Here is a 144,179-nt window from a genome sequence, read left to right as displayed (position 1 = left end):
TTTATAAGGGGCTATACGAAAATGGCAGCACCTTTACAAGACCTACTGGTAGGCCAAACTAAACGAAGAAGGTCAGAACCGTCATTGGTATGGAGTAAAGAGCAAGAAGATTCCTTCCAACAGATGAAGACAACTCTGACTGGTGAGGAAATATTGGCATATCCTGATTATAACCTACCATTTGTCCTGTACACCGACGCAAGTAATGTAGGCCTAGGAGCAGTATTATCTCAGGTACAAGATGGAAATGAAAGGGTAATTTCTTATGCCAGCAGGAAACTTCGACCCACCGAAAGAAACTCTGAAAATTATAGTTCTTTTCAGTTGGAGTTTTTGACCTTGGTCTGGGCCATAACGGAAAGGTTTAAACATTATCTGGCTGCTTCAAAATTCGTCGCTTATACGGATAACTATCCATTGACGCATCTGGACACTGCAAAACTCGGTGCACTGGAGCAACGCTGGATGGCCAGATTGTCAAATTTTGATTTTATCATTAAGTACCGGACAGGCCGTAACAATGCCAATGCTGGTGCCCTGTCTAGGACTCCTCAAGCATATCTACCAGGATCAGAAGTAGAGGAGGATGACTTGGAAGAAGTAGAACTCCCAGCTTTCCATAAGAACAGAAAATGGGAAGTGACATAGGCCGTCTATCAAAACCAGCAGAATATAGCATTGAACCCGTTGCCTCACTATAATTGGAAAGAAACCCAAGATAGTGATCCGGCAGTGAGTCTAGTGAAAAAGCTAGTAACCGAACCAAGCTGCAAACTTGACAAAGATTCCCCACTAGAGACCAAGCAATTGTGGAAACAAAGAAGCAGGTTATTTATCCATCAAGATAAACTGTGCAGAAGATATATTAATCCTAGTACACATGAGATGGTTTGGCAAATTGTGGTTCCAAAAAGAGACACCCAAATGGTGTTAGATATGTATCATAATCAATCAGGACATTTTGGATGGAAGAAGTTGGAGATCCTGTTACGTGAAAGATGTTACTGGATTGGCAAGAGATCTACTATAGAGAAATGGTGTAGAGATTGTGGACCATGCTCATTAAGAAGAAAAGACCGTAACAGTCAGAAGGCACCACTATAGTCCATCAATACCAAACAGCCATTAGAGCTGGTAGTCCTTGATCACGTCAAGCTCATACCCAGCAGATCCGGTTATACTTATGCTCTTACCATGGTTCACCACTATTCCAGGTTCCTAGTAGTAGCTCCAGTGAAGGACTTAACGGCTCGAACAGCGGCAAAAATATTCCAAGCCTATTTCTGCAGACCACATGGATATCCAGAATGCGTATTAACAGATCAAAGCCCGACTTTTGAGTGTGAACTATTTCAAGAATTCTGTAAATTATACGGATGCAAGAAAATTCGTACTATGCCTTAACATCCTCAGACTAATGGAATGTGTGAGAAACTGAATCACATTGTGATAGAGCTGCTAAAAACCCTGCCCTTGGAGTAGCGGAATAGATGGCCAGAGAAGTTACCAGATCTAGTTGACATGTATAACAACATTCCAGTAAGCTCAACAAATTGCACCCCTGCATACCTTATGAGAGGAAGACCAGGAAAATTGCCGGTGGATTTGGAGATGGACATAATAGTTCCTGAAGAAAATACCTCAGATGCAGAATGGGAAGTAAAAAGAAAGGAGCAATATCAGAAAATACAGGAATGTGTCAAGAGAAGCCTGGAAATATCAAAGGAAAAACAAGAAGCAAACTTTAACAAAAGTGCTCAAGGAACACCCTTACGACCAGGTGAATTAGTCTTAAAGAGAAAAAGACGACTGCATAAGTTAGATGATCAATGGGAGGCAGAACCCTACACTGTACAACCATCAAACTTCAACAACCAGAAAACCTGTTTGATTAGTAAAGACAAACGTGAAATAACAGCAATGGTGTCCAGGGATCATTTAAAGAAATACCCTCAACAGCTGCAACCAGTAGAGAGAGTTCCTATTCAGAGAAAAGAAGAGAAAGAAAGAATAGTTAAGACGATTTTAGGAGAACTTCCTGCAGATTGGCCGCAAGTAGATGGCGTGTACTTGATACCGATGGTGACTTTTCCACAACCCAGTGAAACGCCCAGAGCAGAAGAACCACCCGTTGTAATGGAATCAGAGATTTCTGCAGTCAGTGTACCTGCCATTTCCACTAGGAGAGTACGTAGACCCTCAAGTATACCAATTTTACGCAGGTCAACACGTATTAACTTTGGCTGTCCACCGCTTAGATACAGAGAATAAAATGTAGAAAGTGGAATATGTAAATAGTTGAATAGGTAGATAATATTAATATATAAAAGGGGTAAAGGAAGTTTGCATAATGCTGTATAGGGGCCAGGGAGGTGACTCCAGGGCCAAGAGGCCTACAGTGATTATGACTGATATGGAACCTCACCACACTTAGAACTCTTAAACTAAAGCACTCGTAACTGTTGATATATTTTTTTGTTTGTTGATGCACTTTAAGTGAAGACCGAGCCACAAGACTGGGTGTGGCAAAAGTTTCTTTAACAGCTTACGGCCAATGGACTAATGGTGTATGAGCTGGTGACCTATCTTATTAAATTTTTGTAGTTTTTATTTTTAAGACTCTGTGTTTAAAAAAAAATAAGAAAAAAAAATGGAGTAAATGTTACCAACATGTTATGGTTAAATTATAAGAAAATGTTTAGCTTAACCTATACCTTGTTGTCACACTCGGGGACGAGTGTGATTAACTAAAGTGGTATGTGGCGCCCCTGTGGTTAGGCGCTACAGGGGAATACAGCACCTTAACATCAAGGTGCAGTGCCCTTTGGTCACAGGTGAAAGAGAGAGGAAATGCAGAGGCTTATATTAGATTGAATAACATTGACATTGAGGGGGGTACTCTGGCGCCGGGACTACGGATACTTTACTCTCGATGGGGTTATCACAGGTGGTTGGTCCCGGCTTTGTGCCCTGGGCGCTCACTCTGCGGCTGTGGAATGGGGTACAGGGATGATTTTGGGGATATACGTGACGCCACCTATGGTGTCTGGTAAGCGGGATATACCAGCGCTACCTGCGGCCGACCTCTGAGGCGATGGTGATGGCAGCTTAAGATCTCTCAGCTCCCCACAGGTGGAACTATTTTACCTCAGGGCGGAGGGTCGCTGACCAGGAGGGAAGCGACCGAGCGGTGATGGCTGCCTTCTTCTCTGATGTCGCAGGGTCGCATCTGGTTTTTTTTGTACAGTACACAGCAAAAACAGTTTGGTTACCAGAAGGCCAATGGTCACAAATTTCGGAGGAGATTTAATGACAGAGTCTCTATCTGAGGTAACCTTTCTATGTCTCTTTCTCGGTCCCTGCTCTGAGGGCTCTGTGACTCCCTCTTTAACCCACTCGTTAGTCTTGTCACTGGTTTTCCCAGGGGTCTGATGCTGCACGATTTTTTTATCTATCCCGCAACAGCGTCGTGAACTCGGTTTGGGGTTAGTAGTCAGACTCTTGATGAGTACTGGGACTCCTCTAATTTAGCATCCCAGGTTAACAGTCAATGGTTTGGGGATAAACCTGACAAACCTCCTCGGTTCCATTATACCGGTGTCGACCTGAACTCTTCAGTCGGCTCTCGCCAGACCTAAAATGTCCCCTTTCTGTCTGGGTTACCCCTTTACCTGTGTCTTTCTTTTCTTTTGGGGTACCCTCGCTCAGGACTTCGGGCCTATGTTATTTCTAGCCCTTCTATCAGTCATCAATTTACTCTTGTCTCTTCGTGTCACTCCTTTCTGACTGACTGTTAACTGACCAACTCTCACTCAGTCGTCCTGTCAATCACGTTGCGTCTCACGCTCAGCTAGGCTCCACCCACCTATGGACCTACTATATAAACAGTCCCAGGAATATGAAGGTAGGGGCTGCTGAGTCAATGTTACTCAATCTAATATAAGCCTCTGCATTTCCTCTCTCTTTCACCTGTGACCCAAGGGTACTGCACCTTAATGTTAAGGTGCTGTATTCCCCTGTAGCGCCTAACCACAGGGGTGCCACATATGCAGCAGAGCAGTCTGTCTGTATGTATGCAGCAGAGCAGTCTGTCTGTATGTATGCAGCAGAACAGTCTGTCTGTCTTTATGTATGTATGTATGTAGCAGAGCAGTGTGTGTGTCTGTCTGTATGCATGCAGCAGAGTTGTGTGTGTCTGTCTGTATGCATGCAGCAGAGTTGTGTATGTATGTATGCAGCAGAGTAGTGTGTCTCTGTATGTATGCAGCAGAGCAGTGTGTGTTTGTATGTATTGTAGCGGGGTGGGGGTCCCCCAGGACGACAAAGAGGCAGTGACCCAAAAAGTCTCATCAACATAAGTTTATTTACCGCTGCTGCACAGGATATACGTCCTCCAGGATACAGCCAGACTATATACAGTCCATAGGTTACCACGTCACACAGGTACCCGCTGCCGTAGAAGACGGTCTTACTGTACCCCGTACTGCTTTTCAGGTGGCCCACAGACCTGTGTTATCACACCACACGGGTCTGAACTCCTCTCAGCTTCTTGCTCTGCAGCTTACAAAGTAACTCTGCCCCACCCAGGCCTTTGCAAAGAGCTTTTAAACGAAAACTGTGGCCATGAGCCACCTGCATAACCCGGCCTGGAGGTTACTGGACTGACCACTATGTAGGGCTCTAATATGTTTCTGTACGCATTCTGGGAGATACGTACCATCCGTCACATATCAATGGCCCCACTATCTCACATACCCCCCCCTCCGTTCAAACCCGAGGGGATGAACGGACGCTCCCAAACAGGCCGCCCGAGACAGGGCATCGGCATTGCCCTGGGACGAACCAGCCCGATGTTCCACCGTAAAACTGAAATTCTGAAGGGACAGGAACCAGCGGGTGACCCGGGCATTCCGTTCCTTCGCATTTCTCATCCAGACGAGTGGCGCGTGGTCCGTCACCAACCGAAACTGTCGCCCGAGCAAATAATAGCACAGGCACTCCAAGGCCCATTTAATAGCCAAGCACTCCTCCACTACGCTATAATTTTTCTCCGCCGGGGTAAGTTTCCGGCTCAAGTAGGTAACCGGATGCTCAGTTCCATTCACCTCTTGTGAGAGTATGGCACCCAGACCCACCTCGGAGGCATCCGTTTGCACAAGGAAGGTGTTACCGAAATCGAGGATAATGAGGACCGGTTGTCTACACAAGGCAGTCTTCATGGACTGAAACGCTTCCTCAGCCTGAGGGGTCCAGCGTACCATGGCCGCCTTTTTACCCTTCAACATTATCGGTCAAAGCCGTCGTTCTTCCAGCAAAGTCCGGTATAAACCGCCGGTAATACCCGACAATGCCGAGGAACGCTCTCACCTGTTTAGTGGACACTGGTCTGGGCCATTTTTGGATGGCCTCTTTATTTATTTGAGGTTTGATCACCCCGCAGCCAATCACGTATCCCAAATAGCGGGCTTCCTCCTGACCGATTGCACATTTTTTTGGGTTGGCGGTCAATCCTGCTGCCCGCAGGGAGTTAATGATGGCCTGGACCTGGGACAAGGGGGTCTGCCAATTGGTACTGAATATGATGATGTCATCTAAATAGGCGGATGCGTACTTCTGATGGGGCTCCAACACTATCTCCATCAGTCTTTGGAAAGTAGCCGGGGCTCCGTGTAAACCGAAAGGCAAGACAACATAGTGGTAGAGCCCATCTGGTGTTATAAAGGCCGTTTTTTCCTTGGCTGACTCTGTCAGCGGCACCTGCCAATAGCCTTTGGTAAGGTCAAGCGTCGTAAAATATTGAGCCTTTCCCAACCGCTCAATAAGTTCGTCCACGCGGGGCATAGGGTAAAGGTCGAACTTAGAAACCTCATTCAATCGCCTAAAATCATTACAGAACCGTAGCGACCCGTCGGGTTTGGGAATTAGCACAATGGGACTAGCCCAGTCACTCTTTGACTCCTCAATCACCCCTAGAGCAAGCATCTGTTTCACCTCTGCTGCAATGGCTTGTCTCTGGGCCTCGGGCACCCGGTATGGTTTCATACGCACCTTTACCTGAGGCTCGGTGACAATGTCATGTTGGATAACCGAAGTACGGCCTGGTAACTCGGAAAACACATCCGAGTTCTGCTGTACCAATTTCCGAACTTCACGTCGCCGCGGTTTAGTGAGCGTGTCACCTAGGTGTACCCCCCTCTCGGTCCCCAAGATGGGCGGCACTACAGGCCCCCCACAGGACCCCACTGGGGGTACTCCCATAACCATACAGTCACGGTCTTTCCAGGCTTTAAGCAAGTTCATATGATACAATTGTTCCGGCTTCATCCTCCCCTGCTGGTATATGCGGTAGTTCACCTCCCCCACCTTTTCCCGAACCTCATACGGCCTCTGCCATTTGGCCAACAGTTTACTCTCTGCCGTGGGCACCAGAACTAGGACCCGGTCCCCCACATTAAACGATCTGATGGTGGCCCGTGTGTTATAAGCGCGCCTTTGTGCCCCTTGTGCCCTTGTCAAATGTTCTTTTACGATAGGCAAAACCGCTGTAATGCGGTCCTGCATTAGAGCCACGTGTTCAATCACACTTTTATATGGGGTGGGCTCCTGTTCCCATGTTTCCTTGGCTACATCCAGTAAGCCCCTAGGGTGTCTGCCATAAAGCAACTCGAATGGTGAAAACCCCGTGGATGCCTGCAGTACTTCTCGGAGCGAAAACATAAGATAGTGCAACAGCATGTCCCAGTCCCTCCCGTCCTTGGCAACCACCTTTTTAAGCATGGACTTAAGGGTTTTGTTACACCGCTCGACCAGCCCATCGGTTTGCGGATGATACACCGATGTGCGCAGGTGCTTTATTTTCAATAATTTACATAATTCCTTTGTCACCTTGGACATAAACGGGGTCCCCTGGTCAGTAAGGATCTCTTTTGGTAGCCCAAGACGACAAAACATGGAAAACAACTCCCGGGCAATAAGCTTAGCAGAGGTATGGCGCAGCGGAACGGCCTCTGGATAGCGGGTGGCGTAATCTACAACCACCAAAATGTGTTGGTGACCGCGCGTGGATTTTACCAGGGGTCCTACCAGATCCATTGCAATTCGTTCAAAAGGTTCCTCTATAATAGGGAGAGGCACCAATGGACTCCGGAAACTTGCAATGGGCGAGGTCAGCTGGCAGTCCGGGCAAGATTCGCAGAATTTCCGTACTTCTGCATACACTCCCGGCCAAAAGAACCTCTGTAAAATGCGCTCTTGTGTCTTGGCAACCCCTAAGTTCCCCCCCAGGGGGTGTGTGTGAGCCATGTTAAGCACTGCCCGACGGTGGGATTGGGGCACTACCAATTGTTCTACTATCTCTTCCCTGATTTTGTCTATTCGGTATAGTAAATCATTATAAACCGCCATACGGGGAAAGACAACTTCTGCCCCTGGTTGTTGGGCCACCCCATTCACCTCTTTTACGTTACCCCACGCCTGGGAGAGGGTAGGATCCCTCAGCTGTGCCGTCCCGAAGAGCTCCCGGGAAGTGTCGAGCTCCGGGATCGCTACGGTCTCTTCGCTGTCTCCCGCCAATACTTCTAGGGGACCCCGGTCAGGTTCTCCCCCTGTCCCAAGGTCGGTGATCCCTACAGCAGGTATTCCCGCCTCGGGATCATCGGGCTCTGCACCCGAACCCATTCTTGCTTGGGAAGACGTGCCATTTCTCTCCCACAAGCACCAGAACAACGGAAAATCCCTTCCCAGCACTACCCCGTATGGTAGAGTTTTCACCACTCCTACCACATGCGTCACGTCTCCGCACGGAGTGGAGAGCCCTACCTCTGCTGTTGGATATTTGCGGAGCTCACCATGTATACATACAATCCCAACCTCCCTCTTCGTGGACTCCAACCCCGATACCAGCGACCCATGTACGAGGGTCACTATACTGCCCGAGTCCAACAGGGCCTCTGCCCGAAGTCCATTTATATACACATGACAGAGAGGAGGTTCAAGAATAGGGCGTGCAGCATGCACCGTATTAGCATACATAGACATTCGGCGTGTGTACCCACAATCCATGGCCTCCGTAATCAAAGGGCAATAAGCGGCGATATGGCCGGGCCCTTGACATCTCCAGCACTTCATAGCGGTGGCCCCACCAGTTTTTGTTACCATTCTTGGGGGGACCAGTTTTTTGCCATTCTCAGTGCGGGTTACCCCCTCAGTATGGGTTTGGTTTTTGTTGTTCATCTGCGCCGTACGTGTCTCTCGGCCAGGGTCCTGTGGCCGCCGGGCCTGACGCCCTGGGGCAGAGTCTCGTATAAAGTTCTGGGTGGCGGTATATCGCTCAACTAGACTCACCACCTGATCCAGGTTATCCGGGTCCCCTTGCCCCACCCAGCGTTGTATAGCGACTGGCAGAGTCCGCACCAACCGGTCGACCAGCACCCTTTCCACCATCTGGGCTGGAGACAACATCTCCGGCTGCAACCACTTTTTCACCAATTGAAGTAGGTCATATGCCTGAGACCTGGCAGGACAGGTCTCCACATACTGTAGGTCCAGGAAAATACCCGCTGAGCCCTCACGTAGGTATTGACCCCCAGACGGGCAAGGATCTCACCTTTCAGTTTCTCGTAGTCCAGGGCATCCTCCCGGCTGAGGTCAAAGCAGGCTTTCTGGGCGTCCCCAATCAGGAACAGAGTCACCACTTCCGCCCACTTGTCTGACGGCAGTTTTTCTTGCTCCGCTGTGCGCTCGAATACCGTAAGGAAGACCTCCACGTCATCCTCCGGGCTTAGCTTCCGTAGGGCAGAGCGAACCCTGTCCCGGGGTACCCGTCGGTCGGAGGCATTTGCTGGCGGTGTCTCACGCACGGCCGCAATCTGCTGCCGTAGCAATGTGTTCGCCTTTTGTTGTTGTCGCTGGGTTTCCTGATGCTGCCGCTGGAATTCCTGGTGCTGCCGCTGTGTCTCCTGATGCTGCCGCTGGGATTCCTGGTGGTGCTGCCGCTGGAATTCCTGGTGCTGGCGCTGGGATTCCTGGTGCTGCCGCTGGGATTCCTGGTGCTGCCGCTGGGATTCCTGGTGTTGCTGCTGGAACAGACCCAGTTGCTCCTGTTGTTTCTGCTGAGTGAGTACTAGCTGCCGCAGAAGCTCCTCCAAGTTGTCAGCGGGTTTATACCGTAGCGTAGCAGGCTTGATTATTGACATGCAGCGGTGGGGTATGCCTCAAGTCTCAATGCCGCATTCTCCACCATAATGTAGCGGGGTGGGGGTCCCCCAGGACGACAAAGAGGCAGTGACCCCAAAAGTCTCATCAACATAAGTTTATTTACCGCTGCTGCATAGGATATACGTCCTCCAGGATACAGCCAGGCTATATACAGTCCATAGGTTACCACGTCACACAGGTACCCGCTGCCGTAGAAGACGGTCTTACTGTACCCCGTACTGCTTTTCAGGGGGCCCACAGACCTGTGTTATCACACCACACGGGTCTGAACTCCTCTCAGCTTCTTGCTCTGCAGCTTATAAAGCAACTCTTCCCCACCCAGGCCTTTGCAAAGAGCTTTTAAACGAAAACTGTGGCCATGAGCCACCTGCATAACCCGGCCTGGAGGTTACTGGACTGACCACTATGTAGGGCTCTAATATATTTCTGTACGCATTCTGGGAGATACGTACCGTCTGTCACATATCAATGGCCCCACTATCTCACAGTATGTATGCAGCAGAGCAATGTGTCTCTGTATGTATGCAGCAGAGCAGTGTGTGTCTGTATGTATGTATGCAGCAGAGCAGTGTGTGTCTGTATGCATGCAGCAGAGCAGTGTGTGTCTGTATGTATGCATGCAGCAAAGCACTGTGTCTGTATGCATGCAGCAGAGCTGTGTGTGTCAGTATTTATGCAGCAGAGCAGTGTGTCTGTATGTATGCAGCAGAGCTGTGTGTCTGTATGTATACAGCAGAGCTGTGTGTCTGCATGTATGCAGACATACAGACACACAGTGGTGTAAGAATGACACCACTGGACACTTTAAAAGGAGGCTGGTGCTTGGTATCATTGTTTCTCTTCAGTTAACCATGGTTATGTCTAAAGAAACACATGCAGCTATCATTGCTCTGCACAAAAATCGCCTAACAGGGAAGAGTATCGCAGCTACAAAGATTGCACCTCAGTCAACAATCTATCGCATCATCAAGAACTTCAAGGAGAGAGCTTCCATTGTTGCCAAAAAGGCGCCAGGGCGCCCAAGAAGGACCAGCAAATGCCAAGACCGTATCTTAAAACTGTTTCAGCTGCGGGATCGAACTACCAGCAGTGCCGAGCTAGCTCAGCAATGGCAGCAGGCTGGTGTGAGTGCTTCTGCACGCACTGTGAGGTGGAGACTCTTTGAGCAAGGCCTGGTTTCAAGGAGAAGCCACTTCTCTCCAGAAAAAACATCAGGGACCGACTGATATTCTGCAAAAGGTACAGGGAGTGGACTGCTGAGGACTGGGGTAAAGTCATTTTCTCAGATGAATCCCCTTTTCGATTGTTTGGGACATCTGGAAAACAGCTTATTAGGAGAAGAAGAGGTGAGCGCTACCACCAGTCTTGTCTCATGCCAACTGTTAAGCATCCTGAAACGATTCATGTGTGGGGTTGCTTCTCAGCCAAGGGAATTGGCTCACTCACAGTCTTGCCTGTAGCGCCTGGTCCCACCAGACCCCGTGGGGGGCGCGCTCCTTCACATGTGCCCAGTCCCAGCATGGCTCCCATTAGCACTCCCAGTCATAGCCCCAGGCAGCGACGGCCTTCCTCTTACCGGCCCCATGGCTCTGCAGGCGCTGCTCCTACTCCCAGGCATGATGCAGCCTCTTCCTGTCTCCCTTCCTTACACAGAGCTGCAGTAAGTGACTCTAGGCTGCGCGCGAGGCCACGCCCCCTTTCTTAAAGCTGTATGCCCCGTTTTCTGGAAGTGACCTCAGAGGTCACCTGTTACCTATTGGGTATTTAAGTTCACCTCCCCCAGCAGCAGGCGCCCGAGTAACGCTTCCATAAGAGCCTTGCCAGTGTCCAGACCCCTTGTGCTATTATCTATTTTCTGTGCATTATTACCTGGTACTAATCCCTTGTCTCACCTTGTCCTGCCGGCTGTGGACGTCACAACCTTGCTACACCTGGCCCTACAGAGACTCCTACTACCGGTTCCTGGCTGCCGTGCATTTAGGCCTTCCCAGGGGAGTCCGGTGCACGGTCCAGTGGGTCCACCTCCGGACGCTCGCCACTTCTCGGTGAGCGTAACATTGCCTAAAAACACAGCCATGAATAAAGAATGGTACCAGAATGTCCTCCAAGAGCAACTTCTCCAAGAGCAGTTTGGCGCCCAACAATGCCTTTTCCAGCATGATGGAGCACCTTGCCATAAAGCAAAGGTGATCACTAAATGGCTCATGGAACACAACATAGAGATTTTGGGTCCATGGCCTGGAAACTCCCCAGATCTTAATGCCATTGAGAACTTGTGGGCAATTATCAAGAGACGGGTGGCCAAACAAAAACCAACAAATTCTGGCAAAATGCAAGCATTGCTTATGCAAGTATGGACAGCTATCAGTCAGGATTTGGTCCAGAAGTTGATTGAGAGCATGCCAGGGAGAATTGCAGAGGTCCTGAAGAAGAAGGGTCAACACTGCAAATATTGACTTGCTGCATTAACTCATTCTAACTGTCAATATAACCTATTGGTATTCATAATATGATTGCAATTATATTTCTGTATGTGATGTAAACATCAGACAAACACAATTAAAAACCAGAGGGCAACAGATCATGTGAAAATATACTTTTGGTGTCATTCTCAAAACTTTTGGCCATGACTGTATGTATGTCAGTGTATATGACTGTATAGATTTGTCTGTTTATATGTATTTTTGAGAGTTTGTCTTTAAATATGTATATGTACATGTACGTATCTGTGTATGTGTGTGTCTGCGTGTGGATGGGGCCCATTGGGACTCTTCCGCCCGGGGCCCACAAAAACCTGGAGCCGGCACTCCCCCCCAACACACAAACAATACAATGCACTCAACATTACCTCTGCCTCCCACACACAGACAATACAATGCACCTTCCATTACCCCTCCCCCCATACACACAATACAATGCACCATCCATTACCCCTCTACAATGCACCCCCCATCACCCCTTACACACACAGATACAATGCACCCCCCATTACCTCCCTCCCACACACACACACACACACACACACACACACAATACAATGAACCACCCATCACAACCTCCTCACACACAATACAATACATTGCCTGAAGTATTCTGTGTGTCGCCTGCAGCACTGTGATGATGTCAGCAAGGTGCTGATCTAATCACGTTGCTGCATGTCGGGGCAGAGCCCAGTCCCGGCGCACTGTTCAAATGTATTTCCATCTGAAAGACACAAATACATCTGAATAGGAAGGAGGAAGCTACGGTCACCAACACCGCCACCGCCACGCTCCTCAGCAGTGTGTGCATGCCGGGCACACTTTCACACAGCAAGGGCAGCACAGCGCAGTGCACTGCCTCCTGCTGCAGCTAGTGTGGGTACAGCACACATAATGCTGCCTGGCCTGCACACTGCTGAGTAGAGCGGCAGTGACTGCAGATAGAACGGCCCACTACAGGTACCTGCCCACTACAGGGAGCGGCCCATCTGGCATTTGCCAGAATTGCCCTATGGTCAGTCCGGGCCTGCCCCTGAAGCATCAGGGTGCTACAAGGTTCTGCATCCCCACAAGGATGCAGGGCCTATCCCCTTAGGGACCCAGAACCACAATGCCGGTAACAACAAAAAGCCAGGTAATCCAAGTTTTCCCCAACAATCCCCCATACAATGGTACCCAGCTAGGGTGGAACCAATGGATGGCCGCATAGAGGTGCAGCCACTCCAGTCCACTAGTTGCCCAGGTGGGAGGGTAGACTGTGGACAGAGGAAGTCAGTAGTCAGTCTAAGAAACAGTTGACAAAGGAGACATCATGACTTGGGTTAACGGTGACCTGGTACCCAGAAGTGGTTGCCAGTGGAGTACTCCCGGAACTACGCACCAATGGGGTACAGGACCCTAGGACAGGAAAGAACTTTAAGCCGATCTGCACAGCAAAGGGGATCAAGGAACTTGCTGACCCTAAAGAATCCGAAGACTCAGTAACAAAGGGAGAACCGGGGACAGGACCAGAGACTCCAAACCCACAGGGTTCACGCTACCATCAGGCGGACAGAAGTGGACAAACCACAGAACGGGGATCCCCAGTGTTCTATACCACGGGGACGCACTTACCAGAGACAGGTGCAGAGGAAGAAGGTACCAGAGAAACCAGACTGGCACTGGGACGAAGGGGACCTGGAGGCGAAACCAGCCGGCCTCGGGCAACCAGTTACCATTTCAAGAAAAGTGAGTAAACCAGTTGCACTGAATACCTGTGTGGACTCACTTCTTATGATGCCCACTGTACCACACACCCGCTGGGGCACAACCCTACTTGCGGAGGGACTACCATACTAGCTGCCAATACCACCAGCCCCAGTAGAGACATTCTGCAGCAGTGGCTCCCTACACTTAGCCGCAACACCGCAAGTGGCATCACGTATAAACTTTATTCAATAATCCCCTGTAAATATCCCCATTACAAAAAGGGCCCAGGACACGGAACTGGGTAACGGCCACAACTGTGACATTCCCAAGACGTACACTGCCCGGAACCGAGTACCCCATATCCTTGGGTGTTACACATGCATCCTCCCGCCCATCATCTCTCAGCGCTGAAGCCGGTGCTGACAGGTGGGTGGGATGATGGGCGGGAAATGCACGCGTAATTATCAGCCGGCCTGTGTAATCACCCCGGCAACTACAGCCTGGTGATCATGTGTGGCTATATTCACTGCCCCCTGCGCATCATCATCAGCGTGGGGTGTAGTGAATATGTATACTCACCGGTCACTGTTCCCTACAACATCGCAATGTCCTCCTGTCTGCCGACCAGCTGATCTGTGTAGAGAGCGGTGAGCAGAGCGATGACGTCATCGCTGTGCGCACCGCTCTCCACACACATCAGCATGCAGGCAGACAGGAAGACATTGCGTTGCTGCAGGGAACGATGACCGGCTCCACACAGGTCAGCGGCGCTGCTGCTGGCACTGACAGGAGGACGAGCGATGCTGCTGGAGTGAGGAAAGGTGAGTATAAACGTTTATTTTTTTTGTGTGCCACAGGATGCAAGCCATATACCAGGATGGGGGTATATAGCGGGATGGGGGTATATAGCGGGATGGGGGTATATAGCGGGATGGGGATATTTAGCGGGATGGGGTATTTATCAGGATGTGGGTATATAGCAGGATAAGGATATGAAGCAAGATGGGGGTATATAGCAGTATGGGGGTATTTATCAGGATGCAGGCCATATACCAGGATGGGGGTATATAGCAGGATGGGGTATATATCAGGATGGGGATATTTATCAGGATTGGGCTATACCAGGATGAGGGATATATATACAAGGATGGAGATCATATACAAGGCAGGAGGATCATGGTGTACCTTAGTTAGAGAATTTGGGGACATTACCCCCAAAACAGTGTCAGCAGCAGATCCTCGCCCCATAACAGTGTGTCATGACCACACTTTTTGCTTAAAATTTTATTTTCCTATTTTCCTCCTCTAAAACCAGGGTGCGTCTTATGGTCTGGCGCGTCTTATAGTCCGAAAAATACGGTAATTTTAATAGGTAAATTATCACAGTCTAAACATAAAAGGGCTACATGAGGTAGACATGGAATAGTGATGTTACAAAGATTATTTAACCCCTTAGTGACGGAGCTAATTTTCCCCTTAATGACCAGACCAAATTTTCCAATTCTGACCAGTGTCACTTTATGAGGTTATAACTCTGGAACGCTTCAACGGATCCCGGTGATTCTGAGAAGGTTTTTTCGTTACATATTGGACTTAATGTTAGTACCAAATGTTGGACAATATTTTTGCGTTTATTTATGAAAAAGATTGAATTTTGGCAAACATTTTGAAAATTTAGCAGATTTCAACTTTTTAATTTTTATACCGTTAAACCAGAGAGTTCTGTGACACAAAATAGTTCATAAATAACATTTCCCACATGTCTACTTTACATCAGCACAATTTTAGAAACATTTTTTTTTTTATTAGGAAGTTAGAACAGTTCAAAGTTTATCAGCAATTTCTCATTTTTACATCAAAATTTACAAAATCATTTTTTTAAGGACCAGAACACATGTGAAGTGACTTTGAGAGACAGAAAATACCCAAAAGTGACACCATTCTAAAAACTGCACACCTCAAAGTACTCAAAACCACATACAAGAAGTTTATTAACCCTTCAGGTGCTTCACAGGAACTAAAAGCAATGTGGAATGAAAAAAAGCAAAAAATAAAATTTTACCTAAAAATGTTGCTCTACCCCAAATGTATTCACTTTTAGAAGAAATAACACAACAAAATGGACCCCAAAACTTGTTACCCACTTTCTTATTAGCGCACCGATACCCCACATGTGGTAAGAAACCTCTGTTTGGGAGGGCTCGGAACAGAAGGAGCAATATTTGAATTTTGGAAAGCAAATTTGGCTGAAATAGATTGCAGGCACCATGTTGCATTTACAGGTCCGCTAAGGTACCTAAAGAGCAGAAACCCCTCTCAAGTGATGCCATTTTGGAAACAAGACCTCTCAAGCCTTCTATCTAGGGGTATAGTGAGCATTTTGGACCCACATGTACTTCACAGATTTTGATAACGTTACGTTGTCATACTTGACATTTTCCATTTTTTTCTCAAAAATGTTGCCTTAGCATCAATTTTCTCCCTTTTCAAGACGTAATTCCAAAAATTGGATCCCAATGTTTGCTACCCATTTTCTTATGAGCGCGGTGATACCTCACATGTGGTCAGAAACCTTTGTTTGGATAAATGGGAGGACTTGGAATGGAAGGAGCAATATTTGAATTTTGGAAAGGAAATTTGGCTGAAAAAGATTGCGGGCCCCATGTCGCATTTGTAGGGCCCCTAAAGTACGTAAACAGCAGAAACTTCCCACAAGTGACCCCATTTTGGAAACTAGGCCCCTCAAGGAATTTATCTAGATGTTTGGTGAGTACCCTGAAGCCCCAGGTGCTTTACAGAATTTTATAACGTTGAGCCATGAAAATAATAAAAAAAATTTTTACCACAAAATTGTTACTTCAACCAGGTAGCTTTTTTTTCTCACAAGGGTAACAGTAAAAAAATCACCAAAAAATGTATTGTGCAATTTCTCCTGAGTTTGGCAATACCTTTATGTGGTGGAAATCAACTGTTTGGGCACACGGCAGGGCTCGGAAGGGAAGGAGTGCCATTTGACTGCAAAATTCGCTGGAATCAATAGCGGACACCATGTTGCGTTTCGAGAGCCCCTGAGGTGCTTACACAGTGAAGCTCCCCAACATGTGGCCACATTTTGGAAAAAAACCTCTCAAGGAATTTATCTAGATGTTTGGTGAGTACCCTGAAACCTCAGGTGCTTTACAGAATTTTATAACTATGAGCCATGAAAATAAAAATATAACATTTTACCACAAAATTGTTACTTTAACCAGGTAGCTTTTTTTTCTCACAAGGGTAACAGTAAAAAAAAAATCACCATAAAAATTATTGTGCAATTTCTCCTGAGTTCGCCGATACATCATATGTGGTGGAAATCAACTGTTTGGGTGCACTGCAGGGCTCCGAAGGAAAGGAGCGCCATTTAACTGAAAAATTGGCAGGAATCATTAGCAAACGCCATGTTGCGTTTGGAGATCCCCTGAGGTGCCTAAACAGTGGAGCTCCCTTACAAGTGACCCCATACTAGAAAGAACTCTCAAGGATTTTATCTAGGGGCATAGTGTGCATTTGAACCCACAGGTAGTTCAAAGAATGTGATAACCTTAGGTAGTCATATTGAAATTTTTAATTTTGTTCAGAAAAATGTTGCTTTAGCACCAAATTCCTCACTTTTTCAAGAGAAAATACCAAAAAATGGACCACACAGTTTGTTATCCAATTTCTTATGAGCACAGTGATACCCCATATGTGGCAAAAAAAACCCTCTATTTGGGCAAACAGTAGGGCTTGGAATGGAAGGAGCATGATTTGAATTTTGTAAAAGTTGAAATAAATTGTGGGCACCATTTGCAGGGCCCCTAGGGCACCTATAGAGCAGAGACCCCCTCAAGTGATCCCATTTTGGAAATTAGACCCTTCAAGCACTTTATTCAGTGATATAGTGAGAATTTTGAATCTACAGGTACTTCACAAAAATGTTGCTGTAGCGCCAAATTTCTCACTTTTAGGCTATGTTCCCACAATCCGGCGACACTGTGTCTAGGTTGCAGTGGCAGCCCTCCTGTAGAGATTTGAATGTTGTCCATGGGAGAACGCAGCTGCCTGTGTATACAATCCAGGTTTGGGCCACTGCGGACTTTATTCTCCCTCCGAAGGACACTTTAGTCTCCGCAGCATAAATTGACATCCTACTACTCAGGAAGCCACACCGCAGGTCAGTTTATGCTGCAGAGAAAAGAAGTGACGTGGGCAGGAGATTTCTAAAAATCCTTCTACTGCAATTGTACTGCACAATGCAGCGTTATGGATGCAGCGAAAACACTCTGCATCCAAAATGCTGCAAATCCTGATTGTGGGCACATAGCCTAAAAGCTAGGATTGATGGATGACTAGATGTCTAACATATATATAATGTCCTACCCCCTGCATATTCTAAGCTGGCACCCGTTAGTGACTTTCATTGTGTTTAGCCTTTTATTTAGCCCAAATATAAATAATTTAAAAAAATGACGTGGGTTACCCCCTATTTTTGATAGCCAGCTGGGGTAAAGCAGACAGGTTGCAGACTGTAGACCACAGCTGGCAGCTTCACCTTGGCTGGTGATCCAATTTGGAGGTCACCCTAAGCTGTTTTTTATAATTATTTATAAATAGGGTGGGAAGGGCCATGGTTATTTGTCCTTTCCCAGCCTACAAATAGCAGACTGCAGCCACCCCAGAAGTTTCTGGTGCTTCTCCCCAGCTCATCCCGCTGCCCTGGTGCAGTGGCAAACGGGGTAATATACGGAGTTGATACCAGCTGTAATGTCACCTGGCATCAAGCCCAGAGGTTAGTAATGTCGCGGCATCTAAACAGATACCTGACATCACCAACTGTCAGCAATAAAAAATAAAGACGACAAAAAAATTTTATTTGAAAAAATGCTCCCCAATACATTCCCTCTTTCACCAATTTATTGAAAATAAAAAAGATTCCGGTCGACTGTAATCCATTTTGGAGGTCCCACGACGACTCTGAACCTTCTACAATATGGGGGCCATGCTCAGGGAACATATCCCCCATTTTCTGGAAGAGCAAGCTCTTCATGTGAGCAGTGTGGGTGCAGTGATCTGAGAATACTGCACTCACACTGCCCCGGTCCAACCTAGGGCAGAGTGAGCTGCAGTAACCTCATTGCAGAATATGAGGGGCATGCTCAGAGAACGTATCCCCCATTTTCTAGAACAGCAGGCCCTCCATGTGAGGAGTGTGGCTGCAGATTACTACACTCACACTTCCCTGGTCCACAGTACAGCAGTATGAGCAGCAGTGAGCTCAGCGTCCCTGCTTGCAAGGAGCCAGCTGACGGCTACTGTCTGCGTATGCGCTGCCAGGTTTTCAGAAGGAGGAGGAGGGATCGCGGGGACCAGAGCAACAGCCAGGTACCGGGGAAGACTGGTGGGTGTCGGGGCGTGATCTGGCAGGACCTGGGGACGACTTTTCTGTTGCATGTGACATATCACATGCGACAGAAATGAGAGAAGGAGGATGAATGCGGCCGGCGCACTGCTGTGCACGTCACCATCTTGCATGCTCCGGGGGAGGGCTCTGGAGAATCGGAGGGGGCTTCGGGGGGACCAGAAGGGGCTCCGGTGTACTGGAGGAGGGCTCAGGGGGAGGACATTTCTCTCCAATCTGAAATGTTTGATAATTTCAGATCGGAGGGAAATTAATGCAGAGTTGGCGGCGGTGGCAGTTTTCGGTGTGTTCCAACATCATTTTGAATGTTCTGGAGGGGGGGATTTCTACGGTACCGGGGGCCTTTTGGGCACTAGGGGCTTATATTTCTTTCTCATCTGACATGTTTGATCACGTCAGATGAAAAAAAAAATCAGTTTTACCAGCCATTTCATTTTTTTCTACGGTGTATACCGGTGATCACATAATCGGGGTCCAAAAAAAACACCCCGATTCATAATCTGGGGAGGTTTCCGTCACTGTGGGGGTACTACAGTCTTTTTTTGGCATGACGTCTTAAAGCGTCAGAACAGAATAAGTACCCTGTTTTTCCGACATTTTAAGTTGTACAGCCGTCATTATGGGGTTAAAAAAATCAAATACCTCCATCCAAAGGGTTTTAATTTGTGGGCAATTCCACATATATGGAGTAAAGGCCGCTTTACACACGTTGGGGTCACGGATTTTGTGACGCAGATCCGGCCGCTTTAGCGATGTTGTTGCACGTGACACCTATTAGCAATTTTGAATCGTTGCAAAAACGTTCAAAATCGCTAATCGGTTACATTTTCCCCCTAATCTCAATTATTGTTGCTGCTGCAGTTACGTTGTTCGTCGTTCCTGCGGCAGCACACATCGCTATGTGTGACACCGCAGGAGCGGTAAGGATCTCCTTACCTGCATCCTGCCAGCAATGAGGACGGAAGGAGGTGGGCAGGATGTTCATCCCGCTCATCTCCACCCCTCCGCTTTGATTGGGCGGCCGCTTAGTGACGTCGCTGTGACACCGAACGAACCGCCCCCTTAGAAAGGAGGCGGTTTGCCGGTCCCAGCGACGTCGCTATGCAGGTAAGTATGTGTGACGGGTCCGCGTGATTTTGTGCGCCACAGGCAGCGATTTGCCCGTGTCACACACACGATGGGGGCGTGAACGCACGCTAGCAATATCGGAAACGATATCGCAGTGTGTAAAGCGGCCTTAAGTTACATTTGGACCCATAGTTCCTCCAACAGAAATCTGATTGATCAAAAATGCCTTATGGAACCTTACTGGAGTAAAATACCATCTAGACAATGTTTTGTAATATGATTCATGCATTTTAGCATTAAGAGAGGAAGAATATGCTATTTTCATAGCTTTATTCCAGTCATCCAAAGAAAAGTGGGAATCCAATTCTTTTTCCCAACTTGACATACATTTCAGTTTACTAAATAATTAGTCTGCATTGAAAATGGAGTATATGTGTTTAGTATTCCATATTGAATTATTTTCGAGTTTGCATAATAAGGAAAGCAAAACTTGTCAAAAATGTATAGGAAAATTATATTTATTTCTTAAATATTTTCTGATCTCTAGGAAACAGTATAATTCTTCTGGTAAATTATAATTTTTTGTTAAATATTGAAAATTGTAAAAATAATCCCTCTTGTTTTCCTTTATTATTTGAGAAAAGTTTTGGATTCCGTTTTTTTCCCAAATTTTATATGAAAACTTTGGTATGGCAAATTTAAGTGTAGAAATAGGGATGTTTTCTAACTTAAGGCCGGCTTCACACTTGCGATTAACTCGCACGAGTGCAATGCGAGAAAATCTCACATTGCACTCGGACCAATGTTAATCACTGAGGCAGCTCCCATGTGCTATTTTTTTCTCAGTCCAAATAGGACTGAGAAAAAAAAATCGCAGCATGCTGCGTTTTGGTGAGTTTCTCACGCGTGTCTCCCCAATGAAACTCTATGGGTGCGTGGAAAAAAACGGATGTCACACGGACGGCACACACACCATCCTAGTGACATGCGCTTTTCTAAATACATTTATCGCATGTTAAATAAGAAATTCCATAAGGATTACATATAGTGTGCCCTTGACAAAAGCGGGGCAGAAAGCATACTCAAAATGAATGAAGAACTGGAGAAACAAGAGTATAATGCTTGAAGAAATGACTTAATTAAGAAATTACTGTGGCAATTAAAAAATTTTCTTAACCTCTAGGGGTTTTTTAATTGCCACAGTAATTTCTTAATAAAGTCATTTCTTCAAGCATTATACTCTTGTTTCTCCAGTTCTTCATATATCGCATGTTGCCGAAAACACTGGAAATGAGTGAGGTCTGTCGATTTTGGTCAATTCTATCTCTGTCAGTCGGTCTGTCCCTCTCTCTATCGGTCTCTCTGTCTCCCTGTCGTTGGTCTCTCCCTCTCTGTCGGTCTCTCCCTCTCCCCCCTCTCTCATACTCACCGATCCCCGATCACCGGCGCTGCGCTGCACGGCTGTCACAAGCACCGGCGGCTTTTCCTATTTTGAAAAAGCCGGCCGCTCATTATTCCATCTAGTATTCACTGCTTTCCCCGCCCACCGACACCTATGATTGGTTGTAGTTAGACACGCCCCCACGTTGAGTGACAGCTGTCTCACTGCAACCAATCACAGCCACCGATGGGCGGGTCTATATTGTGCAGTAAATTAAATAAATAATTAAAAACAAACGGCGTGCGGTTCCCCCCAATTTTCATACCAGCCAGGGTAAAGCCATACGGCTGGAGGCTGGTATTGTCAGGATGGGGAGCACCAGGTTATGGGGAGCCCCCGAGCCTAAAAATATCAGCCAGCAGCCGCCCGGAATTGCTGCATCCATTAGATGCGACAGTCCCGGGACTGTACCCGGCTCATCCCGAATTGCCCTGGTGCGGTTGCAATCGGGGTAATAAGGAGTTAATGGCAGCAGCCCATAGCTGCCATTAAGTCCTAGGTTAATCATGGCAGGCGTCTCCCCGAGATACCTTTCATGATTAATCTGTAAGTTAAAGAAAATAAAGACATACACCCAAAAATCCTTTATTTGAAATAAATGACAAAAAAAACCCACCCTCTTTCACCACTTTATTCAAATCCCCAAATACCCCTCCAGGTCCGACGTAATCCACAGAGGTCACACGACGCTTTCAGCTCCGCTATATCAGAAGCTGACAGAGAGCGGTCACAGACCACGATCGCTCTCTGTGAGCTCCCCGCAGCAACTGAAGTGAGTCGCGCTATCAGCGGTGCCGTCACTCACATTACACGCGGCCACAGATCTCAGCTGGAGGACTGCAGATGTGGCCGCGGGGAACCTCAGTGACGGCACTGCTGATAGCGGAGATCACTTCATTCACTCAGGGGATTTGCGGTCACCGGTGAGACCTTCACCGGTGACCGAAAATCAGGCCACGACACACAGACAGAGCCGCGGGATGACAATGAAGTCGGGTGAAGTTCATCCGACTTCATTCTGATCGCGCGGCTATGTCTGTGTCTGCTCTCAGCGGCCATGTAGCAGAATGGAATGGCAGATGACATAGCTGCTGAGAATAAAAAAGGATCACATACGCATCAAACACTGACTACAATCAATTGAAAAATCACAGAAACTCATTGTTGTTGCATTGCACACTGATCAAGACTTGAACAGAGTTCATGCTACTTTCTAGCATGAGACTCTGTCCGATTTTACATGCACAAGTGTGATTCCAGCCTAACAATGGAAGAATCCGATTTAGATTGCTTGTATAGAACCTTCCAAGCCAAAATTGTATCCTTAATAATTGGATGCATAGGAAGGTCTAAGGAATGATCTAGGAGGTGTGAATAAATTAAGGATGGAAGGGAAATGTCATTATTAAATGATTTTTCAATATTGACCTAAGATTGTTGGTTATCTTTTTTTTTTAAACCAGCTTCTACTTTGTAAAATTAGATTAGTTAAATTATAAGCATTGAGATTAGGTACACTCAATCCTCCTCTAGATTTATGTTTAAAAAGGATATGACTTGATATTCTAAGGTTTCCTTGTGTTCCAAATGAATTTCAATAATTGTCTTTGATGGCATTTTTTTTTATCATACTGAAACACAAAAAAGTTAATACAAAGTGATCAAAAAGTCTTATGTAAAAAAAATTGGTTGAAATAAAAAGGTAAAACCATCTAGCAAAAAAACAAGCCTTAATAACGATCATTTGGAAAAAAGAAATAAAAAAAAGTTACAGCTCTCAGAATACGGAAATGCAAAAACAAATTAATTTTTGTAAAAAATAGAGTATAAAAGTTGCAAAGCATGAAAAAAGAGATATAAATATGGCATCGCTGCAACCATAGGGACCCTAAGAATAAATTGGTGTTATCACAAAAAAAATCTATAAAAAAAAATAACTGAATTGCTGGTTTTGTTCAATCCTCGCCTGAAAAATCTGAATAAAAATTAATCAAAAAATGATATTTTTCTCAAAATGTTACTAAAAAAAATCCAACTTGTCATGCAAACAGCCGTTTTCACCAAATAATAAAAAAGTCATATCTCTCAGAATATTATTATTATTATTTATTTACTAAATGGTGGCCCGATGCTAGCGCATCGGGTATTCTAGAATATGTATGTAGTTTATTTATGAAGATTTAAGAATAATGCAATGAATATACATATATGTCACGTTGCTAAGGGCGCAGTTGGGTATCTAAGGGGCCTGCCCTCACCACTCCCTCAGCAACACCCACATCCAATCCGGAGGCAACTGAGCAGAGAGGTGGGCGGGACATGTCGAGGAGGAAATAGGAAGCAGCCACATCTTCCAGCCTGCAGGGCCAGTGAGCGGAGGGAGAACATACTACAGAGTATGAAAAGAGAAGAAAGTGCAAGGTGAGTATAATTGTGCTGGAGGCTGCTGCAGAGGTGTATATAGAGGCTTTGGCTTTTGGGGTGTATATAAAGGCTGCTGGGGTGTATATGCCGGGGTGTATATAAAGTCTGCTGGAGTGTATATAGAGGCTGCTGGGGTGTATATAGAGGCTTCTGTGTGCGTCAGTGTCTGCGTGCAGCGGTGTCTGTGTGCGGAGGTGTCTGTGTGCGGAGGTGTCTGTGTTCGACGAATCAGCGAAGCGTGGTTCAAATCCAACGCCAATTTGCAAATGGACTGCGCCTGTCGCTGATTGATCACGGGCGGCTGGCGCGACCAATCAGCGACACAGGATTTCCATTACAGACAGACAGAATTAGACAATTATATATATAGATTATAGCGCCATTTATTCCACGGAGCTTTACATGTGAAAAGGGGTATACATAGTATGGACAAGTACAATAATCATAAACAAATACAAGGCACAGACTAGTACAGGAGGAGAGAGGACCCTGCCCGCGAGGGCTGAATGTCTACAAGGATATTACAAGAATATTGCGACGGAAAGATTTTATTATAGAAAACTGTGTGACAAAAGTAGAACATAAAAAAAAACTATAAATCTGGCAGCACTGTAATTGTACCGACCCGCTTAATAAATCAGTCCTATCACTTGTACCACATGGTAAACCATGTAAAAATAATAACTATTCTTGTACTGCTATCTATTTCTTCTTTTTACTTCCAAAAAATCAGAATAAGGCTCAGCTAACATTTATCCTGCACTCTCCGCTGAGCACTTACATCGGGATTTCCATGTAAATCCCAAAAAGCATGATTCAGACAAAATCCCCTTTGGAACCATTCACTCTAATGAGGCAGATGGAGACACTTTGGACTCCGCCTGGTCCCTGTTCCGGTGGTGTCCCATCATTTTAAGTGTGGACAACCACAGTTCTGTGCACACATAAAAAGATGGACACTAGTGAAACAGATGCCAAACAGAGTCCAAAGTGTCTCCATCTGCCTTTTTAGAGTGAGTGATTGTGTTGGGGGTTCTATCTGAATCACATTTTTGGAGCATTTACATGGAAACCACAACCTAAGTGCTTAGCACAGAACACAAGAAAATTATTTGAGCCTTATACTGAACGAGATCAAAAAATGTTCTGATCCCCAAAATGTTACCAATAAAATCCCTAACTTACCCCCATAAAAACAGCCCCCACTCAGGTCCATCATCTGTCACTGGAAATACTTGGGGGTCCCATGTTACTGGTAGAACAAAGTCTCTGGAAAACCGATATGGCTCCCACTCACCAAATAAAATCCAGTGAAATCTGTGCTCCATAGACTTGGCTTGGCTAGTAAAAGGCACAATTTATTCAAATAGAATCTGTGTTCTAAATACCAAGTCATACTTCTTCTCATCGAATCCACGCCATGTACTCACATAGTAGTGTACAGCCACATATGGGGTACTGCCACATTCAGTAAAAATGGTAAACAAGAAAAAGACTAAGCATGGAAACGAGGACACCATATCTGAGTAAGAAAGACATTTTATTGGTATCGACAAAACCCACTCATTAAAAACATTAAAACAAGTACAAAAAAGGCCTTAGGAATGGAACAACCCCATAGCAGCTATTGCAATATAAAAAAAAAAAATGAGGTTAAGATAGATATAAAAACCTATAATTAGAAGGATAATTCACCATATGTATAAAAAAATAAATCGCTGAGGAACATAACCAAGTATATAATCCCACAAAATATTCCAACAAGCAAAAATATAGATGTGTACAAAAATGATTTTATTGATGAAAAAACAAAAACAAACACCCCAAAGATTAAAAGTATCATGATCAGGATGTGTAAGGGGTACTTTGCACACTGCGACATCGCTTGCCGATGATAGCGATGTCGAGCGCGATAGTACCCGCCCCCGTCGCACATGCGATATCTTGTGATATCTGCCGTAGCGAACATTATCACTACGGCAGCTTCACACGCACTTACCTGCCCTGCAACGTCGCTCTGGCCGGCGACCAGCCTCCTTCCTAAGGGGGTGAGTCGTGCGACGTCACAGCGATGTCACATGGCAGGTGTCACGCTCCCCGGGTCCTCGGCTCCCCTCCCCGGGTCCTCTGCTCCGCTCCCCGGGTCCTCAGCTCCGCTCCCCGGCTCACCTGCCACGCTCCCCGCTCTCCAGCCTCCGGTGCCCGTCCTTCCCAGGCCCCCTGGTCTCCGATCCCGGCGTCCGACGGCTTCCCAGGTCCTGGCCGGCTCCCCTGCGTCCTCCTCTCAGCTTCCTTCCCTGGCTTCTGGCACCCGGGCCGCGCGCATGCGCATTAGGGCGCGCGCGCGGTCACTGACCCTTTCTTAAAGGGCCAGCGTCCATTAACAGGAAATGATGCAGAACAGGTACAGGGTATAAAGGGGTTATTGTCCAAGGGGGCGGGGCCTGATCTTCGTGTTTTCCCAAGCTAGGAGTCAGGTCTCCTTGTGTTTTGTGAGATACTTACCTCTCTATCTTCTAGAGCCGATCCTGCATCGCCATCCGGTCCTGCGGTACCTCGAACCCCGAACGCTGCCCATCTGCCATCCTGACAGTCCGTACCATCTCGGATCCCTGCGGTGACCCGTCATCTCGCTCCAACGGTTCCGGACCCCGCCTGACACCATCACGGCTTCCGAACCTGAGATCCGTCACCCGGACCACCATCAGTGACCTCGTGGTCCCAGGGACTTCTCCGTATTCTCCCAGTGCACGGACTGTCCTGCTACCTACAGTGCTCCGGCTGCCGGACTCCTTTCCCTCATCCGGGAGTTCAGCCCAGTGGATCCACCTCCAGGGTCTACCCGTCCATCTGGCCCTAACAGTAAGATCAGGCCATGGATCCCGCCGAAGCACTAGCGGCCTTGCATGAGGAACTCCAACGCCAGCGTGAAGTTCAGACCCGCATGCTGAACTTTATGACTTCTGTGGACACCCGCCTGACCACGCTACAAGCGGCAGTCACGTCTTCAACATCCCGAGCCTCCACTAGTCAAGCCACGACCCCCGCTCCCGTGGCTGCCTCTTCGGATGCTTCCAGACTGCGTTTGGCCTCACCACCCCGGTACGCCGGAGATCCCAAGACCTGCAGGGGGTTTATAAACCAATGCTCCCTCCATTTCACGCAGCTGCCACATCTGTTTGCCTCCGACCAAGCCAAGGTCGCCTTCATCATGTCTCACCTAGAGGGCGAGGCACTGGCGTGGATGAACCCCTTGTGGGAGAAGGAGGAACCTATGACCAAGAACCTCCAGGAGTTCCTGCAGGCCTTTCGCAGCACCTTTGACGAACCCGGACGCGCCTCCGCGTCTGCGTCATCACTTCTCCGGTTACGTCAGGGAACACTGACGGTGGGTCAATACGCCATCCGTTTCCGCACCTTGGCGTCAGAACTCGGGTGGAATAACGAGGCCCTAACCGCCGCCTTCTGGGAAGGACTATCGGGTCGAATCAAAGATGAGCTGGCTGGACGTGATGTACCGTCCACCCTGGACGCCCTGATTACCCTAGCGACTCGAGTGGACATACGCTTTCAGGAGCGGTCCAAAGAGGTATCCCGTGAGAGACGTCCGGTACGGCATTCCTCTCCTCCACGGAAGCCCGCCGTACTCCAGTCAACGGCCTCTGGTGTCTCCGTCCATGAGCCCATGCAGATCGACCGTGTGCGACAGTCTGAACAACGTCGAGCAGAGCGGCTCGCCAAGGGTCTCTGCTTTTACTGCGGAGAGGGCACACACCTGCTACGCGCCTGTCCAGAGAGGCCGGGAAACTCCAAAGCCTAGGGTTGGTAGGAGAGGCCACCCTAGGTGCTGGGACCCTCTCAGACCCAGTTACATGGACTGTGCAAGTAACAACGGGAGAGACGCGGTTTACGGCTGAGGCGTACCTCGATTCTGGGGCAGCAGGCAACTTCATCCAGCAGGCCACGGTGGACAAGTACCGGGTGCCTGTTACTCCACTCGACAAGCCCCTCGTGATTGCCTCTGTGGATGGGAGACCTCTCTCTGACACCATCTCCTGGATCACCAAGCCGCTTGAACTGCGTATCGGTGCTCTGCACAGCGAGAACATCGCTCTCTACGTCCTCCCACATATGTCACATCAAATTCTGCTGGGCCTTCCCTGGTTGCGGACACACGAGCCTTCAGTCAGCTGGGGCACTGGCGATATTACTCGATGGGGGTCTTCTTGCCATGAGAGGTGTCTGAAGACCATACAACCCATCCGGCGACCTCCGGTTCCCGAGTCCCTACCGGGACTGCCCTCAGCCTATTGGTCCTTCGTGGACGTCTTTGACAAGAAGGAGTCCGAAGTACTTCCACCACATCGTCCTTACGATTGTGCCATTGACCTGCTCCCGGGAACTACACCACCTGGAGGACGGATATATCCACTCTCTCCAGCCGAAACAAGGGCCATGTCTACGTACATCACAGAGAGCCTGGCTAAGGGATTCATCCGGAGATCCTCCTCTCCTGCTGGAGCAGGCTTCTTCTTCGTAAAGAAGAAAGAGGGTGACCTACGCCCATGTATAGACTACCGGGGATTGAACCTGATCACCGTGAAAAACAAGTACCCCCTGCCGCTCATCCCCGAATTGTTTGATCGGCTCAGAGGAGCTCGTGTGTTCACCAAGTTGGATCTTCGGGGTGCCTACAACCTGGTCCGTATCCGCTCAGGGGATGAATGGAAGACCGCGTTCAACACTCGCGATGGGCACTACGAATACTGCGTGATGCCCTTCGGCCTGTGTAATGCACCAGCTGTCTTCCAAGAATTAGTGAACGATGTGTTTCGGGACCTTCTCTACGTCTGTGTGGTGGTATATCTGGACGACATCCTTGTCTTCTCTCCGGACCTCCAGACCCACCGAGAGAACGTGCAACTGGTTCTACAACGACTGAGAGAGAATCGTCTGTACGCCAAGTACGAGAAGTGCGTCTTCGAACAGTCTTCTCTCCCCTTCCTGGGGTACCTCATCACCGATACCGGACTGCAGATGGATCCCAAGAAGGTCTCCTCCATTCTCAACTGGCCTCCTCCTTCTGGACTGAAGGCAATCCAACGCTTTCTGGGATTCGCTAACTATTACCGCCAGTTCATTCCTCACTTCTCGGCTCTGACTGCTCCTCTCTCCGCCTTGACCAAGAAGGGGGCTAATCCAAAGGACTGGTCACCTGCGGCCGACGCCGCGTTTGGCGCTCTAAAGCGAGCCTTTGCCTCCTCTCCTGTACTCCACCGTCCTGAGTTAAACCGCCAGTTCACCTTGGAGGTGGATGCCTCCTCCTCGGGAGCCGGAGCAGTGCTCATGCAGAAGTCCTCCTCCGGGAAGATGGTGACGTGCGGTTTCTTCTCCAAGAGCTTCTCCACGCCTGAACGCAATTACACCATCGGCGACCGAGAGCTATTGGCGGTCAAACTGGCTCTGGAGGAATGGCGCTATCTTCTGGAAGGAGCAGTGTACCCTGTCATTGTTTACACGGACCACAAAAACCTGGAATACCTGCGGACTGCTCAGCGACTGAACCCACGGCAAGCCAGGTGGTCCTTGTTCTTTGCCCGGTTCGACTTCCAGCTTCATTTCCGACCCGCAAACAAGAATGTACGCGCTGATGCCTTGTCTAGGTCTTTCGTGCCCATGGAACAGGAGGAAGAGACATCTCAACCCATCATCTGTCCAAGCAAGATTATTCCGGTGACTCCTGTCACCCTGGCCCAGATACCGCCCGGGAAGACCTATGTCTCTGAGACTGACAGGCAAAAAGTGTTGCATTGGGGTCATGCCTCGAAAACAGCCGGTCATGCAGGTCAGAAGAAAACATGGAGCGCTATTGTACGTCATTACTGGTGGCCATCCCTGCGCACGGACGTCGCCTCTTTTGTCTCTGCCTGCTCCTCCTGTGCCAGGAACAAGACACCCAAACACCTGCCATATGGCCGTCTTCTGCCTCTGCCCATACCCTCAGTTCCCTGGCAACACATAGCGATGGACTTTATTACGGACTTGCCATTGTCCTCCGGACACACAGTCATATGGGTCGTGGTGGATCGATTCTCTAAAATGGCCCATTTCGTTCCTATGGCTGGATTGCCCTCTGCTCAGGAACTCGCTGACGCTTACATACAGCACATCTTCCGGCTGCATGGCTTTCCATCACACATCGTGTCCGACAGAGGAACTCAGTTTACCTCCCGCTTCTGGAGGGCTCTCTGCAAACATCTGGGAGTGACTCTAGACTTTGCATCTGCCTACCATCCTCAGTCTAATGGCCAAGTGGAGAGGATCAATCAAATATTGACATCTTTCTTACGTCACTACGTGAACGCCCATCATGACGATTGGTCCACGCTTCTTCCTTGGGCAGAATTCTCCCATAATCACCACATCAGTGAGTCGTCCTCCAGCTCTCCCTTCCATGTCGTTTACGGACTCCAGCCCTCCGTCCCATTGCCGGTAGCCCCTTCTTCGGATGTCCCTGCTGCTGATACTGTAGCCCGTGACTTTGCAACCATTTGGGACTCTGTCAAGGCGTCCCTTGGGCGTGCTTCCCTACGGATGAAACGACACGCAGACAAGAGACGTCTGGACCCTCCGTGTTTCTCTCCTGGAGATCTCGTCTGGCTTGCCTCCAAGTACGTCCGCTTGAAGATACCATCATACAAGCTGGGTCCTCGCTACATCGGGCCGTTTAAAGTCCTCAACAAGATCAATGAGGTCTCCTACAAGCTACAGCTCCCGGCCACGATGAGGATACCCAACTCATTCCACGTCTCCCTGCTCAAGCCGGTTGTCCTTGGTCCCTTCTCCGCTGCTGCCAGTCCGGCTCCTCCACCTATTGCCGATGACGACATCTATGCGGTAAGGGATATCGTGGCCATGAAGACCGTACGGGGTCGACAGTTCTTCCTGGTGGACTGGGAGGGGTATGGTCCTGAGGATAGGTCCTGGGAGCCCAGGGAGAACGTGGGCACTCCTCTGATCCGTGCCTTCATGTCCCGGTTGCGGGGAGGGGGGCGTGGGGGGGGTACTGTCACGCTCCCCGGGTCCTCGGCTCCCCTCCCCGGGTCCTCTGCTCCGCTCCCCGGGTCCTCAGCTCCGCTCCCCGGCTCACCTGCCACGCTCCCCGCTCTCCAGCCTCCGGTGCCCGTCCTTCCCAGGCCCCCTGGTCTCCGATCCCGGCGTCCGACGGCTTCCCAGGTCCTGGCCGGCTCCCCTGCGTCCTCCTCTCAGCTTCCTTCCCTGGCTTCTGGCACCCGGGCCGCGCGCATGCGCATTAGGGCGCGCGCGCGGTCACTGACCCTTTCTTAAAGGGCCAGCGTCCATTAACAGGAAATGATGCAGAACAGGTACAGGGTATAAAGGGGTTATTGTCCAAGGGGGCGGGGCCTGATCTTCGTGTTTTCCCAAGCTAGGAGTCAGGTCTCCTTGTGTTTTGTGAGATACTTACCTCTCTATCTTCTAGAGCCGATCCTGCATCGCCATCCGGTCCTGCGGTACCTCGAACCCCGAACGCTGCCCATCTGCCATCCTGACAGTCCGTACCATCTCGGATCCCTGCGGTGACCCGTCATCTCGCTCCAACGGTTCCGGACCCCGCCTGACACCATCACGGCTTCCGAACCTGAGATCCGTCACCCGGACCACCATCAGTGACCTCGTGGTCCCAGGGACTTCTCCGTATTCTCCCAGTGCACGGACTGTCCTGCTACCTACAGTGCTCCGGCTGCCGGACTCCTTTCCCTCATCCGGGAGTTCAGCCCAGTGGATCCACCTCCAGGGTCTACCCGTCCATCTGGCCCTAACAGCAGGTGGCCAATAGAAGCGGAGGGGCGGAGATGAGCAGGACGTAAACATCCCGCCCACCTCCTTCCTTCCGCATAGCCGGTGGAGGCAGGTAAGGAGATGTTCCTCGCTCCTGCAGCTTCATACACAGTGATGTGTGCTGACGCAGGAACGAGGAACAACATCGTACCTGTCGCTGCAGTGAAATTATGGAAATGACCGACACTACACAGATCACCGATTTACGACGCTTTTGCGATCATTTATTGGTGCATCTAGGCTTTACACGTTGCGACGTCGTTACTGGCGCCGGATGTGCGTCACTTCCGATTAGACCCCGACGATATCGCAGTAGCGATGTCGCAACGTGCAAAGTACCCCTAAGGGACCACAGAGCATACAGGGCGGTTTATAAATAAGACAAAATCAGAAACAGTTATTACAAATGTGGTAAATGGGATAGACAAAAATATATATAGATTGTTATTCAGAGTTCAATAATATAGCATGAGTACAAATAAAGCACAATCAAGGCACAATCAAAAGTGCATAGTGCATGTGCTGTTCAAAGTTCAATAGTATGATGTAAAATAAAGCTCAGTTGAAAGTGCATAGTGCATGTAAATGAAACCACATGATAATCTAATAATGCAAAATGCTATAAAGAACACTTAGCACAAAGAAAATGCCTAGTGCATGTCTTAATTCCATATAAGCATCAATTACTATAAAACAATCACCATTCTGATGTAAATGAACCATATCCATAGCTCCCAGCAAACCCTCACACCACTCCAAGGATCGTTTCGCCCTTGCTTCGTCAGGGAGATAGCTGCCAGCCGAATGATGGGGCAGCTGTCTATAGTGTATGGGAGAGTCAGGGAGACAGCTGACAGCCAAATGATGGGGCAGCTGTCTATAGTGTATGGGAGAGTCAGGGAGATAGCTGCCAGCCGAAAGATGGGATAACTGCCTATAGTGTATGGGAGAATCAGGGAGATAGCTGCCAAATGAGTGATGTGACACCTGTCTATAGTGTATGGAGACTTTAGTCAAATACTCGTTTGGCTGACATATGGACTCAGAGAGCTATATATTTAGTCTGGCACACTGACCCTATAATCTACTATTAAGTCTAATAAATTAAATATTGCAACATCTACACGACTACATCACCAGATCCAACCTCAAATCATGATAACATTACCAGAGCCACCATTTGTACACAGCTACATCATCATAACCAACCTTAAATCACTACGACATCACCAGAACCAATCTGAATTCAAGATTAAATCACCAGAACCAAAGCCAGCCCAACATATAATTGTCTGACATGAAACTGCAGTTCCTAGCATGTCTGTAACAATGGTAAGGAGATACCAGGAGTTGTTATTACCAACCATCATAAGACTGCGGACCATACAGGAGCCACAGTACTGATGAGGTGCAGGCAGTAGCACTATTGAACATTTAAAAAATACCTTAACTTTTGGGAGATATCTTCTATGTTTTATGTCCATTAATTCTGAGCACATTGGTGTGGGTCTAGGTCCTGAGTAGAGATGAGCGATGTTCGAGCTTCGCCAATTTCATGTTCGAGTGATTTTGGGGGGTGCTCGAGCTCAAACTCGAACTCGAGCTTTTTGCTAAAAGCTCGACAGTTTGAGTTACGTTCGAGAATGGTTCGATCACCATAAACATGTCTTTTCACAGTAAGGCTATGTTGCTATCTGCATGCGTCCTGTGTCCCCAGCACAATCCCTCTCCCTTTCCTACTCACCGATCACAGGCACCTCGCTCCACGTCTGTCACAAATCTGCGGTGTCTTTTCCTCTTTAGAAAATGGCTGCCGCTTCATTAGTCAATTAGTTATTCGGTGCTTTCCCCGCCCACCGGCGCCTATGATTGGTTGCAGTCAGACACGTCCCCAAGCTGAGTGACAGTTGTCTCACTGCAACCAATCACAGCCGGTGGCGGGCAGGTCTATATCGTGCAGTAAATTAAATAAATAATTAAAAAAAAAATGCGGTTTCCCCCATATTTGATACCAGCCAGGATAAAGCCACACGGCTGGAGGCTGGTATTGTCAGGATGGAGAGCGCCACAGTATGGGGAGCCCTCCAGCCTAACAATATCACCCAGCAGCCGGCTGGAATGGCCGCATCCATTAGATGTGACTGTCCTGGGGGACTCTGCCCAGCTCCTCCCGAATTACCCTGGTGCGGTGGCAATCGGGGTAATAATGAGTTTAATCATGCCAGGCATCTCCCCGAGATACCGTCCATGATTAAAGCGAAAGTAAAGAAACACATACACCGAAAAATCTTTTATTTGGAATAAAAGACAAAAAAATCACCCTCTTTCACCCCTTTATTAACCCACAAATACCCCTCCAGGTCCGACGTAAGCCACACGACACTGTCAGCTCTACTACAGTACACAAGTGCTCTTAGGAATAAAGTGAATTGTGCGGTCAGCAGAGACTTCAGCAATGCAGAAGTCAAGATAACCAAGTGGATAGAACGCTCGCATAAGAAGCATGAGGTTGCAAATTCTAGTCCTGGTAAAGAATTATTTTATTTATTTTTTTTTTTTTTAAATTATAATTATTATTTATTTATAAAGTGAAAGTAAATAAACACACCGCGAAAAATCCTTTATTTGGACTAAAAGACAAAAAAAACACCCTGCTTCAGCATTTTATTAAAATCCTCCAATACCTCTCCAGGTCCGAGGTAATCCACACGACACAGTCAGCTCTGCTACAGAACACGAGTGCTCTATCAGCTCCACGTAGCAATGAAGTGATTACCAAATTACGACCTATCTTTATCATAACAGGCAGTAGCTGAGTGGATAGAGTGCTCGCCTATGAAACATGAGGGTGTGAGTTCTAGTCCTTGTGAAGAATTTTTTCTTTTCTTTTTAATTTAAATTATATTTATAATATATTTATAATTATAATTTAATTATGCACTGAGGGGAGGAGCCGGACATCAGCTGTGAGCTCTCTCTCGCTCACCTTTCTTTCTCTCTCTCTCTGTCTCCTTTCTTTCATTTCTTTCTCTCTCTCTCTTCTTTCTCTCTCTTTTCTTTCTCTCTCTTTTCTTTCTCTCTCTCTTCTTTCTCTCTCTTTCTCTCTCTCTCTGTCTCCTTTCTCTCCTTTCTTTATTTCTCTCTCTCTTCTTTCTCTCTCTTCTTTCTCTCTCTCTTCTTTCTCTCTCTCTCTCTTCTTTCTCTCTTTCTCTCTCTCCCTTCTCTCTCTCTTCTTTCTCTCTCTTCTCTCTCTCCCTCTCTCTCTTCTTTCGCTTTCTCTCTTTCTCTCTCTTCTTTCTTTCTCTCTCTTCTTTCTCTCTCTTCTTTCTCTCTCGCTCTCTTCTTTCTCTTTGTCTCTCCCTTCTTTCTCTCTTTCTCTCTCTCTTCTTTCTCTCTTTTTCTCTCTCTTCTTTCTCTCTTTTTCTCTCTCTTCTTTCTCTTTTTTCTCTCTCTTCTTTCTCTCTCTTCTCTCTCTCCCTCTCTCTCTTCTTTCGCTTTCTGTCTCTCTCTTTCTCTCTTCTTTCTTTCTCTCTCTCTTCTTTCTCTCTTTCTCTCTCTTCTTTCTCTCTCTCTTCTTTCTCTCTTTCTCTCTCTTCTTTCTCTCTCTCTCTTCTTTCTCTCTTTCTCTCTCTCTCTTCTTTCTCTCTCTCCTTTCTCTTCTTTCTCTCTCTCTCCTTTCTCTCTCTCCTTTCATTCTCTCTCTCCTTTCATTCTCTCTCCTTTCTCTCTCCTTTTTCTCTCTCTCCTTTCTCTCTCTCCTTTCATTCTCTCTCTCTTTCTCAGACCTGGCGATGATCAGCTGATGCAGTCACCTGACGGAATCAGCTGACACTCTAAGTCGAGCGGTGAGGCTGGCTTCTTACCGCCCGGCCGGCTAAACTATCAGCTGATGCCGTCGGACAGGAGTCTGCACTGAAGTGTGTAGTTTGGGGTTTTTTTGCACTGATGCATCAGCTGATTGTATAAACGGCTTTTATACAATCAGCTGCTGTGTCATGTGATTCAGGCCCTTGAACCTGAAGCCTTCCAGCAAACCGATCAGATGATATTGGATCCGGATTGGATGGCACGGGACCCATGACCCAGGATTACTGTGGAGGGGGGTTCTTTATTTCAATAAAGATGGAGTCACTAAATGTGTTGTGTTTTTTATTTATATTAAAAATATTTTTCTGTGTGTTGTGGTTTTTTTATCGGTACTAGAAATTCATGGTGGCCATGTCTAATATTGGCGTGACACCATGAATTTCGGGCTTAGGGCCAGTTGATAATATACAGCTAGCCTCAACCCCATTATTACCCAGCGAGCCACCCATCACCAGGGCAGCTGAGAGAGTTGGATACAGCGCCAGAAGATGGCGCTTCTAGTAAAGCACCCTTTTCTGGGGCGGCTGCGGACTGCAATTCGCAGCAGAGGGGCCCAGAAAGCTCAGGCCAACCTGTGCTGTGGATTCCAATCCCCAGCTGCCTAGTTGTACCTGGCTGGACACAAAAATATGGCAAAGCCCACATCATTTGGTTTTTAATTATTTCATGTAATAAGTGAAATAATTAAAAAAACGGGCTTCCCTATATTTTTGGTTCCCAGCCGGGTAAAAATAGGCAGCTGGGGGTTGGCGGCAGCCCGTATGTGCCTGCTGTACCTGGCTAGCATACAAAAATATGGCGAAGCCCACATAATTTTTTGGGGGGACAAAAAACTCCTGCATACAGTCCTGGATGGAATATGCTGAGCCTTGTAGTTCTGCAGCTGCTGTCTGTATGGAGGAGAGCAGACAGCAGCTGCAGAACGACAAGGCTCAGCATGCTCCATTCACTAGTGTATGCAGGAGAGCAGACAGCAGCTTCAGAACTACAAGGCTCAGCATACTCCATCCAGGACTGTATGCAGGAGTTTTTTGCTCAACAAAAAAATGACATGAGCTTCGCCATATTTTTGTATGCTATCCGCTACAGCAGGCAGGTATGGCTGCCCCCAACCCCCAGCTACCTATTTGTACCCGTCTGGGACCAAAAAAATTAGGGAAGCCCTTTTTTTAATTATTTCATGAATTTCATGAAATAATTTAAAAAAAAAAAAAAATCGACATGAGCTTCGCACTATTTTTGTGTCTAGCCGGGTACAACTAGGTAGCTGGGGATTGGAATCCGCAGCACAGGTTAGCCCGAGCTTTCTGCGCCCCTCTGCTGCGAATTGCAATCCACAGCCGCCCCAGAAAATGGCACTTTCATAGCACTGTATCCAACTCTGCCAACAGCCCTGGAGCCGGGTGGCTTGCTGGGTAATTATGAGTTAATGCTAGCTTTGTTTTACTAGCTATTATTAAGTCAGAGATTCTTAATGTCAGGCAAGTTTGACCCGGCCATTAAGAATCTTCAATAAAGGGTTAAAAAAAAGACACCACACAGAGAAAAAATACTTTTATAGAAATAAATACACAGACACACTTGGAGACTCCATGTTTATTACTCCCTGTCAGCCCTCCACGATCCTGATCTTCTGTCTTCTTTCTTCTTGAACCGATGCAGCTCTGTTACATCATCAGCGCTGCATGGGAGGAAGACGCTGCTGTTCCCGTGGAGTCTTTTCACTCCGTGAGTGACCAGAAGCTGCTGCCTGTAAGCGGTGACGTTACCGCTGACTGGTGCGTTGCTATGGCAACGGTGATATCCGTTATTGACCGGCTGTGGCAGCCGGTGAATAACGGAACAGGGAAGCAGAACGGGCAGTCGACCGTGTGCCAGAGCATGTTGCCGATACACGGAGATACACAAACGATCACCGCGTACTGGAGAGATGCACTGACAGGTCCTAGCATGACGTCAAAGCCATGTGACCAGTCTTGTGCCAATGAGATAATAGACATGTGACTGGTCACATAGCTATTTTGACGTCACGATAGGTCCTATGCTGGTTACCGGGAGGACGCAGCGATTATCGGACGGAAAAGCAGCGGGAGACAGAGTGAAGGACGCATTGCGGGGACAGGTAAGTGTTATGGCAATGTTTATTAACTGTATGTCTACATTTATAATGTGTTTTTATGTGTTTGTGTTTGCCTCCCATTGGTTTCAATGGGGTTTTAGAGGTTTGTCGAACGGCTCGCCGAACCAATCTCGAACGCGGCCTCCGTTCGACAAACCGAGTCGAACTCGAGCCTCTAGAGGTTCGCTCATCTCTAGTCCTGAGACCCCATAGATTGTGCAAAAGACCCCTTTGAAGTGCACGGCTCAGGAGACAGGACTATGACTTTCACCTGCATCCGCTCTGTGCTCTCTACTAAAAAGACTTTACACCTGCTGTTGGGGGTCTCTGGACCAGATTCCCCACCAATCTGCTCAGAATTATTGGGCTTAAAACAAAAAAATTCTCCCAAAAGTTTAGTTATTCTGAGGTGCATTTACAATGCTTCTAATAATGAAAAACTAACTACTGGTGTAACTAAACTGGCTGTCATATCACCTGATGCACAAGCAAAATGCTCGTATGTAAAATTATTTTTCTGTTTACATACATGAACCTTTACTCTATGACTGCAGACCTGTGAATCCTCCCAGTGCACTCACGATGGTCAAGTATGCGATATGCAGACTCCCAGTCATAACTCGTCTAGTAGGTACGGCCTCGCTTAATGCACTTGTGTGGAACAAGGCCGCGTCTCCTAGACAGGTTCTAGTGGGGAGTCTGCATATCGTATACTTGAGCGCCATTCCTGGCGAAGACACCGGAGAATCCTCATAGCACACAGTAAGTGCACTGGGAAGATTCACAAATCTGCACTTACACAGAGTGACTGCAGACTTGTCATTCTAGACTGCACAACTCCTTTAAATATTTACTTCAAAATCTATTTTTAATATGCAAATGAGTGGATTTCATTGCACCTGTATGCCTTTCTATTTGCATATGACAGCCAGTCCCTTGTGTTGATTGACAGCACGGTAAAATCAGACATGTAAGTGGATTTTAGATAGCACTCACGTTTACTAATGGAGCGCTGTCAATAAAGACTAAAGACTTTAAAATACAAATACGAGGGAGTAACAGAGCACTGAAGCAAAGACCACACAAACCGTGCACCAAAGTAAAGACCATGCCAACCGTGCACCGAAGCAAAGACCACACTAACGATGAACCGAAGCAAAGACCACACCAACGGTGCACCGAAGCAAAGACCCCACCAACCGTGCACCAAAGCAAAGACCACGCCAACCGAGCACCGAAGCAAATACCACACCAACCGTGCACCGAAGCAAAGACCACACCAACCGTGCACCGAAGCAAAGACCACGCCAACCGTGCACCAAAGCAAAGACTACGCCAACTGTGCACCAAAGCAAAGACCACGCCAACCGTGCACCAAAGCAAAGACCACACCAACCGTACACCGAAGCAAAGACCACACCAACCGTGCACCAAAGCAAAGACTACGCCAACCGTGCACCGAAGCAAAGACCACGCCAACCGTGCACCGAAGCAAAGACCACGCCAACCGTGCACCGAAGCAAAGACCACACCTACCGTACACCGAAGCAAAGACCATACCAACCGTGCACTGAAGTTTCCCAAAAAAACTTCCAAACTGCAATTCAGGAATCCAAAAAAATTATTTTATTTATTCCAAATATTAAAACATCATATGAGTCTATACATGCCTCTATAGACTCATCTGATGTTTTAATAATTGGACTAAATAAAATAATTTTTATGGATTCCTGAATTGCAGCACTGGAACTTTTTTTGGGAAATCACTGGACACACCTAACCGGCAGGTGACTGCAGACTTGGAACAGGAGGGATCGCTGCAGCAATTCATGGTGAATGGAAATTTATAAACTGTGCACCGAAGCGCCCTCATTTACATATTAAATAAAAGGTAGATTTCTGCAAATATTACAGAAGCACTCTGGTCATTTTTTCCCCTAAACATGTGTAAATGTTAGTTCAGTGTAAGGTCTGTGATATTTCACTCACCAATCGCCGGTTTTTCCTGTCCCTGAGTCCATAATGATGTCACATCCACAGCTCGTCTCTGCAGACTTCCCTCTTCTTCAGTCTTCTGCAGCACATCCTGACATTGTGCTCTGAAAAATAACAGTGTCATCACAATGTTCCTGAATTAATCTGTGCCTTAAATGAGCCCAGTGCTGTGCCCCTGAAAAAAATATTGCTCCTCACTGTGCTCCCTGTAAAAAAAAAATATTACTCCACACTGTGCCTCTTATGGTACACGGCCTCCATGCTATCCTTTCCTATAAAATATTCCCACTACACTGTCCGCCCTTGTGTACTATGAATGTCACACTGCCTACTAATAAGCAAAAATGCCACATAGTCCCCCCTTATAAATTATACCCACCACACCTTCCTCAATTATGATTCATGATCTGCACACTGTCCTCACAATGTTCCATGCATGCTGCCCCTGTCCATACTGAGCCCTCACACTGTCCCTCTCCATACTGACACTCCCATGCTGCCCCTTCTCCACCATAATGAGCTCCCATACAGCATGCCTCTTTTCCATGAGACCTCCACACTGCCCCACTTATCATACTGAGACCATCAAGCTACCTCACGCTATCACAATTCTTTAGAGATATTCCAGCAACTTCGACCAGAGGATTTATAAAATCAAAGACTTTTATTCCAAAAAATTAAAAACAGGTATCATGTATAAAATACATATGGTTCACCAATGTGCAGAACGCTTACATGTTTCGGACTGGAGAGTCCTTACTCATAGCTTAACATCTTACAAATAAACATGTACCTATATACACTTGGAGGCTGAGGTGAAGTGGGAGGAAAGTATACTGGGCGGAGGTCCACAGTAAAGGGAAGAGGAGAAAACAACAAAGAAAAAAAAAAAACAAAAAAAAACTCCACTATAATATAGTGGAGTTGTTTTTTTTTTATTTTTGCTTTCTCCTCTTCCCTTTACTGTGGAGCTCTGCCCAGTTTATTTCCCTCCCACTTCACCTCAGCCTCCAAGTGTATATAGGTACATGTTTATTTGTTAAGCTATGAGTAAGGACTCTCCAGTCCGAAAAATGTAAGCGTTCTTCACATTGGTGAACCATATGTATTTTATACGATACCCGTTTTTAATTTTTTGGAATAAAAATCTTTGATTTTATAAATCCTCTGGACGAAGTTGCTGGAATATCTCTAAAGAATTGTGTCTACAAGATTATTCGGAATCCAAGTTCCCTGCAGCGCCCAGGATTGATTGAATTCTTCCAGACGCTACATGTGCTATGGTTTGGTGAGCTGAAATATTTAGTTTTTTGTATACTCACGCTATCACACTATCCTATTTTTCATACTGAGTCCCCTTCATTGACCACTCCATACCGAGCCCACCCATGCTTCCCCCTTTCCATACTGAGTCTTTACACTGCCCGTCCCCATATTGAATCATCATGCTGTCTCTTCTCCATAATGAGCTCCCCATTTTGCCCCCCCTCCATACTGAGTCCTTACTTTTCCCCATCGATTTTGTCCCTTGCACTTTTTTTACTCTGAAAACCTTAAACCCGCCTCTACAGCAATAGGCCCCCTAACCCCCCTCTACAGCAATAGGCTCCCTAACCCCCCCTACAGCAATAATCCCCCTTACCCTCCCTCTACAGTAATAGGCCCTCTTACCACCCTTCTACAGCAATAGGCGCTCTTACCACCCTCTACAGCAATAGGCCCTCTTACCCCCTCTCTACAGCATCAGGCACTCTTACCCCCCTCTACAGCTACATGCCCTCTTACCCCCCCTCTACAGCAATAGGCCCTCCCTTACCCTCCTCCCCCCTCCAGTCTCTAGTATTAGCCTCTTTTCCCCTTCCCCCTCCAGTTTCTAGTATTAATCATTCTTCCCATCCCCCCTACAGTCTCTGGTATTAGCCTTTCTTCCCCCCCCCCCTCCAGTCTATTTTATTAGCCTTTCTTCCCCTCCAGTCTCTAGTATTAGCCTTTCTTCCCCTCCTCCAGTCTCTAGTATTAGCCTTTCTTTCCCTACCCCTGCAGTCTCTAGTAGAAGCCTCTTCCCTCCCCCCTGCAGTCTTTAGTATTACTGTCTTTCCCTCCCCCCTGCAGTCTCTAGTATTAGCCTCTTTCCCTCCCCCTTGCAGTCTCTAGTATTACTTTCTTTCCCTCCCCCTGCAGTCTCTAGTATTACTCTCTTTCCCTCCCCCCTGCAGTCTTTAGTATTACTCTTTCCCTCCCCCCTACAGTCTCTAGTATTACTCTTTCTCTCCCTCCTGCAGTCTCTAGTATTGGCCTCTTTCCCTCCCCCCTGCAGTCTCTAGTATTACTCTCTTTCCCTCCCCCCTACAGTCTCTAGTATTACTCTCTTTCCCTCCTCCTGAAGTCTCTAGTATTACTTTCTTTCCCACCCCCTGCAGTCTCTAGTATTAGCTCCCCTCCCATGCAGTCTCTAGTATTACTCTTTCCTCCCACCTGCAGTCTCTAGTATTAGCCTTTCTTCCCCTCCCCCCTGCAGTCTCCTATATGAGTCTATTTCCCTACCCCCTGCAGTCTCTATTATTACTCTTTCGCTCCCCCTGCATTCTCTAGTATTACTCTCTTTCCCTCCACCCTGCAGTCTCTAGTATTACTCTCACATGCTATGAAGAAAAAGACATGGATCGCACATCCCACAAAAATACAATGATCTAAAGCCGCTAGGCAAAAAAATACTGTATTTTTCGCTTTATAAGACGCACCTAGGTTTTAGAGGAGGAAAATAAAGAAAAAAAAATTGAGCCAAATAGTGTGCTAAAACATTTTAATAAAATTAAAAAAAAATATATTTTAACAATTTAGACTCAACAGGAAGGTCTGTTATGGGGGGATCTTTGGATGATGCACTGCTGTGGGAGACCTGTGGATAAAGCACTGCTATGGGGGACCTGTGGATGACACTGCTATGGGGGACCTGTGGATGGCGCACTGTTATGGGGGACCTGTGGATGATGCACTGTTATGGGGGACCTGTGGATGACGCACTGTTATGGGGGACCTGTGGATGACGCACTGTTATGGGGGACCTGTGGATGACGCACTATTATGGGGGACCTGTGGATGACGCACTATTATGAGGGACCTGTAGATGAGGGTCTGTTATGGGGGATCTGTGGATGATGCACTGCTGTGGGGGACCTGTGGATAACGCACTGCTGTGGGGGACCTGTGGATGTCGCTCTGTTATAGGGGACCTGTGGATGACGCTCTGTTATGGGGGACCTGTGGATGAGGGTCTGTTATGGGGGACCTGTGGATGATGCACTGCTGTGGGGGACCTGTGGATGACACTGTTACGGGGGACCTGTGGATGACGCACTATTATGGGGGACCTGTGGATGACGCACTATTATGAGGGACCTGTAGATGAGGGTCTGTTATGGGGGATCTGGTGATGATGCACTGCTGTGGGGGACCTGTGGATGATGCACTTTTATGGGGATCTGGGACTACCACCCCCTCATCCTTAGGAATACACCCATGTACTGTATACCATACATGGCTGTATTCTGAAAGATGAGAGGGGGTTGTAGTCACATTTACACTTTGGCCACTACATTAGTCCCTCCCTGGAGTGTTAACACTAAATATGACTACAGCCCCCATCATCCTTCAGAATACACCGATTGATACAGTATATTCTGAAGGCTGATGTTCCCCTTCAGTGTTTTTCCTCACCTATTAAGACCCTTCGTTCAACTGACAACATTTGTGGCTAAGGCTCAGATCACTGATTGGTGGAGGCAGCTCTGCAGCCGTTGTCTCCACCAATAAGCATCCAGCCCTAGAGAGGAGGAGGAGGAGAATCGTTCTTCTCTCTCCCCTCTTTTTTATGATAGTCTCCGCCTGCTGCAGAGATCTAAAATGGAGCCTGCACATGCGCAGATTGAGATCTTCGAGAGCCGCGATCTCTATCTGCGCTGCGCAGCCTCCGATGCGATGGACTTCAAGAAAATGGCTACGGAAGGCGGCGCATGCGCAGATGGACATCTCGCTTCTCTGAGATCTCCATCTGCACCTGCGTCACCTCCGCAGTCATTTTCCGGAAGTCGCGTTGGAGGCAGCGCAGGCGCAGATAAACATTTCGGCTATGGTGACCGTTGCTGAAGCCATTTGCCGGAAGATCAATGGATCCGCTCCCGATTGCCGGTGGGTCCATGGCGCCCTCATCGTGCCACCATAACACCGAAACCCAGCCCTCAGCACTGTCAGCATCACTTCAGCGACAGCGGCAGCACCAGCCTCCTGTGACTCACCCCACCGCCGCATTGTTGCCCGGTAAGTTACATTCACTTTGTAAGACGCACCCCTATTTTCCCCACAATTTTGGGGGGAAAAAAGTGCGTCTTATAAAGCGAAAAATATGGTAATTAAATAGAACATGAAGTTCTTTTGTTACCATTCTGATCAGATTGTATTAAGCCCACTGCCACTTCACGGCAAACCTCTTAAGTGGGTCCCTATCTTAAACCTTTCAGTGCGGCACCGTGCACCAACCACTGCTGCAGCGACAAAGCGCCAGCAGGGCAGGTGACCTGGTGCCTCACAGCACCCATGCTGCAAGGCAAAGCCCCCAAGGCTCCAGGTCGCAGTGCCCCACTAACACGACGACACCACCACAACAGCGGCCACTACACAGTACCAGCACTCAGTGAGAGGAGCTGCGCACTCACCTCCCACTGGCTCCCAAATGTGGACTGGGAGCAAAAAAAGGCTGATTTCTCTTGCAGTCTCCTGCTGATTAAAATCACCTGGGCCAAATGGGGGGAGTGCAGATCCAAGCAAAAAAAAAAAAAAGAGGGGGATAGAATGTTGTATAACATGCTATGAAAAAAAAGACATGGATCGCACATCCCCCCTGCAGTCTCTAGTATAACTCTCTTATCCTCCCCCCTGCAGTCTCTAGTATGAGCCTCTTCCCTCACCCCTGCAGTCTTTAGTATTACTGGTTTTCCCTCCCCCTGCAGTCTCTAGTATTACTCTCCCCCCCTGCAGTCTCTAGTATTACTCTCTTTTCCTCCCCCTGCAGTCTCTGGTATTACTCTCTTTCCCTCCCCCTGCAGTCTCTGGTATTAGCCTCTTTCCCTCCCCATGCAGTCTCTAGTATTAGCCTTTATTCCCCTTCCCCCTGCAGTCTCTAGTATGAGCCTCTTTCCCTCCCCCCTGCAATCTCTAGTATTACTCTCTTTCCCTCCCCCCTGCAGTCTCTAGTATGAGCCTCTTCCCTCACCCCTGCAGTCTTTAGTATTACTGTTTTTCCCTCCCCCTGCAGTCTCTAGTATTACTCTCCCCCCCTGCAGTCTCTAGTATTACTCTCTTTTCCTCCCCCTGCAGTCTCTGGTATTACTCTCTTTCCCTCCCCCTGCAGTCTCTAGTATTAGCCTCTTTCCCTCCCCATGCAGTCTCTAGTATTAGCCTTTATTCCCCTTCCCCCTGCAGTCTCTAGTATGAGCCTCTTTCCCTCCCCCCCTGCAATCTCTAGTATTACTCTCTTTCCCTCCCCCCTGCAGTCTCTAGTATTACTCTCTTTCCCTCCCCCCTAAAGTCTCTAGTATTACTCTCCCCCCCTGCAGTCTCTAGTATTACTCTCTTTCCCTCCCACTGCAGTCTCTAGTATTAGCCTTTTTCCCTCCCCCATGAAGTCTCTAGTATTACCCTTTATTCCCCTTCCCCCTGCAGTCTCTAGTATGAGCCTCTTTCCCTCCCCCTGCAGTCTCTAGTATTACTCTCTTTCCCTCCCCCCTGCAGTCTCTAGTATTAGCCTCTTTCCCTCCCCATGCAGTCTCTAGTATTAGCCTTTATTCCCCTTCCCCCTGCAGTCTCTAGTATGAGCCTCTTTCCCTCCCCCCCTGCAATCTCTAGTATTACTCTCTTTCCCTCCCCCCTGCAGTCTCTAGTATTACTCTCTTTCACTCCCCCCTAAAGTCTCTAGTATTACTCTCCCCCCCTGCAGTCTCTAGTATTACTCTCTTTCCCTCCCACTGCAGTCTCTAGTATTAGCCTTTTTCCCTCCCCCATGAAGTCTCTAGTATTACCCTTTATTCCCCTTCCCCCTGCAGCCTCTAGTATGAGCCTCTTTCCCTCCCCCTGCAGTCTCTAGTATTACTCTCTTTCCCTCCCCCCTGCAGTCTATAGTATTATTCTCTTTACCTTCCTCCTGCAGTCTCTAGTAGTACTCTCTTTCCCTCCCCCCTGAAGTCTCTACTATTCCTCTCTTACCCTCCCCTTGCAGTCTCTAGTATTACTCTCTTTCCCTCCCCCTGCAGTCTCTGGTATTATCCTCTTTCCCTCCCCCATGCAGTCTCTAGTATATCTCTCTTTCCCTCCCCCCTGCAGTCTCTAGTATTGGCCTTGTTCCCTCCCCCGGCAGTCTATAGTATTACTCTCTTTCCCTCCCCCTGCAGTCTCAAGTATTGGCTTCTTTCTCTCCCCCCTGCAGTCTCTAGTAATACTCTCTTTACCACCCCCCTGCAGTCAATAGTATTAATGTCTTTCCCTCCCCCTGCAATCTCTAGTATATCTCTCTTTTCCTCCCCCTGCAGTCTATAGTATTACTCTTTTTCCCGCCCCCCTGCAGTCTCTAGTATTACTCTCTTTCCCTCCCCCCTGCAGTCTCTAGTATTACTGTCTTTTCCTTTCACCTGCAGTCTCTAGTATTAGACTTTCTTTCCCTCCCCCCTGCAGTCTCTAGTATTGGCTTCTTTCCCTCCCCCTGCAGTCTCTAGTATTACTCTCTATCTCTCCCCCTGAAGTCTCTAGTAATACTCTCTTTACCTCCCCCCTGCAGTCTCTAGTATTAATGTCTTTCCCTCCCTCTGCAGTCTCTAGTATATCTCTCTTTTCCTTCCCCCCTGAGGTCTCAAGTATTACTCTCTTTCCCTACCCCTGCAGTCTCTAGAATTACTCTCTTTCCCTCCCCCTTCAAACTCTAGTATTACTCTCTTTACCTCCCACCTGTAGTCTGAAGTAGTACTCTTTCCCTCCCCCATGCAGTCTCTAGTATTACTCTTTTTCCCTCCCCCCTGCAGTCTCTAGTATTAGCCTTTCTTCCCCTCCCCCTTGCAGTCTCTAGTATTACTCTCTTTCCCTCCCCTGCAGTCTCTAGTATTACTCTCTTTACCTCCCACCTGCAGTCTCTAGTAGTACTCTCTTTCCCTCCCCCTGCAGTCTCTACTATTCCTCTCTTTCCTCCCCCTGCAGTCTTTAGTATTAGTCTCTTTCTCTCCCCCCTGCAGTCTCTAGTATATCTCTTTTTCCCTCCCCCATGCAGTCTCTAGTATTACACTCTTTCCCTCCCCCTGAAATCTATAGTATTACTCTCTTTCGCTCCCCCTGCAGTCTCTAGTGGTGGCCTCTTTCCCTCCCTCCTGCAGTCTCTAGTATTACTGTCTTTCCCTCCCCCTGCAGTCTCTAGTATTACTCTCTTTACCTCCCCCCTGCATTCTCTAGTATTAATTTCTTTCCCTCCCCCTGCAGTCTCTAGAATATCTCTCTTTCCCTCCCCCCTGCAGTCTCTAGTATTACTCTCTTTCCTGCCCCCCTGCAGTCTCTAGTATTACTCTCTTTACCTCCCACCTGCAGTCTTTAGTAATACTCTCTTTCTCTCCCCCCTGCAGTATCTAGTATATCTCTTTCTCTCCCCCTGCAGTCTCTAGTATTACCCTCTTTCCCTCCCCCTGCAGTCTATAGTATTACTCTCTTTCCCTCCCTCCTGCAGTCTCTAGTATTGGCCTCTTTCCCTCCCCCTGCAGTCCCTAGTATTACTCTCTTTCCCTTCCCCCTGCAGTCTCTAGTATTACTCTTTTTCCCTCCCCATGGAGTCTCAAGTATTACTCTTTCCCTCCCCCTGCAGTCTCTAGTATTAGCCTCTTTCCCTCCCTAGCCTCTTTCCCTCCCCCCTGCAGTCTCTAGTATTGGCCTTTTTCCCTCCCCCATGCAGTCTCTAGTATTACTCTCTTTCCCTCCCCCCTGCAGTCTCTAGTATTAGCCTTTTTCCCCTCCCCCCTGCAGTTTCTAGTATGAGCCTTGTTCCCGCCCCCTGCAGTCTCTAGTATTACTCTCTTTCCCTCCCCCTGCAGCCTCTAGTATTACTCTCTTTACCTCCCACCTGCAGTCTCTAGTAGTACTCTCTTTTTCCCTCCCCCCTGCAGTCTCTACTATTCCTCTCTTTCCCTCCCGCTGCAGTCTTTAGTATTACTTTCTTTCCCTCCCCCCTGCAGTCTCTACTTTTCCTCTCTTTCCCTCCCCCTACAGTCTTTAGTATTACTCTCTTTCTCTCCCCGCAGCAGTCTCTAGTATATCTCTCTTTCTCTCCCCCATGCAGTCTCTAGTATTACCCTCTTTCCCTCCCCCTGCAGTCTCTAGTGTTGGCCTCTTTCCCTCCCTTCTGTAGTCTCTAGTATTACTGTCATTCACTCCCCCTGCAGTCTCTAGTATATCTCTCTTTCCCTCCCCCCTGCAGTCTCTAGTATTACTCTCTTTCCCTCCCCCCTGCCATCTCTAGTATTACTCTCTTTTCCTCCCACCTGTAGTCTCTAGTAGTACTCTCTTTCCCTCCCCCCTACAGTCTCTACTATTCCTCTCTTTCCCTCCCCCTGCAGTCTTAAGTATTACTCTCTTTCTCTCCCCCCTGCAGTCTCTAGTATATCTCTCTTTCTCTCCCCCTGCAGTTTCTAGTATTACCCTCTTTCCCTCCCTCTGCAGTCTATAGTATTACTCTCTTTCCCTCCCCCCAGCAGTCTCTAGTATTGGCCTCTTTCCCTCCCCCTGCAGTCTCTAGTATTACTCTTTTTCCCTCCCCATGGAGTCTCTAGTATTACTCTTTCCCTTCCCCTGCAGTCTCTAGTATTAGCCTCTTTCCCTCCCCCTGCAATCTCTAGTATTGGCCTCTTTCCCTTCCCCATGCAGTCTCTAGTATTACTCTCTTTCCCTCCCCCTGCAGTCTCTAGTATTACCCTCTTTCCCCCCCCCCCTGCAGTCCTTAGTATTACTCTCTTTCCCTCCCCCCTGCAGTCTCTAGTATTACTCTTTTTCCCTCCCCCTGGAGTCTTTAGTATTACGCTTTCCCTCCCCCTGCAGTCTCTAGTATTAGCCTCTTTCCCTCCCTAGATTCTTTCCCTCCCCCTGCAGTCTCTAGTATTGGCCTCGTTCCCTCCCCCATGCAGTCTGTAGTATTACTCTTTCCCTCCCCCCTGCAGTCTCTAGTATTAGCCTTTCTTTCCCTCCCCCCCTGCAGTCTCTAGTATGAGCCTTGTTCCCCCCCTGCAGTCTCTAGTATTACTCTCTTTCCCTCCCCCCTGCAGTCTCTAGTATTACTCTCTTTCTCTCCCCCCTGCAGTCTCTAGTATATCTCTCTTTCTCTCCCCCTGCAGTCTCTAGTATTACCCTCTTTCCCTCCCCCTGCAGTTTATAGTATTACTCTCTTTCCCTCCCCCTGCAGTCTCTAGTATTGGCTTCTTTCCCTCCCCCCTGCAGTCTCTAGTATTAATGTCTTTCCCTCCCCCTGCAGTTTCTAGTATATCTCTCTTTCCCTCCCCCATCAGTCTCTAATATTACTCTCTTTACCTCCCACCTGCAGTCTCTAGTATTAGCCTTTCTTTCCCTCCCCCCTGCAGTCTCTCGTATGAGCCTTGTTCCCCCCCTGCAGTCTCTAGTATTACTCTCTTTCCCTCCCCCCTGCAGTCTCTAGTATTACTCTCTTTCAATCCCCCCTGCAGTCTTTAGTATTACTCTCTTTCTCTACCCCCTGCAGTCTCTAGTATATATTTCTTTCTCTCCCCCTGCAGTCTCTAGTATTACCCTCTTCCCCCCCCCCTGCAGTTTATAGTATTACTCTCTTTCCCTCCCCCTGCAGTCTCTAGTATTACTCTCTTTAACTCCCACCTGCAGTGTCTAGTAGTACTCTTTCCCTCCCCCCTGCAGTCTCTACTATTCTTCTCTTTCCCTCCCCCTTGAGTCTCTAGTATTACTCTTTCCCTCCCCCTGCAGTCTCTAGTATTGGCCTCTTTCCCTCCCCCATGCAGTCTCTAGTATTACTCTCTTTACCTCCCACCTGCAGTCTCTAGTAGTACTCTCTTTCCCTCCCCCCCGCAGTCTTCTACTATTCCTCTCTTTCCCTCCCGCTGCAGTCTTTAGTATTACTTTCTTTCCCTCCCCCTGCAGTCATTAGTATTACTCTTTTTCCCTTGCCCCTGCAGTCTTTAGTATTACTCTCTTTCTCTCCCCGCTGCAGTCTCTAGTATATCTTTCTCTTCCCCATGCATTCTCTAGTATTACCCTCTTTCCCTCCCCCTGCAGTCTATAGTATTACTGTCATTCCCTCCCCCTGCAGTCTCTAGTATTACTCTCTTTCCCTCCCCCCTGCAGTCTCTAGTATTAATTTCTTTCCCTCTCCCTGCAGTCTCTAGTATATCTCTCTTTCCCTCACCCCTGCAGTCTCTAGTATTACTCTCTTTCCCTCCCCCCTGCCGTCTCTAGTATTACTCTCTTTCCCTCCCCCCTGCAGTCTTTAGTATTACTCTCTTTCTCTCCCCGCTGCAGTCTCTAGTATATCTCTCTTTCTCTCCCCCTGCAGTCTCTAGTATTACCCTCTTTCCCTCCCTCTGCAGTCTATAGTATTACTCTTTCCCTCCCCCCTGCAGTCTCTAGTATTGGCTTCTTTCCCTCCCCCTGCAGTCCCTAGTATTACTCTCTTTCCCTCCCCCCTGCAGTCTCTAGTATTACTCTTTTTCCCTCCCCCTGGAGTCTCTAGTATTACTTTTTCCCTCCCCCTGCAGTCTCTAGTATTAGCCTCTTTCCCTCCCCCCTGCAGTCTCTAGTATTGGCCTCTTTCCCTTCCCCATGCAGTCTCTAGTATTACACTCTTTCCCTCCCCCTGCAGTCTCTAGTATTACCCTCTTTCTTTCCCCCTGCAGTCCCTAGTATTACTCTCTTTCCCTCCCCCCTGCAGTCTCTAGTATTACTCTTTCCCTCCCCTTGCAGTCTCTAGTATTAGCCTCTTTTCCTCCCTAGCCTCTTTCCCTTCCCCTGCAGTCTCTAGTATTGGCCTCTTTCCCTCCCCCATGCAGTCTCTAGTATTTCTCTTTCCCTCCCCCCTGCAGTCTCTAGTATTAGCCTTTCTTTCCCTCCCCCCTGCAGTCTCCAGTATGAGCCTTGTCCCCCCCCCCCGCAGTCTCTAGTATTACTCTCTTTCCCTCCCCCCTGCCATCTCTAGTATTACTCTCTTTTCCTCCCACCTGTAGTCTCTAGTAGTACTCTCTTTCCCTCCCCCCTACAGTCTCTACTATTCCTCTCTTTCCCTCCCCCTGCAGTCTTAAGTATTACTCTCTTTCTCTCCCCCCTGCAGTCTCTAGTATATCTCTCTTTCTCTCCCCCTGCAGTTTCTAGTATTACCCTCTTTCCCTCCCTCTGCAGTCTTTAGTATTGCTCTCTTTCCCTCCCCCCTGCAGTCTTTAGTATTACTCTCTTTCTCTCCCCCTGTAGTCTCTAGTATTACCCTCTTTCCCTCCACCTGCAGTTTATAGTATTACTCTCTTTCCCTCCCCCTGCAGTCTCTAGTATTACCCTCTTTCCCTCCCCCTGCAGTCCCTAGTATTACTCTCTTTCCCTCCCCCCTGCAGTCTCTAGTATTACTCTTTCCCTCCCCTTGCAGTCTCTAGTATTAGCCTCTTTTCCTCCCTAGCCTCTTTCCCTTCCCCTGCAGTCTCTAGTATTGGCCTCTTTCCCTCCCCCATGCAGTCTCTAGTATTTCTCTTTCCCTCCCCCCTGCAGTCTCTAGTATTAGCCTTTCTTTCCCTCCCCCTGCAGTCTATAGTATTACTGTCATTCCCTCCCCCTGCAGTCTCTAGTATTACTCTCTTTCCCTCCCCCCTGCAGTCTCTAGTATTAATTTCTTTCCCTCTCCCTGCAGTCTCTAGTATATCTCTCTTTCCCTCACCCCTGCAGTCTCTAGTATTACTCTCTTTCCCTCCCCCCTGCCGTCTCTAGTATTACTCTCTTTCCCTCCCCCCTGCAGTCTTTAGTATTACTCTCTTTCCCTCCCCCCTGCAGTCTTTAGTATTACCCTCTTTCCCTCCCTCTGCAGTCTATAGTATTACTCTTTCCCTCCCCCCTGCAGTCTCTAGTATTGGCTTCTTTCCCTCCCCCTGCAGTCCCTAGTATTACTCTCTTTCCCTCCCCCCTGCAGTCTCCAGTATGAGCCTTGTCCCCCCCCCGGCAGTCTCTAGTATTACTCTCTTTCCCTCCCCCCTGCAGTCTCTAGTATTACTCTCTTTCCCTCCCCCTGCAGTCTTTAGTATTGCTCTCTTTCCCTCCCCCCTGCAGTCTTTAGTATTACTCTCTTTCTCTCCCCCTGTAGTCTCTAGTATTACCCTCTTTCCCTCCACCTGCAGTTTATAGTATTACTCTCTTTCCCTCCCCCTGCAGTCTCTAGTATTGGCTTCTTTCCCTCCCCCCTGCAGTCTCTAGTATTAATGTCTTTCCCTCCCCCTGCAGTCTCTAGTATATCTCTCTTTCCCTCCCCCTTCAGTCTCTAGTATTACTCTCTTTACCTCCCACCTGCAGTCTCTAGTATTAGCCTTTCTTTCCCTCCCCCCTGCAGTCTCTGGTATGAGCCTCTTTCCCTCCCCCCTGCAGTCTCTAGTATTATTCTCTTTACCTTCCTCCTGCAGTGTCTATTAGTACTCTCTTTCCCTCCCCCCCTGAAGTCTCTACTATTCCTCTCTTTCCCTCCCCTTGCAGTCTCTAGTATTACTCTCTTTCCCTCCCTCTGCAGTCTCTGGTATTTTCCTCTTTCCCTCCCCCATGCAGTCTCTAGTATTACTCTCTTTCCTCCCCCCTGCAGTCTCTAGTATTAGCCTTTATTCCCCTCCCCCCTGCAGTCTCTAGTATGAGCCTCTTTCCCTCCCCCCTGCAGTCTCTAGTATTACTCTCTTTCCCTCCCCCCTGCAGACACTAGTATTACTCTCTTTCCCTCCCCCCTGCAGACTCTAGTATTACTCTCTTTCCCTCCCCCCTGCAGTCTCTAGTATATCTCTCTTTCCCTCCCCCCTGCAGTCTCTAGTTTTGGCCTCGTTCCCTCCCCCTGCAGTCTCTAGTATTACCCTCTTTCCCTCCCCCTGCAGTTTATAGTATTACTCTCTTTCCCTCCCCCTGCAGTCTCAAGTATTGGCTTCTTTCCCTCCCCCCTGCAGTCTCTAGTATTACTCTCTATCTATCCCCCTGCAGTCTCTAGTAATACTCTCTTTACCTCCCCCCTGCAGTCTCTAGTATATCTCTCTTTTCCTCCCCCTGAGGTCTCTAGTATTACTCTTTTTCCCGCCCCCCTGCAGTCTCTAGTATTACTCTCTTTCCCTACCCCCTGCAGTCTCTAGTATTACTTTCTTTTCCTTTCACCTGCAGTCTCTAGTATTAGCCTTTCTTTCCCTCCCCCCTGCAGTCTCTAGTATTGGCTTCTTTCCCTCCCCCCTGCAGTCTCTACTATTCTTCTCTTTCCCTCCTCCTGCAGTCTTTAGTATTACTCTCTTTTTCTCCCCCCTGCAGTCTTTAATATTACTCTCTTTCTCTCCCCCTGCAGTCTCTAGTATATCTCTCTTCCCCTCCCCCATGCAGTCTCTAGTATTACTCTCTTTCCCTCTCCCTGCAGTCTCTAGTATTGGCCTCGTTCCCTACCCCTGCAGTCTCTAGTATTACCCTCTTTCCCTCCCCCTGCAGTTTATAGTATTACTCTCTTTCCCTCCCCCTGCAGTCTCTAGTATTTGCTTCTTTCCCCTCCCCCTGCAGTCTCTAGTATTATTCTCTATCTCTCCCCCTGCAGTCTCTAGTATTACTCTCTTTCCCTCCCCCTGCAGTCTCTAGTATTACTCTCTTTGCCTCCACATGCAGTCTCTAGTATTGGCCTCTTTCCCTTCCTCCTGCAGTCTCTAGTATTACTGTCTTTCCCTCCCCCTGCAGTCTCTAGTATTACTCTCTTTCTCACCCCCCTGCAGTCTTTAGTATTAATTTCTTTCCCTCCCCCTGCAGTCTCTAGTATTACTCTCTTTCCCGCCCCCCGGCAGTCTCTAGTATTACTCCCTTTCCCTCTCCCCCTGCCGTCTCTAGTAGTACTTTCTTTCCCTCCCCCTGCAGTCTCTACTATTCCTCTCTTTCCCTCCCCCTGCAGTCTTTAGTATTACTCTTTCTCTCCCCCCTGCAGTCTCTAGTATATCTCTCTTTCTCTCCCCCTGCAGTCTTTAGTATTACTCTCTTTCCCTCCTCCATGCAGTCTCTAGTATTGGCCTCTTTCCCTCCCCCTGCAGTCCCTAGTATTACTCTCTTTCCTTCCCCACTGCAGTCTCTAGTATTACTCTCTTTTCCTCCCCCTTCAGTCTCTAGTATTACTCTTTTTCCCTCCCCCTGCAGTCTCTAGTATTAGCCTCTTTCCCTCCCTAGCCTCTTTCACTTTCCCCTGCAGTCTCTAGTATTGGCCTCTTTCCCTCCCCCATGCAGTCTCTAGTAATACTCTCTTTCCCTCCCCCTTGCAGTCTCTAGTATTACTCTCTTTACCTCCCACCTGCAGTCTCTAGTATTGGCCTCTTTTCCTCCCCCTGCAGTCTTTAGTATTACTCTCTTTCCCTCTCCCCTGCAGTCTATAGTATTAGCCTTTCCTTACCCCATCCCCCCATACCCAGTCTGTAGCCTTAGCGATACCTCCACCTTTCCCACGAATCTTCAGCTCTGTGAGCGCATACCTGCTTTGGTGCCCGCTGCTCTCTTTCTCCTCCTGTTGCTCTGGTGAGTCTCCTCTTCTGGCTCCAGTGTCAGCCGTGTCCTCCTTCGCGGCATGTTTCGTCTGCATTGGACGTCACAGCACGGAGCAGGGAGCTGATTGCGGTAAAAAAAAATATTTTTTTTTGCTGTCAGAAAGTGCCACACCCCGCAATGCGCCGCGCCAGGCACAGGACCACGGGTGCTTAGTACCTTATAGATGACATCTCTGAATTTAATCATTCCCGTCCCTTTTGTCTCCACATAGTACAGATGCCATGATGAGATTTCATGCACACAGCTCGTCTCTAAAGACCTATCTCTTTCTTCTTCAGCAGCACTTCCAGACCCAGTGCCTTTAAAAATAAAAGTATCATTATACTGCCCCATAAATATAAATATCTCCCATGCTGATGTGCTTCCTTCACAAAATATCTGCACCCACAATGCTTCTCTCCATAGTAAACCCCCAACACTGCCCATCTTCATAATATTCACCCACACTGCTCCTTTCCATAATATTCCCACTACACTGCCTCTCTGCAAAATATTTCCCCACACTGCCACTCTCCATAATATACCTCCACACTGCCCATCTCCATAATATACCCTTATGCTGCCACTCTACTTACTATACCCCTACGCTGTCTCTTGATATAATATACCCACCACGCTGACTTGTTCCACAATACAGTGTATCCCCCATGCTGCCTGTCTCCATAATGTCACCCACAGACATTACCCCCTCCATAATATTCTCCTACGCTGCCTCTCTCCATAATATACCCCCCTATGCTGCCCCTCTCCATCATATTTTCTCCACACTGCCCCTCTCTATCATAATTCCCCTCACGCTGCCCCTCTCCATAATTTCCCCCCCCTTGCTGCCCTTCTCCATCCTACTTCCCCCCTCACTGCCCCTCTTTATTATATTCCTCACACGCTGTCCCGCTCCATCATATTCCCTTTCAGGCTGCCCCTCTGTATCATAATCCCCAGCCAGGCTGCCCCTCTCCATCATATTCCACCCATGCTGTCCCTCTCCTTCATATTACCCCCCAGGCTGCACCTCTCCATCATATTCTCCCCACACTGCCCCACTCTATCATAATTCTCCCCAGGCTGCACTTCTCCATAATTCCCCCTACCCCAGGCTGCCCCTCTCCATCCTACTTCCCCCCTCGCTGCCACTCTCCATGATATTCCTCACACGCTGTCCCGCTCCATCATATTCCCTTTCAGGCTCCCCCTCTCCATAATCCCCAGCCAGGCTGCCCCTCTCCATCATATTCCCCCCATGCTGTCCCTCTCCATCATATTACCCCCCAGGCTGCCCCTCTCCATCATATTTTCACCACGCTGCCGCTCTCCACCATAATCTCCCCATGGCGCCCCTCTCTTCATCATATTCCAAAATGTTTCCCCCACACTGCTCCAGTACAAAATTTACCTCCCCCCACAGACAAACATTGCCCCTATTATTAAGGTACTCACTCCACTTTCTCTCACTAATCTGTGCCCCTTGCACCATTTTGTGCCTTAATCCTCTCCCGACTCATCTCCATTAATACCACATTTTATCTTCGGCTCCACCGTGGAACTTTTACCGTGACTGACATGTCTCTACGCGCCAGCAGCGCGATGACGTCAGCAATGTACTGACATCATCACGCTGCTGCACTTCTGGGCCCCAGTTATAGGGCTACAGTTATCAGGAAGACGGGAGCAGTGTAACTCCCACATCTCGTGGTACTGATAGAGGCTCAATCTACGGCCACTCGCTCATCAGCAGGACCGGGGGCAGCAAGGAACAGCACAGCATGCCGCACCTTGCTGATTTTAGCTGTGCAGCGCAGTATGATCATGTGCTCAAAGCAAACTATGCTGCCTGCCGTGCACACTGCATAAGAGAGTGGCCACAGATCAAGCAGCCCACTACAGGCACCGGCCCTTCTGGAATTTGCCAGAATTGCCCTATGGCCAGTCCGGCCCTGCCTGTAACTAGTCCCTGCGCTCATTAGCATATCATTTAAAGGATCTTTAGAAATACTTTTTTTTAAAGATCTCTTTATGTGTGCTACTATAACCTGGGACTGTTAGGCCTCCAACACACATCCGTGAAAAACATGCACGTGTGTTACGTTACGTTTTTCGGGTCCGTTTTTAAGTCCGTTTTTATGGTACGTGTGGCATCTGTGTGAACAGCGTATGCTAGCCGTGTGTGCGTGTGGAATGTCCGTGTGTGCGTGAGATACGTAAGTGACATGTCAGTGTGTTGCCCGTGTGGAATGTCCGTGTGTGATGCACAATGACATCGATACATGCCGGCTGACATCAGACAGCGACGCGCGATGAGAATGAACTCAGGTGAACATCACCCGACTTCATTGTCATACCGCGGCTCTGTCTGTGTCGCGTACTGATTAGCGGTCACCCCTGAAGGACTCACCGGTGACCGCTAATCCCCTTAGTGACTTAAGTGAGCAGCGCGATTAGCGCTGCCGTCACTCAGGTTACCCGCGGCTAGCAGGATCCTCCACCAATGACCGCAACTCATCTGTGACTTCATCGCTGTCACTCAGGCGACTTGCAGTCACAGTTGGAGGATCCAGCGGTGGCCACGGGTAACCTGAGTGACAGCACAGCTGATCGCGCTTCTCACCTCAGTTGCTGCGTGGAGCAGACAGGAGCGGCGGTGTTCTTCTGCAGCTCTTGTCACCTTCATGTAGCAGAGCTGGAAGCGATGCGGGACCTCCGTGGATTATGCCGGACATGGATGGGTATTTGGGGCATAATAAAGTGGTGAACGAGGGTATTTGTTAGTGTTTATTATTCCAAATAAAGGATTTCTTCGGGTGTATGTGTTTATTTACTGTAACTTACAGATTACTCATGGAAGGTATCTCGGGGAGACGCCTGACATGATTAATCTTGGACTTAGTGGCAGCTATGGGCTGCTGCCATTAACTCCTTATTACCCCGATTGTCAACGCACCAGGACAAATCGAAAAGAGCCGAGTAGAGTTCCAGAACTGTCGCATCTAATGGATGCGGCAATTCTGGGCGGCTGCTGGCTGATATTGTTAGGCTGGGGGGCTCCCCATAATGTGGGGCTCCCAATCCTGAGAATACCAGCCTTCAGCCATTTGACTTTACCCTGGCTGGTATCAAAATGTGGGGAACCACACGTCTTTTTTTTTTTAATTAATTATTTATTTATTTTACTGCTCGATATTGACACGCCCACCGGCGGCTGTGATTGGTTGCAGTGAGACAGCTGTCGCTCAGCGTGGGGGCGTGTCTCACTGCAACCAATCATAGGCGCTGGTGAGCGGGGAAAGCAGGGAATACGAGATTGATTAATGAGCGGCCGGCTTTTTCAAAATAGTAAAAGCCGCCGGAGTTTTTTTAACAGCTGTGCAGCGCCGCTGCAGTGATCGGGGAACGGTATGAGAGAGGGGGGAGACTTACCGACATTATGGAATAACGCACGTGTGACCTCAAACATAGCCTAATATAATTGGTGCACGTTTGTCCGTGTCTCCGGTATATACGGAAACGGACCAAACACGCATGTGTTTCATGGATGAGTGTTGGAGGCCTTAGGCGCTGTGCGCACTTACCGGATTTTGTCGCAGATTTTCTGCAGATTTGCTGCATGTTTCGCTGCAGAAAATGTTCATAACATCTCTGCAGTGAATCACCAGCAAAACCTATGGGAAAAAAAAATCCTGTGCACACTAGGCGGAATTTGACAGCTGCATGTTTTGCTGCGGGATTCCCGCAGCAAAAACAATTGCATGTCACTTCTTTTCTGCACGTCGCTGCGGGATTTCACTCCATTTGACTGCAATGTAATTGTGAAATCCCGCAAGGAATAACGCAGGCAGCAAATTCGGTGCAGTTCACTGCGTTTTCCTGCGTTATTCCCTGCGATATTTCGCGGTTTACCTGCGGTAATGTACATCGCTTGCCTGCGGTTTTGCAAGGAAGTGATGTCATTATGACAGGAAGAGGAAGCAAAGCAGAGAGTAAACACACACACACAGATCACACTCACACACTCACACACAGACATCACAGACATAGAGCACAGACACAGACATATAGAACACACATAGAAATCAAACGGAAATATAGAAAACAAAATATGCGGGCTCCGCCATATTTTTACCTTCCAGCCGAGGTAAGCACACAGTGGCGGCCTGGTATTCTCAGGCTGGGGAGGGCGAGGGGCAGGGTTAATGTCCCCCGCCTCCCTCCCACCTCCCGCAGCCGAGAATATCAGCCGCAGCTGCCTCGGGACTATCGCATCCATTATGCGGCAGTACCGGAGTGTCCCCAGCTCTTCCTGCTGCCGTGATGCAGTGGCAGTCAGGGTAATACAAGGAGTTAATGGCGGCGGACCGCCGCCACTAAGTCCAGGCTTGATCATGGCAGTGTCTATGAGACAGATGACATGATCAACCTGTAAGTAAAGTGAAAAAACACACACACACACACACACACCGAAAAATCCTTTATTTTAAATAAAACACAAATAAGCCTCGTTCACCCTTTTATTAACCCCTCCCGAAACAAAGCTCCGACATAATCCACACAGCTCCAGCGTAATCCACAGGTCCTGCGCTGCTTACATCCAGCCGCGACTGACACAGACACAGCGCTGAATGCAGCCTCGCAGCGAGACAGCAGAGGTAATTACTGGTCATTTCCCACGGCCGGTAATGTGAACTCACTACCGACCGTGGGAAATGCAGCTATCTGTCCCTCTATCTATCTATCCCTCTATCTATCCCTCTATCTATCTATCCCTCTATCTCTCTATCCCTCTAGCTGTCTATTTATTTATCTATCTACTATCTATCTCAGAAGGAAATGATTTTTTTTTCTTTTTTTTTTCAATGTGCTTTATTGCATTGAATGCATTAAAGCACATGTACCAACCCGCACGCGGCAAAACCGCGGCAATACCGCGGTAAAACCGCAGCAAACCGCATGTGGTTTGCCGCGGTTTTTTACCACGGGTGCAGTAATCTTTCAATGCATGCGGCATTTTCTTGAGAAAATTCCATTTTCCAGTGCGCACAGGGCCTTAGGCAGAGATTAGCAATATGCATCCAGAATTGCTTGTGGTCCTGGGTGCATATTGGACCTGTCATGTTGCCTTTAAGGTCAAAATTGGTTCCTTCATTAAGGGGTTAATAGCCCATCTTACAGGGTATATTATCTTATTTCAATTTATCCTGCTTTTTATTTTATTCCAACCTTTTCAACTTCTGTCCATTTTTTCTTCTTTCCATTTCCATAACCGTTAAGAGGTTAACAACCTTAAAGCTATCTTATACCTACTTCTTCCTCCTTTCTATCCATTCTACCTTACATTCTACAGAGCTTTTTACCACCCTTCTTCTACACAACCGTAAGGGGTTAATAGCACTTGTTAACATCACGCTATACTATACTGACAGCATGCAGTCCATTCTACTGCATCGCACCCTCTGTGCGTTCCACTGTGCGTTCCACCGCACATCACTTCCTGTTTGGCCGGCAGCATGTGACGTCAGTGGCCAGCACTTCTCTGAGCTCACCCACGTGAAGAAGTATGCACGCCCAGCTGACCTCAGGCTATTTCTAGAGCTTTTTTTTTTATGCTAAAATGTACGGGCTCCTGACAGGTATGACGTAACTTGTCATGTGATGGGGCCTGTTCAAAATGCAGCCCCATGGTTCCAGCCCAACGCTTCCAGGCGGAAGATACATTTGCTTTCGAAGGCCACTAGGGCATAGAGTTGATTATAATAGTAGCTGGTGTCTGGGGTAAGACCCCCACATGGAGAGGTGGAGCAACATTATAGTGGATAGAAAAAACCCCCAAAACATTGCCACGCCCACCAACCAAGCCGGTGACGCCCACTAACCTGTCAGGAGCCCGTACATTGTTTGCTGTCAGGCCACCACAGCGCCTCACCTGCGCACTTACCCTTCACCTTCCAGCGGGGTCCACGCAGGACCGGTGTGCAGTGCGGTGAGTTCTAGACCCGGCGTGCTATCCACATGTAGTGTAAATAGGGCTTTCCTGTGTAGCTGTCCCATCTCGCTGTAACACGTCAGTGCCTTCTCACCCTGCGGCTCCTCCTGTGCTAGCATTCAGCAATGGCCTGTAACTTCTGCATGTGTCTCCAGACAAGCCCTCCTAATGTACGCTCCGGATCTCCAGTAATGGGCTACTGTTTAAAGGGAACCTGTCAGGTGTAATCTGCACCCACGAGCAGTTCTGGGTGTATATTGCTAATCCCTGCCTAACCGTCCCTGTATACACTAGCGTAGATAGAGATCTTTACATAAAGTATTTCTAAAGATATTTTATCTTATGCTAATGAGCATGGGGACTAGTCCCAAGGGTGTTTTATCCCACGACTAGTCTGCCCTCTTATCATGTTAGCACGCCCACAGGGTGACGCTGTCATGTGCAGTGTGTAGCGGGCTGTACGTGTCCCGGCTTCAGATAGGTCTACTGGGCATGGCTGGAAGTGCCTGGCATTCAGAAGAGCGGTGACAGTGGGCACAGGTATGCGCGACACTGCTGGTGACACTGCAGTGAATAATAGCATGTTAGCACACCCCTATGGACTTACTAACATGCTAAGAGAGAGAACTTCATCGAGGGATATAATGCACTTGGGACTAGTCCCCGCACTCATTAGCATATAATAAAAAAAAATCAAATACTTTTTTTTTTTTTTTAAACATCCCTTATCTACTGTATGCTAGTGTATACAGGGACAGTTAGGCAGGGTTTAGTAATATGCACCCAGAACTGCTCGTGCTTCTCAGTGCATATTGCACCAAACTGGTTCCCTTTAATGTTCCCATTTCCTCCTTACATCGCATTCTGTAACGCAAGGTCTACCAATTTTCCAGGACCATATTAGCAGGTCAATAGCCTCACAGCAAGCATAAGCCAGCTATATTGCCTGAGCATTAGGTATCGCTTCATTTTTGAGATGTCAGCAGTGGAGCTAATTTATTTCTGCAAGGGGCAAGATTTTGGGGTTTTTTTTTTTGTTCCTTCTCTTTTCTCGAAGTCTAGCTGGATAGTATATCCTACTTTTTTCCTCTAACCCTATTTCATCTGTTTGCTCCATTAACCCCCCAAGTTTTGACCTTGATGACCGGGCCAAATCTGACTTGTCACTTTATGATGTAATAACTCTTGAAGACTTCAATAGAATCTGACATTGTACTTCATGTTAGTGGTAAATTTAGCATGATATATTTTGCGTTTATTTGTAACTTTTTATGCCCCTAAAGCAGAGCTTGTCACATAAAATGGTTAATAAATAACATTTACCGCATGTCTACTTTATATCAGCAACATTTTTGAAAACCTTTTTTTTTTTTTTTTTTTTTTTTTTTTTGCTAAGTTGGTTAAGTTTATCAGCAATTTCTCAATTTTTGAACAAAATTTACAAAACCATTATTTTAGGGACCACACCATATTTGAAGTGACCTATGTGACAGAAAATACTCAAAAGTGATGCCATTCTATAAACTGCACCCCTTAAAGTGCTCATAATCACACCCAAGAGGTTTATTAACCCTTCAAGTGCTTCACAGGAATGAATGCAAAGTGCAGTGAAAAAAAATAATTTTACCTAAAAAGATTACTTTAGCATTACTTTAGCCCCAGTGTATTCACTTTTACTAGAAGAAACATCACAAAATGGACCCCACAATCTGTAACCCAGTTTCCTCTGAGCGCAATGATAGCCCACATGTAGTTAGAAACCTCTATTTGGGCTCTGAATTGCAATTTCTATTAAAACCTAAACTACTTGCATCATTAGTGTTGGATTCTTTACTCTTGTGAGGAGCGATCTGGCACGCTCACTGCGATGCAGAGGAGGGATTATAATAGCTCTTGTGACTTTTGTGCATTATAGAAGCCAGCTTCGTCTTGTGTGGTGTTAGCAGAGAACCAGTGACAGGCCTGGGCTGGCCATAGGGCAATTCTGGCAAATGCCAGATGGGCCGCTCCCCTGTAGTGGGCCACTGTATCTGCAGTCACCGCCGCTCTGCTAAGCAGTGTGCAGGCCGAGCAACATTATCTGCCGTGTCGCACACTAGCTGCAGCAGGACCAGGAGGTAGCGCGCTGCGCTGTGCTGACCCTGCTGTGTGATAGTGTGCCCGGCATGCACACACTGCTGAGGAGCACGGCGGTACCGGTGACCGCAGCTTCCTCCTTCCTATTCCAATGTATTTGCGTCTCTCAGACATAAATTTGAACAGTGTGTAGTGCCATGACTGCGGCCTGCCCCCGACGTGCATTGGGGGTGCATTGTATTGTGTGTGTGTGTGTGTGTATGTGTGAAGGGGGTGATGGGGGGTCCATTGCATTGTGTTGAGGGGGTGATTGCATTTTAGTGTGTGTATGTGGCAAGGGGGTGATGGGGGTGTATTGTGTTTCTGTATGTGTGTGTGTTTTTGTAGGGGGTGATGGGGGTGTATTGTATAGCGCGTGTGTGTGTGTGTGTGTGTGTGTGATGATGGGTGCATTGTATTGTGTGGGGACGGGGTAATGGGGGGTGCATTGTATTTGTGTGTGTGGGGAGGGGTAATGGTGTGTGTGTGTGTGTGTGTGTGTGTGTGTGTGTGTGTGTGTTTGTGTGTTTCTGTGTTTGTGTGTGGAGGAGGTGATGGCAGTGCATTGTATTGTGCATGTGTGTGGGGGTTACAAAAGAGCAGTTTCGGGGGAATATTTTGGAGAGGGGCAATATGGGGGGATATTATGGAGAGAGGCAGTGTGGGGGTATGTTACAAAGAGAACAGTGTGGAGGGGACATTATGGAGAGAAGCTGTGTATGGGGACATGGAAAGAGGCAGCGTGAGGGTATATTAAAGGGAACCTGTCATCAGAAATTTAGCTTTAAACCTAAAAGGTTCCCCCTCTGCAGCTCCTGGGCTGCATTCTAGCAAGGTTCCTGTACTTTTTTGTGGCCCCTTTGAAACCAAATTAAACACTTTATAAAGTTATACCTTTTTGCCTGCAATTCTTGTAAATTATCCATGGGGCGGGCTCTCTTGCGTCCGTTGCTGTCCCTCCTGCAGATTGACGCCATCCCCCATTGCTCCATTTCATATCCCAGGACGCCGCCCACTGCGCCTGAGGTCCCGTGCACGCGAGGACCGCTGGTGATGTGGTCGCAGGCACGAGATTATGGGCAGCGCTGTGATTGCATGGCAAGTGCCCACCCATAATCTCCTGCCCGCCCTTTCCCCTCTGCCTCCAGCGTTCTGCGCAAGCGCTGGAAGATGACCCGACGTCACCTCCTTCCCATCCTGCCCTGCAGCAGGAAATAGATGGGAGGAGCGGAGCAGCACAGCACAGGTTACAAAAAAAACCCCCAAATGTTTAGTGCTTTTAACTGTTCAGAAGACAATGTGTGTCTTTGTTTGATTTTACATGTTTTTTTTACTGTGTACGCCGCTCAGATCCTCTCCGTGTCTCCTCGTATCCTGTGCTGTCCTGCTCCGGTCCTCCCATCTATTTACTGCTGCAGGGCAGGATGGGAAGGAGGTGATGTCGGGTCATCTTCCAGCGCTTGCGCAGAACACTGGAGGCAGAGGGGAGATCGTGGTCACGAGATTATGGGCGGGCACTTGTGATGCAATCACAGCGCCGCCCATAATCTGATGCCTGCGACCACGTCACCAGCAGTCCTTGCGTGCACGTGACCTCGGGCGCAGTGGGCGGCGTCCTGAGATATGAAATGGAGCATTGGGGGGCGGCGTCAATCTGCAGGAGGGACAGCAACGGACGCAAGAGAGCCCGCCCCCCAGGGATAATTTACAAGAATTGCAGACAAAAAGGTACAACTTTATAAAGTGTTTGATTTGGTTTCAAAGGGGGCACAAAAAGTACAGTAACCTTCCTAGAATGCAGCCCAGGAGCTGCAGAGGGGGAAACTTTTAGGTTTAAAGCTACATTTCTGATGACAGGTTCCCTTTAAGGAGAGAGGCAGTGTGGGATGTATTTTGGATAAGGGCAGTGTGGGGGGATATTTTTTAAATGAAGCACAGCAATTATTTATTCAGGGGCACAGCATGGGAGATATTTATATGTATGGGGCAGTGTAATGTTACTTTTATTTGTAAAGGTGCTGTGTGGGGAAGTGCTGCTGAAGAATAAAGAGGGAGGTTTTCAGAGATGAGCAGTGGGCACGAAACCTCATCATGGCGTCTGTACTGCGTGGAGACAAAAGGGATAGGATCAACTCAGAAGACGTGACTTATAAAGGTACCTGGAGTAAATGTTTATTTGTGATATTGCCTGTGTCTTATCAGTATTCTGGTTCCTGTAAAGTCCGCAGTCTGATAACAACAACTCCCAGCATCTCATTACCATAGTTAAGGACAAGCTAGGAGTTGTAGATTCCGGCATCTTCCGAGCCTTCCCATTGATTTGCATTGTAAAATACAGAGCATTTTCTGAGTGGAGAACACCAGAAGAGTGGAGCAGTCACTTCTTTTAATCACTTGGTGATTTTAGAAACCTGAAGTGGGTAAAAGATGCTCAAAATCCTGAACCTGTGCACAGCGAGGAGATGCAGATGGTCATTTGAGGATTTTTCATAGTAGTTTCCATGGTGGGATCTGCCCCCAAAAAATGTCATTACATATTCCCTAAATGATATGCACCCAAAATTATCACCTGTGAAAACAACAGCTTCCCTGATCACCTATCTGTAGAATAGGTCATCAATATTAGCTCAGGGGGATCTGATTTTGTATCTCTGCCCATCAGCTATATGACCGCAGCATTATGTGGAGAGCAGCATCCTCTTCATTATCTGCCCAGCTCTGTAGGGAAAATAGCCGCTTCACCAGGTCCTGCTACTAAGAGCAATAAATAGGACTGAGCTGTAATACCGGATGCAGCCGTGGCTACATGTTATATGGTCGTGTAAGGCTGCTTTCACACTACGTCTTTTTAACATGCGTCCTGAACGTTTTTTTGCTGCAAAGCGGATCCTGCTTTTACAGCAAAAAATGCATGCAAACGCATGTGTTACTTTGCAGGATCCTGTCACTGAATGTTTAGGGGCGGGCATTGGAGTCATGTGATCGGGAGTGAGGGGAACTAAACGTGCCAGACTGGGAGCCGGCTTCTGACAGCTGCGAGGCTCGTAACTAAGGTAAACATCGGGTATACTTGCTTGTATACCCGATATTTACCTTGGTTACGAGTGTCCGCAGCACTCAGGTGAGGGAGAGGGAGGGGGAGAGACAGAGAGAGAGAGGGGGAGAGAGACAGAGGGAGAGAGAGACTGATCACGGGCTGGCTTCTGGGCATGCTCAGTAGAGCAAGCAGGATCCTGCCTATCAGCATTCCAGCGTTCACATGCGTTTGCATGCTGTTTAGTCAGGATCCAGCAATTTGCAGAAGTTGGACGCAGCTCAAAAACGCTACAAGTAGCGTTTTTGAAAGATGTTAAAAAACTGCAAGTCGCTGGATCCTCACTATAACGCACACAAACGCAGGTGAACGCATGTTAACGCGAGTCCATTGCAAATGCATTGAAATGAAAACGCATTTGCACTGGATCCGTTTTTGCGTTAAAAAAATGTTCAGGACGCATGTTTAAAAAGACGTAGTTTGAAAGCAGCCTTATACAATCTACAAGTGCACAAAGATGTTACACATTCACCATGCGAAAAGTGGGCCTGTGTACCGTACCTCCAAATGCCAGGGCTGAATTTTAGTCCCAGTCCGGCCCTGGCCAGTGACGTATGTAGCGCTAACTTTGCTGCCGTTTGAGATGGAGATATCTGTATGAAAAGTAACGTTTTCTTATCTGGTACTCTGTGTGTCAGTTTCTCAAGATCTGTTTGCTTTCAATGACCATTCCTAGAACTATAACTTGTCTGGGAGTGGATATATAGGCGCTTGTCTCTACCTTTTTACTATAGATCCGTCCATCACAAGAGCTGTCCATTTTTATGTTCTGGACCTAAAGTGGACGTTCCTATTGAATAACAGGTCTTGAACTGTGTGAGGTATTGATACAGGAAACCTTCCTTATTCAGTGCATAATGATTTGTACAGCAATACCCCTTTAAGTGAGAGTCTGACGTAAGGGGTACTTCTCACATAGCGAGATCGCTGCTGAGTCACGGTTTTTGTGACGTACCAGTGACCTCATTAGCGATCTCTCTGTGTGTGACACTGAGCAGCGATCTGGCCCCTGCTGTGAGATCGCTGCTCGTTACACACAGTGCTGGTTCATTTTTTGGATGTTGCTCTCCCGCTGTGAAGCACACATCGCTGTGTTTGACAGCGAGAGAGCAACGATCTGAATGTGCATGGAGCAGGGAGCCGGCTTCTGGCAGCCTGCGGTAAGCTGTAACCAAGGTACATATCGGGTAACCAAGCAAAGCCCTTTGCTTGGTTACCCGATATTTACCTTGTTTACTAGCGTCCACCGCTCTCAGGTTGCCAGTGCCTGCTGCCTGCTCCCTGCACACGTAGCCAGAGTACACATCGGGTAAATAAGCACAGCGGTTTGCTTATTAACCCGATGTGTACTCTGGCTAGGAGTGCAGGGAGCCAGCACTAAGCGGTGTGCGCTGGTAACCGAGGTAAATATCGGGTAACCAAGCGAAGTGCTTTGCTTGGTTACCCGGTATTTACCTTAGTTACCAAGCGCAGCATTGCTTCCACGCGTCGCTGCTGGCTGGGGGCTGGCCGCTGGTAAGATCTGCCTGATTGACAGCTCACCAGCGACCATGTAGCGACGCACCAGTGATCCTGACCAGGTCAGATCGCTGGTGGGATCGCTGGAGCGTCGCTAAAGTGTGACGGTACCCTAAGAGCAGAAGGTGTGTAGACTTCTAAAACTAGTTTCTCCACTTCCCTCCCTTCTCTCCCCTAGGCAGGAGGCTGCATTATGTGCATATGACGTTCACAAGGGTGCAGTCACATATATAGCATGGCAGATTTGCGATTTCATATGTGTTCTAAAATAGAAAATGCGCCAATAGATAGTACAAATTAGCACGTCTACATTACGATGTTTGCAGTTCACTTAAAAGGTTGTACCTTTTTAAAATGTTTTAATGTTTACAAACAGGTAAAATATATCTTTGTACCGTGTTAGCCAGTAGAGATAAATCAATGTTTACAAAAACGTAGATGCAAAATATAAAGCCCCATCCAAACAGATGCCATTCCTGTGCTTTACATGTTTTTTCACGGACTCTTAAGGCCGCTTTACACGCTGCGACCTCGTTACCGATATCGCTAGCATGCGTACCCGCCCCATCTGTTGTGCGTCACGGGTAAATCGCTGCCCGTGGCGCACAACATTGATCGGACCCGTCACACTACTTACCTGCCTAGCGACGTCGCTGTGACCAGCGAACCGCCTCCTTTCTAAGGCGGCGGTTCGTTCGGCGTCACAGCGACGTCACTAAGTGGGCGCCCAATAGAAGCGGAGGGGCGGAGATGAGCGGCTGTAATATCCCACCCACCTCCTTCCTTCCGCATTGCCGGTGGACGCAGGTAAGGTGAGGTTCCTCGTTCCTGCGGTGTCACACATAGCGATGTGTGCTGCCGCAGGAACGACGAACAACTTGCGTCCTGCAGCAGCAACGATTTTTGGGAATAGGGAAGCATGTCAACGATTAACGATATTGCATGATTTTGCGACCTTTTTGAAGCGCACATAGGTGTCACACGCAACGACATCGCTAATGAGGCCGGATGTGCGTCAATTTCGTGACCCAAACGACATCGCTTTAGCGATGTCGCTGCGTGTAAAGCTGCCTTAAGACTTGTATTGGCCTTTGTAATTCCTGCTGCTGGAGAAAAACTGACATGTTGGTGTGTTTTACACAGATGGTCAATCAAAGAAAAGTAGGCAACTGAATGGCAACATAGATTATAATGGACATGTGAGTGAAGCCTGAGTATGGTGGATGGAGGGTTCTCTGACAAGTTCACAGGCCTGGCTTGTGATCAGCCACTGGGTGCTTGCACATTAAGGCTATGTGCCCACGCTGCGGATTTTGCGCGGATTTTGCCGCGGATTTCCCGAAAATCTGCAGCAGCAGCACTTCCAAGCCATTTCAATGGCATTTTGGAAATGCTGTGCCCATGCTGCGGATTTTTCCGCTGCGGATTTGCCGCGGATTTTGATCCGGAAAAATCTGCAGCATGTCAATTGTTTGGTGCAGATTTGGTCCGGATTGTTGGTTTTGAATGGGGGAAAAAAAAAATGAAATCCGCGGTAAATCCGCGGGTGCGGATTTGCCGCGAAAGTCGCGGATTTTCAGGCAAAAAAATCCGCAGGGACATTCTAGCGTGGGCACATAGCCTTAGGCTATGTGCCCACGGGACAACGTACCCGCGGATTTTGCTGCGGCAAACCCTCGGATTTATCTGGATTTTCCAGATAGATCCGCAGGTTTACGCACATACAGACACTCCCCTTGTTATCCTATGGGATTTGGGGAGTGCTGTGTCCATGCTGCAGTATGTGCGGCTGCGGAATATGCTGCGTATGTCCCGCAGCCGCACAGAACTGCATGTCAATTATTCATGCGGAAATATCTGCCGATGTCCCGCCTTTCCACTATGGAGATAGAGGTCCCGGCACTTCTTCAGGTATTTCCACACTTGTCCCGCAGGTTTACCGCAGCAAAAAATGTTCGAATCCCGCAGCAATGGATATCTGCGGATTCCGGGGAGCAGCTGTGGGAAGCCTGCGGCAAAGTCCGCGAGTACATTGTCCCGTGGACACATAGCCTTACAGTTCCAGTAAAGCGGATGGGATGTATAGAAGGCTCACCCACTATGCTTCTTTTTTACTCCATGTAAACTAACCTGTCTGTTTCCAATCTACATGTCCATTTCTGTTGTGGGTATGCAGATAATTCAGAGGTAAAAAAAAAATGCACATGCATCAAAAACACATGTAATCCGCATACAAGTATATCAATAAGGTTTTGTCCGTCAAATACCAGGAAGTATCAAGAACAAATCTGCTTTATTTAAAACGTAACATATGAACAAGAGACTAAACGCCGTGACAAATGCATATTAAAAAAAATGCAAGTGTCCTAATTTACATAATTGGTGCAGAATTATGTAACCTCAAAATCTTTGTGGGATCATGGCCTAAGAGTTTGGTACCTCAATCAGCAGCAGTGCTCCAGTCTGCTGCCAGACTTCCTTTACTCATTAAGGGCTCATTCACATGACCGTTCCGTTTGTAATGGTCAGTTCCTGTTTTTTTGCGGCCCCACGGACAGGACCATGTTTTCAATGTCTTTTGTGTAGGATCAGATGGCACAAGGAAGCACTTCCGTGTGCATCCGATCCTACAAAAAAAAACAGATCGGATGCTGTATGTCCATTCCGTTATTATGGAACATGTCCTATTCTGTTCCGTAATAACGGACCGTGACTCAATACAAGTCAATGGGCCCGCAAAATCTCCGGAAGCCGCACGGAAGCACTTCTGTGTGACCTCTGTCGGGTGCCCCTGCAGTCTGTGTCCCGCTCCTGCGCCAGCTCCGCGGCTGCTTGCACTGCAGTGTGTCCGCAGCTGCTCGCACAGCAATGTCAGCATATGCCGGCACTGCAGTGCGAGCAGCTGCGGGGATGATGAGTGCTGCCGTCAGGAGGTTAGTAAAGTTCATTACCTGCGGTGATGAAGTCCTGCACTCTTGACGTCAGCGCCTGTCACTGACAGCCACATTCTCACATCACCTCTCGCAGGCGGCCCGAGACTGACTAGCGGTGACGTCACGAGCCGCTCGCGAGAGGTGATCTGAGAATGCGGCGGGCATAGACCTCAGTGACCAGCGCTGATGTCAGGAGTACAGCGGCTTCCATCACTGCAGGTAATGTACCTCGCTCAGCTCCTGAAGTCAGTGCTGGTCATGCCCTGCAGTGACCTAGGCTGACCTCCTGATATTAGCTCAGGTCACTGCACTGCTCTCCCAGCCAATGGGGAACATTCTATTCTTCATTGACTGGGACAGTGAGCAGGGCTGTGGAGTCGGTAAGCCAAACCTTCGACTCCGACTCCTCAATTTCTCTGGTTCCGACTCCGACTTATACATATATTGCTTATAGTTAGGTGAAAAATTTATTGTAGTACATGAACATGTGTATGTGAACATCAGACATTTAATAATTTTTATGATACAATAATCAAGATGTTTGGATAGAACATAAAATATATATTTATTGGATACAACTTTAGAACACAAAAAACTATAATAAATTGTAAATATTTAATGCACTATGTAATATACAGTAGATTACATATTTATCGTGTGTGTGTGTGTATATGTATATATATATATATATATATATATATATATATATATATATATATATATATATATATATATATATATATATATATATATATATATAATTATATACACAATTAGTATTACATATTTACAATTGTTTTTTTGTGTTCTAAAGTTGTATTCTAATAAGTGTATTTTATGTTCTATCTAAATATCTTGATTATTGTATCATAAAAATAATTAAATGTTTGATGTTCACATTGTACTACAATACATTTTTCACTTAAATATAAGCATTATACTAAATGTTATTATTTAGTAAAATATTCAGCACATTCTGCATGGCACTACTGTCCCCAATCTAAATTATATATTTAAGGAGTCGGTGCATTTTATACCGACTCCGACTCCACCAAAATGAGCTCCGACTCCACAGCCCTGACAGTGAGTATGGATCGTCGTGAGACCCCCTTATTGGATTACGCCGGACCCAGATTTGTTTATTCTTTTCATTAAATTGGTGAAAGAGGAAATGTGTTGGGGAGTTTTTTTTCAAATAAAAATTTGTATATTTTTATTTTTATTTTTTTTTTTTAATTACCCGACATCAGTAACCCAGTCAGTATCTGATAGACACCGTTACATCAGTAACCCCAGGGCTTGATGCCAGGTTACATTATACATCTGGTATAAACTGCATATATTATTACCCCATTTGCTACTACACCAGGGCATCGGGATGAGCTGGGAAAAAGCACCAGGATTGGCACATCTAATGGATGCGCTACTTCTGGGGCGGCTGCGGCCTGCTATTCTTAGGCTGGGGAGGGTCCAAGAACCGCAGTCCTCCCTAGTCTGAGAATACCAGCCAGCAGCTGTCCTTGGCTGTTGATCCAATTTGAGGTGGACCCTACGTTTTTTTGTTTTAAATTATTTATTAAATTTAAGATAACCGTGTGAGGTGCCCTCTGTTTTGGATTACCAGCCAAGGTGAAGCTGCCAGCTGTGGTCTGCATGGTTTACCCGAGCTGGCTACAAAAATAGGGGGAACCCTCACGTTTTGTTTTTTTTTTGTTTTTTTTTTGTTTTATTTTATGAAATTACTCATTTTTTGGCTAAATAAAAGGCTAAGCACCCTTTAGTGCCACATGAAAGGCACTAAAGGGTGCAAGATTACAAAATGCTGGGGAGTGGGACATTGTCTTTCTCATCTATCTGTCTATCCCTCTGTCGATATCCCTCTGTCGATATCCCTCTGTCGATATCCCTCTGTCGATATCCCTCTGTCGATATCCCAAAAAAAACAGAAGGCACACGCATGATACACGGCCCGTATACGGAATGGCACGGATGTCACATGGATGCCACATGGATGTATCCGTGAAAAAAAGGACAGTGTTTTGCGGACCGCAAAAATGGGACAGTTGTAGCCTTAAAGGAATCTGTCAGCAGCTTTTTGTTTATGTAATCTGAGGACAGCATGAGGTAGGGGTTAAAACACAGAATTCAGTGATGTTGCTCATCACACAGTGCTGTTTACTTCTAATGAAGCTTTTATCACTAGCTGACTCCTGTGACTAGCTGGTACACAAGCCTATGTCTGACCATGTCCCAGCTTGTGAGAAGTAGCTCACTGTTAATAGACAATGTATTTGGAAAGCTGTGGAGTGGGTTGAATTAGTTTTCTCAACTCTGCTTCATCCTATAGTTAAAAACTGTCACAACTGCTGCACCCAGTAAATTAAGTAATACATTGTTGGAATCTGGGTCTCTCAGCCTACATTATGATGCTCTCAGATGAAGTAGCAAAAATCTGACAGATTCCCTTTAACGACAGAAAAGGAATAAAATGGGGTCTGCACACCTTTAGTATTAAATTAATGTACAGGTGCACAAATCCTCTCTGGCCAATAGACAGAAAGTTTGGACACACCTTCTCATTCATAGTTTTCTTTCTTTTCAGGACTCTGAAAATTGTAGATTCACATTGAAGGCATCAAAACTATGAATTAAAACATGTGGAATGAAATACTTAAAGTGTGAAACAACTGAAAATATGTCTTATATTCTAGGTTCTTCAAAGTAGCCACCTTTTGCTTTCATTACTACTTTGCACACTCTTGGCATTCTCTTGAATGAGCTTCAAGAGGTAGTCACCGGAAATGGTTTTCCAACAGTCTTGAAGGAGTTCCCAGAGATGCTTAGCAGTTGTTGGCCCTTTTGCCAACCTTTTTTCTCGATTGGGTTCAGGTCTGGTGACTGTGGAGGCCAGGTTATTTGGCGTAGCACCCCATCACTCTCCTTCTTAGGCTAAGTTCACACATCTTGTGTTTTGCATCAGTCACAATCCGTAGCCTTGAGGAATTACGGAATCCTGCAAAATATTTTGCAGGAATCCTGTATTTCCCCATAGACTTCTATTAGTGACGGATTGCGACTGATGACCCTGCGTTGCATCCGCTGCGTCGCGGTCCGTCGTTTTTGACTGACCGCCGAGCGGGGAGCAACGCAGAATGTAACGTTTTTCGGGCCGTCAAAATTAACGCGCCACGCAGGAATCCGTCGCCATCCGTCAAGCTTGTAATGCATGTCTATGGTGCTGGATTCCGTCGTAATCCGTCTTACAACGGAATCCAGCGCAGGATTCCGTCATGCTCTACTGAGCATGCCCAGCATGCTTGGCACGCCCACTGGGCTGTCCCAAACACAGACGGATCATGACTGATCCGTCAAAAAACGGACGCACAGCGGATGTAACGGACGCAACTGACTTGTTTTTTCACAGGATTCCTGTGAAAGGAATCCTGTGAAAAACACATCAGTTGCATCAGTTGACATCTTGAAAATGACTGATCCGTTGCTGACGGACCTGACGGATTGAAAACACAGGATGTGTGAACTTAGCCTAAGTCAAATAGCCCTTACACAGCGTGGAGGTGTGTTTGGGGTCATTGTCCTGTTGAAAAATAAATAATGGTCCAACTAAATGCAAACCGGATGGAATAGCATGCCGCTGCAAGATGCTGTGGTAGGCATGCTGGTTCTTTATGCCTTCAATTTTGAATTTTCACCAGCAAAGCACCCCCCACACCATCACACCTCCTCCTCCATGCTTCACGGTGGGAACCAGGCATGTAGAGTCCATCCGTTCACCTTTTCTACAAAGACACGGTGGTTGGATCCAAAGATCTAAAATTTGGACTCATCAGACCAAAGCACAGATTTCCCCTGGTCTAATGTCCATTCCTTGTGTTCTTTAGCCTAAACAAGTCTCTTCTGCTTGTTGCCTGTCCTTAGCAGTGGTTTCCTAGCAGCTATTTTACCATGAAGGCCTGCTGCACAAAGTCTCCTCTTAAGGCTGGAATCACATCTATGCGAGTAAAATCGTTCCGAGTTGGCTGAAAAAAACTCGGCTGATTTTAGTTCACGTTAGGTCAGCGTGCAATGCAACTGCACTGCGATCCTGAGATTTTTTTCATGATTGCAATGCGTGTGTGATCCGTGTGTGATCCTTTTTTTTTTTCTCAGCAGCTGTCATCTGCTATTCAGCTCTGCTACATGGCTGCTGACAGCAGCCACAGACAGCCATGTAGCAGAGCTGAATGGCAGATAACAGCAGACACAGACAGAGCCGCACGATCAGAATGAACTTGGGTGAACTTCACCCGACTTCATTGTCATGCCGCGGCTCTGTCTGTGTCGCGTCCTGATTAGCGGTCACCCGTGAAGGACTCACCGGTGACTGCTAATCCCCTGAGTGACTGAATTGAGCAGCGCGATTAGCGCTGCTGTCACTCAGGTTACCCGTGGCCAGCTGAATCCTCCCCCCGTGACCGCAACTCACCTGTGACTTCATCGCTGTCACTCGGGCGACTTGCTGTCACTGTTGGAGGATCCAGCGGTGGCCGCGAGTAACCTTAGTGACATCAGCTGATCGCGCTTCTCACCTCAGTTGCTGCGTGGAGCTGACAGGAGCGGCGGTGTCTTCTGCAGCTCCTGTCGCCTTCATGTAGCAGTGCTGGAAGCGACGCGGGACCTCCGTGGATTACGTCGGACATGGATGGGTTTTTTAGGTACTTAAAAAAGTGGTGAACGAGGGTCTTTGTTATTGTTTATTATTTCAAATAAAGGATTTTTTCACTGTGTGTGTTTATTAACTTTAATTTACAGGTTAATAATTGGGGGTGTCTCATAGACGCCTGCAATGATTAATCTAGGATTTAGTGGCAGCTATGGGCTGCCATTAACTCCTTATTACCCCGATTGCCAATGCACCAGGGCAAATCGGGAAGAGCCGGGTACAGTCCCAGAACAGTCGCATCTAATAGAAGTGGCTATTCTGGGAGGCTGCTGGCTGATATTGGTAGGCTGGGGGGCTCCCCATAACGTGGAGCTCCCCATCCTGAGAATACCAGCCTTCAGCCGTATGGCTTTATCTGGCTGGTATTAAAATTGGGGGGACGGACCGCACGCCGTTTTTTTAAATTAATTATTTATTTTACTGCACAGCATAGACACGCCCACCGGCTGCTGTGATTGGTTACAGTGAGACAGCTGTCACTCAGCGTGGGGGCGTGTCTGACTGCAACCAATCATACAATCCTAGGCGCTGATGGGCGGGTAAAGCAGGGAATACGAGATTGAATAATGAGCGGCCGGCTTTTTCAAAAGAGAAGCCGCCGGAGCAGTGTGAACGCCGTGCTGCGCCGCGCCGGGGATCGGTAAGTATGAGAGAGGGGGGGAGAGGGATAGACCGACATGGACAGAGAGTGAGGGACAGAGATATAGTGACAGACCGACCGACAGAGAGAGAATAGAGACCGAGAGGGAGAGACCGACCGACAGAGAATAGTGATTGACAGACATTGTGAGACATCACTCGTTTCCAGTGTTTTAGGAAACATGCGAGAAATGTATTTAGAAAATCGGATGTCACTAGAATGGTGTGAGTGCAGTCCGTATTTTTTTGTTTTTTTTTTAACACGCTCCCATAGACTTGCACTGGAGAGACTCGCAGTAGAAACTCGCAAAAAAGCAGCATGCTGCGTTTTGTTTTTTTTTTTCTCAGTCCGATTTGGACTGAGAAAAAAAATCGCAAATGCGAGCTGAATCATTCACTAACGTGTCCGATTCCAATGCGAGATCTTCTCGCATTGCTCTACTGCGAGAAACTCGCAAGTGAGTCAGCCCTTACAGTTCTAGAGATAAGATACAAACTTTTGGTCTGTACTGTACATACATGGGTAAGCGCACTGCAATTAATGAATACATGATCTCTATAATTTGCTGTAAATGTTAAAAACTTAAAGAATTAATTTTGTCTTTTATGAAAAGGCTCAAAAGAAATCCCTTTTAACTCACTTGTCAACACACAGAACACCACCACCTTAAAGGGAACCTGTCATCAGAAATTTAGCTTGAAACCTAAAAGTTTCCCCCTCTGCAGCTCCTGGGCTGCATTCTAGCAAGGTTCCTTTACTTTTTGTGGCCCCTTTTTAAACCAAATTAAATACTTTATAAACTTGTACCTTTTGCTATGTAAATTTTGTAAATCGTCCATGGGGGCGGGCTCTCTGCTGACCATTGCTGTTCCTCCAGCACATTGACGCCGTCCCCCCACGCTCCATTTCATCCATCAGGACGCCGCCCACTGCGCCCAAGGTGCCGCCCACGCCAGGATCGCTGGTGACGTGTGTCACAAGCACGAGATTATGGGCGCTGCTGTGATTGCATTGCAAGTGCCCGCCCATAATCTCGTGGACGTGCTGTCCCCCACTGCCTCCAGCGTTCTGTGCAAGCACACGCCGGCCAAATGACCTAACGTCACCTCCTTCCCATCTTACCCTGCAGCAGGGCAAGATGGGAAAGAGGTGACGTCGGGTCATCTGGCCAGCAAGCGCTTGCGCAGAACGCTGGAGGAAGAGGGGAAAGTGCGGTCACGAGGTTATGGGCGGCACTTGCTGATGACACTCACGGCGCCGCTCATAACCTCGTGCCTGCGCAAAACGTCACCAGCGGTCACACGTGCACACAGTGCACAGTCCCGCTACAGTCGCACAGCGCATGCGCGGGACCACGGGCGCCCAGGGGCGGCGTCCTGAGATATGAAATTCAGCGTTGGGGTGCGGCGTAAATCTGCTGGAGGAACAGCAACGGTCACCAGAGAGCCCGCCCCCATGGACGATTTACAAAATTTACATAGCAAAAGGTACAAGTTTATAAAGTATTTAATTTGGTTTAAAAGGGGCCACAAAAAGTACAGGAACCTTGCTAGAATGCAGCCCAGGAGCTGCAGAGGGGGAAACTCTTAGGTTTAAAGCAAAATTTCTGATGACAGGTTCCCTTTAATGTAGAGGTTTCCTACTGTGATTCTCTAAAGTCTGAGATCTGCACAGAAGACTAATTGTACAGAAGTGATTAGCGATTTTCTGTATCCTTAGTATGAATTGTATTTAAATAGCGCCAACATATTCTTCAGCACTTTACGGTTAATAGGACATAAGTAGTCACAGGGGTGAGGACCCTGCTCGCAAGGTTATGATCTAGAACACTAGCAATCTGGACTGTCCTCTTCAACTCTAAAACCTACCATACTTTGGAAAAGGTGGGAGTCTAGGAGCACCCTGAAGACCTCAGATCCACTATGTGGCCGTTCTAGGTATACACTTTTTAATACGAGGAATGTATTATCTTTTTCTTTCTACAGAAATGCCAAAGTTGCCTAATTAGACTTCAGATGTTCCCAGGCTTTTTGGTAAGATACATGCAATTATTATTATTATTATTTATTTATTATTTTTTTTTTTTCTTTCTTAAAATGAATAACCATGAGGGTCACTGTGTTCAAGTAACTTTTCAGAATAAGTTGATGTGTACATGAGGAATAACAGTATTTCTGACCATTGTGAATTCCCCTCACTTTTCCCTTTTGTTTGCTCTGCCCGTAATGGGCAATCCACCGTTGGTTGGGGGAGAAGATGAGCTGCAGTGATTCCTCCCATAGACAGCACCGAGGGGACACCTGCTGTTCAGTCACTTCAGGCTATGTGTGCACACTGAGTATTTGGTGGAGACATTTTCTGCATCTTCTGGCAGAAAAACGTGTGTTTTTGGTGCGGTTTTTTTTTTCCCACTTGTTTTTCATAACGAAATCAAAGGGTGGAAGGGCTGAAAAACGCACCAAGAGTTGACATGCTGCAGATTATTTTCTGCACCAAATCTGCAAGGAAAAATAAGCAACACGTGTACAGCACTTCAGAATTGTCATTTATTTTGCTGCCACTGTAGGATAGGTTTGCATATTTGTGACATCTGCACCCAAAAAACCCCGCATCAAATGCAGTTTGTGCACACGGCCTTGAGCTTGGTTTTGCTTTGCTTTTTTCCCGCCCTTCCTGCAGCAAACCTTAGCTTGTGGCTTGAAGTCTCCCAGTGGTTTTCTGCATTTTTCGAGCAGTTTTTATGGCGTTTTTGCTGCAGTTTTCTTACTGCGATTCCTTTCTCGCCGTTTCATTGGGGGACACAGACCGTGGGTTATATGTTGTCTCCAGGGGAGGCTTGACACTAGATTTAAAAAAAAGAGTTAGCTCCTCCTCCCACAGCATATACCCCAGCTAGGCAGGAACTAGCCCAGTTTTTCCTAGTGTCAGAAGGGAGGCTGACATGTCTGGACTGAGCTCCACCAGAGGTGCTTCAGGCCAGCTAAGGCTATGTGCGCACGTCGCGTAAAAACATGCAGTTACGCTGCGCTTTGTAGCGCAGCGTAACTGCATGCGTCCTGCGTCCCCTGCACAGTCTATGGAGACTGTGCAGGGGCCGTGCGCACGTGGCGTTTAAGAGCGCAGCGCTTCGGCTACTGCCGAAGCGCTGCGCAAAAAGAAGTGACATGTCACTTCTTTCCTGCGCTTTGCCGGCAGCTCCTGCTCTGTCTATGGGAGGAGCTGCAGGCAGAGCGCATGGAATCGGCGCTCACTACGGACATTTCTGCAGCGATCTAAAGCGCACATGTGCTCTTCAGATCGCTGCAGAAATTTCTGCAGGGCTTGTACGCAACGTGCGCACATAGCCTTAGGCTACTTTCACACATCCGGTTTGAGCCGTGCGGCTCAATCCGGCTGTGAAACCTATGCAACGGATGCGGCGAAAACACCGCATCATTTGCATAAGTTTTTACATGCGGCCGGTCCGTTTTTTTTCCGTTTCCGGCACGCTACTGAGCATGGGCAGTGGAAAAAAACGCATGCGGTGGCCAGATGCGGTTTTTTTCCGCATCGCGCCGCATCCGGCGTCCATAGGCATGCATTGAAAAATGCGCCGCAGCGGCCGGATGCGGCACGATGCGTTTTTTTTTTCCGGAGCAAAAAACGTTGCAGGCAACGTTCCATCCGGCCGCGGCATCGGCTAAATCTGCCGCATGCGGCAAAAACCGGACCGAACGCAAGCCCATGCGTCACAATGCGGCACTAATGTAAGTCTATGCAAAAAAAAACCGCAACCGGCGGCAAAAAAAAACGGTTGCGGTTTTTCTGCAGAGCGCCGTATTGTGCCGCAGAGCAAAATCCGGATGTGTGAAAGTAGCCTTATTTTTACTTTTTATTTTGTTTTTCTTTTCTTAGGCTACTTTCACACATCCGGATTTTGCTCTGCGGCACAATACGGCGCTCTGCAGAAAAACCGCAACCGTTTTTTTTTGCCGCCGGTTGCAGGTTTTTTTTGCATAGACTTACATTAGTGCCGCATGGGCTTGCGTTCGGTCCGGTTTTTGCCGCATGCGGCAGATTTAGCCGATGCCGCGGCCGGATGGAACGTTGCCTGCAACGTTTTTTGCTCCGGCAAAAAAACGCATCGTGCCGCATCCGGCCGCTGCGGCGCATTTTTCAATGCATGCCTATGGATGCCGGATGCGGCGCGATGCGGAAAAAAACGCATCCGGCCGCCGCATGCGGTTTTTTCCATTGCGCATGCTCAGTAGCGTGCCGCAAACGGAAAAAAACGGACCGGCCGCATGTAAAAAGTTATGCAAAGGATGCGGTGTTTTCGCCGCATCCGTTGCATAGGTTTCACAGCCGGATTGAGCCGCACGGCTCAAACCGGATGTGTGAAAGTAGCCTTATTCATTCTATTTTTGATAGGGGCAATACCAGGGTGCCCTGCCACCCCCGTGTACGGGCAGAGGAAACCTGGTATATATAAAATGGATCAAAAAAGTCCCGGGAATATTTCAATATGACAAGTAAACAGATATTCCCAATTATTCAAAATTTATTACAATAAAAATTCAACACCAACAGTGTAAACAAACATATGACCATATAGGCCATGTACAAAAATACACAGATAAATAGATTTTCAGGAAATACGCAATGGTTCACATTCAGAGAAGGGTCAGAGGACTTAACTCATGGGTTAGGATTAGTCATTCATTCAGCACCAGTGTTATTGGAGTATAGCAGTCCATACAATCCACTAGACTTGTTGCTCTGTAGACATCCTTTTAATAGAATTGAACCATCAGCTTTATAATTCCATATGGCAATCAATGGCGATCATTTGGGGCTGTGGTGGTCATCTGTACAGCATCATCTGTGCCATCGCTGACTCTGTTATCCAACGCCATGGATCTGCACACCTGACTCATACATCTTACTGGCCTCCTGATGAACCGCACTTTTTGTGTGGGGAAACGCGTCGAGGTGGAGTACTGAGGTGGAAATTGCCATATGGAATTATAAAGCTGATGGTTCAATTCTATTAAAAGGATGTCTACAGAGCAACAAGTCTAGTGGATTGTATGGACTGCTATACTCCAATAACACTGGTGCTGAATGAATGACTAATCCTAACCCATGAGTTAAGTCCTCTGACCCTTCTCTGAATGTGAACCATTGCGTATTTCCTGAAAATCTATTTATCTGTGTATTTTTGTACATGGCCTATATGGTCATATGTTTGTTTACACTGTTGGTGTTGAATTTTTATTGTAATAAATTTTGAATAATTGGGAATATCTGTTTACTTGTCAGAGGAAACCTGGCCTGCAAAAGCCGTCAGTCTTCCCTCGCGCCCAAGTGGTCGGGTCTGCGTACCCCTCCAGGCTCCCTGGAAGCACGTCACAGAGGTAGCTCCAGAGGGCTAAGCAGAGCCGAGTACCTGCTAGCCTTGAGCCGAAGATGCGTCCCCGAGATCCCAGCATCCCAGGACCGATGCGTCTTCAGACGGAGCAAGAGCAGGTAGGGAGACGACAAGTCAGTCCCCTGCATCCAGACCGCCGCCTGAGAAGGCGCCGGTGGGGCGATGCAGGCCGTGATCCCAGGGAAGCATCATTAATTTAGCTCCCGGCGTCGGCCTGCATGTCTAGCAACGCCCCCTCCACTGCTCCAGAAGCCGCTCCCTCTAGTGGGCTGTCTCTCCCCTCCATGCTGCCAGAGAATACTGGACGCCATTACATGTGGGGAGCAGACACAGGTGAGATCGCCTCCTTGGCCCTGCAACTCTGCAGCACTATATACCGCTCTGTTCAGTGGTATATTGCTGTCTTTCTAGCGGTGTGTGCCTGCTGGCTGGCGGTGTATATCAGCTTTCAGCGGTATATACTAACTGTGCCTGCAGGTATATACTGACTGTTTGGCAGTGTGTGCCACTTTACTATTGGTATATACCAGCTCTGTATAGCAGTCCCTTTCTAATACTGCTAGTAGCTCCTCACCCACAGTAGTGTAATACTGCTAAAGGCTCACAGTATAATTATACGTTTGTTGCTGACATGCGTAAAAACCACAAGGGTGATAAAGCTTCCCAGGCATCCTCTATGGACCTGTACTATGCTTGCACCACCTGTGGAAGCTCGTTTCCCAATGGGCGAAGCTATCCACTCTGCCGAGGCTGTGATGCCCCTACTACAATGTCACAACAGGCGTTGCCGGACCAGGGGATCGTGCAATCTGTGGGTTCGGCCCCGACCGCCATTCAGGCAGCACCCCCGTCTGATGAGGCTATCCTTGCATGGGCTCTTCTGATGTCTAAAAGGTTAGATGACCTGGCCACTCAGATATCTCAGCCTTCCACAGGCTGCCACAGCCTCCCCCCGGCTCAGCTCCCTCAGAGGAGCCCGCCTTCGTCTGGTGTATCATCCCCAGTACGTAAAAAGGCTGTCTCCAAAAGGCGCCATTGCGACCGTTCCGCCTCATCTGACTCACACGATGGTCAGTCTGAGTCAGACTCCGTGACCTTTAGTAGTCACGATTCCCGAGACTCTGACTCTGATTCAGATGTCCCTTCTGAGTCTAGGCATATGGAAGACACTCTGATAGCGGCTGTCAATCACTCTGTCGATTTCTGATCAGCCCTCGGACCCGACTTCTCAGTCGGCAATCAAGCGAGCCAAGAAGCCTCCTAAGTCCTTTGCCCAGGATCCGATTTTTCATCAAATCGTATCTAAACGGTGGGATCACCCTGATAGGAGGTTTAATAAAAAATCCTCCTCTTCATTCGCTTATCCCTTTCCCCCGGAAATGGTTAAGCCCTGGTCGGTACCCCCCGTTGTGGATTCACCAGTATCCAGACTGGCTAAACACACGGTTATGTCTGTTTCAGACAACGCGTCTCTTAAGGACTCGTCTGACTGCGCAGTTGAGGCTGCGGTCAAATCTATTTTTCAGGCTTCGGGCTCCTCTCTACGCCCCCTGTTTGCTATGACATGGGTGGCAAGAGCTATGAGCGTGTGGAGTAGGAACCTGCGCAAGTTGCTTCGCCCTTGCAATATTCCTCCGGAGGCTCTTGAGATTCTTGATTTGTTCTCTCTCGCCTCTAATTATCTTCTTCACGGCTTTCTAGATGCAGCCAGCTGGTCAGCCCTAACGGCAGCCAATGCTGTCTTCGCCCACAGGGTTCTGTGGCTAAAGATCTGGAATGCGGACAGTGCCTCCAAGAAGTCCCTGTCCACACTTCCCTTCCAGGGTCTTCGTCTATTTGGTGAATCCCTGGACAAGCTCATATCTGAGGCGACGGGTGGTAAAAGTACCATTCTACCACAAAAGCGGCCTGTAGCCAGAAATTTCAAAAAATCTTCCTGGCACAGGCAGTCCTTTCGGCCTGCTCCCCAAAAGCCATCGGCCCAAGGACCGTCCCAACGCTCAGATCGAGGATCCGGTCCCTCAAGGGGCTCTTCTTGGCGTTCCCACTCCAAGCAACCTAAACCCAAAGGACCTCGCTCTGTACAGGCCCCCTCAGCATGACTCCAGGTATCCCGCAGATCCGACTCCTCGGGAGGGCGGCTTCTGCTTTTCCGGGATATCTGGCTAGAACACACTCACGATGCCTGGGTTCGAGAAATCGTCACCTCGGGTTACAAGATCGATTTCCATTCCCTGCCGGCACCAGGTTTCTGCGTTCTTGTCTCCCAAAGTCCAAGACGCAAAACCAGGCCTTAATTCAGGCCACAGCTTCTTTACAAAAAGCAAACGTTATCATTCCAGTGCCCCTGGAACAGCGCGGCAAAGGTTTCTATTCAAACCTTTTTGTCGTACCCAAAAAAGATGGCTTCGTCCGCCCTATCTTGGACCTCAAACGGCTGAACAAATTCGTACGGATTCGAACTTTCCTAATGGAATCATTGAGAGCAATACTAGCCGCCATGGAACCTGGAGAATGAAGGACTTGTCCTTCACTCCTAGCTTCCATAGACGTTCAAGATGCTTATTTACACATTCCCATATGTGTCTCTCATCAACGGTTCCTTCGCTTTGCCGTAGGACACCGTCATTTCCAATTCAGGACCCTTCCCTTTGGACTGGCTACTGCGCCTCGGGTCTTCACAAAGGTCATGGCGGCCGTCATGTCCATTTTACACCCCAGAGGCATCCTGGTCGTTCCCCATTTGGACGACCTTCTTGTCAAAGGGAGCTCTCCTCACGTTTGCTCAGAAAGCGTGCAGATTTGCCTAGACACCCTGTCAAGGCTAGGGTGGCTTGTCAACTTCAACAAGTCATCCCTCATCCCTCATTCCTCATCAGCGCATCACCTTCCTAGGTATGCTGATAGACACGGCTCAGTCCTGGGTTTTCCTTCCAGAGGACAAGAGGGCTTCCCTGATTCGGGCTGCCCAATCCCTCCTATCTCGCCGTCACACATCCATTCGGAACGGAATGAGAGTGTTAGGCAAAATGGTGGCGGTCATAGAAGCCGTGTCCTTTGCCCAATTCCATCTGCGCCCTCTACAACTGGATCTTCTATCCTCCTGGGACAAGAATCCAGCTTCCCTGGACCGGTCAGTCCGCCTGTCTCGGTCTGCGCTCAGCTCCCTCGTCTGGTGGACTCAAGCCTCATCCCTATCTCAAGGGAAGTCCTTCCGCCCGGTCCACTGGCAGGTTGTCACGACGGATGCCAGCCTGATAGGCTGGGGGGCGGTGTTTCTCCACCACACTGTTCAGGGACGCTGGTCTCCTTCCGAGCGCGCTCTGCACATCAATCTTCTGGAGATCAGAGCCATATTTCTGGCCCTTCAGAATCTTCAACCCTTATTACTGGGCCTCCCTGTTCGGATCCAGTCAGACAATGCCACTACCGTGGCTTACATCAACCGTCAGGGAGGAACTCGCAGCAAGGCAGCGATGAAGGAGGTATCCAAGACTTTTCTTTGGGCAGAGAAGCACATCCCCATCATCTCAGCTGTCCATATCCCAGGGGTAGACTACTGGGCCGCAGACTTTCTCAGCAGGCAAGGTCTAGCGGCAGGAGAATGGTCCCTCCACGGCGAAGTGTTCCATCAGATCACTCTTCGTTGGGGGCTCCCGGATGTGGACCTCATGGCGTCTCGAATGAATGCCAAGATACGTCCCTTCATATCGCGGTCGAGAGACCCGCTAGCGCTAGGCTCCGACGCTCTAGTCCTTCCATGGTCGCAGTTCCGCCTACCCTACATCTTCCCTCCGTTTCCTCTCATTCCGAGAGTAATCAAGAAAATCAAAGCTGAGGGAATCCCGGTGATCCTCGTGGTTCCGGACTGGCCCAGGAGAGCCTGGTACCCAGAGCTCCTCCAACTTACCAGCGACACCCCCTGGCGTCTTCCCGACCGCCAGGATAGTCTGTCACAAGGTCCAATATTCCACCAGAATACAGCACAGTTGCATTTGACGGCGTGGCGCTTGAATCCCTGATTCTAGCCAGATCGGGGTTTTCTTCCAGGGTAGTTCATACCATGCTTAATGCTCGGAAGCCTTCCTCCGCCAGCATTTACCACAGGACCTGGAAGACCTATCTTTCCTGGTGTGACCATCATGGTCGGTCACCCCTGACCTTTTCAATCCCTAATGTTCTTGCCTTTCTGCAAGACGGTCTGGACTCGGGTCTTGCTCTCAGTACCCTTAAAGGACAAGTTTCTGCCTTGCCGATTTTTTTTCCAGAAGCAGCTGGCTTCTCGCCCTCAGGTCCGTACCTTTCTTCAAGGTGTGGCGCATTTGGTCCCTCCTTATCGCCACCCCTTAGATCCCTGGGATCTTAATCTGGTTCTAGGAGTTCTTCAACTTCCTCCCTTCGAACCTCTGAGAGAAACCTCTCTTCAACGACTATCTTGGAAAGTTGCCTTTTTAGTCGCTATCACCTCTATCAGGCGAGTGTCCGAACTGGCAGCTCTTTCCTGTCGTTCACCTTACCTGATATTCCATCATGATAAGGTGGTCCTTCGGCCTTCCCCCGCCTTCCTTCCGAAGGTCGTATCCTCTTTCCACCTGAACGAGGACATTGTGTTGCCGTCATTCTGCCCGGCCCCGGTCCACTCCTTTGAGAAAGCCCTTCACAATCTCGATCTTGTCAGGGCTCTGCGGATCTACATCTCCAGAACAGCGCCGTTGCGCAAGTCCGATGCCCTTTTCGTCCTCCCAGTAGGACACAAGAAGGGCAACCCGGCGTCTAAATCCACGATTTCTCGATGGATCAGGACTGCCATCTGTGAGGCATACAAAGCACGAGGTGCCGTTCCCCCTCAATATGTGCGGGCCCACTCTACACGAGCAGTGGGTGCCTCCTGGGCTATCCGTCAACAGGCTTCGGCGGCTCAACTTTGCAAGGCCGCTACCTTGTCCAGTGTGCACACGTTCACAAAATTCTACAGAGTGCATACGCATGCCTCCGCGGATGCTGCTCTTGGAAGACAAGTCCTTCAGGCAGCAGTGGCCCATTTATAAGTGGCCACTGCTCGGTTCTGACAGTGTTTTCATATGAGTTCACTGCCGTTGCAGTTGTTAGTCAGCTCTTAGTCTGACGTTATACACTGTTATTAGTTCAGTTCCCACCCAGGGACTGCTTTGGGACGTCCCACGGTCTGTGTCCCCCAATGAAAAGGCGAGAAAGGAAAGGACATTTTTGTGTACTCACCGTAAAATGTCTTTCTTGGAGCCTTTCATTGGGGGACACAGCTCCCGCCCTTGTGGTTTTGGTTATCCTTTTCCTACTGCTTTTACACCAAACTGAGCTAGTTCCTGCCTAGCTGGGGTATATGCTGTGGGAGGAGGAGCTAACTCTTTTTTACGGTGAGTACACAAAAATGTCCTTTTTGCACTTCCTCAATGATTTGTAGGTAGTGATGGGCAGACCCCATCTGGTTAATGAGGGGTAAATGTCAGCACTAGGAGACACCCCCACCCCCCCCCCGCCCCGCCATTACTAATCTGTTAGTGAAAATAAATAAAACACTAGCACCGACAAAATCCTTCATTTGAAATGGACAATAAGCACCCCCTTTCACCCCTTTATTAACCCCAAAAATACCTCTGAATGTCTGACGTCATCCACACGAGGTCCCGTGATGATCTCGGCTCTATGTTGTGTATGTTGTGACAGCGAGCGGCCATAGAACATGATCACCCGCTGTAACTTCAGGAAGAGTCTGAGTATCAGCGGTGATGTCATTCAGGTTAGTTGCCGTCACAGCTTGAGGTTCCCACAGTCTTCCACCTGTGACCGCAAGCAACTTGACCTAAGGTGACTTCAATAAACTCAGTGACTTCACCACCAGGCGATTGTTTGTTTGTTTTTTGTTTTTTTTACTTCCCTTCTTCCAAAACCGTAACTTTTTTTTTTTTAATTTTTCATGCAAAGCTGTATTTTTGAACAACACCATTCATTATGCCACATATTATGCAGGAAAATAGGAAAAAATTCCAAGTGCAGTGATATTGCAAAAAAAAAAAACAAAAATGGAATTGCACGATTTATTTTTGGAGGTTTTTATTTACCATCTTAACAATTTGAAAAAAATTAAAATTGACCTGGCAGTATGATTTCCCAAGTCAGAATGAGTTTGTAGAAACCAAACATGTATAGTTATACTTTTATCTAAGTGATGAAAAAAAATGTAGATTGTTTATAAAAAAAAAAAGAAAAAAAATGCGCTTTTGTTATTTTTGGCTTATTTTTTGCATCTTGAGCTGGCGTTCTTAATCCTACCATTGTATAGATACAAAGTTTTGATTGCCTGTTATTGCAGTTTAATGAAATGTTGCGGCAACCAAAAACGTAATTCTGGCTTTTTATTTTTTATTTCTTTCTTGCTATGCAGTCTACCGATTTGGATTAATTGATTTTATATTTTTGATAAACCGTGCTCCACAATACCATGCTCCATGATATACCGTGCTCCGTAAGACCGTGCCCCATGATATTCCGTGCTCAGCAATATCATGTCCCATGATATACCCTGCTCCACAATACCATGCTCCATGATATACCGTGCCCCATGATATTCCGTGCTCCGCAATATCGTGTCCTACGATATACCGTACCTTGCTCTGCAATACCGTGTCCCATGATATACTGTGCTGTGCAATACAGTGCCCCATAGTATACTGTGCCCCATAATATAGAGCCGTGTCAGTGTGTTTAGAGCACAGCAGCGTGTGATTTCTCTGCTTTCCTTTGAACACAGCATTGGGGAGCAGTGATCTGCAGCTAGGCATTGTACTATGATGTTAGGCCCCAGTACTCATCCCATCCTGGATCTCCGCTCCTGGAACCTCCTCCTGTGAGCCCGGTGTCTCGGCACCTACTCCTGTCACCACTGAGTACAGTGACAGGAGGAGCTGCGGTGGTCACAGCTAATGTACTCACCTCATTCCCGGACCTTTGCGCTCGGCAGCATCTTCTGTCATTGTTGAGCCTAGAATGTTCGGGTTCCTTCCAGGTCCTGACTGCAGCCCGTAAATTCTAATGTCTTCATTAGTGAGTCTGTTACAATGTACGGGCTGCAGTCAGGAGCTGGAAGGAGCCTGTACATTCTAGTGTCTTCAGTAGTGAATCAGCTAGAATGTATGGGCTCCTTCAAGGTCCTGACTGCAGCCCGTACATTGTAACAGACTCATTAATGAAGACACCTGGAAGGAACCCGTATATTCTAGGCTCAACCCTCATGTCAACCCAGAGTCACTGCTCGACTAGCGCTGAGCAGAGTGATCACAGGGGGAAAGTGGAACGTACAGCATACGCTGTGGGCTCCACAAAGATGTAGGCGATCTCCTCCCAGAGCTGTGATCTGGACAGCTCAGGGGGCATGTCCAGGTCACAGCAGGGAGCAGCTACAATGCAGGAGATAGGGTTGGAGCCCGACTATCATCTCTTAGTATGGCAGCACACTCACAAGGGCGAACTAACATGCTATTCAATGCAGCATCACGAGCGGTGACACACATACCTAGATATACACACATTCTAGTCATGCGCAGTAGACCTCTCTAAAGCTGGGACGCGTACACCTGGTTACATACTGCGCATGACCGCAAGTGCCTGGTATTCAGAAGCGCAGTCGCAGTGAAAAAAAAAAAAGGTACACGTGGCACCGCTCGTGACACTGCATTGAGTAGTATGTTAGTACGCCCCTGTGAATTTGCTGCCATACTAAGAGGGCGGCTAGTCAGGGGATATAATGCCCTTGGGACTAGTCCCCGCACTCATTAGCATATGATAAAAGATCTTTAGAAATACCTTTTCTAAAGATCTCTTTATCTATGCTAGTGTATACAGGGACGGTTAGGCAGGGATTAGCAATATGCACCCAGAACTGCTCGTGGTTCTGGGAGTACATTGCACCTGACAGGTTACCTTTAATCTGTTTTAGTTTGCAAGCACCAGACATCATTATCACTTGAATGACCAGCCCTGTAAGATATCTCTGATGTCTTTAGTGTGTGTCTGTAGGTGGAGTATACATGCCTATCAAATTGTTTCTTATTAATTTTTTTTTTTTTTTATTGCTTTTAGATTTCTAAAGTGGATACAGATGAATAATTTAAACAATCCACAGCAGTGGAACATTCGTCCAGATAGACACGGCGGAGATGGGAGTAAATGGAACTATGCATTATTGGTACCAATGTTGGGGCTTGCTGCTTTTCGTAAGTTCAGATTGTTTTGTGTTGCATTGTGATATGGTATACAGTAAGGCAAATGTAGTGTAAAAAATGTGGATAGTCTTAAAAATAAGTATAATATATTTATTTATTTTTTAATCCCTTTAATTTCCTTTTGCTCTCTGTAGTCAGATGGACTAGCCATAGGGGTGCTTCACACACAGCGAGATCGCTGCTGAGTCACGGTTTTTGTGACGCAGCAGTGACGTCATTAGCGATCTCGCTGTGTGTGACACTGAGCAGCGATCTGGCCCCTGCTGTGAGATCGCTGCTCGTTACACACAGCCCTGGTTCGTTTTTTTATTATTGCTCTCCCGCTGTGACGCACAGATCGCTGTGTGTGACAGCGAGAGAGCGACGAAATGAAGCGAGCAGGGAGCAGGAGCTGGCGTCTGGCAGCTGCGGTAAGCTGTAACCAGGGTAAACATCGGGTAACCAAGGTGGTTACCCGATATTTACCTTAGTTACCACCTCCGCCGCTCTCACGCTGCCTGTGCTGCCGGCTCCTGCTCTCTGCACATGTAGCTGCAGGACACATCGGGTTAATTAACCCGATGTGTACTGTAGCTAGGAGAGCAGGGAGCCAGCGCTAAGCAGTGTGCGCGGCTCCCTGCTCTCTGCACATGTAGCTGCAGGACACATCGGGTTAATTAACCCGATGTGTACTGTAGCTAGGAGAGCAGGGAGCCAGCGCTAAGCAGTGTGCGCGGCTCCCTGCTCTCTGCACATGTAGCGACGTTATGATCGCTGCTGCGTCGCTGTGTTTGACAGCTCAGCAGCGATCATAACAGCGACATACAAGGTCGCTGTTACGTCACAGAAAATGGTGACGTAACAGCGACGTCGTTGTCGCTATGTGTGAACCCAGCCATAGTCCATGCTATTTCCTAATCTTCAGTCTCCAGTGCTGTGAAATGTAATGTTATCACAGGGGTCTGGAGATAAACTTTAAAAGATAGCATGGACTATGGATGATTATGCTACTAAAAGAAACATTGGAAATTACCGTTTTGTTGTTTTATAAGACGCACCGGATTACACATTACCACATTGAGGAAAACAAGGTAAAAAAAAAAAAAAAAGATATGAGGTCTGTTTTATAATCTGGTGGTGTCTTACCGCTGTACCGCTGTACTGGGGCTGCAGGCTCTGTCTCCTGTCCCGGCTCGGCTCTGTCTCCTGTCCCGGCTCGGCTCTGTCTCCTGTCCCGGCTCGGCTCTGTCTCCTGTCCCGGCTCGGCTCGGCTCTGTCTCCTGTCCCGGCTCGGCTCGGCTCTGTCTCCTGTCCCGGCTCGGCTCGGCTCTGTCTCCTGTCCCGGCTCGGCTCGGCTCTGTCTCCTGTCCCGGCTCGGCTCGGCTCGGCTCTGTCTCCTGTCCCGGCTCGGCTCGGCTCTGTCTCCTGTCCCGGCTCGGCTCGGCTCTGTCTCCTGTCCCGGCTCGGCTCGGCTCTGTCTCCTGTCCCGGCTCGGCTCGGCTCTGTCTCCTGTCCCGGCTCGGCTCTGTCTCCTGTCCCGGCTCGGCTCGGCTCTGTCTCCTGTCCCGGCTCGGCTCGGCTCTGTCTCCTGTCCCGGCTCGGCTCGGCTCTGTCTCCTGTCCCGGCTCGGCTCGGCTCTGTCTCCTGTCCCGGCTCGGCTCGGCTCGGCTCTGTCTCCTGTCCCGGCTCGGCTCGGCTCTGTCTCCTGTCCCGGCTCGGCTCGGCTCGGCTCTGTCTCCTGTCCCGTCCCGGCTCGGCTCGGCTCGGCTCTGTCTCCTGTCCCGGCTCGGCTCGGCTCTGTCTCCTGTCCCGGCTCGGCTCGGCTCTGTCTCCTGTCCCGGCTCGGCTCGGCTCTGTCTCCTGTCCCGGCTCGGCTCGGCTCTGTCTCCTGTCCCGGCTCGTCTCGGCTCTGTCTCCTGTCCCGGCTCGGCTCGGCTCTGTCTCCTGTCCCGGCTCGGCTCGGCTCTGTCTCCTGTCCCGGCTCGGCTCTGTCTCCTGTCCCGGCTCGGCTCGGCTCTGTCTCCTGTCCCGGCTCGGCTCGGCTCTGTCTCCTGTCCCGGCTCGGCTCGGCTCTGTCTCCTGTCCCGGCTCGGCTCGGCTCTGTCTCCTGTCCCGGCTCGGCTCGGCTCTGTCTCCTGTCCCGGCTCGGCTCGGCTCTGTCTCCTGTCCCGGCTCGGCTCGGCTCTGTCTCCTGGCTCGGCTCGGCTCTGTCTCCTGTCCCGGCTCGGCTCGGCTCTGTCTCCTGTCCCGGCTCGGCTCGGCTCGGCTCTGTCTCCTGTCCCGGCTCGGCTCGGCTCGGCTCTGTCTCCTGTCCCGGCTCGGCTCGGCTCGGCTCTGTCTCCTGTCCCGGCTCGGCTCGGCTCTGTCTCCTGTCCCGGCTCGGCTCGGCTCTGTCTCCTGTCCCGGCTCGGCTCGGCTCTGTCTCCTGTCCCGGCTCGGCTCGGCTCGGCTCTGTCTCCTGTCCCGGCTCGGCTCGGCTCTGTCTCCTGTCCCGGCTCGGCTCGGCTCGGCTCTGTCTCCTGTCCCGTCCCGGCTCGGCTCGGCTCGGCTCTGTCTCCTGTCCCGGCTCGGCTCGGCTCTGTCTCCTGTCCCGGCTCGGCTCGGCTCTGTCTCCTGTCCCGGCTCGGCTCGGCTCTGTCTCCTGTCCCGGCTCGGCTCGGCTCTGTCTCCTGTCCCGGCTCGTCTCGGCTCTGTCTCCTGTCCCGGCTCGGCTCGGCTCTGTCTCCTGTCCCGGCTCGGCTCGGCTCGGCTCTGTCTCCTTTCCCATCCCGGCTCTGTCTCCTGTCCCGGCTCGGCTCGGCTCGGCTCTGTCTCCTTTCCCATCCCGGCCGCTCTGCTCTTAGGCTATGTGCGCACGTTGCGTATTTGCACTCACATGTCACTTATTCCGTGCGCTCTGCATGCAGCCCCCGCTCTGTCTATGGGAGGGGCTGCACTCAGAGCGCATGAAATCGGCTTTTTATTTCATACGGACTCTTTCTGCAGCGATTTGAAGCGCACGTGTGCTGTTCAAATCGCTGCAGAAATTTCTGCAGGGCAGAACGCTACGTGCGCACATAGCCTTAAGCAGAGAAGAAACCTCAAATAAGACAGACCATACCACTTACACTTATTTATTCTGTTAGTCTATTATAGGTATAGCTATACAGTTTATTTTTTTTTTTTATTTTTTTTTTTTCATAAAGATATGACCACCATAGTAAATAGCACAGGTGAATGTACTATACTGGAAGGAGCAAGGGGATTGATAGATTACGTTATGTGTTCTGATTTCCGAGTCATATGCTGCGTTCAACGGTACAACAGTAGAGTTCGATTGTCATGTTTACATAGTGCCTCTGAGTGGGGGCCATGCTCTTACAGGCAAAGGGGTTTTCACTGGAGACATCTTTGTTCTTCTGACAATCTCTAGCTATATCACACACACTATATAATTTAGAATATATTACATAAACACAATAAGAAATTACTTTAGTAGCCAAAAAAGCAACTGCATGAATAAGTTCATACTGTGTTCATGGCTTTTTACCATGGTTGGGGCTGCAACATGACAAGCAAATATTCTCATTCATTTGTTAACAGTTGCTCAAACCTTGATAGGTGACATAATAAGCTTCATGTTTTTAACTACATCCAGGGAGCAGAGCTTTTATTTTAAGATGGCCAGAAGGGAACACTATGAAAATTTCTATAGGATATGAAGGTTGCTAAAAAGTTCAATAGAACATGTGAGCTACAGATAAGTTAGCAGGTTGTAAGAACCACATTAAAGAATGTATGCAAATGCCCTTACTTTGTGAGTTTTAGCAATACTCATTGGTAAAAGATGGGCTCAGGTACACAATTACTTCATGATACTTTGACAGATATAAGCACTTGCAGGGTAGTACCAGATACTGCAATATTGCCTGCACAGGCTAAATAAGTACAAAGAAGGTCTCGTGCATATTAATACACAACTTGACTGCCATGATCACCAGGAAGGGCACAGTGCTAAAGTAAGCTAGGTGTCTGGTGGAGGAGGTAGATTAAGGCTACATGCGCACACTGCGTTTTTTGGTGCGTTTTTGGCTGCAGTTTTGTTGTCAGAACTTTCTGACATTTGACTTCCCAGCAAAGTCTATGAGAAGTCAGATTTTCTATGCGCACACTGCAGTTTGTCAGCGTTTTGTCAAAAGTTTGTGACAAAAAAATGCAGCATGTTCATTCTTCCTGCGTTTTTGTCAACATTTGTCACAAAAACGCAGCAAAAACGCATGTTGTAAAAAACGCACCGAAAACGCAGCAAAAACGCACCTACAATTACAAGCATTTTTTGTGACATTTCCAGGCTCTCTCTGACAAGGTGCAGTTTTGGCTGCAGTTTGTTTACACAAAAAGATGCAGCGTGCGCATGTAGCCTAAGCAGGGGAAATGCAATATGAAACGTCTAGGTAGACTGTGCAATGCTCTCCTGTGAGATTTATACAGATGATCCCGTCATCTCCAAATATACTTGGCCTACAGACAAGTAGAGCACAGGTGTATATGCATACCCTTCTCTCACCACCTCAATTAAAGGGAACCTGTCAGGTGCAATATGCGCCCAGAACCACGAGCAGTTCTGGGTGCATGTTACTAATCCCTGCCTAACCATCCCAGCCTATAGCAGCATAGATAAAGCTAATGAGCACAGGGACTAGTCGCAAGGGTGTTAGTTCCTGCACTCATTCCGCCCTCTTGGCATGATAGCACACCCACAGGGGCGTGGGCAATGCCCACTGACAGCGGTGACACGTACCTGTCCGTGGCTACGACCTCTGACGCCGTGTTTATGTATGTGTGTGTGTATATATGTGTGTTTGTGTGTGTGTGTATGTATGTATGTATGTATGTATGTATGTATGTATGTATGTATGTATGTATGTATATACAGTTCAAAAGCTTGCGGTCACCCAGACAATTGTCTTTTCCATGAAAAATCATACTTTAGTTATCAAATGACTTGCATAATGAATAGAAAATATAGTCCAAACATTGACTAGGTTAGAAATAATGATTTTTACTTGAAATAATAATTTTTCCCCTCACTCATGACAGCACCACGTGAGAGAGGGATCTGCCCAGCGAGGACAGGAAACCATTCTGAATAAAAGGGCGGTACTTCTCCCCTTCGTCAGTTGGTTTCCTGTTCTTGATGGGGGACCCCTGTTCTGACAACCGGCGGTGAAGCAAGAAGAAGTTGCCTACTTACCCAGCCCCGTCCGGTGTCTGGAAGAGCAGGGTGAGTCCTGTAGCACCGTTCTTCGGGGCTGGAAGCGCCGTCCACCTGCCCTGGGGGTCCTGGTGTCCGTGCGGGAGCAGGCGGCGGGATCCCGGTCCGCCGCTCCTTCCTCCCCGCTCTGCACTCCATGCTGCCTGGAACTTCCGGATGCGCGGCCGCACGGCAGGCACGCTGGGATATGGAGGCAGGCCTTGCGTGACGTCACGGCTGAAGATGGCGGCGCCCATGCAATGCTGCGGAGCATGCGGCCTGCCATTCCGGTGTGCAGGCACTCCTGTCCGTGCACCGTGGAGAGCGTGGGGGCAGCGGGGAGGATTCTGTTTAAAACTGCTCTTCTCGCGCTGTCAGGTGCTGGTGCCTAGGCTCTGCAATGTACACGGATGAGCAGCAGCACTCTCCCGTGCGTCGTCAGCAGGGCAGAAAAACAGTTGACCGAAGTGACACTGGTCGGACGGGCCGTGGCAGCCATGACAGCAGATCCTCTCATGACTCTGCAGCTCCTGTGAGGCCTGTGGATGTTCCAAAACAGCCTTCAAAACCAGTACCCTTGATTCCTATGGTGGTGAGTGGATCTTCGTGAATGTCGCCTTACTCATGGTTCCCTTGTGGTTTTTTTTCTCCCCTGCTTTTGTCTACCCTTCTTAGGCCCCTAAAAAATCTATGTCCAAAAAGAAACATAAGGAGTGCCCCCTATGCAGGGAACCCCTCTCAGAGGAGTGGCAAAAGAAGTTGTGTCAGTCGTGCATTCGTCGCACTATTGCGGAGGAATCTCCGGGACTCTCAGCGGACGTCCGTTCAGCTTTCCGCTCAGAAGTACAGGATTCTATGAAGGCTTTCTTAAAGAGAAAAAAGTTAAAACCAGTAGACTCTGCCCCTTCCTCCTCCTCATTTGGTACGGCTTCAGATTCAGACTCCTCGTCCTCAGATAGTGATGTGGGAGGCAGACCGTGCTTCTCCATTGACGATATAGGGTCACTAGTCAAATCGGTCAGGGCTACTATGGGGTTGACAGAGGAGAAATCCTCTAGATCCCTGGAGGATGTAATGTTTGGAGGTCTGGAAGAAAGGAAGAAGCGTACCTTTTCGGTCAACAACAAGATTGAGGCGCTTATTCAAAAAGAGTGGAAGCGTCCAGACAAAGCAGGCTCTCTCCCCTCCTCCTCCAAACGGAAATATCCCTTTGACGAGGACAAAACGGCTGTATGGGATAAAGCACCTCAGATCGATGCTGCCGTCACGAAGTCCTCTCGACGGGGAGGCATCCCCTTGGAGGACTCGGGAACATTAAAAGATCCCCTGGACAAAAAAGCGGATGTCGTTCTTAAGCATTTATGGGAAACATCTGCAGGGATCTTAAGGCCGGCCATTGCAAATACCTGCACGGCCCGTTCCCTAATGATCTGGCTCCAACAGGTTGAAGATCAGTTGCGGGATAACGCCTCCCGTGAAAAGATCCTGTCAAAATTTCCGCTTCTCCAGGGGGCAGCAGCCTTTCTGGCGGATTCCTCAGCGGATGTTATCAGACTAGGGGCTCGTTCTGCTGCACTGTCCAATCAAGCCAGACGGGCATTGTGGTTGAAGGGCTGTCCGGGAGATCTGCAGTCCAAACATAAATTGTGTACGGTGCCCTGTGACTGTCACCTGCTTTTTGGGAAACAGCTCGAGGACGCATTGGACAAGGCGTCAGATGGCAAGAAGTCCTTCCCGAGGTTCCACTCTGGTTCCTCTCGTTCCTTTCGGAGGCAGAGGTTCTCCAAAGGCAGGCCCCCGGATAATCGGCGGTGGGAGTGCAGACCCAAGTGGGACTCCGGCTTCATGTTCGGGGGCGCCACAGCCTCCTCAAAGAAGTCTGCCCAGTGACGCCAGGCTGCCGGTCGGAGGACGCCTTTCTCACTTTCTTTAGCAGTGGGAAAGCATTTCCTCCAACGCCTACGTTCGATCAATTATCAGAGACGGTCTCCAGTTCCAATTTCTCCTTCAGCCACCACAGCGTTTCGTCATCACTACTCTTCGGAAGTCACAGTCGGAGCAACATGCTCTGGAATCGGAAGTCCTGATGTTGATTGGGAAGGCAGTCCTGTGCGAGGTGCCCGTTGCGGAAAGGGGAAAAGGGTTCTATTCCCCCCTCTTTCTCGTAGGAAAACCAGACGGTTCCTTCCGAACGATAATAAACCTCAGGCGTCTCAACCGGTTTTTACAGTATTTCCCGTTGAAGATGTAGTCTGTTCAGTCGGCCATAAAGCTGCTGTTCCGCGACTGTTATATGGCAGTGATAGACTTGAAGGATGCCTATTACCATGTCCCTATACATCCCCATTTTCAGCAGTTCCTGCGAGTGGCTGTTTCCATCAACAACCAGATCGGTCACTACCGATGCAAGCCAGTCCGGCTGGGGAGCTCACCTTCTCGAGCACATTTCTCGGGGATGGTGGTCACCACGGGAGGCGGCGCAACCCTCAAATCTCCGGGAGCTGTGGGCAGTAGAGCGTGCCTGTGAGGTAGATCCGGAGATATGATGATAAATCATTATATTCAAGTCATGTCAGTAAGCCCTCTCCTGGTGTCACCCCCCCCCCACTTTCCTTCACACAGCTCCTTCAATCAGAAAAGTTACCACAGGGATAACTGGTTTGTTTAGCAGATAGGTGTCAGAGGAACTGGTCTGTGTTCCACTCGCCCAGCAGAAGGCAATCTCCTGTGATATGGAGATTAGATGAGCTGTGAACAATGGACAGAGGATGACCCCCTGCTGTGACCCTGTAATAGGAGTTTGTATCTCATTACCAGGCTTTGGAAGCCACCAGACAGAAACACTCCGGTAAAATATGGTTAATATCTCGTGAGCCATATTTCCGATAAATACGGCAACCATAAAAATGGTGTCTCCGCATGCGGACGATGCTGGCACACCTTTTTTATGGGAGTGGGACCTGGGGAAGTACTCCAGGCGTGAGATCGGCCAGTGGGGAACTAGCAGACAAGCCATGAGTCCTCTTGTTTTGCAGCTAAATTCATAACTGTCACAATGAGAGCATTTGCGTCCGCCTACGACGTTCCCAGGCAAAGTTATAGCCAATATCCCCTTTTTGGATATTATCCTGACTCCAGCCAGGGGTGGAGCAGTGCTCCCTCTGAGGTCACTAAGGTAGGAGGGGACAGGGATCCGGCCAGGATTGATAACCACAGTTCGGACATTTTAGCTTGTTTTTTTTTTTGCTCGGGGGGCTTGGTCGGGAAAGACCTGTGAGGGAGTTCCTGCAAACCTGGTCTACGGCGCCCCCCTGTGACCAGACGCACAAGGTAACTGCTTGAACTGTATGCCTATTTGTAAACCATGCTTTATCTGTAACTGTACTCTGACATAACTGTATATTCTGTAGATTCCATATTGTATATATTGTAGTTTCTAGTGTGGCCGATTAAATTATATAATTAATCTTGGGCTGTTCTGTTATCTCGATCGTGTATCCCACGTCTGTGTGTTCGGTTAATAGTTACCGTAAATCGGTTGTTGGCAGCGAGTTTGTGCCAAGGATCATTGCAGGGGGCAGCCAGTGAGATTCAGGGAGGTTTTTATATATTCAGTCCGCGGAGGTCGGGGGAATATGTGCCCTACTCTCACCGGGGACCCTTCAATAATCGGCATAAGTAGAATAGCGGCCTCCTTGCTTATTGTCGGGCAATTCCATAATTGGCCTGACTATAAGAGGGGTGCTAGAGAGCGCGTCACGTGCTCTGTCTGTCTGTCTGTCGGTCGGGAGGTATAAAGGAGGGGCGTGACTCCCGCTTGTTACCCCCCGATCGTGACATTGGTGGCCAGCACGGGGGATTTCTGAGTGACCCCCCCGGCTGTTCGTGACAGTGCCCTACACGCTTTTCTCCCTCACCTTCAGGGGCGGCATGTTCTGGTCATGTCAGACAACCAGTCCACAGTCTCCTATGTCAACCACCAAGGGGGCACGAGATCCCTATCCCTCATGCAGGTGTCTTACAGACTGTTTCTCTGGGCGGAGCAACATCTTCTCTCCCTCTCGGCTCTCCACATCAAGGGGCATCTCAATGTCACGGCAGATTACCTCAGCCGCCATAATCTGCGGCAAGGGGAATGGTCCTTGAATCCTCGGGTCTTTCGGCAGATAGTGACTCTCTGGGGCATGCCGCAGATAGCTCTCTTTGCCACCAGACTGAACAGGCAGGTAGTGCAGTTCTGTTCGCTAAGCCCGTCGGACCAGCCATTCGCCGTAGACGCGCTACAGGTTCCATGGACCTTCGGACTAGCTTATGCGTTTCCTCCAATTATCATGCTGCCAACCGTTTTGCAAAAAATCATGGAGGACCGGGCGAGGGTACTTCTTATCGCCCCCTTCTGGCCCAAAAGGCCGTGGTTTTCTCTCCTAAGGGCAATGTCTGTCACGGATCCCTGGGTTCTGACGGAAGTTCCGGATCTGTTAGTACAGGGACCAGTATTCCACGCACAAGCGAAAGGATTCCATTTAACAGCCTGGAATTTGAAAGGTCGCTGTTGAGGAGCAAAGGTTTTTCCCTTGACCTTATTTCTACATTGTTGAAAAGCCGAAAACCTGTTACCACCAAAATATATGGGAGGGTGGGGCAAAAATTCCTGCAGTTCTCGAATGGTCCCCTGGGTCCGGAGGCTGTTGAGTGCATTTTGGAATTCCTTCAGAAGGGGTTTGATCTGGGGTAGCGGTGAACACTGTCAAGGTTCAGGTCTCGGCCTTGGGGGCCCTGTACAATTGTGGCGGCCAACAAGTGGATTAAGCGATTTATTATGGCTAGTAGTAGGGCAAAACCAGTGGTCATATCAAAGGTTCCTCCCTGGGACCTGAACTTGGTCTTGGATGCCCTCACGGGACCCCCCTTTGAACCCCTGACTGAGCTTTCCCTGAAGTTGCTTACCCTGATAACAGTTTTGCTAGTCGCATTAACCTTGGCACGGAGGATCAGTGATTTACAGGCCCTGTCGGTAGTGCAGCCTTACGCTGGGTCTGGCCGCAAGATGACTCTATCCTCAAGGACCTGAGTGTATCTCCCAAAAGTCGCATCTCATTTTCATAGAACGCAAGAAATAGTCCTGCCCTCGTTCTGCAGCTGTCCCACTAGTGAGGGGGAACGTAGATTTCACACCCTAGATGTGCGCAGGGCCCTGCGCACATCTTTCAGTGACACAGGCAGTGAGGAAGACAGTCATTATTCATCTCCTTTCAGGGTAGTACAAAGGGTCAGGGGGTGTCTAAGAGTACTATCGCTAGGTGGATTAGGGTGGCCATTACTTTAGCCTACTCCTCTAGTGGAGCGCCCGTTCCGGAGAACATCCAGGCCCATTCCACCAGAGCGGTGTCTACCTCCTGGGCTGAACGTGCGCAGGTATCTATTGAACAAATTTGTAGGGCCGCTACCTGGTCCTCAGTCTACTTTTTTCCGGCACTATCGGTTGGACCTATCCTCCTCGGCTGCTCTTTCGTTTGGTAGACAGGTGCTTGAGGCGGTGGTCCCTCCCTAAATAGGTTTCTCTGGAAATCTCTCACGTGGTGCTGTCATGGGTAAGGGGAAAACACCACGGTTACTTACTGGTAGCCGGTTTTTCCAGAACCCATGACAGCACCCATATATTCCCTTCCTTTCTCATCCTTGGTGTACACTCTTCTGTGTGCTTGTGTGTGTTTAGTGGTGATGGAGTAAGTTCTAACGATTGTTGGGAGGTCCTCTCATTCTCGGTAATCAACTGACGAAGGGGAGAAGTACCGCCCTTTTATTCAGAATGGTTTCCTGTCCTCGCTGGGCGGATCACTCTCTCACGTGGTGCTGTCATGGGTTCTGGAAAAACCGGCTACCGGTAAGTAACCGTGGTGTTTCTCCTTCAAGCTTTTCTTTCATCAAAGAATGCTCCCTTTGCAGCAATTACAGCTTTGCAGACCTTTGGCATCCTAGATGTTAATTTGATGAGGTAATGTGGAGATATTTCACCCCATGCTTCCCACCCTCTCACAAGTTGGATCGGCTTCACTGTTTTTCCAGGATAACCTTGTATGCGGCTTGATTCGTACGTCGTTTAGGCCGGTTTCACACATCCGGCTTTTTGCCGTTTTGCCGGATGCGGCGCTCTCCCATACAGTTAATACAGTACAATGACAGCGCTGTAACTTCCGGGTCACATGACAGCATGTGACCGGCGCTTGTTGCGCTGTCATTGTACTGTATTAACTGTACGGGAGAGCGCCGCATCCGGCAAAACGGCAAAAAGCCGGATGTGTGAAACCGGCCTTACAAAGATGTTTGTTGAATTTTCTTCACCTAATTTTCAGCTGTGCCCAACACCTGGTCGTCTAATGGTTAGACGGAGACCTGGAGAGGTGTACAAGCCACAGTGTTTTGCACTCACTGTCAGGGTGGATTTGATTTAAATCTAACTGATTTAAATCACGATTTAAATCATAGTCAGTAAGGCTTGATTTAAATCCGTGATTTAAATCAAAGTTTCTACCTAAACTAGCTCTTGCTACTTTAAGATTTTTAGAATCACTTTTTATATTACTTTTTTCTCCCCAGTTTAATGGGTTAATCATTCATATTTGGACACCACTGTTCTGTTCTACTCAGGAAGGAGAAAAATAATCCTGACCTTAATAACAATTTAAATAGATTTATTCAACTGAAACAATAACAACATTACAGCATAAGTTATTTGCTTAAACAAACATCCATGTTTGTTAACTAATTTGGCTAAACAAAATATATATATATATATATATATATATATATATATATATATATATATATATATATATATATATATATATATATATATATATATATATATATATATATATATAATTTTAAGAAACTTAGACTGTCAGCCCAGCCGACACATGAAAAACTTAAATACTGCTGTCCTCTGTAGCTCACTTGTCGTCATCTTCATCATCATCATCTTCTTCTTTGTTCCTATTCATAATCTGGAAAAGAAAAACAAGCTTTCCTGCTTTATTGGGTCCCAACCGATTTCTCAATTTAGAATCAATGAGTCCAAAGGAAGAGAATATTCTTTCAACGCCTGCAGAAGAAGCTACTGCTGTTAAAATTTAAATCATTACTTGAACAGTCTCTAAATCCAAGCGCTTAAGTGACTTCTACCAGTTTACTGGGGTGACCTTCCTTAAAATATCTTAAGCAAACATATATTTCTTGAATGGTTCCCCCTTAGCTCTGATGTTTATTATAGTTGGCATTAAAGATGGATGATTGCTGGATACCCATGTCATAGCTAACTCCTCTTCCTCAGCACTTAGGTTTTGACCCTGATATTGGATATTGACAATATTTGCCAAAAAATGAGCTTGATTTAATTCTGTCCATGTGTAGTTCTGTTTTTAAGTGTTCACTCAGTTCCTTCCAAATTTCAACAGCATCTGCAATACAACAGCTATTTTTCTGTATTTTGTTTAAAGCTTGAGAGATGGGTTTCAGGAAGCTCAGCATATGTTCAACATTTCTCTTAAGCCCAATGTTGAGGATTTTGGCCATGACAGTGCCATCTATTTTATCTCGATTTTCTTCACAAAGTGTCATCAGAATAGGCCAGTTTTTGATATACTGCTCAAAACAGTCCACCACAGAGTTCCATCTAACATCTTGTGGGAGCTTTAGCTTTGTTCCACCCATCCTTTTCAGAGCTGCTGCAGCAAAATGATTATTACGGAAGTATTTAGCAATTTCAACATCATTAGCCTTTATTTCTGGAACACTTAAGTCTTTGGCTAAGAGGTGCAGCAAATGAGCACTGCAACCATATGTTAATAGCAGCTTTGTATTCCCTCGCTGCTCTTCTAAATCTCTTCTCATCTTGGATACGTTTGCAACATTGTCAGTGACCAAACTGCGTACTAGACATTTGAATTTTTGTTCACATGTCGTTATAGCTTTTACTGCCACTTCTTGTAAGTATTCTGCTGTGTGTGCATTTCCTGACGTATCAGTTGTTTGTGCAAGGAAGACTTTACCTTCTTCTGTTGTTATACAAGCACATACAATAGGATCATTGTGGACATTACTCCACCCATCAATACTTAGGTTAACAATTTTACCCTCCAGAGCTGTTGCACATTGCTCCATTTCTCTGTCATACACTTGATCCAGCAGTTTCCCTGCAACATCAGCTCTGCTGGGTGGACTGTATCCTGGTCTCAGTGACTGAACCATATTAATGAAATGTGGGTTCTCAGTCACACGGAAAGAAGAGTTCGTTGCATAAATAAACTGGGCAATTTTTTCATCAATCAACTCTTTTTCTAATCTGCTAGTTCTTATCACAAACCTATCTATGGTGGTTCCAGGAGGTAAAGGTTTTTTCTTCCTTTTGGGTGATGGTGATATGTGGCTGTGGGTGTCTGATGATGATGCTGCTGCTAATGAAGCACTATCCTGGATGGATAACTCTGAAACTGTAGAACAGGATGATGGTGATCTTGGAGGTGGATAGTTTCCAGAATCCATGAATTCCCCTAAACAAAAAAGTCAATGCTGTTATTTTATTGTTTATTATACAATTTCTGCTTATTGTACACAACACATCACTGCCCCTGCCCCAAAAGGAATATTTGTTTTTCTTCATAACTGTACCAAATGACAGTAACATGCAGTAATAATAAGAAATACAATTTTTCTCACACATGACAGTTCAGTCTTTAGAAATAGGATTCAATAAAAATGTTTACCAACCTGAAGATCCTGCCTGTTCAGAAGTGTTTCTTTGGTCATCTTCATCACCGCACTTCTCATAATGTTGCCTCATTCGCGCCACCAGGCCTTGCATCTCTTTGTTGCATCGTTTGCATTTTGCACGCATGCCTTACCGATAGGCGAAGGAGCTTCACTAAAATATTCACAAACTGGGTCTCTTTTACGGCCTGCTGCCATTATAAGGAAAGAATGGAATAAACCTCAGATCGTACACACAAACAGATCCAGACTTGTCTGTCTGTGGCTATGCTGCAGTATTGTGCTCAAAGTTTCACTTTCATTTTCTTGTCTGCTTGCCCTTCCTCCTCCTCACACTTAGATTCACATTCTTCTTGTGTTGTGCAGATCTATTCCACTCCAAACAATCAGAAACATATTGTGTAACTTCTTGGACTTGGCACTGAAGGGGTTGATTCTGTATTCATAGGTTTGTAGAACAATAGGATTAAGGTCTTTTTCTCAACTCTGTTCATGTTGTAATATTTTTGCCGTGAAGAAGAGGCTGGGACCTCTGCGGAGTCAAATTCAGTTTTGAGAACTGCGCAAGTAAAGCGAGCGTCTGTGATAATATAGGAGAGAAACTGCCCACTAATCCTACAGAAACCTCTGGAAGAGCATGGCATTGTGAATGTTACACATATACAGCCTTTATTCTACCGAGTTAAACCACTCCGCTTTATCTCATGATGGAAGAACCTTTGGATGGTAAAATATTTTCCTCAAAAAGCAGTTTATTGAAAAAAAATCAGATTTAAATAAAAAAAAATCCGATTTTAAATAAAAAAAATCAGTTTTTTTTTTTTTGTTTTTTTTTTTAAACATTGATTTTTATCCACCCTGCTCACTGTGAAATTTTGTGGACGATCGGTGATATGGGGATGCTTCAGCAAGGCTGGAATTGGGCAGGTTAATCTTTGCGAAGGACGTATGAATTAAGCCGCATACAAGGTTTTCCTGTAAAAACAGTTGCTTCCTCCTGCTCAGGCAATGTTCCTCAACTCTGAGGACTGGTTTTTCCAGCAGGGCAATGCGCCATGCCACATAACTAGGTCAATCAATGTGTGGATGAAGGACCACCACATCAAAATCCTGTTATGGCAAGCTCAATGACCAGACCTGAACCTCATTGAAAACCTCTGGAATGTAATTAAAATAAGCCCTAGCAGAGATTTTCAGCATTTTCGGAGCTAGGCTTAAATATAAGCCCTCCCCTGAAAATAAGCCCTAGTCGCGGTTCAGTAATGAAGTATCCGTGCAGCTAAAAAAGATATTGCAGGATACTTCATTATAGACAGCGGCACTCCGCAATCACTCACCCGACGCTGAGCGGCAGGACCTGCAGTGATCGCACACCCGCACACATCAGCTCTCACACACGCTCTCTCACACACACACACACACACCCGATCTCACACACAAACATCGGATCACACACATCGGATCGCATACACACTCGCCACATCCAGCGACACTGATCTCTTCTCGCCGGCAGAATCCTGGGAGGCAGTGCGGTGGAGCGCAACGACCTGCAGAACAGGACCTGCGGCCGGACACGTGACTTGCTCTCATCATTCCCTGCGGCCGGAAGTGCTGGATGTGATGTGATGTGATGTGTGCACGCGTGATCGGCTGTGTGTGTCTGCGATCTGCTGTGTGTCTGCGATCTGCTGTGTGTCTGTGATCTGCTGTGTGTCTGCGATCTGCTGTGTGTGTCCGCGATCTGTGTGTCCGCGATCTGCTGTGTGTGTCCGCGATCTGTTGTGTGTGTCCGCGATCTGTTGTGTGTGTCCGCGATCTGCTGTGTGTGTCCGCGATCTGCTGTGTGTGTCCGCGATCTGCTGTGTGTGTCCGCGATCTGCTGTGTGTGTCCGCGATCTGCTGTGTGTGTCCGCGATCTGCTGTGTGTGTCCGCGATCTGCTGTGTGTGTGTGATTTGCTATAATATATATATATATATATATATATATATATATATATATATATATATATATATACATATAGACAGTGTCTTATTTTTGGAGAAACACGAGATATACAGTTAGGTCCAGAAATATTTGGACAGTGACACAATTTTCACGAGTTGGGCTCTGCATGCCACCACATTGGATTTGAAATGATACCTCTACAACAGAATTCAAGTGCAGATTGTAACGTTTAATTTGAAGGTTTGAACAAAAATATCTGATAGAAATTGTAGGAATTGTACACATTTCTTTACAAACACTCCACATTTTAGGAGGTCAAAAGTAATTGGACAAATAAACCAAACCCAAAAAAAAATTTATTTTCAATATTTTGTTGCGAATCCTTTGGAGGCAATCACTGCCTTAAGTCTGGAACCCATGGACATCACCAAACGCTGGGTTTCCTCCTTCTTAATGCTTTGCCAGGCCTTTACAGCCGCAGCCTTCAGCTCTTGCTTGTTTGTGGGTCTTTCCGTCTTAAGTCTGGATTTGAGCAAGTGAAATGCATGCTCAATTGGGTTAAGATCTGGTGATTGACTTGGCCATTGCAGAATGTTCCACTTTTTTGCACTCATGAACTCCTGGGTAGCTTTGGCTGTATGCTTGGGGTCATTGTCCATCTGTACTATGAAGCGCCGTCCGATCAACTTTGCGGCATTTGGCTGAATCTGGGCTGAAAGTATATCCCTGTACACTTCAGAATTCATCCGGCTACTCTTGTCTGCTGTTATGTCATCAATAAACACAAGTGACCCAGTGCCATTGAAAGCCATGCATGCCCATGCCATCACGTTGCCTCCACCATGTTTTACAGAGGATGTGGTGTGCCTTGGATCATGTGCCGTTCCCTTTCTTCTCCAAACTTTTTTCTTCCCATCATTCTGGTACAGGTTGATCTTTGTCTCATCTGTCCATAGAATACTTTTCTAGAACTGAGCTGGCTTCATGAGGTGTTTTTCAGCAAATTTAACTCTGGCCTGTCTATTTTTGGAATTGATGAATGGTTTGCATCTAGATGTGAACCCTTTGTATTTACTTTCATGGAGTCTTCTCTTTACTGTTGACTTAGAGACAGATACACCTACTTCACTGAGAGTGTTCTGGACTTCAGTTGATGTTGTGAACGGGTTCTTCTTCACCAAAGAAAGTATGCGGCGATCATCCACCACTGTTGTCATCCGTGGACGCCCAGGCCTTTTTGAGTTCCCAAGCTCACCAGTCAATTCCTTTTTTCTCAGAATGTACCCGACTGTTGATTTTGCTACTCCAAGCATGTCTGCTATCTCTCTGATGGATTTTTTCTTTTTTTTTCAGCCTCAGGATGTTCTGCTTCACCTCAATTGAGAGTTCCTTAGACCGCATGTTGTCTGGTCACAGCAACAGCTTCCAAATGCAAAACCACACCCCTGTAATCAACCCCAGACCTTTTAACTACTTCATTGATTACAGGTTAACGAGGGAGATGCCTTCAGAGTTAATTGCAGCCCTTAGAGTCCCTTGTCCAATTACTTTTGGTCCCTTGAAAAAGAGGAGGCTATGCATTACAGAGCTATGATTCCTAAACCCTTTCTCCGATTTGGATGTGAAAACTCTCATTCATATTGCAGCTGGGAGTGTGCACTTTCAGCCCATATTATATTTATATATATATATATATATATATATATATATATATATATATATATATATATATAATTGTATTTCTGAACATGTTTTTGTAAACAGCTAAAATAACAAAACTTGTGTCACTGTCCAAATATTTCTGGACCTAACTGTATATCTCGTGTTTTTCCAAAAATAAGACACTGTCTTATAATATAATAAATATATATAATCTCTATTTATTTATTTTATAAGACAGTGTCTTATTTTTTGGAAAAACACGAGAGATTAGATATATATATATATATATATATATAAAATCACACACACCTGTATTATGCACTTGATGTATTGCAGTGCATGAGCCAAGTGGTCCCACCAGGTACTGACTTGTATTCTGACCCCATCCAATATTGTAAACTGCACATTTTCATTTTGGTGTGGCCTTTTATTTTGGCCAGTCTAAGGCACACCTTTGCAATAATCATGCTGTCTAATCAGAATCTTGGCTATCAGCTCCAAAAAAAGGAAAAAAATCAGTTGCTCTTATATTTTTGTTCAGTGTAAAATATATAATTGTGGTGTTTTTGCTCTCTTTAGGGTGGATTTGGTCAAAGGAATCTGAGAAAGAAATAAGAAAAGCCAAATCTGAATACCTTGAAAAAGTGACCATTGCAGAAAAGGAGCTTGAAACAAAATATCGAGACATCATTGTAGAAAACAGGCGTGCAGTAGCTCACTTGGAAATCGAGCTTGAAAAAGAGCAAAACAAAACTTTTAGTTATCGCAATGCCCTCATTGCTCAAAGCAAAAAGCTTGTCCAAGAGAGAATGGAGATGGAAAACGAGAGAGACCAATTGAAGCAGCAGATAAAAGATGCCCAGAAGAGTAGCCAAGCACAGGAATTGTATGCAAGTCATCTTAAGAGACAGGAAGAATGGCAGACCAAAGCTAAAGGCTTGTTAAAAGAATTTGAAGAGGCTCTGAAAGAGAGACAGAACATTTATTGCAGTTGGACAACGCAGAAAACTAATAGATTTGAAATTGAAAACAGTTTGCTTGTCAAAGCTGCAAGCAATCCAATAGCTGTAGAGCTAGGAATGACCGATGGCTTGATTGACATCTTTAAACATGACAAACATTGTGCAGTAGTGACAAACACCAATAAGCTGGAAAATGGCAGGTTAATGTGGATCTATCTAAAATACTGGCAATTGACTGTAGACTTAAAAAAATTCAAGAGATTTGAAGAAAACATGATGGGAAAGTAGAAAAATGGTGTAATCTCTATATATTCACATGTTACTCTTTCTATCTTCATTTTGTGAATAATTGTAAATACATGTGGTATGCAAACTGCCTTGCTGAAGGTTGCGGGGGGAAGGCAAAGTTCGCTAGAGATCTACATGACCACCGAGCCCTTTATTTTTTTTTTTTGCCAAAATGTTAACCATTCTCCAGTCTAGTATGTGTTAAATAAACTCACTCTATTTCTGCAACAAATCTGATGTGTAGATATACCATAAGAATCATGGGGGTCCTGGCAGTTGGACCACCAAAGATCAGTAAGTGTTGGCATATATAATAAGCCATCATGCTCTGTTGCGGGGAAAAAATCTCCTTTTAAAAGGTCCAGTTTAAGGAATGGAATACGTTTTTAAAGGCGATGGTCTAATACCTAAAGTGTCTTTTTATAAATCTATTTTTACACCCAGGCATTGTTTGTAATTATTTTTGTTATATAATACCCTTCACCCTAACCTGATAATCTCTTCTAAAATTTATTTTTTTCTTAATTCATTTCCTCTAACATTTTGTTTGAGGAGTCTGAAATGAGACATCAGGAGTCTGGGGGTGCGCTGACTTTCTTGCAGCATCTAATCGCCCAGCCTGGAACAGGGACCAGTGCTGCAGTCAAAGCCTTTTGGCTATAAAACTTTACCAGTTGATTAGTTCAGCTTAAAAGGTTCCATGTACATTAATTATATTGTTTCAAGGCAAAAACCGGAAATAGAACTGTCCTTAGTCATGGTATGGCGGTGCTGCAGTCTCTCTCCACATATTTTCATTGCTTCCCTCTGAAGGTCCTGAATCCATGGTAGTGAGAAGTGGCCAAGATACCAGCACTCTGCTTCGGTGCCTACTGGTTGCAGCTATAACCTATTTTGTGTGGGTGTGTGTGTGTGTGTGTGTGTGTGTGTGTGTGTGTGTGTGTTTCTCCTCCACCCCCACCCCTTATCCCCTTTCCCCTTCACGACATCTACCATACATGTACAGCGGGTGTATGAAGTGGGCTCACAAGTAAGCCCACTCAATACTTGGCAGATAATGGCTGTGTATTACTACCAGGACCTACCTCTAAATTTTGCAGGTGGAGTGGAATTCTGCCCACAATTGTTCATCTGGTAAATAGCACTGTCACATCCTACTATGATTGACAGTGGTACTTAACACCCACTGTCGTGGGGGTATTGCAATTTTAAACACCCATGGGGGCACTGTGATGTGGTCACTGGTGGGTTGCAATGACAACAGGGACCTTGTTTAAGACCTACATGCTTAACAAAGCAGTGCTCCTATAGGCGGCCTTTAAGGCTTGTGCACACAGTGCTTTTTTTTTTTAGATTTTTTTCAATTTTTTTAGTGCAGTTTTGTCACAAAATTGCATACAAATCCTAATGCCACCAAAGTTGTTGAGAAACCTAAAGTTTTGTGTCCCCAAAATGCATGCAAAAAAGGCACTGAAAAAACAGCGTTTTTACGGTCAAGAGATGCAGATTCGGTGCAGAAATTTCTGCAACTAAATACTCAGCATGCCTACACAGCCGAAGGAGACTTATTTTTTAACATACTATACACAACAATGCTGTGCATTGCTGTATATGATGGAAGTGAGCAGACGATCCCAGGTTATAGTCTACTTAGGGGACTATTAAAAACATTGAAAAGTGCGGATTTTTTTTATTTTTTTTTTAAAAACTATTAAACTTAAAATTACTCTTTTTGCCCCATAAAAATTTCAAAAATACATGTGGTGCTGTGTTTAGAAAAGTCCAATCTATCAAAAATGAACACTGAGTAAAAGCTGTAAACAAAGTCAAAATTAACACATCTTTTTGTCACTGCAATACCACGAAATGCTTTGAGATCAAAATGTTGTCATATCTTTCCCAAAATAGTATCAATAAATATTCTCTCCCCGCAAAGAATAGGCCATTACACAGCTGCATCGACCGAAAAATTAAGACATTACAGGTAGTGGAAAATGGCGACACAAGACCCCCAATTTTTATTGTTTTTAACCCCTACACTTAAAAAAAAAAAAAAAAAAGTTTGGTATTACGGTAATAGTTCTGATGAGGAGATTTTTTTTTTTTAGCACAATGTACACCATGAAAACAATTACCAAAAAACTCAGATTTATTTATTTTTTTGTCAGAATTTCTACATATTTTGGAATTTTTCCCTGTTTTACAATACTATGTGGAAATGTGAATGACATCATTCAAAAGTATATCTCGTCTTGTAAAAGCCAAACCCTCATATGTTGGGACAGAAAAACCATTCTGGTTTGGGGGGGGGAGTGAAAACTCAAACTAAAATTGTTTGTAAGCAATACAAAGCTATGTGCGCACACTGCAGGTTTGTTTCTCCAGCAAAAAACGCACCTTCTGGCAGAAAATGCACCCAAAAAACGCATGCGTTTTTACTGCGTTTTTGTGTGTTTTGCCTGCGTTTTTGTCCTTGCATTTTTTTAACATTATCAATGGAAAAACCAGGGACCTGCAGAAAAGAAGTGACGTGCTGCTTCTTTTTGCTAAAGAGAATCTGCAACAACGAAAACTAAGCAACTTGCGCACAGCATTTTGGATTTCTCATAGACTTTGCTGGGGAAGGACTGCATGAAGTTTATGAACACAAACTGCACCAATTCTGCACCAAAAACGCATCAAAAAAGCAGTGTGCGCACAGGGCCTTATTCTAGTTTTCTTCAGCGCTCTATTGGGAGACCCAGACGATTGGGGTATAGCTACTGCCTCCGGAGGCCACACAAAGCACTACACTAAAAAGTGCAAGGCCCCTCCCCTTCTGGCTATACCCCCCCGTGGTATCACGGGTTCTCCAGTTTTCAAGCTTTGTGCGAAGGAGGTCAGACATCCACGCATAGCTCCACTGTTTAGTCAGCAGTAGCTGCTGACTATTTCGGATGGAAGAAAAGAGGGCCCATATAGGGCCCCCAGCATGCTCCCTTCTCACCCGTTGATGGTGTTTTAAGGTTGAGGTACCTATTGCTGGTACGGAGGCTGGAGCCCACATGCTGCTTTCCTTCCACATCCCCCTGGGGGGCTCTGAGGAAGTGGGATCCTGCCGGCCTCAAAGCTCTGACGCCGGGCTCCATCCACAGACCCATTTGAACCTGCTGGATACGGAGCTGGAGTACCGTTCAGGGACATGGCCCTGCACCATTACAGGTACTCTGTGTCCCCGGACACACAGACACAGCACACTCCAGACTTGCTGGGTGTGCTAGTGCGCCGGGGACAGTAAAGGGTTACAGTCACTGCAGCTTTGCTGTGTGACTTTGTGTATTGGGAACTACCGCGCCGGACGCTCCGGGAGCGGCGGCGCGGCTGGGACTTGTAGTTCGCCGGGGACTGGGCGCCGACCGCGCTTTTACGGCGGCGGCGCTTATAAATCCAGTCCCCGGCTTCTGCGGCCTAGTGCCGCTTCGTTCCCGCCCCCTCCCTGTCACTCAGGGAAGGGGACAGACGCTGAGCAATCAGCAGCGCCGAGGGCTGGAGCCTTATTTACATGCTCCAGCCCTCTCACTGCACACTGTCGGACGCCGGATTCCCGCTCTGAATTGGGGCACGCCCACGGCCCGCCCCTCCTCACACGAGCTGGGGAAGACGCCGGCAGCCATTACTGCAGTCCGAGCTCGGACTTTCGGCAACCAGGCAGGACGGTGGCGACCATACACCCGCTTATAGGCGGGCGGTAAGCGGCACACATGGTGCTGACCCCAATATATACTGCAGTGTGTACATGTGTATTTTAACTGCATAGGTCGCTATATGCCCGCTTGGAGAGCGACACATCAGCAGCAGGAAAGCAGGTGTGCTAAGGCACAGGCTTTCTAGGCTGCTTGTATTGCACGTACTGAAGTGTTCATTTGTGTTTATACTTGTATGCTATACACTGCACTGTACAGTCGCTAGTCTTAGCTATATTCTCCTGGAATGGCTAGACTACAGCAGCAGAAAACCAAGGGTGCTGGGGCACAGGTTTTTTTTTTCTTTGCTGCTTGTATTGCATGGGCTGCAGTGTGCATTTGTACTTGTGCTTGTATGCTATACATTGCACTGTATGGTCACTCTTCTGGGCTATATTCCCCTAGATGACTAGTCTACAGCAGCAGAAGAGCAGAGGTGCCAGGGCACAGGCTTCTATGCTGCTTGTATTGCTTGTGCTGCAGTGTTCATTTGTACTTTATGCTTGTATGCTATACATTGCACTGTACGGTCACCAATCTTGGCTATATACTTCTAGATGGCTAGTCGGCAGCGGCAAAAAAGCAACACAGATTTTCAGTGCTGTTTTTACTACATGGGATGCTGTTCATGACACCGTCCCATTGTGTGCATGCTCCCCTGTAGCACTTCGTCTGCCGGGGTCTCTAGCACTTCGTCTGCCGGGGTCTCTACTAGTCGTGGCCAAAGAAACCACCTGTCATCCCTGTCCAAGGACAGGGACGGAGTTGCAGTTTCGACAGATATATTGTCATAAGATAGAGACTTGCAGTCCAGACAGGCCATGGGCAATCTTCCTGACCAACCTCATTTGGAACGGGGGGGTCCCAGGAGGACTCTCTGTATGATAAGGCAGCTCTCCAGGACTTTGATCCTGACATCGCTATCGATCCGGATACACCGGATGGTAACGCCATACGGAATGATCCTATAGCGTCCATCAATGGAAGGTTGGATCTTTCTCCCTCAGCTCCCCCAGTGGAGGAGTCAGCTTCACAGCAGGAGAAGTCCCATTTCAGTATCTCAAACGGATATTGAGTATTTTTCTGGCCACGCTGACTTCAGAGAAGCAGTCCAGAAACACCACGCTTACCAGATAAGCGTCTTCTCCAAACGTTTTTAAGATACACGTTATCCCTTTTCCCCTGACGTGGTCAAGCGCTGGACCTAGGGTCCAAAGGTGGATTCTCCAATCTCCAGGCTTGCGTCTAGAGCCATAGTTGCACTGGAGATGGGGCTTCAATTAAAGATGCCATTCACAGACAGATGGACTCTTGTTGAAATCTGTCTAGGAGGCTATCGGCGTGTCGGTTGCTCCGGCATTCACAGCCGTATAGGCAACCTAACCTTTTCAGCTGTTCTTGCGCAGCTGGCCTTGAGCACATGTACATCTGTACCGCAGAGGCGTCCGTAACCCCGTAATGTCTGCACTGCGACTTACCCTATTAATGCTGTCCTAAAAGTACAGTCAAGGTTTCGGTCCTTCCCAAGCTCGGGCAGGTCCCAATTGTCCTCGTGCAAAAGGGCTACAAAACCTCAGACGGGCTCAGATTCCGGCCGGGCTCAATCACGCCCAAGGAAGGCAGCCGGAGGAACCGCTACCAAGGCGGTCTCCTCATGTCTCTCAGCTCTCTCTCTCTCCGCATCCGCGGTTGATGGCAGACTCCCCCGCCTTTGGCGACTTTTAGCTGCCACAGGTCACAGACCGGTGGGTGACGGACATTGTGCTCACGTGCACAGGACAGTGTTCTGTTCTCGTCCTCCGACTCCATCCTTCAGAACGGCCCCACCTCCCCTCCGAGCAGATGCCCTGCTGCAGGCGGTGGACGCTCTAAGAGCAGAAGGAGTGGTGATCCCTGTCCCCCCTAAGGAACGAGGGCGAGGGTTTGTACTCCAATCTCTTTGTGGCTCCAAAAAAGGACGGCTCCTTCCGTCCTGTTCTGAACCTAAAACTGCTCAACAAGCATGCGAACGCCAGGCGGTTCCGGATGGAATCCCTCCGATCCGTCATTACCTCAATGTCTCGAGGAGACTTCCTTGCCTCAACAGACATCAAAGATGCCTATCTCCACGTGCCAATTGCTACGGAGCACCAACGTTTTCTACGTTTTGTGATAGGAGACGACCATCTTCAGTTCGTAGCCCTGCCATTCGGTCTGGCGACAGCCCCACGGGTGTTCACCAAGGTCATGGCAGCAGTGGTAGCAGTCTTGCACTCTCAGGGACACCCGGTGATCCCTTACTTGGACGATCTACTCGTCAAAGCACCCTCTCAAGAGGCATGACAACGCAGCCTGAATGTTACGCTGGAGACTCTCCAGACTTTCGGGTGGATCATCAATTTGGCAAGGTCAAATCTGTCACCGACTCAATCACTAACGTATCTCGGCATGGAGTTTCACACTCTATCAGCGATAGTGAAGCTTCCGCTGAACAAGCAGCGTTCACTGCAAACAGAGGTGCAGTCTCTCCTTCAAGGCCAGTCGCACCCCTTAAGGCGCCTCATGCACTTCCTAGGGAAGATGGTGGCAGCCATGGTGGCAGTTCCCTTTGCGCAGTTTCATCTGCGCCAACTGCAAGGGGACATTCTCCGCCAATGGGACGGGCAGTCAACCTCCCTGGACAGGAAAGTCTTCCTTTCCCAGACGGCCAAGGACTCTCTGCAATGGTGGCTTATTCCCACCTCATTGTCACAGTGAAGATCCTTCCTACCCCCATCCTGGGCAGTGGTCACGACAGATACGAGTCTGTCAGGGTGGGGAGCAGTTTGTCTCCGCCACAGGGCTCAGGGGACGTGGACTCAGCAGGAGTCCACCCTTCAGATCAATGTTCTGGAAATCGGGGCAGGGTATCTTACCCTACTAGCTTTCCAGCAGTGGCTAGAAAGAGAGCAGATCCGAATCCAGTCGGACAACTCCACAGCGGTGGCATACATCAACCACCAAGGAGGGACGCGCAGTCGGCAAGCCTTCCAGGAAGTCCGGCGAATCCTCATGTGGGTGGAGGACACAGCATCCACCATATCCGCAGTTCACATCCCGGGCGTAGAAAACTGGGAAGCAGACTTCCTCAGTCGCCAGGGTATGGATGCAGGGGAATGGTCCCTTCACCCGGACGTGTTTCAGGAAATCTGTCGCCGCTGGGGGGTGCCGGACGTCGACCTAATGGCGTCTCGGCACAACAACAAGGTCCCGGCATTTATGGCACGATCGCGCGACCACAGAGCTCTGGCGGCAGACGCCTTAGTGCAAGATTGGTCGCAGTTCCGGCTCACATATGTGTTTCCACCTCTGGCACTCTTGCCCAGAGTACTGCGCAAATAATCAGATCCGATTGCAGCCGCGTCATACTCGTCGCCCCAGACTGGCCGAGGAGATCGTGGTACCCGGATCTGTGGCATCTCACGGTCGGCCGACCGTGGTCACTACCAGGCCGGCCAGACTTACTGTCCCAAGGGCCGTTTTTTCCATCGGAATTCTGCGGCCCTGAACCTGACTGTGTGGCCATTGAGTCCTGGATCCTAGCGTCTTCAGGATTATCCGAAGGGGTCGTTGCCACCATGAAACAGGCTAGGAAGTCCACCTCTGCTACGATCTACCACAGAACGTGGAAGATTTTCTTAACCTGGTGCTAGGCTCAGGGAGTGTCTCCCTGGCCATTTGCATTGCCTACTTTTCTTTCCTTCCTGCAATCGGGGTTAGAAAAGGGCTTGTCGCTCGGCTCCCTTAAGGGGGAAGTCTCGGCACTATCCGTGTTTTTTTCAGAAGCGTCTAGCACGTCTTTCTAAGGTGCGCACGTTCCTACAGGGGGTCTGTCATATCGTACCCCCGTACAAGCGGCCGTTAGATCCATGGGATCTCAACAGGGTATTAGTTGCTCTCCAGAAGCCGCCTTTCGAGCCTCTGAAGGAAGTTTCCTTTCTCGCCTGTCACAAAAGGTGGCGTTTCTCGTTGCGATCACATCGCTTCGGCGAGTGTCTGAGCTGGCAGCTCTGTCATCCAAGGCTCCCTTCCTGGTGTTCCACCAGGACAAGGTAGTGCTGCGCCCCATTCCGGAGTTTCTCCCTAAGGTCGTATCCTCATTTCATCTTAATCAGGATATATCCTTGCCTTCCTGTTGTCCTCATCCGGTTCACCGGTATGAAAAGGACTTACGTTTGTTAGATCTGGTGAGAGCACTCAGAATCTACATTTCCCGCACGGCGCCCATGCGCCGTTCCGATGCACTTTTTGTCCTTGTCGCTTGTCCGCGCAAGGGGTTGCAGGCTTCTAAAGCCACCCTGGCTCGATGGATCAAAGAACCAATTCTAGAGGCCTACCGTTCTGCGGGGCTTCCGGTTCCTTCAGGGCTAAAAGCCCACTCAACCAGAGCCGTGGGTGCGTCCTGGGCATTACGACACCAGGCTTCGGCTCAACAAGTGTGCCAGGCAGCTACCTGGTACAGTCTGCACACTTTCACCAAGCATTATCAGGTGCATACCTATGCTTCGGCGGATGCCAGCTTAGGTAGAAGGGTCCTGCAGGCGGCAGTGACACCCCCGTAGGGGAGGGCTGTTTTGCAGCCCTAACATGAGGTATTTCTTTACCCACCCAGGGACAGCTTTTGGACGTCCCAATCGTCTGGGTCTCCCAATAGAGCGCTGAAGAAGAAGGGAATTTTGTTACTTACCGTAAATTCCTTTTCTTCTAGCTCTTATTGGGAGACCCAGCACCCGCCCTGTTGTCCTTCGGGATGTTTTTGTTGTTTGCGGGTACACATGTTGTTCATGTTGAACGGTTTTTCAGTTCTCCGATGTTACTCGGAGTTAATTTGTTTAAACCAGTTATTGGCTTTCCTCCTTCTTGCTTTGGCACTAAAACTGGAGAACCCGTGATACCACGGGGGGGTATAGCCAGAAGGGGAGGGGCCTTGCACTTTTTAGTGTAGTGCTTTGTGTGGCCTCCGGAGGCAGTAGCTATACCCCAATCGTCTGGGTCTCCCAATAAGAGCTAGAAGAAAAGGAATTTACGGTAAGTAACAAAATTCCCTTCTTTCACGATTTTAAAACCAAAATTGTATGTATGTATGTATGTATGTGTATGTATGTATGAATGTATGTATATTAAAAAGAAAAACAAAACAAATCGAACCTCTATCAATTGCATGTCACTTGTGCTTCAGTTTTCCAGCCACAGCTTGCCTTTTTCATGGTAAAAGGTACATGTGAACATAACCTTGTAAGAGTTCTGACAAATGGACAGTACAGTACAAAAAGCTTTTGACCCAGGAAATGGTAGATCTTTATTTAAATTAAAATTTCAACTATTTATTTATTTTTTTTTACTCTGATGATTAGCAAATCTTCCAGGAAACCAGTATAAGGACGTATTACCACACTGCTATTTTTTTTTTTTTTTTTTTTTAACCAAAACCTTGATTAAAGGGGTTCTCCACTATTTTTGCCTTGATGGCCCATCCACAGGATTGGTCATCAATGTCTGGCTGGGATCTGACACCTGGCAACCCCCACTGTTCTTGGTGGTGGTGGCAAGTGGCCAGAAATGCTCAGTTCCCAGAGCTGTCCCGTCTTCTGATGGCACCTGGGTACTGCACATCTGCCTTCCAATCAGATCAATATTAGGCGGATGTCCAGTACCCGGTCGCTATCAGAAGAGTGAGCGGCTCCGAAACTGAGCAATCCCTGCTGCCGACACTGAAAGCAGCTGATCGCCAGTGGTGCTAGATGTCGGACTCTCGGTCAATCAAACATTGATGACCTCTCCTAAAGATAGGTCATCAATGTGAAAGTACTAGACCACCTGTTTAAAAAGTACACTAAATGCTTTAATCAATAATGGCTTATTTATATTTAGTTCTTTGTTTCTTTATGTGAATGTTAAAAGCCATAGGAATCTGTGCCTGCTTTTCCTAAACTTGTGGTGTTTTTGCTCCAATGTCATGCAAAAAATGTAATCTTAGCAAGCCAGAGATTTTGAAACTCAGAGATGAGACATACAGCACTGAGTGCTTTTTATATATGGTAAGTTCGTTAGTCTAAATATGTGGTAACCTGTTGTGAATGTCATCCGAGTGGCTGCTGGTGTGGAGCTCCCTCTGGTGGCCAGGAATAGTAATGAAGCGGAGTTTGAATCTGTGACTCAGACAGGTGTTGGAGTTAATTAGGAATCCAGGAAGTCCTATTGCAAATCAGCCTAGTGTATTTAGGGGAGCACTTTCTGCCTTGGCGCCCTCCGGTGGTAATGTTTTCCTGCTGCTTCTGAAGATGGCTGGGAGTTTTCCCTTCAGTTTCTCTTATTTATTCTGTGTCTGAATCTACTCCAGATATGTTTGCTAGTTTCTGTGCTTAATTGCTGAATTGCACTTAAGGGTGTTTCTGCTTATTCCATTTGGTTCTATGTTTGATTTCTTGTATGTGAGAATCTGAATCTCTGCTTTTTGTGAGCAGGGCAGTTCCTCCAGCAAGAAAGGGAGCTTGCTCCCTATTCATGTGTGGATTATTTGTACTTTAGAATATTATTTGTTCTGTGATTTTTGTTTCTTCCCATTTATATTTGCAGTTCTCTTTAAAGTGTTATATAGTGGAGGAGAGACCATGTGGTCTTAGGGTCTTTTTTCTATCAGGAGTTTGGTATTTTTTTGCAGGGTTTTTTGCTGGCCGCAATCAGTTATCTGTTTTGTCCAATTGTATTTAGTAAGTCGGGCCTCACCTTTGCTAATCTATATTTTCTATCTGTGTACTGTGTTTTATTACATCACAGTTGTTGCATGTTGGGGGCTTGCTATTTCTTTGGGGACTGCTCTGAGGCAAGTTAGGATTCCTCATTTCTATCTTTGAGGTGTAGAAAGTTTCTTCGGCAGTGATGAGGTGTCTAGGTGTGTTAGGAACATCCCACTGCTACTTCTAGTGTTGTCTGATAGGGGATTGCGGTCAGCTGAGTTTCCAACTACTCTTTTGGTTGTTTTTCCTGATTAATGGGATTTTTTGTGATCTTCCACAGTTACCAGTTCATAACAGTAACCATTATCTAAACCAATCAATTTTTTGAATTAATGTTCTAAGAATAAAACACCTATTTTTAATATTTTTTGATTCTGCTTATGTTTTCTTAGTCTATATGCTATGGGTTACAGTCACACATGCTTGTCTATTTTTATATACATGTAAAATGGACTTTCTCATATGGCATTTTATCACTTCTTGTTTTGCATCTGTTGTATCTGTTTTGTTCTCATCTGTATTAAAAAAAAAACCTGAATCAGGTAGACCATCTGAATCTTTATTTATGCATTGACTATTCTCCATGTATTAGCTAAAATTAAATACTTCAAGGTTATTCATTCTTGTTTTAAGACTTATTCCATTTTTTTCATCCATGCCTAATAGATCCCCATAGACTATAAGAGCTCGCTCACATTAGCTTTTAAATCGAATGAGTGTAATGCAATAATCTCGCATTGTACTCGGACCAATGTTAATCAATGATGCAATTTTTATTTATTCATTTTTCTCATGCTGATTTAACCATGAGCAAAAAATCCCTCCAAGTTGCGATTGGTAGCGTGTTTTGGATCACGCACACCCATACAAGTCTATGGTTGTGTGAAACATCAGCCTGCACTCTGAAATCAGAGTGCAGTGCGATATATGCAGAGAAAGGAAATGGAGAAGGAGAGATTAATATTTCTCCTCACCAGTGCTCAGATTCTCTCATGAATGAGAATGTGAGCACAGTGAATGACAAGTAGGTAGATCCAGCAGTGGATAAAATCTTCAAAGTTTTTTGAATCATACAAACAAATTAAAAGTCCATGATGACGGAGATGAACACAGTGTGTTTCTGGCGCTTAACACCCTTAGGCTATGTGCGCACTAGAAATGTGAAGTTTCTCAAGAAAATTTCTTGAGAAACTTCTGCCAGTGAAAGATTTCCGGACCTGCGGAAAAAATCCGCACCAAATCCGCATGCGGATTTGCCGCGGATTTGCCGCGGATTTACCGCGGATTTACCGCAGGTTTGTCCCTGCAATAAATAATAAAGATAATCGATAGACAGATAATGGATAGAGGGAAAGATGGATAGATGAATAGATAGAGGAATAGATAGATAGATGAATAGATAGAGGGATAGATAGAGGGATAGATAGATGAGAAAAACCTATATAATGTTCCACCTCCCTGCATTTTCTAAGCTGGCACCCTTTAGTGACTTTCATGTGGCACTAAAGGGTGCTTAGCCTTGTATTTAGCCATAAAATAAATAAATAATTAAAAAAAAAACGACTTGAGGTCCCTCCATTTTTTGTAGCCAGCTAGGGTAAAGCAGACGGCTGCAGCCTGCAGACCACCGCTGGCAGCTTCACCTTGGCTGATAATCCAAAACAGTGGGCACCCCACGCTGTTATTTTAAATTATATAAATAATTTAAAACAAAAAACGTGCGGTCCCCCCCATATTGGATCACCAGCCAAGGTAAAGCGGACAGCTGGGGTCTGATATTCTCAGACTAGGGAGGTCCACTGTTATTGGACACTCCCCAGCCTAAAAATAGCAGGCCGCAGCCGCCACAGAAGTGGCGCATCCATTAGACGTGCCAATCCTGGCGCTTTGCCCCAGCTCATCCCGCGCCCTGGTGCGTTGGCAAACGGGGTAATATATGGGGTTGATGCCAGATGTGTAATGTCACCTGGCATCAAGCCCTGGGGTTGGTGAGGTCAGGCGTCTATCAGATACCCGACATCACCAACCCAGTCAGTAATAATTAAAAAATAGACAACAAAAAAAGTTTTATTTGAAAAAACACTCCCCAAAACATTCCCTCTTTAACCAATTTATTGAAAAGAGCACAATCAATTCCACGTCCGGCGTAATCCAATAAGGGGGGGGGGCACGGCGATCCATACCATAGTCGCTGTCCCAGTCAATGAAGAACAGAATGTTCCCCATTGGCTAGGAGAGCAATGCAGTGACCTGAGCTAACATCAATAGGTCAGCTCAGGTCACTGCAGGGGATGACGAGCGCTGCCATCAGGAGCATAGATAAGATCATTACCTTCTGTGATCATCTCCTGTACTGCTGACGTCAGCGCTGTCACTGACTTCTATGCCCGCCGCGTTGTCAGAAGTATCGCGAGAGCCCGTGACGTCACCGCTAGTGACAGTCTCGGGCCGCTCGCGAGACGGGCATAGACAGCAGTGACCGCGGTGACGTCAGGAGGCAGGAGATCGTCACAGCAGGTAATGATCTCACCTCCTGACAGCAGCGATCGTCATCCCCGCGGCTCCCAGCACTGCAGGATGTTAGTGTCTGCCTGCGCTGCCGCGTGACAGGCTGCTGACACTGCGGGCAGACACTGACACCCTGCAGTGCAGGCAGCCGCGAGGCCGGAGCAGGACACAGACTGCACGGGCACCTGGAGGTCGCACGGAAGCGCTTCTGTGCGGCGTCCAGGGAGTGCGACGTCTGTGTTTACTCTGCTCCGCCTCCTCTTCCTGGCATAATGACATCGCTTCCTGCAAAACCGCAGGCAGCGATGAGCATTCCCGCAGGTAATTCGCGGCTATTCCGGTGGTATACCGCACATCATTGCTACCTGCGGAATACCCCCGGAATACCGCAGGTACCTGCGGAAATTAATGGACATGCACATTTTCTCAAAGTTTCTCGAGAAAATTTTCTCAAGAAATTTTCTTGAGAAAAATCCGCACAGTGCGCACAACTATTTTTTTTTTCTCATTGAATTTCATGGGAAATGTCTGCACAAAGATTGCAGACATTTCTCAAGAAATTTCCGGGGCAAATCCGCGGGTAAATCCGCAGGTAAAAAGCTCTAGTGCGCACATAGCCTTAGACCCCCTTCACACAACTGTGTCTCCGGTACATGGGACGTCCGTTTTCACACTTAACGGAGACATGGGCACACGTAGACCCATTAAAATCAATGTGTTTTCCCATGGACCGTGTGTCCGTGTGTTCCACATGTGGACATTTGTCACTCGGACCACATGGATGTGATCAGTGTGACACGTACCAGAGAAAAAACCACGTTTCTGTGAAATATAATGAATTTCTACACTCCCCTTATCCAGCACTGCTGTAATTTGCTTCCGACCCCTGCTCATTATGCTCATCACATATTCACTGCTCCGAGGACCGTAAGCAGCAGGGAGTCAGCAGAGCCAGGGAACGCAGAGCGAAAGACATCATCACCACAGACATCAGCGCCAGGGACAGGTGAGCATAAAGTTCCTGTTCTCCGTGTATTATCACGGATTGCACATGGAGTACACTCATGTGCCAAAATCACGGCACACAGAGGGCCATACACACCTTTTACACATCTGTGCAAAACGTGTGTGGTTTTTCACAGACGTGAAAGAGGCCTTGGGCACGGAGTATAGAACTGCATCATGGGAAATGATTTAAAATCAATCATGGAATCTTCTAGAACACGTATAGAATTATTTACATCAGCTGATGAGACCAACATTTAAAAATCCTGAAAAAACAACCATATAAAGAATAAAGAAATTAGCAACATATTTGATTGCATCAGAATCAAATTGACCCTCCACTTCCATGTTGTTAATAATGTGAGCAAAATGCACTCCTATGCCTCTGCAACTCCAAATTAATAAGATTTGTCTTATGAGCGCTCCTGAAGTCAATACAGCAGACATAGTATGGTGTACTCAAAGAATTCTGCTTTATTAGATCATGTGACCAGTTTATATAGTACCTCAAACAAGAGATCTCCCCTGGACTATCCACCAATAAGAACCGCAGGGGTGTGTATAGAAATCTGAAACTTCCCCCGCCCATCAGTTTTAGTTAAACCCTATGACCTCATTCAGTTATAAGACAAGATGTTTTTTTTTAAGAAAAAATTGCTTGTATTCTCTCACATTTCCCCCCCACTCCTTTTGTGACCAATAATTTAAGGTGTTCGGTCTTTACCACATTTTATATTAGGAGTCATCTATTTTCTCTTTATGTTTACCAGCAGAGAACAAACTACAGTTCTGTTTAGTATAGGGTAATCTCACGGAAGAAAGAAAGATTAGAATACAGAAGCCTAAATTTGGGTTTCTTTACACACATGTGAAGGATAAGGGCGAAATCTATTCACCCATGGGTAAGCTGTTAGGCATGTATGATTGATTAGGCACCTTTGCATTTATTACCGCTGTTGATTTACAGGGTTACTATATATAGCAAGTTGATTTATACGGAACCCTGCCTTTTAAGGCTCCCCGGGTCTCCTTAGATGCTATTATTTTCTCGTTCCTTACCCTTCACATGCATGTGGGGGGGTCATTCCCTATATAACATCTAGCACTTTTATTAGTCTCTATATTGTGATGTGAATCATTTTTTAACTTTTGTGATAAAGAATTTTTTTTGCATTCAGCCTTTTAAGAAGCCTAAATTTGCCCCAAATCATAATTTACAGCAGAGACCTGTGGCTTAATATCCAGGTAGTCTAAACCTGTCACTAGGGGTGCATTTCTTGTATTAGAGCCATTTCTGTGGTTCAAGCCACGGTTATAAAGGGTCACAGAAATGGTTCCCCATTACAAAGTTACAGTTAATATGAATTTATGGTGTTCTCAGTTACAATGTAGACACAATGTGACTCTTATGCCCTAAATGTAGAACTCAAGTGCCATACAGTTTTGAATCCAGCTTTGCTTCGGATAGTGGATTCAAAAAGGGGGGAAAGTGCACCTATTTTATTTTTTGTTTTTTGTAAAGTCCTCTTTATATTTTTATAGCTAACAGAGGACACAGCAGACAAACATATATCTCATGATTGTTCTTATGCAATAAGAAATGGAAGAGTTTGAACATGTCTTGGATAAGCTCATTCGTAATGCAGATTTTTAGTTTTTTCATAGATGGGTCCAGATATCAAGATGCTGGATTGATTCTACACTGAGTATGCTGAGGTTACGCAACATGAGGTAATAAAAGTTGAACCTCTCCCTCCTCTCTTCTTGGTATAGGAGGCAGGCTTGAAAATTTTCATCACTGTAGCGTGTAGAGCGGCAAAGGGTAAGATGGTCATATGTGTATGTAGGCTGCAGATCTTTCCTAATGTCACATGAGAAACCTAGAAAGAGAAAAGTGCGTATGAGCCCAAATGGAGGTGCTCCTGTTATGTAATGAACCTGGCATACTAAAGATAAAACTCACACCTGGCTGACATTGATGGAGCCAGAGGACATGCTTGCACAGATGCAGCCAACAAAGAAACAGTGATAAAAACCTAGAGTTGAGTCTTTAAACAATGGAGACCAGTACCTCAGTGGCACCTGTCACTCCTCATGTTCTTAAATCCCTACAGGAACAAGCGGTTCAACAAGGAATGGAGTGTGAGACACAGGTAGACAGCTGACTCAGGAAGATCTGTGGACAAAGAGCGGTAAGCTTTCTCTGCCATGGGCTCTCTACTTAGTCCATGGGTTACCTGGGCCATTGTTAACACATCTGACAGAATTATAAGTGTGGTGGTGGACAAGGTATGCGTGGCATCAGGATTCAGTACCCAGCCAGATACACCCAGCCTTGTAAGACGTGTGCCTAATACCATGTAAAGACCTGGCAGAAAGACATCCCTCGTCCGCTCTACCATTCCAGAGATTGCAGATTGATCATATACATCTACCATGAGTAGGTATACAGTGTTTCCACCCATATCCTGTCCACCGCCATTAACTTGAGAATGGCAGCAGCTATAGGCATAGAAGTGGTGTCTAGGTATAGTAAAGTAGCCATGCGCTATGCAATGAAACCACCTATTGTGCCACTTGGTGGAAAACAATGGAGTTAGCATTTTTATCTTGAAAACAGAACGAGAGAGAGAAAAAAAGTGAATTAAAAAATTGTAGGGCATCATCAATTCAATACGAATCAACACCTTGCATACAGAAATGCTATGATATGAAACCCATGACCCCCCAGAACATTGAATGCTGGTCACGCATATGGCGCTCTTTTAACTTTGATGCTCAAAGTGGCCAACGTCAGCTGCAATGCACATCTGAGCTCTGGACAGCATACTGTATCTTGCTGCACGTTGTGCAATATGGTAGGTGACATGTTTGCACAAGCATCTGTGATACGTCGTCATAGGTCCTGCAATGTTGGTGAAGGGGTCGCATACACCTGCTGTTTGATGTGACCTCACAGAAAGAAGTCCAATGGGGTCAGGTCAGGTGAGCGTGGTGGCCACTCCACGCAGCCACCATACCCAATGACTTGTAGGAAGGTCTCCATGAGGTATCGCTTCACGTCTGCAGCCTTGTGAGTTTTACACATTCTAATCATAGCATTTCTGTATGCAAAGTGTTGATTCGTATTGAATTGATGATGCCCTACAATTTTTTTAATTCACTTTTTTTCTCTATCTCGTTCCGTTTTCGAGATAAAAAATGCTAACTCCGTTGTTTTCCACCAGGTGGCGCAATAGGTGGTTTCATTGTGTAGCGCATGGCTACTTTACTATACCTAGACACCACTTCTATGCCTATAACTGCCGCCGTTCTCAAGTTAATGGCGGTAGACAGGATATGGATGGACACACTGTATATGACTTTGTGCATCTTGTGTGAATTTCTTATCAGGACTGATCTGAGGCATATCCAGTGCAGAAAACGGTTATTGTTGAAAACCTTAATGGTGGTATGTAAAAAATGGTGGCATGTTCTGAAGTGATAAAAAAGTCAATATTTTATAGCAGAGGTTATTATAGAGGATTTTACAGTATCTGGGGATAAGCGGCTTTCCACACTCCTTACCATCCACAGAGCAGTGGGAAAGTAGGAAGTCTGAATGGAACATTAAAGGTAAAAATCCTCAAGATAAGGTGGACATTGGCAAATCATGAAACAAAAGCTTGTTTTCCTTTTCTTAATAAATAAGTCTCTATATAAGATATTTATGTTTATTTTAGAATAGGATTATATTTCTCACAGATACAGCATGATAGCCTGACCAGTGATATATGACCCTTATATAATTGACTAAATAGTGTGATAAACAGGTGAATTCTCCAATTCCAGATTCTAAGTCAGTGCCGTTAGCATGTGGTTTCAAGTCAGGAGAGGTGATCTTAAAGACAAGTGACAGAGCAGTGAGCCAAGATTAGTTAGGCCTATCCACCTTCTCCAAACCACAAACTACCATGAAGCTTGAGGGAAAACCCTTCTGGATTCACAACAGTCACTCTAAAGAGTCATCATACCAGCAGAATGAGGGTCACATCACACAGTGCTCTACCATCTCACAGAACTTTATGAAATTTTTTTAGACTGGGGCAGATATACGGAAAATAGTAAAAAGATAAGGCCCCTTTCACACGTCAGTGATTCTGGTGCGTTTGTGCTTTTTTTTAAACGTACCAGAATCACTGACATACGCAGACCCATTATAATCAATGTTTCACTGACCATGTCTCCGTGCAGCGTTCACGCGTGTCCGTGATTGCCGCACGGAGACATGTCCATTTTTTTCTGGCATCACTGATGTTCCACGGACCACGCAGTGGTGTGGTCCGTGAAACACGTGCCAGAAAAAAACGTGCTTTTAAAATAAAAATCATTTTTACTCACCCGGCGTCCAGCGATGTCCTCTGCAGCCCGTGCAGCTTGCTGCTTCTGAGCCGGCTCATTATTGTCGCGCATATTCATTATGCGCGACACAGCCGACCCGGAAGCAGCTGCTGCGGGGGTCACCGCCGGCCGGATGCTGCACCGCGGGAGCGATCAGCACCATGGAGAGCGGGAGCGCGCACAGGTGAGTTGTTTTCTAAGTGCAATCACGGGCCACGGAGAACGGAGCCCGGATTGCACTTAGACAACCCACGTGTGCCGTGAATCACGGCACATGCAAGGGACATGTGCGTGTTTTACATGCCAGTGAAAAACGTCACTGTTTTTCACTGACGTGTGAAACGGGCCTTACAGTGATGATTACAGGAGCATGACACAAACAAGGACTCATGGTGGGGAAAAACATTATCTGACCTGAACTAGCCAATTAGTTTAAGGGTTTAAGTGACTTAAGAATAACACACTTGTATGTAATTGGTATGGTCTTATTTTTGGTATATGTAGCTGTAAAAGTACTGCTTTGTTACAGAAGGTAATCAGATCCACGTGTAACAAATTATGTCAAAGATAACCTGGTCGTGAAATACGGAAACAAGACAAGAAGAGATCCAGTAGTGTTGATATAATTATGTGTATTCAGGTAGGGAACTGTGGCAAAGCAGGTAGAAAACTCCTGAGGACGCAAATAGCGCGCTCCTATATATCTCCTGATATACACATAATATACTATAAACTAAAGCAACACATCTGGTGGAGTACATTTTTGTAAAATTAATTTAAAAAAAAACAACTAAAATTCATGTGAAAAAATGAATTTTCCGATTTAAATCACCATTAAAATACTGTGATTTCCCATTGAAAACTATTTCAATAAACAGACTTCCCTACTCCAGTATGTATTAAGAAATTTGTTTTAAGTTAATTTATTCATTGGGATAAGATCAGCAAAATAAAAAAAAACTATTGTTAATTATCTTTTTCCAATATCCTAAATGTATGGGAAAACTCTTATTTAAAGAGTATTTTTTTTTTTTTTACTGTTGGCCTTTAGATTGTAACAGACAATGAAGCTATGTGCTTTCAGCATGGTTGGTGAGGGCTGGCTACTTTTCTCCCCCCCCCTCCCCCCCCCCACCCCCCCACCCCGTAAGGTAAAAAGCCTACTGGCTTTTGATCCAAGTTTGAACTGAGTCCTGCCAATTGCAAAAAGGTCTTTTTTTTTTATTTTGTTTAAAAAAATGTTCCCTCTTCAAGATACAAGCTAGCAAGCATTCAACTAATCCACAAATGCAAGATATACAGTGTGTCCACACATATCCTGTCCACCACCATTAACTTGAGAAGGGCGGCAGCTATAGGAATAGAAGTGGTGTCTAGGTATAGTAAAGTAGCCATGCGCTATGCAATGAAACCACTTATAGCACCACCTGGTGGAAAAGAACGGAGTTAGCATTTTTATCTTGAAAACGGAACGAGATATTGAAAAAAAGTGAGTTCAAAAATTGAAAGGCATCATCAATTCAATACGAATCAACACCTTGCATACAGAAATGCTATGATATGAAACCCATGACCCCTCCCAAAACATTGAATGCTGGTCACGTATATGGTATGCACCTGCTGTTTGATGTGACCTAGACACCACTTCTATGCCTATAGCTGCCGTCGTTCTCAAGTTAATGGTGGTGGACACTGAATTTTGTATCATCACATCTTTCTCTGAGGTACGTCATTTAGGCTATGTGTGCACACTGTGGATTTACTGCGGATTTGCAGCAGAAAATGTTTCTAACATTTCTGCAGTCATTCCCCAGCAAAACCTATGGATATAAAAAAATGCTGTGCGCACACTGCATTTTTTTATACCAGCGGATTTACCCACGGAATTTCCACTGCAGAATTATTGTGCATGTCACTTCTTTTCTGCAAGTACCTGCTGTGTTTGCCACAGATAACGGTAAACACCCGCAGGGACTAACCTGCGGAAAAACCGTGTCAAATCCGCACCCAAACCGCGGCAAAACCGCATGCGGATTTCATTGCAGTTTTGGTGCAGTTTTTTTACCTTTCAGAGTGTCCGTTTTTTTTTCTTAAGAAAAAGTCAGTTTCTAGTGCGCACATAGCCTTAAAATTCTTTGATTGCTCCCTCTATTCTGTCACATCCAGTGCTGCAGGACTTTAATATATTGAACCCTGAGTTTCAAATTTGCAAATATTCATTTTATCTAATTGCTTGCTAATTAGATATTCTTTGACTGTCCCGACTCCCAAATACTACTTTATTAATGTGAAATAATTTGCATTTTCAAATTCCTATTTGCAAATTCCTGACTTTTCAATCTACAGTTATATAATATAATAATATTTATTCATTTATATAACGCTGTTAATTCCACAGCGCTTTACATACATTGTGAGCCCCAATGGGGACAGTGTTGCCAATCTAGGTTCCCTATGAATATGTTTTTGGAGTGTGGGAGGAAACCAGAGAAAACCCAGGCAAACACGGGGAGAACATACAAAATCCTTGCTGCTGTTTTCCTTGGTGGGATTTTAACCCAGGACACTTGTGTTGCAAGACTACAGCACTAACCACTGAGCTACCGTGTCGCCCACATATCTGACCTGCATATTGGATTTGTCTGCATAAAGGAACATGCTTCTTATTTTAGTAAACAGTTTCCGTATAATCATTTAATATTTAGCCTTTCAGTACTACAGACTTATAATAATACTTCATGTTTTAGTTGTTTGAGTGTCTCCGGCCACATGTCCACAGATGTGGAGAAGTGCCTCATCTAGTTACAGCCAAAACAAAAACCAAAGGGCGTTTAAAATCTTAAAGGCTGAGAATACAGAAATAGCATTTCAGGAGTATAAAGATATCAATAGGAAATGCAAAAAAGTAATCAAACAAGCAAAACTAGCTACTGAAACAAAAATCGCCAATGACATTAAAATAAATCCCAAAATCTTTTATAAATACATTAATGCCAAAAGGAAAACAAAGGATAGTATTGGCCCCTTAAATTATAATAACAAGTTAGTTATAGGGGACAAACGAAAGACTGAGATATTAAATAGGCATTTCTCATCTGTGTTCACCAAGGAACTGACTGTACCAGGGATCATTCAACAAGTGAAAAATCAAAGTTCACCACCCAATATAATTAATTTAACACAAGAAGAAGTATGCCTACGTCTGAGTAAATTAAACATTGACAAATCCCCAGGGCCAGATGGCATTCATCCACGAATATTGAGGGAATTGAGCTCCGTAATTGACAGACCGCTGTATCTCATCTTTTAGACTCGCTTGTAACAGGGTTGGTGCCTCAGGATTGGAGGATTGCTGATGTGGTACCGATATTTAAGAAAGGTAAGAGGATAGATCCAGGCAACTACCGTCCAGTAAGCCTGACATCAGTATGCAAAGTTTTTGAGGGCATTTTAAGGGATGACATGCAAAAATATATTGCAGAAAATAATATAATAACGGACAGACAGCATGGATTCATGAAAGATAAGTCGTGTCTTACCAACCTGTTGGGATTCTATGAGGGGGTAAGTGCAAACCTGGATATTGGTAATGCAGCTGATGTGATTTATTTGGACTTTGCAAAGGCATTTGATACTGTACCACATAATAGCCTTATACTAAGGGTATGTGCGCACGTTGCTTTTTACCTGCTTTTTACCTGCTTTTTTGCTGCTTTTTCTTCTGCGCTGTTTAATGCCAAAATGGATGTGTTCTTCTATTCAAGCAAAGTCTATGGGAATTTGGGTTTCTTGTTCACACTATGTTGTTCAAAATGCTGCCTTTTTGTGGCAGAACTTTGGTCAAAAACTCAGCTTTGCAGTGCAAAACCCAAATGGCAAAAACAATTGACATGTTGCTTCTTTGAAAAGCTGAGTTTTTGACCAAAGTTCTGCCACAAAAAGGCAGCATTTTGAACAACATAGTGTGAACAAGAAACCCAAATTCCCATAGACTTTGCTTGAATAGAAGAACACATCCATTTTGGCATTAAACAGCGCAGAAGAAAAAGCAGCAAAAAAGCAGGTAAAAAGCAGGTAAAAAGCAACGTGCGCACATACCCTCAAGCTCCAGAAGCAAGGACTAGGGGAAACTATATGCAACTGGGTAAGGAATTGGCTAAAAGATAGGAAACAAAGAGTAGTCATAAATGGTACATTCTCTAAATGGGCAATAGTCAGCAGTGGGGTGCCGCAGGGATCTGTGCCAGGAACAATTCTTTTTAATCTCTTTATTAATGACCTTGTGGATGGGATTGATAGTAAAGTGTCAGTCTTTGCTGATGACACCAAACTATGTAGGATATTAAAAACTGACCTTGATAGTACAATATTACAAAAAGATCTGGATAAGATGTCAGAATGGGCAGATACTTGGCAAGTGAGATTTAATGTTGATAAATGTAAAGTAATGCACCTAGGACGGAGTAATCCTATAACTGCGTATACATTAAATGGAAGTAAACTCAGGACTACAGAACAGGAGAAGGACTTGGGTATTCTCATTACAAATAAGCTGAGCAGCAGCACTCAATGTCAAGCAGCAGCTGCTAAAGCAAACAAGATTCTAGGGTGTATAAAAAGAGAGATAAGATCCCGTGATCCCAACGTATTGTTACCTCTCTATAAATCACTTGTAAGGCCAGATCTGGAATATGGGATCCAGTTTTGGGCTCCACGTTTTAAAAAGGACATTCAGAAGTTAGTCAGTTCAAAGGCAGGTAACTAGACTACTACAATGAATTTAAGGCCTCCCATATGATGACAGGTTGAAAAAGTTAGATATGTTTAGCTTAGAAAAAAGACGTCTCAGAGGAGATCTCATTTATATGTATAAATACATGTGTGGTCAATATAAAGGACTGGTATATGACTTATTTCTTCCAAAGACAATACTAAGGATCAGGGGGCACTCACTGCGAGTGGAAGAAAAGCGATTCCGACAGCTAAATAGGAAAGGGTTCTTTACAGTTAGAGCGGTCAGACTGTGGAATACACTACCACAAGAGGTAGTAATGGCAGATACTATAACAGCTTTCAAAAAAGGGCTGGATGATTTCCTCAGTACACAAAACATTGTTGGTTATAAATGACTTAGTGACTAAATGTAGAACTGGTGGAGGAAGGTTGAACTAGATGGACCGAGGTCTTTTTTCAACCTTCGTAACTATGTAACTATGGGAGGAACTTTAGATCTGATCAAACTACAAGTTGAACAATTATCTTTCCCGCCTGTAGTCTGTCCTATATATGTACTATACATGTCCATGTTTCTGGTTCATTGTAGATAAAAAGTACTGACGGTTCTTTCCAAGTCCTTCTAAGTCCATCCAGTCCATTGTCCAAACATTCACACAACATGTGGTTTTGGGATTGCTTCACACCTCCCTCATTCCCTGTCCTTTTCATGCTTAAGCAGCCATTTTAACTGAACACATTAGACTATCACCATCTAGGGGGAATCTCAGCATTTAACATTCTTTTGCAATCAATTTCTTCACATTATCTGAACACTTTTCTTTTTGCTGTGTTTCCTTTGGGTATCTGTATCCATTTACTCTAGCAAGTCTCCATACTTGCTCCTACAAGCTACCTCAGAGTTTGTATCAGTGCTAGCACCCATTTTCTATATAGGGAGGCACCAAAGCCAAGACTCTATAATATTCATAAAAATATTACACACAAGTCACCAAAGCCACTTAAAACCCTACATGAATTGCAGGCCAAAATCCTACAATACAACCAATAAATGGACTACAAGATCCTTCTGTTGAGTTGATCAGACACAATAGCCAAACATGTCACACTAACTCCAGCAACCCTCCAAATACAAGTACCATTATGTTTCACACTGATCATATCCCATACACATAATTCACAAAGACAAAAGTAATTTTGCCCAGTTCTTGCAACAGACTATTTAATGCAAAATAACTCGCACAGATTTTGAGATAAACCAATTAGGAAAAGTAAAGCAAGTGTAAGAATTAAACTTCTTACCTTTTATGCTGCAGCTTTTAGCACTACTTTTTCTAAAAGATCGATACTCAGTCAAGATCCAGATCAAATAATGCAGTCTGTCCCGGAACTTTTTAGGGCAAAATTCTTTTATGCCTCTGGAACTGCAAATTACTAAGCTTTGTTTTACGAGTGCTTAGGAAGTCAATACAGCACTCATCATGTGACCAGTTTATATAGTACCTCAAACAAGAGAGTGTTCCACTGAACTATGCACCATTAAGCGCCGCAAGGGTGTGTATAGAAATGTGAAACTTCTCCGCCGATCAGTGTTAGTTGAGCCCTATTGACATCATTCAGATATAAGACAAGATGGTTTCTTTAAGAACAAAGTGGCTTGTATTCTCTCACAATAAAAAAATATAAAATGTAATTTCTGAAATTCATGCCTGTCAGCTGTTTGTTTGTTTTGTTTTTTAAACTTTTTCAAGGCCAAAAATACAAGGTTGTTAATGTTACCATTGTGTTTCTCTGAAGTGTTTAGTTACACCAGAGTATGAAATACTCCTATTTATCATGTTAAAATAGAGATCTTTCTTTTTAATATTCTAATAGTTCAACCTCACAATACACTACACAATTGTTAATAAAATTAGCTTCTTTATTAATTGTATCCATGTCAATTGACAGTTGTTTGTTTTTTTTTTTTTTGCAAACTTGCACCTATTACACCTAGGGGCACTTTGCACACTACGACATCGCAGCTGCGATGTTGCTGGGGTCAAATCGAAAGTGACGCACATCCGGCATCGCAGTCGATATCGTAGTGTGTAAATCCTTTTTGATACGATTAAGGAGCGCAAAAACGTCCAAATCGTATCATCGGTGTAGTGTCGGTCATTTCCATAATTTTGGAAGGACCGATGTTACGATGTTCCTCGTTCCTGCGGCAGCACATATCGCTGTGTGTGAAGCCGCAGGAGCGAGGAACATCACCTTACCTGCGGCTCACGCTGGCTATGTGGCAGGACGGAGGTGGGCGAGATGTTTACGTACCGCACAGCTCCGCCCCTCCGCTTCTATTGGCCGCCTGCCGTGTGACGTCGCTATGGCGCTGCTTGACCCGCCCCCTTAATAAGGAGGCGGTACGCCAGCCAGAGCAACGTCGCAGGGCAGGTGAGTGCATGTGAAGCTGCATAGCGATAATGTTCGTTACGGCAGCTAGCACCATGATATTGCAGCTGCGACGGGGGCGGGGACTATAGCGCTCGGCATCGCAAGCATCTGCTTGCGATGTTGCAGTGTGCAAAGTGCCCCTTAGACCTAGCGCACACAAAATCCTATGCTTGATAGCCATGTGTTTTGGTTCTCTTTGCTGTGTTTCCTTTTGGGTATCTGTATCCATTTACTCTAGCAAGTCTCCATACTTACAAGCTCTGAGGTAGCTTGTAGGAGTATCAGTGGTTCATTATAAAGTGTGGGAAATAATTATTTGGTCCCTTGCTGATTTTGTAAGTTTGCCCACTGACAAAGATAGGAACATAATTTATAAAATATATATTTATAATTTTAAAGGTAGGTTAATTTTAACAGGGATAGATAGAATATCAAAAACAAAATCCAGAGAATCACATTATATACATTTATTTGCATTTTGCAGAGAGAAATAAGTATTTGATCCCCTACCAACCATTGAGTTCTTGCTCCTTCAAACCAGTTAGACGCGCCTAATCGACTAGTTACCTAAGACAGCTGTCTTATATTGTCACCTGTATAAAAGACTACTGTCCACAGACTCAATCAGTCAGACTCTAACCTCTACAACATGGGCAAGACCAAAGAGCTTTCTAATGATGTCAAGGACAAAATCATAGACCTGTGTGACGCCCTGACAAAATTAGGGTGTCACAGATGACTGTACCCCTCCAGGGTGCAGGAATCGCCTTCTCCTTGGAATTCTACCAACATCCCACACTGGTACAAACACCAGCCACAAAAGCCTAGTCACCCCCCCCCCGGGACATTAGGGACACACCAGTGGGCAGGGCCAGGCAGATGGTGACGCCCACCTAGGGGTCCTGAGGTGTCAGGGGAGGGAACCAATTAGTCAAGTCTGGAGAAAGGAAGTGAGAGGAGTGAAGTGGTAGTAGAAGGTAGTGCAGAGCAGGGCAACTGGCGACGGAGATCCGGTCTCGAGATACCTAAAGTGGACCGGGGCAGGGTTGTAGCCCACCGGTGCCGACAGCGGGAATCCGGTCCGGAGGCTGTGCACTGACGGGGTACCTGAACCCTAGGGTGAGAAAGGTTGCAAGCCCCTCTCCAATTAACCAGCCGGGGACAAGATTCCAGACTTTGTCCCAGTGACTGCCCAGATAGAGCGAAACGGAAGCCCAACGAGAAGGCTAGGGCATCTGCCAGAACCCACAGAGATCCCACAGGTCAGCTTTCGCGGGCCACAACTCCCACAGTACATAACACAGGGAGCAGACTTCTCCCGTTTTAGGTGGATTAAGTCACCACACGAAACTACAAGTGCAGGAGAAAGGGCCCCTGCCCTGTCAGCCCATGTGCGGGACCCAGCACACCCCTCCAGAGGCTACCGGCATCCGGCCTTGGTTTACAAAAGGACTCTGTGTGTTTACTGACCCTCCAAATCAGCACCAGCTCATCCAGCACCAGGACTACCAACTGTGAGTTCCCTTCTTCCTGCAATGGCCTCACAATACCCTGGGCCCCGGGATTACACCTCCCCTACCCGTGGAGGGGATCCCACCTTGTTGCCTCGCTCCATCAGCCCCGGGCACCCACATACAAGGCATCGTGTCACCATCCCTCACCGCAACCCACGGGTGGCGTCACTGACAAAGACTCTATCCCCTGTAAATAACCCCTTTTCACTCGTGGGCGACGGACGGCTGCGTGGGCCCCGGATCCGGCTGCCACTTGAGCCACAGCCACTGCCTGGATCCGAGCGCCTCGAGCGCCCCCCCCCCGGCTATGGTCTGTCCTCCGCCCGCGACAAACTTGGCGTCATGAACGGGATTCTTACCCCATCCGTGACCTGGATAAAGTGCGCCTTGTTCTTGAACTGTTGATCCGTGAACTTTGGAATTTTTGGACTGCCGCCATCTTGCCCGCCATTTTGACGCCAAAAAGGGCAACCTCGCCATCTTCTTCCCCAAAAGAGCGTGAGTTCTAAGCCCCGCCCCCTAAGAACGCGGGCGGAACCCGGAAGTCGCAAAGGATTGTGGGTCCCGCGAGACTGCTATTGAAAAACCAAGGGGGAAAAGACCGGAAGGATGTCAGCACTTGATGGTGAACGCGGAGCCGCGGCTCCCCTGGCGGTGCAAGATGACAGAGAAGCAGCAGGCCCCACTCCGGTCGCAGGAGCGGCGGTGCCTGCGGTCCCGGCGGTCACGCAGGTTATGCCGATCACCCTACCTTACGTGCCCGCTGCGCCTGGCTGCCCGAGTATGATGGCCGACCTGATGCCCTGCAGGTATTTAAGAAAAAGATATGTACTGTGCTCGATATGTATGCAATGACCGGCTGGCAGCGCGAATCCGTGGTGCTTGGACAGCTGACAGGTGCAGCAGAGCAGGAGGTAGAGACATGGACTGATGAGGATCGGGCCTCGGTACCTGCCATATTTGAAAAACTACAAGTAGCTTTTGAAACCCGCACGGATAAATCTAAAATTAAGAAGCGCTAATAGTGTAACACCAGATGGACAAGTGCAGTATATAGGAGATATACACACCTAGTATGGTTGTGAAAGTCACAACTACTGACAAGCATGAGAAGATGGTGTCTGCTGCAGCCCCATGTGGATGAACGTTCAAAGAGAAGTGTAGAAGGGGTTAACGCCGTGCATCAGCCAAAATAAAACTGTAGAGGAGTTGATAAATAATATCTTTCTTTTTATTTCATCGGTTTACGCGTTTAGAGGTCAAAAACTTCTTCCTCAGGATGCCTTTTGTTGATGTACTGGTCCTGAGGAAGAGGTTTTTGACCTCGAAACGCGTAGACAGATGAAATAAAAAGAAAGATATTATTCATCAACTCCTCTACAGTTTCATTTTGGCTGATACACGGCGTTAACCCCTTCTACACTTCTCTTTGAAACCCACACGGAGGCGGAGCTAAGGATGCAATTTTACAACTGCAGGCAACATCCCCAGAACAGTATTAGAGACTATGCCCTGAGATTGCAAACTGCACTGCGCACCCTGAAACTAGTAGACTATCAATGAATGAGAGAGCAATAAAATGCTGGGGTCAGCAGAGGATCGCAAGCAACTGCGGCTGTGGGCCCTGGAATGCGCGGACTTAAACTTTGCAGTCCTAAAGGACTGGGCCATAAAGGCTCTACAGACCTCTGAGGCTAATGACTAGAGTTGAGTGATGTTTGAGTCGAACGGTTCGCCAATTTAATGTTCGAGTGATTTTGAGAGGGGGGGATCGAGTCGTTCGACGAACTCGAACGATTTGCTTAAAGTTCGGCAGTTCGAGTTACGTTCGAGAACGGTTCAATCACCAAAAGCATGGCTTTTCACAGGAAGTATGTGCGCACGTTGCGTATGTGCATGCGTCCTGCGTCCCCAGCACAATCCATCTCTATCCTACTCACGGATCACGGGCGCCTCGCTGCACAGCTGTCACAAATCTCCGGCGGCTTTTCCTCTTTTGAAAATGGCTACCGCTTCATTATTGAATCAGGTATTCTGAGCCTTCCCCGCCCACCGGCACCCATGATTGGCTGCAGTCAGACACGACACCACGATGAGTGACAGCTGTCTCACTTCAACCAATCACAGCCGCCGGCGGGCGGGTCTATATCGTGCAGTAAAATAAATAATTAAAAAAAAAAACTGCTGTCCCCTCCAATTTTGATACCAGCCAGGATCAAGCCACACGGCTGGAGGCTGGTATTGTCAGGATGGGGAGCGCCACGTTATGGGGAGCCTACCACCCTAACAATATCAGCCAGCAGCCGCCCGGAATTGCCGCATCCATTAGATGCGACAGTCCCGGGACTCTACCCGGCTCATCCTGAATTGCCCTGCTGCGGTGGCAATCGGGGTAATAACGAGGTTAATCATGGCCAGTGTCTCCCCGAGATACCTTCCATGATTAACCTGTAAGTGAAAGTAAATAAGCACACACAATGAAAAATCCTTTATTTGGAATAAAAGACAACCCCCCCCTCATTTACCTCTTTATTAATCCCCAAACAACAATCCAGGTCCGAAGTTATCCACACAACACTGTCAGCTCTGCTACATGAAGATGACCGGAAGCACAGTAGAACACGAGCGCTTTGTGTCCTCTCCACGCAGCACCTGAAGTGAGCCGCGCTGTCACAGGAGATTTCATTCTGCAATGCAGAGGTCAAGATAACCAAATCTTCGTATGCTTCTCATTAGAGGCAGTGGCTCAATGGTTAGAGCTACTTCCTAAGGCTGGAAACACATCTATGCGAGTAAAATCGGTCCGACTGGGCTGAAAAAAACTCGGCTGATTTTAGTTCACGTTAGGTGCGAGTGCAACACAAGTGCGATGCTATTTCTGAATAAATTAAGGATTTGGCTAGCGTGTGTAATGCGTGTGTGTTCCTTTTTTTTCCTCAGCAGCTGTTATCTGCCATTGAGCTCTGCTACATGGCCGCTGACAGCAGACACAGCCAGAGCGATGTAGCAGAGCTGAATAGCCGCTGACAGCAGACACAGACAGAGCCGCACGATCAGAATGAAGTCGGATGAACGTCACCCGACTTCATTGTCATCCTGCGGCTCTGTCTGTGTGGCATGCCCTGATTTCGGTCACCGGTGAAGATCTCATCGGTGACCGCAAATCCCCTGAGTTAGCGCGGCTCACTGCGGTATCAGCGATGCCGTCACTGAGGTTACCGGCGGCCACAGCAGAAGCCCTCACGCTGAGATCTGTGGCCGCGGGTGACCTGAGTGACGTCATCGCTGATAGCGCGACTCACTTCAGTCACAGCGGGGACCTCACAGAGAGCGGTCGTGCTCTGTGACCGCTCTCTGTCAGCTTCTGATGTAGCAGAGCTGACAGCATCGAGGGACCTCCGTGGATTACGTCGGACATGGATGGGTTTTTTGCGTACTTAATAAAGTGGTGAACGAAGGTCTTTGTTATTGTTTATTATTTCAAATAAAGGATTTTTTCACTGTGTGTGTTTATTAACTTTAATTTACAGGTTAATCATTGGGGGTGTCTCATAGACGCCTGCAATGATTAATCTAGGATTTAGTGGCAGCTATGGGCTGCCATTAACTCCTTATTACCCCGATTGCCAACGCACCAGGGCAAATCAGGAAGAGCCGGGTACAGTCCCAGAACTGTCGCATATAATGTATGCGGCAATTCTGGGCGGCTGCTGGCTGATATTGTTAGGCTGGGGGGCTCCCCATAACGTGGAGCTCCCCATCCTGAGAATACCAACCTTCAGCTGTATGGCTTTATCTGGCTGGTATTAAAATTGGGGGGGGACCGCACGCCGTTTTTTTAAATTATTTATTTATTTATTTTACTCAGCATAGATACGCCCACCGGCTGCTGTGATTGGTTGCAGTGAGACAGCTGTCACTCAGCGTGGGAGCGTCTCTGACTGCAACCAATCATAGGTGCCCGTGGGCGGGTAAAGCAGGGAATACGAGATTGATTAATGAGCGGCCGGCTTTTTCAAAAGAGGAGAAGCCGCCGGAGCAGTGTGAACGCCGTGCAGCGCCGCGCTGGTGATCGGGGATCGGTAAGTATGAGAGAGGGGGGAAGAGGGATAGACCGACATGGACAGAGAGTGAGGGACAGAGATAGTGACCGACCGACAGACAGATCGACAGAGAATAGAGACCGAGAGGGAGAGACCGACTGACAGAGAATAGTGATTGACAGACATTGTGAGACATCACTCGTTTCCAGTGTTTTAGGAAACATGCGAGAAATGTATTTAGAAAATCGGATGTCACTAGGATGGTGTGAGTGCAGTCCCGTGACATCCAATTTTTTTACACGCTCCCATAGACTTGCATTGGACAGATTAGCAGTAGAAACTCGCAAAAAGCAGCATACTGTGCTTTTTTTCTCAGTCCGATTTGGACTGAGAAAAAAATCGCAAATGCGAGCTGAATCATTCACTAACGTGTCCGATTCCAATGCGAGATTTTCCGGAGTCCACGACAGCACCCACTGAGATAGAAATACGCCCCTTGTGCCACTGGCTAGGAGGCAGACGGTGGTCTCCGTCAGCAGGAGATGGGAAGACGGCTCGGCAGAACCGAGGTGGACCGGGACAGGGTTGTAGCCCACCGGTACCGACACGGGGAACCGACCCGGAAACAGTAGCACAAAGGGGGGTACTCGGACCCTGAAGCCAGAACCCAGAACCAAGCGGACTGGTTAATTTACCGATTGAGGCCAGGTCTAGAAGTCCTGTCCCACCCAAAGTCCCTCATAGAAGACAACAGCCCACCGATAGGGATAAGAGGTTACCGCCAGGGCCCATTGATCCCACGGGCCAGAGTCTGCGGGCATGGCTCCTTAGGCCACATCCAGCCGGGAGCGGACTCCTGAGTTTCACACTAGGAAAGTCCACCTTACACAAACAGTGCAGAGGAAAAGGATAGAGACCACCAGCCGGGTGGGGGACCCGAATGCAACTAGTCGCAGCACCGGCCACTATCACCTTGGTTTACCAGAGACTTGTGTGGTTTATTAACAGTGAGTACATGAACACTACCTGTGGTTGCTATCCCCTGCACCAAGTCACCAGGACCCGGGACCACCATCCCTGCCCATGGAGCGGTTAACAACTTGCTGTACAACATCATCCCCGGGTGCCCCATAACAGCAGCGGTGGTGTCCCACTTCACCACACATCGTGGGTGGCGTCACAAACTTACTACGGCCTAGCCCGTACATCTATGTCCCCCCATTTATTCGGCGTGTCAGCGAGACCCCCGGGTCCGGAGACCCTCGAGCCACCACCCCTGAAGGCCCGGATCCAAGCAGCCAATGTGGCAAACAAGTTCCAATGGGGAAAAAAATTCCTTCCTGACTCCACATCCGGGAATCAGACTAGTTCCCTGGATCGATACACTGTCATAAAATCTAATATACATAACTGGTAATATTAAATTTTTCAAGAAAGGCGTCCAGGCTCTGCTTAAATGTTAGTAGTGAATCACTCATTACAACATCATGCGACAGAGAGTTCCACAGTCTCACTGCTCGCACAGTAAAGAATCCTCGTCTGTGATTATGATTAAACCTTCTTTCCTCAAGACGTAGCGGATGCCCCCGTGTTCCAGTCGCAGGCCTAGGTGTAAAAAGATCTTTGGAAAGGTCTCTGTACTGTCCCCTCATATATTTATACATTGTGATTAGATCCCCCCTAAGCCTTCGTTTTTCCAGACTAAATGACCCCAAGTTTAATAACCTGTCTTGGTATTGCAGCCCACCTGTGAGGCAAATCCCGGGATATGAAGATGAATTATGACTCCAGTCATAATCCCTCATCACTCCCTGGCAGTGCCCCCCTCCCTTCTTGTTCTCAGTGTTCCACTTACACCTCCATGGCCATGTCCTGTGATATGGAGATGAGGTGGTGTGGGAACAATGGACACAGGATGACTCCCTGCCGTGACCCTGTAGTGGGGGCTGCTAGCTAGTTAGCAAGGCTATGGAAATAGCCAGACAGAACGACTCCAGTAAAAAATGGTTCATATCTCGCAAGCCATATTTCCGATAAATATGGCAACCATAAAAATGGTGTCTCCGCATGCGGACGATGCCGGCACACCCTTTTTATGGGAGCAGGACATTGGGAAATGCCCCAGGCGTGATATCAGCCAATGGGGAACTGGCAGACAGGTCATGAGTCCCCTCGTTCTGTAGCTAAATTCATAACTGTCACAATGAGAGCATTGGCGTCCGCCTACGACGCTCCCAGGCAAAGTTATGGCCCATATTCCATGTTGGGATATTGTCCATAACTCAAGCCAGGGGTGGAGCAGTGCTCCCTGTGAGGTCACTAAGGTAGGAGGGGACCTGGATTTGTCCAGGTTGATAACCCTACTTCGGCCATTTTCCAGTGTTTTTTCGCTGGGGGTCACGTGCAGGAAACATCTGCGGGAGTTCCTAGAAACCTGGTCTACAGCGCCCCCCTGTGGCCAGACGCACAAGGTAACTGATTGAATTGCATACCTGTTGTAAACCATGCTTTATCTGTAACTGTACTCTGACATATGTATATTCTGTAGATTCCCTATTGTATATATTGTAGTTTCTAGTGTGCTTTAGGCTGATTAAATCATATAATTAACCTTGGGCTGTTCTGTTATCTCGATCTTGAATCCCACGTCTGTGTGTTCGGCTAATAGTTACCGTAAAGCGGTTGGTGGCAGCGAGTTGTGCCAAGGATTATTGTGGGGAGGCCAGTGAGATTCGGGGAGAGTTTATATATTCCGCCCGCGGAGGTCGGGGGAATATATACCCTACTCTCACCGGGGACCCTTCAATAATCGGCATAAGTAGTATAGCGGCCTCCTTGCTTATCGTCGGGCAATTCCATAATTGGCCTGACTATAAGAGGGGCGCTAGAGAGCGCATCACGTGCTCTGTCTGTCGGTCGGGAGGTATAAAGGAGGGGTGACCCCCACTTGTTACCCCCCGATTGTGACGTACTGATAGCCAGCGCGGGGGATTTCTGAGTGACCCCCCCGGTGGTTTGTGACAGATTAGATCCCCCCTAAGCCTTCGTTTTTCCAGACTAAATGACCCCAAGTTTAATAACCTGTCTTGGTATTGCAGCCCACCCATTCCTCTAATAATTTTGGTCGCTCTTCTCTGCATCCTCTCCAGTTCAGCTATGTCCTTCTTATATATCGGTGACCAGAATTGTACACAGTATTCTAAGTGCGGTCGCACTAGTGACTTGTACAGGGGTAGAACTATATTTTTTTCATGAACACTTATACCTCTTTTAATACATCCCATTATTTTATTAGCCCTGGCAGCAGTTGCCTGACACTGTCCACTAAAGTGAAGTTTACCATCCACCCATACACCCAAGTCTTTTTCTGTGTCTGTTTTACCAAGTGTTCTACAATTAAGTACATAATCATAAATGTTATTTCCTCTACCCAAGTGCATGACCTTACATTTATCTACATTAAACTTCAATTGCCACTTCTCAGTCCAATCCTCCAATTTACATAAATCTCCCTGTAATATAAAATTATCCTCCTCTGTATTGATTACCCTGCAGAGTTTAGTATCATCTGCAAATATTGAAATTCTATTCCGCATGCCCCCAACAAGGTCATTTATAAATATGTTGAAAAGAAGCGGGCCCAATACTGACCCCTGTGGTACCCCACTATGAACTGAGACCCATTCCGAGTACGTACCATTAATAACCACCCTTTTGTTTCCTATCACTGAGCCAGTTTTTAACCCAGTTACACATATTTTCCCCTATCCCCATTATTCTCATTTTATGTACCAACCTTTTGTGTGGCACCGTATCAAAAGCTTTTGAAAAGTCCATATACACAATATCCACTGCATTTCCCTGGTCCAGGCTTGAGCTTACCTCTTCATAGAAGCTGATCAAATTAGTTTGACAGGATCGATCCCTCATAAACCCATGTTGATACTCTGTCATAAGGTTATTTTTCTTGAGATACTCCAGTATAGCATCTCTCAAGAAACCCTCAAGGATTTTACCAACCGTAGAGGTTAAACTTACCGGCCTATAATTTCCCGGCTCAGTTTTTGTCCCCTTTTTGAATATTGGCACCACATTTGCTATGCGCCAGTCCTGCGGTACCGACCCTGTTATTAAGGAATCTAAGAAGATTAAAAATAATGGTCTATCTATCACAGAACTCAATTCCTGTAGTACTCTGGGGTGTATGCCATCCGGGCCCGAAGATTTGTCAACCTTAGTGATTTCGAGGCGGCGGCGTACTTCCTGCTGGGTTAAGCAGGTAATATTCAAGGGTGAATTTATGGTATCACTGGTCATGTCATCTGCCATGGCATTTTCTTGTATAAAAACCGTAGAAAAAAAGTCATTCAGCAGGTTGGCTTTACCCTCATCTCCCTCCACCATTTCACCAAGACTATTTTTAAGGGGGCCAACACTATCGCTTTTCAGTTTTTTACTGTTTATGTAGTTAAAGAATATTTTAGAATTATTTTTACTTTCTCTCGCAATGAGTCTCTCTGTCTCAAACTTAGCTAACTTAATTTGCTTTTTACATATTTTATTTAATTTTCTATAATTATATAATGCCTCATCACTACCTACCCTCTTTAATTCTTTTAAGGCTTTCTGTTTTTCTTTTATTGCTTCCCTTACAGCTCTATTTAGCCATAGGGGTTTCCTCCTATTTCTAGCATGTTTGTTCCCATAGGGTATATTTTCTGCACAAGCCCTATTCAGGATGCTCATAAAAGTCTCCCATTTGCTTTGTGTACTTTCATTACTTAGTACATCATCCCAGTTTATTGCACTTAGATCATCTCTCAACCGTTTAAAATTTGCTTTCCTGAAGTTTAGTGTCCTTGTAGCCCCTCTACTAGACATCTTACTAAAGAATACATGAAAACTTATTATTTTGTGATCACTATTCCCCAAGTAACCCCCAACTTGTATATTTGATATGCGGTCTGGCCTATTGGTTAGTACAAGGTCTAGTAGTGCTCCCCCTCTTGTGGGGTCCTGTACCATTTGTGAAAGGTAATTATCTTTCATTGTTATCAAAAATCTATTTCCTTTGCTGGAACTGCAAGTTTCTGTTCCCCAATTTATATCAGGATAGTTAAAGTCCCCCATAATAATTACCTCTCCGAGAC

The 144,179-nt window shown here is 47.1% G+C and overlaps 1 protein-coding gene across 1 annotated transcript; it reads left to right on the top strand.

Moving 5' to 3' along the window:
- Positions 1–59,990: 59,990 nt before the first annotated feature.
- On the top strand, positions 59,991–108,164 carry CCDC127 (coiled-coil domain containing 127). Its single transcript, XM_075316542.1, has 4 exons — positions 59,991–60,405; positions 77,414–77,461; positions 88,954–89,087; positions 107,262–108,164. Exons 3-4 carry the CDS (start codon positions 88,973–88,975, stop codon positions 107,930–107,932), a joined length of 786 nt encoding a protein of 261 aa, XP_075172657.1. The 5' UTR covers positions 59,991–60,405; positions 77,414–77,461; positions 88,954–88,972; the 3' UTR covers positions 107,933–108,164.
- Positions 108,165–144,179: the final 36,015 nt, after the last annotated feature.

This window comes from Anomaloglossus baeobatrachus, chromosome 6 (genome assembly GCF_048569485.1).
Source record: "Anomaloglossus baeobatrachus isolate aAnoBae1 chromosome 6, aAnoBae1.hap1, whole genome shotgun sequence".
Lineage (NCBI taxonomy): Eukaryota > Metazoa > Chordata > Amphibia > Anura > Aromobatidae > Anomaloglossus > Anomaloglossus baeobatrachus.
Note: the sequence above shows the minus strand (reverse complement) of the source record. Positions and strands in the feature narration are given on the sequence as shown.

Excerpts from the sequence above, each read along its gene's own strand:
- CCDC127 (XM_075316542.1), top strand. The coding sequence starts at position 88,973 with ATGAATAATTTAAACAATCCACAGCAGTGGAACATTCGTCCAGATAGA. Across the intron at positions 89,088-107,261 it reads GTTGGGGCTTGCTGCTTTTC|GGTGGATTTGGTCAAAGGAA; the intron begins GTAAGTTCAGAT and ends TGCTCTCTTTAG.